General features: G+C 41.5%; 1 long non-coding RNA gene across 1 annotated transcript; it reads right to left on the reverse strand.

Annotated features, from left to right (window-relative positions):
* Positions 1-3160: 3160 nt before the first annotated feature.
* Positions 3161-55571, reverse strand: LOC133228444 (uncharacterized). The gene is made up of 3 exons (XR_009730201.1): positions 55383-55571; positions 50354-50409; positions 3161-3716 (listed from the first exon to the last, which is right to left on the reverse strand). It is a non-coding gene; the product is annotated as an uncharacterized LOC133228444 (long non-coding RNA).
* Between the last annotated feature and the right edge of the window lie 88608 nt (positions 55572-144179).

A 144179-nucleotide genomic window follows, 5' to 3' on the forward strand; every position in this document is an offset into this window, starting at 1 on the left:
TCTTTACCTAAAAGATACGAAGAGACCAAAAACCCCAACTGCACCTTTGAGGAGCCAGGAGTAAAGGCAGGGTACTGCACATTGTTGCCTGCTCTCGACAGCACCAGAGGGGTGGGCAAGACACCTTAAGCTCGCCTGCAGCCCAATGCCCGGCACACGCTCACCCTCACCCCATATAAGGAACAAGCTCAGGCCCCTCAGGGAGCAAGCAAGCAAGGGACCCTGCTGTCCGAGTTCACACTTGCTACAGCAGGGGCCCCAGTAAAGCCTTGCCTGAATTTCTTGTCTGGCCTCTAGTCAATTTCTATCGATTGGGGAAGGCCGAGGACCCTGGCTGGTGACATTAATACTCATACATCTTTTAGGATTTCCTTCTGGCCTGGCTTCCTCTAGGAAGCTTTCCCTCATTATTCCCACCAACCCAGTCAAAAGTACTACTTCTGTGCTTTTATAATACTGTGTGTGTGTCCATTACTTACAGGCCCATCACTGTATATATTACACATAAGCAGAGGAAAGCTTCAAGAGCTCTGGAGCCAGGTTAGCCCTGTGAGATTGGGCAAGGAGCTGACACTGTGTCATTTAGGAAATGGATTAATAGGCCTTCTATGGTAAGATTGTGGGAATTACATATAGTGTTGGCTGGCACTCGGCACAAGCTCAGTGTCCCCTATTTTGTGAATTGCCTTTGTGTGAGCATCTCCTGCCTGGATTATTCGAGCTGCTCACGAGGCAAGTGCCTGGGTGTTGCTCAGCCACGTGTTCAAGAGACCCACTACAGGGTCGGCCCCGTCACAAACACTCAGCACACGTTTGCAAAGGAAGCAACTCCCCAAGCGTTATTTTAAACTCAGATGTTTGGGCTCTGGGTTTCCTTTCTTAAGTGAGCAATATACTATTTATGCTGAAATATTTATTTAATAAAGGAATACATTGAATCAAAACTGAAGAACATGATGGAATACCTGTTATAATTTTATTGACTTTATTCTACTTAAGTTTCCTAAACGTCAATAATGCTAATTGTGTAAAACAGCCTCACTACGAAGTTTATTCTTTTGCCAAAATTGCTTTTCTTAAATGGTCCTTTCACTAATAAGGAAAAGCAGGTAAACTGTAAAAATATTGTGGCCTGCTAAGTCTTACCTCTACTTTTACAGTAGTGAGAACCCAGCCTGCATGAGTAAATTTTCTGCTGCTGAGTCACTTCAGTCGTGTCCGACTCTGTGCGACCCCATAGATGGCAGCCTACCAGGCTCCTCTGTCCATGGGATTCTCCAGGCAAGAACACTGGAGTGGGTTGCCATTTCCTCTCCAGTGCATGAAAGTGAAAAGCGAAAGTGAAGTCGCTCAGTCGTGTCTGACTCTTAGCGACCCCATGGACTGCAGCCCACCAGGCTCCTCCATCCATGGGATTTTCCAGGCAAGAGTACTGGAGTGGGGTGCCATTGCCTTCTCTGGAGTAAATTTTATAAATGTGTTAGAACCTGTAGCTCTTTCAGTCTTTCAGACTCCCATGCTTTGCAATTCTCGTCTTTGCAGAAAGCCTCCCCACTTTGCCTGAATTAGGTATAAACCTTTCAGATCAGATAAACCCTGTGCCTTTTCAAAAATCTACATTTTCCAAAACTCTTCCCCTGCTACAAGTAGCAAGAGTTAGTATTAATTACTCAGTCATGTCTGACTCTGAGCCACCAGGGAAACCTGAACAAGTAGCAGGATACAGGTGATTTACTAGATCATTCTCTATATTAGCCTAAGGAGAAATACATGGTACAAAGTCCCAGAAAACCTGCAACAATAGAGTTTCCTAACCTGGCAACAATTAAAAAACAAAAAAGATAAAATATTCTTCTTTCCCAGTAAGTAGAGGCTACCTTGGGGCTTCCCTGGTGGCTCAGACAGTTAAGAATCCACCTGCAATGCGGGAGACCTGGGTTCTAATCCCTGGGTTGGGGAGATTCCCTGGAGGAGGGCATGGCAACCCACTCCAGTATTCTTGCCTTGCGAATCCCATGGACAGAGGGGCCGGGCGGGCTACAGTCCATGGGGTTGCAAAGAGTCGTACACGACTGAGCAACTGAGCGCAGCACAGCACAGAGGCTGCCTTGACCTTTCCAGTCACTCTAGGGGGAGGGGGATCAAACTATTAATACACGTTCAGCCACAAGCATCCTTGGATAAGCTACATCTTACCATCATCCTGTTTCTTCTCACACAGTCTAGACATCACAACATGACTTAGACCTCAAGCCTTCCTGACAGTGTGGCTCCTAGAATTACAGACAGCGCAGCAGAAAACATCTTTCCTCACATTCTCTATTACTTCCTGGACACACATTACTCAACAGCGGCTGACCCACAAAGGGAGGAAAATATACAGTCTGGAATAGGTCTCGAGGTGTTGTCTCCTTTGTCTGTCATCTTTCATGCGCTAGAATATCTGGCATCAGGCCCAGAATATTGAGGTTTACTTCCCTTTCTTTGAAGCTCTCTATTTCCTCTTGGTATGGATACTTGTCAGTAAGCAAATGTTCTTTGGCTCATTTTAACTCCGAGAGACCTAGACTGAAGCCCTCCATCACACAGGCTTTCTCCCCAGGGTGTCTATATTAATGTGTTCCTTCCTTGCACCAAATCTTCTCCGAGGAAACTGGTCCCTCCCTATAGGGTTTTCAATGGGCAGAAATGAACCGTCATTCATCTTCAATCCTGCATGGTAGTGTTTAGATACTCTCATGTCCCTTAGCTCTCTAGATTCGTCTTTTTTAATAAATATTTACTGAGCTTCTAACTGGCCCTCCTGTAGGTCAGTAAGGAACACAGAACTCCCGCTTTCATGGAATGGCTAACCTAGAGGATCCTGCAAGTGTCCTTACAGATGGCTTCAGACAGGCAGCCTGCTGGGAGGTGAGCAAGAAGAAACATAAAGAACCAGACCAGCACATGCAGATTTCCTGTTCTCAAAGCCCTCATTATTACCCTGTGGGTCCATTTTTCTCAGAGATGTGTTTTGCTTCTTACATTCCCAGAAACACTGAGCTTAACTGCAGGTGTTGTGGGAATACATTTAAGAAACTTAGAGAAAGACCGTAAGGGAAATGACTCACTGGGTAGAAATCCATGTCAGTAGTGTATCTGGAATGACCCACATACTAGCTTGAAGTATAAACGCCTCACCTTTTATTTATTCAGTGTATTGCTCGAGCACCCTCCTGCCCTCAGTGACAGGAAGTCTCCTTATTTCCCAAAGCCTCCCCCAACCACCCTACTTGGGTTGGGACACTAGAACTTAGTTCAAAGCAGATCGGTTCTGCAGCAAGAAGCCAGGAAGACAGAGAAAACCAGGAAGCGTGACCAGTCCGCAAACGCCTAGGCCTTGGGTCTCTGCCATGTGAGGTTACAGGTGGTCCTGCACACTCTGATGGCAGGAAACCAGTTCAGGCTTGCTAAGAGACTCCTATTGATTCAGCTCTGTTCTTTCCATCACCCCAGTAGCGTCCCCCTGAACCCTGAGGACACTTCTCTTTAAGATCACAGTCACACGCCCAGCCATTTCCCCTTAAAGCTTAGCACAGTGCCAGGCGGGCCATGTTGGAAAAAACCCAGCCCCAGCCTCCTGAGGTGTTGAAATAAATCTTCCCCATACAGCCGGCTTCACTCCTTCTGGATGGGACCACCTCGACTCCTCCCAACAAGGGATCTTCTCCTTGCACCTAAAGGAGAAAGTCAAATGTTGGTAAGCAGCAAGCACAGTCATTTTACACGCCTACACCTACGCATAAACTTTCACTGGCAGGACTGCCTGTTTGCCTCACATTTTCATAACTTAGGGCTTTGTTGATTTTTAATCCTTCTCTACAAGGAAGCAGTATCCTCCAAGGGGTTGTTCTTGGCTATACAGCAGAAGTGGCACCTCATTCCAATGCTAATTTTTCATAAAGAAAAAGTCCGCTCCAAGACTATGGCTATTGAGTGAGGCCAAGTCATGAAGGCTTGAATGATCAGGGTTGGGAGGTAGGGATGGGGAGGAGTCAGTCAGTTATCTGCATCTCCTCAGCGTCTGGTAGTTTACCCCAGGATCAGAATTGTTATTTGTTTGTAACACATGTAACTGTTAAAGATTAATATCCAAAAATATATAAAAGATGTCAATGGTCAAGAAAGAAACCCTGTAGTAGAAAAATGGGCATTTCACACAAAGGCTAGTAAGCCTTTGTAACTAATCTTGGGAATTCACATGATAACTATGAGATCCATTTCACACCCACCAAAGCGGTAAACATAGAAATTGTGTTGATGGGAGGCAGAGGGATGGAGATGCCAGTGGGAGAGCCAGTCACCTAGGGTCCTTGGGAAGACAGTGGTGCTCACAAGCCACCATGGTGTTCAATTAGCAGGTCAGTGAGTCTCGATGCATTCATCCTTCTCGCATCTGCAACAAGGGCCGGGTGAGGCTTTTCCAGACTGGACACCATGAGCAGCCCATTGCCCTGAAGGAGGCCCCGCATCCTGCCAACGCCAAGGAATCTCAAAAACCTTCCCAGCCCCCACGCATCAGGGCTGTGAGCTCTGGGTGAAGCTGGTGCTTCCCAGCCTATACTGGGCAGGGTCGGTAGCCTCAGGTCGGCCCCATTGAGTCTGCTGGTCGGCAGTCACGGCCCTGGGTGTTCCTCCCAGGCTGAGTGAGGCATTACACATGACCTATGTAATGACGCAGGCAACCTCGGAGGCGCTGGGATGTCCTCCTGGCTCCCTCTTGGACCATTGCCGTGGGACCCCAGCCACCATGTTGTCAGGACACTCAAGTTGTACTGTGGGGTGGAGAGGCCCCATGATGAAGAGCTGTCATCCCTGGTCACACTAGTATTAACTGGCCAGTGGACTTTCCCCCGCCACCAAGGAAAACCTTGGCCACGTCCTACTGCAGGGGCTCCCCTCCTAGTTCAGTTGGTAAAGAATCTGCCTGCAATGCAGGAGACCCAGGTTGGATTCCTTTGTCTGATTCCTGAGAAGAAAATGGCAACCCACGCCAGTATTCTTGCCTGGAAAATTCCAGGGACCCAGTAGCCTGGCAGGCTACGGTCCACAGGGTCGCCAGAGGCAGGCACGACTGAGCAACTACACCACCACCACTGCAGCCTTAGGAAGCACTCAGCAGGAGCCCTCCAGTGAAGGTGATCCCTGACCCTCTGCAAAGGTGTGAGATCATAAATGTTTATTGGTTTAGCATCTCCATTTTGGAGTGGTTTGTTATGTAGCTGCAGATAATTGAGAAACCTTGTCAAATGCAGATCCTTTAACCATCTGCTGAAGAAGGCCTAGGATGCAGGACTTTTACAAGATCCAGGTGGTGCCAATGGGTGGGCTCGTGGTCCACAAGGAGGAGGAGCGTTCAGCCCCAACCCCGCTTCAGTGAGAGGCAGCAACGCAAAGCAGTGCGGTGTCTGCTGTCTCTGGGGGCCATAGGAGTCAAAGCAGCCGGGCTGCCGGGACTGGTGAGGACAGTGCAGCACACGGCCGGTGCGGAGGGATGCCTGGCTGACTGCCGAAGGTTCTGCGAGCCCAGAGCTTCCAGGTGAGTTCTGCTTGTTTAAAGTTTGCTTGGTGGATTCTGGGCGGTTCTGTGTGTTCTGGTGAGGTTGAATTCTGAACTTGCTCAGTGGGCTTCCGAAGGTTGTGTGAGCTCTGGTTCCATTTAATTCTGAGTTGGCTCAGTGGATTCTGGAAGATTCTGTGAGTTGTGATTGAATTGAGTTTGCTCAGTGGACCCTGGAAAGTTCTGTGAGTTCCGGTTCCATTTAATTAGAGTTTGTTCAGTTGATTGCCAGAAGGATCTGTACACCTTGGTGCCATTTTTTTCAAAGTTTGTTCCATGGACTCCAGAAGGATCTGTATGTCCTGGTTCCGTTTTGATTCAGAGTTTCTTCTATGAACTCTGAAAGGTTCTGTGAGTTCTGGTTCCATTTAACCCAGCATTAGGATTTTAATAACCGGGTTAAATATGAAAGCGAAAATGTGTGTTATTTGTTTTTCAGGGAGTGTGGGATTGAACAAGTACAAACTAATAACGATGACATTCAAGCCTCTGTGGGGACAGAGCACCCATTTCAAGGCTGGCTCTGCTCCTTTCTCCTTCAAACACGTGACCATCCTTCTACATTCAGTGACGTTACAAGGACTGCAGAAGTCCAAAATCTCTAGCCAGACTTGCATAGTCGTCTACTATTTGGTCCCTTATTCCACCCATTCATTTTAATTCACCAGTATTTTCCTAACCAAATTCTAAGCTTTGGTTATATTTGTTTACTTTTCCACAAACTCATTTTTAAAGATAAGCTTTAATTTGGAGTAATTTTAGATTTATAGAGAAGCGGCAGAGATGGTAGAGAGAGTTTCTACATATGGTTCACCCATTGAATCTGGGTGTTTTACAACTGTAGATTCAACCACTATGAATGGAAATACTTTTTAAAACAATTCCAAAAAATTCCCCAAAGCAAAACTTGAACTTCTCACAAGCCATCAGTTGTAATTACATAGTACTTCCATTGGATTAGGTATTACAAATAACCTAGAGGTGATTTAAAGTGTACAGGAGGCTGTACCTATGTTCTAGGCAAATATTGCATTTTATATAGGGGACTTGAGCATCCCCAGATTTTGGTATCCCCAGGAATACTGTTCTGGAACCAGTCTCCTGGGATACTGATGAATAGACTGTACTCCCCACCTCATTTCTCTAAATGTTGACATCTTACATTATACTGTGCCATTTCCCAAATTAACAAAACAACATCAATATATTACTCTTAACTAAACACCCATTTTCCTGCTGATGTCCTTTGGCTCTCCTAGGATACAGTCCAGGACACCATGTTCATTTAGATGAGGTGTGTTTTTTTTGTTTCTAGCTCTGTTTATCACATTTTCCCTCCCCAGGATGCCCTTTTCCTTTCTTGACTTTCATAAGTCCTACCTAGTCTTCAGATCAATTCAAATCTTATCCCTGAAACATCTTTCCTAATTCTTTCTGTGCTCAGTGATTTCTTTAACCCTCAAACTCCAGAACCACTTTGATCCAAATCACGCATTTGAAACACGGCATAAGCTGACCTGTATCATTACATATCTTTTAAAATCTTGTTTGCAAATTAGTGTTTAAGGCAGGGATAATATCTCATACATTTTGTGGCGTATCTGCAGGCATGGTGTTCTCAAGCATTTATTGTAATGAATTTTTATTTTCATGCTATGTTATTTTATATTAGCATAAACAACTAGGAGTAGACTGTAAATATTAATTGAATTTATGGAGGCCCATGTTTGCTACATTTGTATTTTATAACAGACATAAATGCAACTTGACAAGTAAAAATAACAAGTATTTACTGAACACTGACAATAGGCCAGGTACCCAACTAAATGTTTTACGTGTAGCTTCACAGTTAATTCTCGTGAAACTTTTATGTAGCAAATATTACAGTTATCCCCTTTTAAGATTAAGTGATTTGCCCAAGACTACACAATGTGAAGAGATAGCCAGGATTCATACCCACGTGTTAATGACTTTAGAGCATGGACTCCTAAGCACTTTACTATAAAGTGCTTTTTGTCCCAGCCGTGATTTCAGTGGTTTACACTTGATGCCTTCTTTTTACCATCACTCAGTCTTTCCTTAATTTCTAAAACCTGGTGTCCCCAGAAGCCCACTGACACTGCTCTAGAAAGTATCGAATTACTTTGTTTCTTATCAGTCCCAATGGCCTTATAACTTGTGCCATGACATTTTTACTTTGTACGCTGGGTTAGCACTTAGAAGCTATTTTGCATTATGTCCCATCTCTTTACACTCCAAGAGCAAGGACTTTATATCCTTGTGCCTGGCACTGAATGCAGTAATAAGTAAGAATATATAGAGAGAGCAATAAGTAATATATAGAGTAGTAAGTAATAATATTTCCTTCTTATTCCTGAGGAATAGATTGTTTAAAACTGTGGTCCTGGTGCTTCCCTGGCAATCCAGTGGCTAAGACTTCATGCTCCTAATGTGGGGGGCATGGGTTTGATTCTTGATTCACAACTGAGATTGTGAATGATCGTGAAGTCACTCAGTTGTGTCCGACTCTTTGTGACCCCATGGACTGTAGCCTACCATGTTCCTCCATCCATGGGATTTTTCAGGCAAGAGTACTGGAGTGGGTTGCCATTTCCTTCTCCAGAGGATCTTCCCAACTCAGGGATCGAACCTGGGTCTCCCACATGGTAGGCAGATGCTTTACCATCTGAGCCACCAGGGAAGTTGAATGCTGAGCAGTGCAGCCTTAAAAAAAATGAAAAATAAAACTGTGGCCTTGACACAGTGTTAAAAACTATGAATGTTTTTAATTATAAAAGAAATACAAACTCCTGATCAAAAAATTGATGACTTTCCAGTTATAAAGAAGAATATGCAAAAATAAGATCTCCCCAAGTTCTACTTTTCAGAGGAAACTGAGTTGAATGTTCACCATTGCCAAAGCTCCGGGAGTTTGCTGGAAGTAGAACCTTTTTGTGTGTTGTTTTGTTGGCAGGCGTAGAATCCTGGCATGCACTCATCTCTCCCAGTTCAGGTGGCCCTACATTTCTGCTACCTTTAACACTGTCATACATTCTTTTTTTTTCTTTCACATTCTGTCCACTCATTTTCTACCATACTAATCAGTCTTTTCCCTTTTTTTCAGACATCCTCTTACTGAATCCAAAGAGAGAATTTATTTGGTACCTCTGCTCTTTTCTCTGAATATCTTCATCCTCAGAGAGCTTTTCCATTCTCTGAGCAGGCTACCACCTTTTCTCTTTTCTCTTGCTGGCATACTTCTTCTTAGGCTTTCTCGACCTATACTCATTCCTCTGTCCCTTGTGGTCTGACTCACAGCCACCTCTCCAATAAAATTACATGTCAAATTTCCTGTGCGTGTATGCTAAGTCACTTCGGTCGTGCTCAACTCTCTACGACCCCAAAGACTACAGATCGCTGGGCTCCTCTGTCCTTGGGGATTCTCCAGGCAAGAATACTGGAGTGGGTTGCCATGCCCTCCTCCTGGGGGTCTTCTAGTTCTCTTAGCCCCTCAACCCTATGGACTTCTGGGTGCCATTTACTCTCTTTTAGAAGTGTTCCTTCCTGTCTTCTGAGACATTGCAAAGTCCAACTTCTTCTCTGCCTTTAGGATCCAAGCTTCCCTCACCACTCTACTGCTGCCCCTCTGGGTTTTTTTGCTCCCCATCTTTATCTCCCCCCATATCTCGCTGGGGAATGTCTTCGTCATTTCAAACCCACTCAACTCCACATGTCCAATGTGAATGAACCTCTCTCAAATTTCTTTTCCATGTTTCCAGCTATCTGCTCATCAGAGTTACAGTTTTGCCTCGAGGTGAACATGTCAGAGCATAAACGCAACACCGAGAAACACATCTACTTCCCTGTTTCCCTGCTTCCGTTAAGGATGCCACCACAATCTTGGTCAACTCGGGAACACATCCATCAGTTTCCCTGCAGTACCCCTTGAGTCCCATCGGTTGCCTCACTCATGAATCCTACTACTGTATCCTTCTGCCTACTTCTGTCTAGTCCCACCGTGTCACTGATTTTCAACTGCATTTTTATGGCCTCTTAATAGTTGTATCTTCAACCCCCCTTCGTTGTCCATCTACCCACAAGTAAGTCAGATAAGTCTTCCCAAAAGCCTGCCTCTGACCTTGCGCTTCCCTGATCAAAACCCTCCAGTGACAAGCCACTCCCTGTGAGTGAGAGATAAATTCTTCAGCATAGTTTTAGAAGTCTAGAACAGTGATTTCAAACATTTTTGTTTCAGGATCCCTTTTCCCTCTTAAAAGTTCTTGAGAACCTCAAAGAGCCTTCATTTAGACAGGTAACATCTGTCACCATTTACTGTATTGAAAGTTAAGACTGAAGAAATTTCCAAGATATTTTTACTTATATATTTAAAAATAACAATAACAAATGTATGTTGATATAATCTTAACACATTTTATGAAAAGATAACTATTTTTCAAAAAAATTAGTGAGGAGACGGGCATCATTTCACATTTTTGTAAATCTCTCCAGTGTCTGATTTAGTAGAAAACAGCTATATTCTCCTATCTGCTTCTGCACTGAGTCTGTTGTGATATCACAGGTCATGTAGCCCCTGGAAAATTCCATTGTATGCTTAGAGAGAAGGAGAGTGAACAGGGAAACCACATCTCAGTATAAATGGGAAATGGCTTTGACCTCACAGACTCTATGAAAAGTGTTCCAGGTCCCCAGACCATGAATTGAGAACCATGCTATGCCTTCTCCCTCATGTCTCTTCAATGAATCCTCTCATTCCAGTTAAACTCTTCTTTAACCCCAAATCGTATTCACATTTTCTTGGCTCTTCTCTGAAAGAAGTTTTTGGGTCAATTCTGTTTGTTTGTTGGGAGTACCCTATGATTTACCAGGGGGTTAGTGAAAACAAAAAAGTTTTTCCTCTGACTTACTGGAAAGTCCTCAAGACTGGGCATTAAGAAATTGCCAGTGGCAATTCTGTAACACTTTACATCACGTTGGACAAGTCATTTTACTTGGCTAACCGCTTGGTTCTCAGTTCTTATATGTATATGTGTAACCAGAGGAAATAGGTAAGACAATGTCTGGAAGTTGTTCCCAGGCTAAAATCATCAGTGATTTCGAACCAAATCACCTGCAGTCTGTTTTGAAGAAGGAGGAAACACCTGCCATTTTTGTGTATCCCCACCGTCGGTTAACTATAAACTGCCGTCTTCTTACGAATGCGTAAAAGTCAGGTTCTCTGTGTTGGAAGTTTCTAGTGATTGTCTTCAGAGAAGGCAATGGCACCCCACTCCAGTACTCTTGCCTGGAAAATCCCATGGACGGAAGAGCCTGGAAGGCTGCAGTCCATGGGGTCGCTGAGGGTCCGACACGACTGAGGGACTTCACTTTCACTTTTCACTTTCATGCACTGGAGAAGGAAATGGCAACCCACTCCAGTGTTCTTGCCTGGAGAATCCCAGGGATGGGGGAGCCTGGTGGGCTGCCATCTATGGGGTCACACAGAGTCAGACACGACTGAAGCGACTTAGCAGCAGCAGCAGCAGTGATTGTCTTGAAGGGCTTCAAGAAAGAACCCACTGGAACTTCTGTTGAATTTCTTTCTTTATATTGAGATATAATTGACGGATAAAATTACACTAGTTTGATGTGTACAACATGCTTCAATATTTGCATGTATTGCAAAATGACCATCACAGTTCACATGATTACAATTTTTTTCTTATGATGAGCACTTTTAAGATTTACTCTCAGCAACTTTCAGATACACAATACACTATTAACTATAGTCACTGTACTGTACATTATATTCCCAGGACCTCAATTTTGAAAGATAGCCTATTTTTGTCCTTTAAAAGCAAGTGAGGCTGTGTGCCTTTTGACCACCGTCACCCATTTTGCCCACTCCCCACCTCCACCAGTATCTTCTCTGTATTTGTGAGTTCGTTTTTTGAGTTTCTTTCAGATTCCACATATAAGTGATTCCGTGCGGTACTTGTCTTTGTCTTATTTCGCCTAGCATACTATCCTAAAGGTTTGTCCATGTTGTCATAAATGGCAAGACTTCCTTTTTCTTCAAGGCTGAATAAGATTCCATTGTATAAATACACCACATTTTCTTTATCCATTCATTCATTCATTCCTGGACACTGAGTGAGTGTCTTGAATTGCAGGTATTTTGATTAAATTTAGAATAATCTTTGGATACATTTCATGAAATCTGGGCCACATAAAACCAGCCATTGTTGGTGCCATTTTCAATGGGTATTTGGAGTCCATTTACTCTTTGTGGCCTGGCATATATAAATGCAGTTGATTTTTGTGTATTGATCTTTGGCCAGCTACCTCATCAAACTCATAGTTCCAATAAGTTATCTATAGGTTTTTTGGGGTTTTCTATGTCTATATATACAGCATTTGTGAAAAATGACTGTTTTTCTTCCTTTCCATTCCTTGTATCTCATTTCTTTATTTCACTGGCTTGGATATCTATCGCAGTGTTTACTATCAGTGGAACTTTTTGTGTTGTTCCCACTTTTAAAGGGAATATTTTCAATGTTCCACACTTAAAATGATAGTTTATATAAGTTTTTGGTAGCTGTCCTTTATTAGGTTGAGAAAATTCTCTTCTGTTTCTAATTTGTTAGGGATTTTTATCAAAAATAAGTTACGCAATTTTTATTCTACATCTGTTGAGATGATCACACTGTTTTTCTCCTTTATTTTATGTGGTAACTGACATATATAGATTTTCTAATATTAAAGCAGTCTTTCAATCTTGGGATAAACATGCAACTTGGTCATGGTATATTTTGTTTTTCTGTACATGTGAGATTCATTTTGCTAATGTTTTATTTAAAATTTTTGCATCATGTTCCCCAAATAGATTGACCTATAATTTTCTTGTACCAATCTTTTTGAGTTTTAGTATCAAAGTTAAAAATGCCCCAGAGAATATATTCCTGAGTTTTCCCCCTTTTTACATTTCTAAGCTTGTATGAGATTAGAATTACTCATTTCATAAAATCTGGTAGCATTTGCCTATTGCATATATAGTAGATACTTATTTTGAGTTACATTTGGGATATATTTTCTAAGGATTTCTGCATTTTGTATTTATTTTCAATTTATATTAATATGTTTGTTCATGGTTCTGTTAATATTATAACCATGGATACAACAGAGATAAATGATGCATCCCTTTTCAGTGCTAGCATTAATCATGCTGTCTCTCGCCTTCTCTTCCTTGATCACTTTTATGAGAGATTGACCTTTTAGTAAATATTTTTAAAGAACCAACTTTGGTTCTATTGATTTTTCTCTTTCGTAATTTTTTTCTGTTTTGTTCATTTCTGCTCTTGTCGTTGTTATCTCCTTCCTGCAGACTTATCCTGTTTTCTCTAACTTGTTAGATGGACATTTAACACATTCATTTTCAATCTCTGTTCGTTTCTACCACACTCCCTCATTGGAAGTGCCAATTGCACCTCACTCTGCAAGTTATATGTTCAAGCTTTATTCATTTCTAAGTGTTTTAAATTTAAATTTTTATTTTTGAACTATGATTTAATAGTCTGTTAATTTCTAAGGGTATGTGGATTTTATGTTTCTTTTCATTTATCAATATGGTCGCATCTCTTTTTTGATGACTTTATTGATTATTTTCATGATTATTGAGGGAAAACCTCAATCTGGTTTCTTTCATGTATGGGCTATAAGATAGCAGAGTAGTTCAAGATTTCTAGTGCAGGTCAACTTTTAAATAATCTTTGAATTGACAGCACTCAGTAGGTAGTTTGTCACTGAAAAGTGATTACTTGTTTAGGCAGAGCAATACAAATTTTCTAGTAGTGTCTTGGATGGAATCAGAATTTTGTTAAATCAGCAGCAGTTTATATTTTTCCCATGTATTTGTATATATCATTAATTGTGTTACCAAATAATCAAAGAACTTATTCATTATTTCTGTTTGAGATGGATCTATTTTTCTTTCTTTAAATTTTTTTTAAATTTATTTTTTATTGAGGTAACATTTCATGTGCATAACATTATGTTTCTACTGCTGTATACCCTATGGTGTACTCACCACCAAAAATTTAGTTTCCACTTGTCACCATACAGTTGATTCCCATTATCCATTTTGGTCTCCTGCCAACACTTACCCTCTGGTAACTACTACTCTGTTCTCTGTATCTATGTGTCTAGTTTTTGTTTGGTTGTTCATTTAGTTTGTTTGTTTTTATACTCTATATATGAGTGAAATAATATGGTATTTGTCTTCCTCTATCTGACTTATTTCACTTTAGCCTAATAGACTGAAGCTCTATCCGTATTGTTACAAATGGCAGGATTTCATTCTTTTTTAAAGGCTGAGTAATATTCCACTGTGTGTGCATATATAATATGCTCAGTTGCTTATTTGTATTCAACTCTTCGCAGCTTCACAGACTGTAGCCCCCAGGCTCCTCTGTCCATGGAATTTTCCAGGCAAGAATCCTGGAGTGAGTTGCCATATCTTACTCCAGGGGATCTTCCCAACCCAGGGATTGAATCTGCAACTCTTGTGTCTCTGCATTGGCAGACAGATTCTTTACCGCTAGTACCACTTGGGAAGCCCATATATAATGTATCTTTTATAATATACATATTAAATATGAATATCTTATCTTCTTTATCCACTTATTAATGGGCACTTTGGTTGTTTCCATGTCTTGGCTGCATATTGTAAATAATGCTGCAATGAACACAGAGGTACATATCTTTTTTTGAATTAGTGTTTTTGTATTCTTTGGAACAAATACCTGTAAATGGGATAGCCAGATCATATAGTCATTCTCTTCTTAATTTTTAGAGAAATCTTCATACTGTTTTTCATGGCAGCTGTACCAAGTTACATTCCCACCAACAGTGTAGGAAGATTCTCTGTTCTCCATATCCTTGCCATCACTTAGTATTTCTTGCTTTTTTGATAATATCCATTCTAATAGGCATGAGGTGACATCTCATTGTGGTTTCAATTTGCATTTCCCTAATAATTAGTGATGTTGAACGTCTTTTCATGTGCCTGTTGGCTATCTGTATGTCTTTGGCAAAATATCTGATAAAGGGTGAATATCCAAAATATATAAAGAACTCATCCAACTCAACAACAACCTCCACCCCAACAACCATATTTAAAAATGGGCAGAGAAGCTGAATAGACAGTTTCCCAAAGGAGACATACAAATGGATCTGTAATTCTCAATGCATTATGGTTTTTGGCGTGATCTGAAAAGTTTTTGGTTATAATTTGCTTTATGTCAAAATAATTCCTATTGATTTAATCAATTATCTTTATCACTTTCACATTCTAGTAAGTTTGAGTTTTACTTCTATTGTTGAATGTATAAAGTTATAGATGACAAAAGAAAATACCCTTCATATATGTCCAGATCAGGCATTTGTAGTGTTCAAATATCTGTGCAAATTGCAATTAAAATGACATAGTTTACTGTATCAATATATTGTGTAAATATTTTTCAAAAAGGAAAATGGATTTGGGTTTCTTGTCCAAATCTTTGAAAATATAGGTTTTCCTTAAAATGCAAGTCTTGGAACTTTCCTGGAAGTCTAGTGGTTAAGACTCTATGCTTCCATTGCAGAGGGCCCAGGATTGATCCTTGGTTGGAAAACTAAAATGCATATGCCATGCAGTGCGGCCAAAAAAAGAGTAAGCCTTGAACAACCTTATAGGAGGTAGACCTTGTGATTACATTTAGTTTCTTTACAGAAAAATCTAGGTAAGCACATACATTAATGTGCTCGAGGTGCCATAACAAAGTCCCACAGACTAGGTAGCTTAAAGAACAGAAATTAAGTTTCTCTCAGTGTTGGAGTCTAAGATCAAGGTGTTGGCAAGGTTGGTTTCTGATGAGACCTCTCCTCTTGCCTTGTAGATGGCGTCTTCTCCTGTGTCCTCACCCAATCCCCCCTCTGTGTGTCGGTATTCTAATTGCCGCTTCTTATAAAGTCAGTGGGGTTAGGACCCACTCTAACAGCCTCATTTTAACTTACCCACCTTTTTAAAGGTCCTGTTTCCAAATGCAGCCCCATTCGGAGGTACTGAGGGTTTGGGACTTCAACATGTGAATTTTGGAGGGGCGGCAGTTCAGCCCATGACAGCTTCTGTGTCTAGAATAGTCCATCTTTGGGGCAAGCTGGAAAGATATCGCTGTGCAAAACATGACTCCTATGAAAGGAATGAGCCTTACGTGACGTACACGCAGGTATATTAACATAAGGGACAAAAGTCACACTCACATCCCTCGGTCCTCACCTCCACAACAGGAGTGTCGTCCTAAGCCTGACAGTGGCTGTTGTTCAACAGCAGGTTGTAATCGTCCAGAGCTTCCTTTTGTCGAATAAAATACCAGATGATTTTCAGTTGGGTCATGGGAAGCATGGTAGGTGGGGTCATTATGCTTCCACCCCTTGGTTTCTAGGATCACGTCTTCTTCCTCATGGGGACATAGCAGGCTCTTTGATTAAGTACATATGATATCTCCTGGAGAGCAGTACCTAACCCTTCCAGAGGAAAGTCTTAGAGCTGGCATTGAATAACCTGGAAAGGTTATTCCACTGTTCCATGAGGCTGGCTCCGTCTGGATGATGGCACCTTACAGACCGCTGAACCCCGTGGCTGTGGGCCCACTCTCATCCTGCCCCGTGAACAGCGCCTCTGGCATGTATGTTGTGCTCTGTCAGATTCCATGTCTGGCTGATTCACTGCCCTGCACGTTTGTTTTCCTCCTTCAGAGCATTTCCCCAGGTCGTCATCACTAAAATCTTTAACAACTGAGCTGCCACCTTGGGCCAGGGTGCCTCACTTTATCATTTGGGATGTTACGCTCATTGCCTGCTGTTCGTGCAATGCTAAGTCGTTTCAGTTGTGTCTGACTCTGTGTGACCCCATGCTCTGTAGCCTGTCAGACTCCTCTATCCATGGGGATTCTCTAGGCAAGAATACTGGAGTGGATGCTGTGCTGGGCGGTAGGTAAATCAGCCCCCCAAATCTTCTCCTTCCTGCCTGTTTTTTGGACCATTCTCATGACACTTGCCTTAGTTCAGGTCCACCAGGAAGCAGATGCTAAGATGAAATTTACATGAGATTTATGGGGGAGGGAGAAGGCAGGGAGAGCCTTCAGACCATGCTGTGGTTTTGGCATCTGTAGAAGGAGAGAGGATAGGAAGGAAATGGAGGGGAAGGACAAGAAGAAGGGCCTTGGACTATAGTGCAGTTTGTCCTGGCTAATGGGGCATCGTCAGGCCACAGTCAGCAACTGGAGGAGTCCTGCCTTTCCCTGGATAGGGAGCCCTGGTACCCTGAGCACCCCTGCCATGCTTGCTCATCGGCTGGTGAATGCAGTGGTAGAACCGATGGAACAGCAGTTGGGGCTGTCAACCAATTGTGATTTCTGCACCAGAAGACCTGAATAGTGTGTTTTCATGGTCATGAAATGGGTTCCAAGTGAAAAAGGTGAAAACTGCGTGGTCCATTTATTTATTATTATTTTTTTAATTTTATTTTATTTTTCAACTTTACAATATTGTATTTGTTTTGCCAAATATCGAAATGAATCCGCCACAGGTATACCCGAGTTCCCCATCCTGAACCCTCCTCCCTCCTCCCTCCCCTACCCTCCCTCTGGGTCGTCCCAGTGCACCAGCCCCAAGCATCCAGTACCGTGCATTGGACCTGGACTGGCGACTCATTTCATACATGATATTATACATGTTTCAATGCTATTCTCCCAAATCTCCCCGCCCTCTCCCTCTCCCACAGAGTCCATAAGACTGATCTATACATCAGTGTCTCTTTTGCTGTCTCGTACACAGGGTTATTGTTACCATCTTTCTAAATTCCATATATATGCATTAGTATACTGTATTGGTGTTTTTCTTTCTGGCTTACTTCACTCTGTATAATAGGTTCCAGTTTCATCCACCTCATTAGAACTGATTCAAATGTATTCTTTTTAATGGCTGAGTAATACTCCATTGTGTATATGTACCACAGCTTTCTTATCCATTCATCTGCTGATGGTCATCTAGGTTGCTTCCATGTCCTGGCTATTATAAACAGTGCTGCGATGAACATTGGGGTACACGTGTCTCTTTCCCTTCTGGTTTCCTCAGTGTACATGCCCAGCAGTGGGATTGCTGGATCATAAGGCAGTTCTATTTCCAGTTTTTTAAGGAATCTCCACACTGTTCTCCATAGTGGCTGTACTAGTTTGCATTCCCACCAGCAGTGTAAGAGAGTCCCCTTTTCTCCACACCTCTCCAGCATTTATTGCTTGTAGACTTTTGGATCACAGCCATTCTGACTGGCGTGAAATGGTACCTCATGTATTAGTGAGTAGGGGCTTCCCAGGTGGCTCTAGTGGTAAAGAAACCACCTGCCATGCAGGAGACGTAACAGACCTGGGTTCACTCCCTGGATTGGGAAGATTCCCCTGGAGGAGGGCCTGGCAACCCACTCCAGTATTCTTTCCTGGAGAATCCCATGAACAGAGGAGCCTGGCAGGGTACAGCCCATGGGGTCGCACAGAGTTGAACACGACTAAAGTGACTTGGTACCCATTAGTGAGTATATTTCTAGCATAAAAGAACTTCAGCTTTGATTAGGCCTTGATAAGAAACAAATTTCCTGCTTAAAATATTTAAACTTTTAATTTGTATATAATATATATATATATACACACACACACACAGAATAACACACATATTTTAAATGTGCTAAATTTTCCATACCAAACAGAGCTGTATTGTGTTTACAATTAGACCTGTGTAATGATTGGAAGAGTCTCCCACACACTAGCTTCTGGCTTCAACCACCTCATCTATTTTTTTTTTCTCCACTGTCTACATACATGTGATGTTGGGTACTGTAGGAGGCATTCACTGTTAAAGTAATGCCAAGTCTTCCTGCCATATTCTCCGTAAGATAGCCCACCAAGCAGCAGTGATATTTTTAGAAGCTGTTCTTACTCTGGGATGGCTAGCAATAACCTGCCCATATGTGAAAGTACCAGCAAACCATGTAATTATGTTTCACTTTAGCCAAGTTAATGTACCATCAACTAAAATGCGGCCATTACTTCATCATCTCCCATGAGGGAACATGTGACACAGCGGAAGCTGGAGTAGAAACAGAATTGTCTTAACTGATTAGGATTAAAAAATCTTAATTTGGAAAAATTGACAAAACATAAACCTTTGTGAAGAGGGGCTTCCCAGGTGACTCACTGGTAAAGAATCTGCCTGCCAAACGCAGGAGATGCAGAGGACCTGGGTTTGATCTCTGGGATGGGAGGATCCCCTGGAGGAGGGCATAGCAACCTACTCCAGTATTCTTGTCTAGGAAGTCCCATGGACAGAGGAGCCTGGCGGGCTACAGTCCGTGGGTTCACAAAGAGTTGCACATGACTGAGCGCGCACAAGTACTGTCTTAGGCCCTTGTGAACATGTTGCTCCAGGCCCATGGACGCAGTGCATCCAGTGAGGGGCCCTTAAGCTTTAATAGCTTCTTGGTGAATCCCTCTTTGAGAAGTAGGCAACTGAAATCCATCTTCTGGCTCTTTACCACCCCTTCTTCTAGAGCTGTTAGCTCCTTAGGGATGCTGCCTTCCAAACTATTGCAGGTGGTTCTTCTACTAAATGTTTTACTGTGATATATAAGGGTCATCAGCTTTCCAGACAGTGATGTCTGTTTTGAGTACTTGAAACCAGCCTCTTAAGCCAATGCAACAGAATTTTAATTCTTTGTTTTAGTGGTACCACACCCACCCTGTGCTGGGTGCCAATTTTCTATTAGGATAGCAGGCTAAACTGCTGTAATAAGAGAGTCAACAGTGTGTCTTAAAGAACAAAGAACTGTATTTCTCTCCTACATCACACTGTTGAGGTGACTGTGAGAGCTAGTGGATACCTTTGCACCATGACAGTGGCTCTGTCATCCTCAACTTCTACCTTCCAAAGTCAGGTTGTTGCTGTTGCTGCTGCTGCTGCTGCTGCTGCTGCTGCTGCTGCTGCTAAGTCGCTTCAGTTGTGTCCGACTCTGTGTGACCCCAGAGATGGAAGCCCACCAGGCTCCCCCGTCCTTGGGATTCTCCAGGCAAGAACACTGGAGTGGGTTGCCATTTCCTTCTTCAATGCATGAAAGTGAAAAGTGAAAGGGAAGTCGCTCAGTCGTGTCCGACTCTTAGCGACCCCATGGACTACAGCCTACCAGGCTCCTCCATCCATGGGATTTTCCAGGCAAGAGTACTGGAGTGGGGTGCCATTGCCTTCTCTGAAAGTCAGGTTAGTCATTGCATTTCAGGCAGTGTGAAAAGTGGACATTCAAGGCTAGGAGTTTTCTTTTAAGTAAATGAGGCAAAAGTTGCCCAAGAACTCCTATTCACTTTGACCACAACCAAACTGCAAAAGGCTGAAAGGTAGTCTGGTTGTGTGTCCAGAAAGAAAAAGTGGGGAATGGCTCAGGATCCATTAGGCAACTGTGTTTCTGCATCTCCAGTGACCTTTGTGCTCTTGAACCTGAGGAAGACCCTCTAATCCTCCTCCCACTTAACACTTCAGCAGCATTCCAAATAGTTGACCCACCTTCTTGAAATTCCTTCCTCTACATTTTCCTCCTAGATAGGAGGAGGAACTTCCTCAAACTCCTTTCTTGGATTTCTTTCTTCTACCTCACCTCTAAGTTCTGTTGTTATTCAGGGCTCAGTCTAAACCTCCCCCTGGCTTCCAAAGTACTGAAAAATCTTTCTTCAGACTATTTGTTCAACAGCCTTCTGCATGCCAATCCAAAATGCAGTCTTCATATTAAGCACCTCATTCTGTGCTGCCTACTTCTGAAACTTGGCTCAGCACTCTTTCCTAGAATGCCAACAATCCCCCCTTCTAATTGTCCACACTATGTGTGCTTCAAAGAACATTAGACCTCCCAGCAGCTGATTGGATGCTTTCCCCAAATATTCTTGTGCATGGCAATATCTCCTTTCTCTTCCTTGAATCCCTGTCCTACAACATTTTCACCTTTCATAAGAGGCTCTCATCCGGTGCTCCAATGATTGCTCTAGACTTTAGAGCAGTGTTCCACAAGCTTTTCTGATCACAAGACTTAAGGACAGTGCTTGTTAAATACTGATTCATGAAATCCCAACACATTTGTCTGAAACTCTTCAGGGGAAAAAAGCAGAAATCGCATTATGTTGAACTAGTCTTTGGCATATGCCAGGGCTTCCCTCATAGCTCAGTTGGTAAAGAATCCATCTGCAATTCAGGAGACCCTGGTTTGATTCCTGGGTTGGAAAGATCCGCTGGAGAAGAGATAGGCTACCCACTCCAGTATTCTTGGCTTCCCTTGTGGCTCAGTTGGTGAAGAATCTGCCTGCAATGTGGGAGACCTGGGTTCAAAGCCTGAGTTGGAAAGATTCCCTGGAGAAGGGAAAGGCTGCTGCTGCTAAGCCGCTTCAGTCGTGTCCGACTCTGTGCGATCCCATAGACGGCAGCCCACCAGGCTCCCCCGTCCCTGGGATTCTCCAGGCAAGAACACTGGAGTGGGTTGCCATTTCCTTCTCCAATGCATGAAAGTGAAAAGTGAAAGTGAAGTCGCTCAGTCGTGTCCAACTCCTAGCGTCCCCATGGACAGCAGACTACCAGGCTCCTCCATCCATGGGATTTTCCAGGCAAGAGTACTGGAGTGGGGTACCATTGCCTTCTCTGACATATATCCCCTCCCTTTTGAACTTTCCTCCCATCTCCCTCTCCATCCCACCCCTCTAGGTTGATACAGAGCCCCTGTTTGAGTTTCCTGAGACATACAACAAATTGCATTGACCACCTATTTTACATGTAGTAATGTAAGTTTCCATGTTATTCTCTCCATACATCTCACCCTCACCTCCTCTCTCCCCATGTCCATAAGTCTATTCTATATGTCTGTTTCTCCATTGCTGTCCTGCAAATAAATTCTTCAGTACCATTTTTCTAGATTCCTTATATATGTGTTAGTATGCGATATTTATCTTTCTATTTCTGACTTACTTCACTCTGTATAACAGGCTCTAGGTTCATCCACCTCATTAGAACTGACTCAAATGCATTCCTTTGTATGGCCTTTATATTCCATTGTATATATGTACCACAACTTCTCTATCCATTCATCTGTTGATGGACATCTAGGTTGCTTCCAAGTTCTAGCTATTGTAAATAGTGCTGCAGTGAACAATGGGATACATGTGTCTTTTTCAATATTGGTTTCCTCAGGGTATATGCCTAGGAGTGGGATTGTTGGGTCAGATGGTGGTTTTATTCCTGGTTTTTAAAGGAATCTGCATACCATCTTCCATAGTGGCTGAATCAGTTTACATTCCCACCAACAGTGCAAGAGCGTTCCATTTCTCCATACCCTCTCCAGCATTTAGTTTGTAAGTTTTTTGATGATGACCATTCTTACCAGTGTGAGGTGATATCTCATTGTGGTTTTAATTTGCATTTCTCTAATAATGAGCGATGTTGAGCATCTTTTCATGTGTTTGTTAACCATCTGTGTTGTCTTCTTTGGAGAAATGTCTGTTTAGGTCTTTTTCCCACTTTTTGATTGGGTTGCTTGTTTTTCTGGTATTGGGTTGTATGAGCTCCTTGTATATTTTGGAAATTAATCCTTTGTCAGTTGTTTCATTTGCTATTGTTTTCTCCCATTCTGAGGGTTGTCTTTTCACCTTGCTTATAGTTTCCTTTGCTGTGCAAAAGCTTTTAAGTGTAATCAGCTCCCACTTGTTTACTTTTGTGTTTGTTTCCATTACTCTAGGAGGTGGGTCATAGAGGATCTTGCTTTGATTTATGTCATCGAGTGTTCTGCCTATGTTTTCCTCTAAGAGTTTTATAGTTTCTGGTCTTACATTTAGGTCTTTAATCCATTTTGATTTTATCTTTGTGTATGGTGTTAAGAAGTGTTCTAATTTCATTCTTTTACATGTAGCTGTCCAGTTTTCCCAGCACCACTTATTGAAGAGACTGTCTTTGTCCCATTGTATATTCTTGCCTCCTTTGTAAAAAAACAAACAAAAAAATAAGGTACCCATAGGTGCATGGGTTTTGGGGCTTTCTATCTTGTTCCATTGGTCTATATTTCTGTTTTTGTACCAGTATCATACTGTCATGATGACTATAGCTTTGTAGTATAAGCTGAAGTCAGGAAGGTTGATTCCTCCAGCTCCATTGTTTTTTCTCAAGACTGCTTTGGCTATTCGGGGTCTTTTGTGTTTCCATATGAATTACAAAATTTTCTGTTCTAGTTCTATGAAAAATGCCGTTGGTAACTTGATAGGGATCACACTGAATCTGTAGATTGTGTTTGGTAGTATAGTCATTTTCACAATATTGAGTCTTCCTACCCAGGAACATGGAATATCTCTCCATCTGTTTATGTCATCTTTGATTTCTTTCATCATTGTCTTATAATTTTCTGATACAGTTCTTTTGTCTCCTTAGGTACGTTTATTCCTAGGTATTTTATTATTTTTGTTGCAGTGGTGAATGGCATTGATTCCTTAATTTCTCTTTCTGATTTTTCATTGTTAGTGTATAGAAATGCAAGTGAATTCTGTGTATTGATTTTTTTATCCTGTGACTTTGTGAATTATGTTTTTTTCTGGATACATGCTTAGGAGTGCAATTGCAGGATCATATGGTAGCTCTATTTTTGGCTTTTTAAGGAACCTACATACTGTTCTCTCTAGTGGCTATACTGATTTACATTCCAAGCAACAGTGTAAAGGGTTCCTTTTTCTCTACACCCTCTCCAGCATTTATTATTCATAGACTTTTTGATGATGTATGCACCCGCTTTTCGTTTTTTCCATGAAATTCCATGAAATAGCATGTGGTTTGGGTTTCCCTTGTGGCTCAGATGGTAAAGAATCTGCCTGAAATGCCAGAGACCTGAATTCCATCCTGGGTCAGGAAGGTCCCTTGGAGAAGGGAATGGCTACCCACTCCAGTATTCTTGCCTGGAGATTTCCATGGATGGAGGAGCCTGGCAGGCTATAGTCCATGGGGTTGCAAAGACTTGGATACAACTAAGTGACTAACACTTTCCCTTTCACATTAGTTTGTGGTTTAGGCCCATTTATGCTGCTATGTGTACATTTAAGTTCTTCTAACCACTTCATGGTGCACATTTCATTACCTAGTAATAGATCCTGAGGCTACCTCCAACTCCCAACTAGTATAAATACTGTGGCAACAAACAACCTAATTCTCTTTCAAGGAGCTTAAATTATCCTTCTCATTTGGTGAGATGATTATTTATTTAGAAAGGTTGAGTAGAGTAAACACGTATAGATGAAAGAAGAGAAAATCTCATGCTTTCCAAATAGCTGTTGGATACCAGACCTGAAGAAGGCCAGGAATCCAGTTATTTTCTAACCAAAGAGGCTAACACTACAAAACAATATTCATTTTCAAGGTACAAACTGTAGTAAAATTGGTAGTCCCAACAAATCCAAGGTAATTTATAACAAAGCTTATAAAAAGGCTAAATGTTCTGAGCATTAAGCTTTCATTTATTTGGAGTTGGTTATGGGAACACCCTTACTATACCCTTGAGACAACCCTTACTTGAAAGAAAGTTTTGCAACAATAATGATCTCCCCAAAGCACTCCCGAAGACCCTCCAGCCTGAATAGCAATCAGGCCCAGTTTGGAGTCATCAAATGCACTCAATCAGAAGCCAGTTGTGCTGCGCATAGTGAAGGTATTTTCAAAAGCTGAGCACAGCCAAGACCCCCGCCCCCACATCAATTCTGGCTGGCCTCAGTTTGTTGCCTGGAGCTACACTGCAGAACCTCTGATGTATTGCCAGAGGGGTCACTGAAGGATTGTGTATTTGCTCAAAGATTCTCTAACCCTCTTGTCTTTACCCATAAGTCATAGCACTGAAATGCATGCGTTGGCAGAAGCTCCTGCAGCTGCCCGGGGCTTTTTATGACAAACTCTTTAGATCTTCTGCCATCATATCTAACAATACATGGGAAAAGCAGAGGTACCTATATCTCTTGAAATAATAAGCGCCCCACCAAGCCTGGGCAATCTGAAGAAAATCCAAGAGATTAACAGGAAGTCATAGCAACAACTTAAGGCAACAGAGTTCTACAGCTCTAAGTTGTTGTTCGGTCACTAAGTCATGTCGGACTCTTTTGCCACCTGATGGCCTATAGCCCGCCAGGCTCCTCTGTCCATGGGATTTCCCAGGCAAGAATACTGGAGTGGGTTGCCATTCCCTTCTCCAGGGGATCTTCCTGACCCAGGGATGGAACACACATCTCCTGCATTGGCAGGTGGGTTCTTTATGACTGAGCCACCAGGGAAGCCCACAGCTCTTGTTTACCTGGCTCAAAGAATTAGATATGCTTATTATTTTAAAATGTAAGGAGCAGAGAATAAGGAGCTGTGGTTTCTGCCTGTAGATTGTACTGCTGGCGAACAAATAGTGTCCAAATTCCACCGACCCCTCTGCTCAGCCCAGGGCTTTAGGGGAAGGGACACATTTCCCTATTTAGTCCAAGCAGAGGGACACCTTTTTCTAATTGGTCAGTCAGAAGAGGGCACATTTTTGTAAAGCCCCACCAGGAGGGATTTGGATGAGATTTCCATCTCCTCTGTTGAGAGGCACTTCATGGTCTAGGAAGAGCCCTGGAGGGAGAGACAATGTGCCTCTCATATTTTGTCGTTCAGATGCTAATTCATGTTTGACTGTTTGCGACCCCATAAACTACAGCACGCCAGGTGTCCCTGTCCTTCACTGTCTCCCAGAGTTGCTCAAACTCATGTCCATTGAGTTGAGATGCCACCCAACCATCTTATCCACGGTCATCCCCTTCTCCTCCCACCTTCAGTCTTTCCCAGCATCAGGGTCTTTTCCAATGAGTCAGCTCTTAACATCAGGTAGCCAAAGTACTGGAGCTTCAGCTTCAGCATCAGTCCTTCCAGTGAAAATTTAGGGGTGATTTCCGTTGGGATTGACTGGTTTGATCCCCTTGTAGTCCAAGGGACTCTTGAGTCTTCTCCATTACCACAGTTTGAAAGCATCAATTCTTCAGTGCTCAGCCTTCTTTATGGCCAACTCTCACATCTGTACATGACTACTGCAAAAACCATAATTTTAACTGTATGGACCAGTGAAAAGTGCAGTGAGTAACATGGTGTTGGGCAATAAAATACAAGATTGTTGAACCGAATGTTTGTCAAATTGGGATGTGTGGTTCTAAAATCCTAATACCTCCTCCAAGAGTACACTCACAATAAAGATGATAAACCCATTTTACCTCCCTCCCCAACTAAATGGGTGGTTTGTTGTTTTAGATTGAGAATCATGTATCCACTTCTTTTATGATCCCCAAAGCAACATGTATAGTATTATGCCCAAAGTAGATATTCAATAAACACTGATGCATGGCTCGTCCAGATAAAATGGGGAGTTTGTTTTAAAACCTGTGTCATAAGGCATATGCCATTTGAGAATTACTGGAGCTGATTTGCCAAGACTCTCCTTTTTAATGTAACTTTTGACACAGTGCTTTGGAATATCTAAAGGCAAATCTTTATACAGGTGTTCAAAAGAGACTCCCCCGAAGGTATACAGGTGCTTCTTAATGCAGGTGAGTCAAGCCTGGCAATGGGAACAGCATGGTTTGTGGGTTTCTTACAGATACAGCATTTCTTAATACAAGTGAAGAGGTAGAATTGTTCCTCTTCTCTTTCCTTATTTCCTAGTGTTCAACTAAAACATAGACTTACGGTGTAAATTATAGGGTCTGATTGGTCTCTAATTCCATCTGACTTTCCTCAGAAAAAGTGAAACCAAGCCTTCACAAGCAGAAACTGAAATTCCAGGCTAAATAACATGGTGACCCTGCTACCCACCTCCCAAAGGAAATTACCCATAGAAAAGGAAAGAAATGTTCTAGAAGTTTAATACTGTCTGTCTGTGAATGATGAGATACTTACATTGATTGTCTTTTTTCTACTTGTATAACATTTCTCCAGATGACATCTTAATGGGAAAAGTGAAAGTGTAAGTCTCTCAGTCGTGTGCAACTCTTTACTACCCCATGGACTATACATTCCATGGAATTCTCCAGGCCAGGATACTGGAGTGGGTAGCCTTTCCCTTCTCCAGGGGATCTTCCCAACCCAGGGATCACACCCAGGTCTTCGCATTGCAGCTGGAGCCACAAGGGAAGCCCAAGAATACTGGAGTGGGTAGGCTATCTATCCCTTCTCCAGCGGGTCTTCCCAATCCAGGAATCGAACCAGGGTCTCCTGCAACGTAGGCGGATTCTTTACCAACTGAGCTACCAGGAAAGCCCTTTTAATGGGAAAGTGCCTTGTTAAGCAGTAAACACAGCATCCTGCTCTCCCTTGGCAAATGGGTGGGCATATGATCATCTGGGCTGCCTATGGTTCTTCCTAAGGATTTTTCCATTTGAAACTGGAGGAAAAGGGATCCTGTCTCTAGAGTAACATAGCTGGAAGAATGTGCAAGTGTAGCTGCTTGGAAAAATCTTCGCTGATGTATGGAGAAAGCCTGGTTCTGTAAGAAAGACTAACAGTCAAGCATATACAAAGTGAGAAAGTTTGGAAGTCGGGGAGGCAGCATCTGAATCTAATGTTACTATGATATCTTTTCACTTTATTTTGATCATGGTAATTAAAAAAATATTTATCAAGCAGTTACTATGTGCTATAGGCCAGAAACTATGATATATGTCTCAGTATGCAAGAATGAATAAGACATAGTTGCTTATGTCTTACACACTTATTTTAGGTACCTCTTTGTTGCTATGGAATAAGGTAATATACACACTTTGCTGAAGTAGCCTGCAGTCCTGCCGTAACATTGTGCCTTTAAGACACTTGAAACTGGATTTCTGCTGTTGGCCAAAATGGAGAAAAAGAAATCATGTTTCTCTTCCACTTGAACAACCAAAAAACCGTACAAAATATATGAGACCATAATTTTTTCACCGGAGATGATCCTTGAGACCCAGAAGATAAAAAGGTGGGCCTTGTGCTTGCCTCCATTTACTGATTTGTGAGAAATTCCAGGTTGTGGGTCAGGAAGGGCAAACCTATGTGGAGCCTGGCAAACTGTGTTGAGAAGATGGAGTTGAGAGTCCAGATAGATCAAGATGGTTAGAGTTCAGAAGACAGAGAACCAGAGAAGAGAGAAGAGGGCAGAGAAAAATCCCAGAGATAGCATGAATGCATGGGAGGAAACCAATCAAATCTGGGAAAAGAATCAGCTGAAAAGATTAGAGGAAACAGTGCCTGGTGGTCCCCCAGATAATCCAGGGTAAGCTCCCCATCTCAAGGTCCTTAAGCTTAATCACATCAGCAAAGTCCTTTTTGCCATAGAAGGTAATATGTTTATAGGTTCTGGGGATTGAGACGTGGGCATCTTTGTGGGGTCTTACATCTAATAAAGACTTTTAACCAGAATATATAAATTATTGTCAAGACTCAATAGTAAGAAAACACAATCAGATTAAAAACAGCAAAAGATTTGGACAGATTTGAAACAGATGCACTTAATATATAAGGCAAGTAAGTACATGAAATAATGTTCATCATTATTCGTCCCACACTGATTAGAATGACAAGTCTGCCAGGCTATAGTCCATGGGGTCACAATAGAATCAGATATGACTAAGCGACTAAAACAATAACAACAACAACAAAACCTAAGAGGTTTGACTGTATCGAGTACTGGCAGGGATTCAGAATAACTGAAACTCACATACTTTGCTGAAGGAAATGGAAAACTATACAACCACTTTGAAAAGCAGTTTAAAAATTAAGTAGACTCCTATCAAATGATTCAGCTCTTCTACTTGCAGGTATTTATCCAAGAGGCATGAAAGCATATGTCCATTCTGAAATGAGTGGACATTCTTAATGAGAACATCTGTCCACTTATACATAAATGTTCATACAGTTTTATTTGTAGTAGCCAAAAACTGAGACCACAATGTCCATCAAAAGGGGAATGGATAAATTATGGTACAGCATGCCTGAAGCACTACTCTGCAACAAAAAGGAATAAACTGTTGGTACATACAGCAACTTGAATAAACCTCTAAGCCCCCGCCCCCAAATAATATATACAGTATGCATATTCCAGGTATATAGAATTTCAATACCTACAAACAAATCCATAGTGTCCGAAAGCAAATCAGTGGGTGTTTGGAGGCTAGGGGAGTATGGAGGAGGGAAGGAAGGAGGGGCTAGCAATGGAGCAGTAAGAAACTTTTGATAGTGATGGATATGTTCATTAGTCTTGACTGTACTAATGGTTCCACAGGTGTTTATGTATATCAAAACAAATCAAAATTTGCACTTTAATAGATGTAGTTCATATTTCAATTATACGTCAATAACACTGTTTAACAAAATACAAGGCACTAAAAAAAAAATGAGGTCTATCTTATATACTATAGTTTTCACTGATATAGCAAGAGAAACTTGCTCCATGTCAGTTCCATTAACCTGTCCGGTGGCAAGGACTTCCAGAAGGATTGCTTTAATATGAAGTTGTATCTAGTTACCTATTCTAACATGATTATGATGACTTAATCTCTTTTGCTTAACAAGATAAATTTCATCCTGGGCAGTCTCTGTTCTCTTCCACCTAGCTCTTTGTACAACAAACAAAACTAAATTTCATCTCTGGTATATCATGTAGAAATGCTAAGGAGCAGCACAAACAAAAGGGAAAAAAAATACTCCAAGTGGAAAGAGAAAAATCAAGGGACAATTGGATAATATAGCTTTGGATACCTAGGAGGTTTTCAGTCTGTTTCTGTGCCATGAATCCAGTTCCTATATTTTCGGGAATTCTAAGCATCCTATGAGGGACCAGCATCTTTTACTTCTGCAATGCCCACAAATCTAGCATGTATCAGGTAGGGGTAGAGTATAGTGATTAAGCACAATAGTTTTGTTTGATTGGCCATGGAAACTTGAACATGTTACTTAATTTCTCTGGCACCTAGTTTCATTATGTGTAAAATGGGGAGATAGTAAGTATTTACATAGGAAAGGGTGGGGCTTTTTTTTTTTTTTGGTAACAGTTACTGATTTTTTTTTTTAATTTTTAAACACATTTTGGTAGTGTACATTTTAAACAGAATTTTCCATTTCTGCTAAATTAAACAATTGTTCCTATATTTGTATTATGTCTCCCTTTTCATGTTTTTAAGTTGAGAGATGGTTGATTTTATAATATTAGTTTTACTTGTACAATGTAGTAATTCAAAATTTTATGGATTATATTCCATTTAAAGTTATTATAAGATACTGGCTATATTCTTTGTGCTGTACAATGTATCCTTGGAGTTTATTTATTTTATACATAGTAGCATATACCTTGGAGAAGGCAATGGCAACCCACTCCAGTACTCTTGCCTGGAAAATCCCATGGACGGAGGAGCCTGGTGGGCTGAAGTCCATGGGGTCGCTAAGAGTCGGGCATGACTGAGCGACTTTACTTTCACTTTTCACTTTCATGCATTGGAGAAGGAAATGGCAACCCACGCCAGTATTCTTGCCTGGAGAATCCCGGGGACAGAGGAGCCTAGTGGGCTGCCATCTATGGGGTCGCACAGAGTCGGACACGACTGAAGTGACTTAGCAGCAGCAACATATACCTCTTAATCATTTCTATTCTGCCCACCTTTCCCCATCTCCACTGGTAGCCACTAGTCTGTTTCCTGTATCTTTTTTTTTTTTTTTAATAATTAATTTGTTTTATTTTTTGGATTCCACATAAAAGTGATAACATACAATATTTGTCTTTCTCTGCCTGACTCATTTCACTGAGTATAATCTTCCCAGATCCATCCATGTTGTCACAAATAGCAAACTTCCATTCTTCTTTTATGGCTGAGTAATCTTCCATTGTTTGTATATGTGTGTGTGTATATCACAGATCCTTTATCTATTCATCTGTTAATGGATACTACCTAGGTTCCTTCCTTATCTTAGCTGTTAAAAATAATGGTGCTATGAACATTGGAGTGCATGTATCTTTTTTTAAATTAATTAATTTATTTTAGTTGGAAGGTAATTACTTTATAATATTGTAGTGGTTTTTGCCATACATTCACATGAATCAGCCATGGGTGTACATGTGTTCCCCGTCCTGAACCCCGCTCCCACCTTCCTCCCCATCCCATCCCTCAGGATCATCCCAGTGCACCAGCCCTGAGTACCCTGTAGCATGCATCGAACCTGGACTGGCAATCTATTTCACATATGATAATATACATGTTTCAGTGCTATTCTCTCAAATCATCCCACCCTCGCCTTCTCCCATAGATTCCAAAAGACTGTTCTATACATCTGTGTCTCTTTTGCTGTCTCACATATAGGGTCATCGTTACCATCTTTCTAAATTTCATATATATGTGTTAATATACTGTATTGGTGTTTTTCTTTCTGACTTACTTTGCTCTGTATAATAGGCTCCAGTTTCATCCACCTCATTAGAACTGATTCAAATGCATTATTTTTAATGGCTGAATAATATTCCATTGTATATATGTACCACAGCTTTCTTATCCATTCATCTGCTGATGGACATCTAGGTTGCTTCCATGTCTTGGCTATTGTAAACAGTGCTGCGATGAACAGTGGGGTACACATGTCTCTTTCCATTTTGGTTTCCTTGGTGTGTATGCCCAGCAGTGGGATTGCTGGGTCATATGGCAGTTCTATTTCCAGTTTTTTAAGGAATCTCCACACTGTTCTCCATAGTGGCTGTACTAGTTTGCATTCCCACAAACAGTGTAAGAGGGTTCCCTTTTCTCCGCACCCTCTCCAGCATTTATTGTTTGTAAGAGTCGGACACGACTGAGCGACTTCACTTTCACGCATTGGAGAAGGAAATGGCAACCCACTCCAGTGTTCTTGCCTGGAGAATCCCAGGGATGGGGGAGCCTGGTGGGCTGCCATCTCTGGGGTCGCACAGAGTCGGACACGACTGAAGCGACTTAGCAGCAGCAGCCGACTTTTGGATAGCAGCCATTCTGACCAGTGTGAGATGGTACCTCATTGTGGTTTTGATTTGCATTTCTCTGATAATGAGTGATGTTGAGCATCTTTTCATGTGTTCATTAGCCATCTGTATGTCATCTTTATTTTTTTATTTTTACACTTTAGATACTGTTTTATTAATGCTGTGAATGTCAGATCTGGCTCTTTCCATATGGCAACTACTTTATTTATTATTTTTAATTTTTTAATATAAATTTATTTATTTTAATTGGAGGCTAATTACTTTACAATATTGTATTGGTTTTGCCATACATCAGCATGAATCTGCCATGGGTGTACATGTGTTCCCCGTCCTGAATCCCTCTCCCATCTCCCTCCCCACACCATCCCTCTGGGTCATCCCAGTGCACCAGCCCTGAGCATCCTGTATCATGCATCAAACCTGGACTGGCAATTCATTTCACATATGATACTACACATGTTTCAATGCCATTCTCCCAAATCATCCCACCCTTGCCCTCTCCCAGGGTCCAAAAGACTGTTCTATACATCTGTGTCTCTTTTGCTGTCTCGCATACAGGGTTGTCGTTACCATCTTTCTAAATTCAATATATATGCATTAGTATACTGTATTGGTGTTTTTCTTTCTGGCTTACTTCACTCTGTATGATACGCTCCAGTTTCACCCAACTCATTAGAACTGATTCAAGCGTATTGTTTTTAATGGCTGAATAATACTCCATTGTGTATATGTACCACAGCTTTCTTATCCATTCATCTGCTTCCATATCCTGGCTATTATAAACAGTGCTCCGATGAACATTGGGATGCACGTGTGTCTTTCAATTCTGGTTTCCTCGGTGTGTATGCCCAGCAGTGGGATTGCTGGGTCGTATGGCAGTTCTATTTCCACTTTTTAAAGGAACCTCCACACTGTTCTCCATAGTGGCTGTACTAGTTTGCATTCCCACGAACAGTGTAAGAGTGTTCCCTTTTCTCCACACCCTCTCTAGCATTTATTGTTTGTAGACTTTTGGATCGCAGTCATTCTGACCAGTATGAGATGGTACCTCATTGTGGTTTTGATTTGCATTTCTCTGATAATGAGTGATGTTGAGCATCTTTTCATGTGTTTGTTAGCCATCTGTATGTCTTCCTTGGAGAAATGTGTTTAGTTCTTTGGCCCATTTTTTGATTGGGTCATTTATTTTTCTGGAATTGAGCTGCAGGAGCTGCTTGTATATTTTTGAGATTAATTCTTTGTCAGTTGCTTCATTTGCTATTATTTTCTCCCATTCTGAAGGCTGTCTTTTCATCGTGCTTATAGTTTCCTTCATTGTGCAAAAGCTTTTAAGTTTAATTAGGCTCCATTTATTTTTTGCTTTTATATCCATTATTCTGGGAGGTGGGTCATAGAGGATCCTGCTGTGATTTACATTAGAGTGTTTTGCCTGTGTTTTCCTCTAGGAGTTTTATAATTTCTGGTCTTATGTTTAGATCTTTAATCCATTTTGAGTTTATTTTTGTGTATGGTGTTAGAAAGTGTTCTGGTTTCATTCTTTTACAAGTGGTTGACCAGTTTTCCCAGCACCACTTGTTAAAGAGATTGTCTTTTCTTCTGAGAGTTGGACTGTGAAGTAGGCTGAGCGCCGAAGAATTGATGCTTTTGAACTGTAGTGTTGGAGAAGACTCTTGAGAGTCCCTTGGACTGCAAGGAGATCCAACCAGTCCATTCTGAAGGAGATCAGCCCTGGGATTTCTTTAGAAGGAATGATGCTAAAGCTGAAACTCCAGTACTTTGGGAACCTCATGTGAAGAGTTGACTCATTGGAAAAGACTCTGATGCTGGGAGGGATTGGGGGCAGGAGGAGAAGGGGACGACAGAGGATGAAATGGCTGGATGGCATCACTGACTCGATGGATGTGAGTCTGAGTGAACTCCGGGAGCTGGTGATGGACAGGGAGGCCTGGCGTGCTGCGATTCATGGGGTCGCAAAGAGTCAGACACGACTGAGCGACTGATCTGATCTGATCTGATCTGTCAAAGATAAGGTGTCCATAGGTGAGTGGATTTATCTCTGGGCTTTCTATTTTGTTCCATTGATCTATATTTCTGTCTTTGTGCCAGTACAATACTGTCTTCATGACTGTAGCTTTGTAGTATAGTCTGAAGTCAGGCAGGTTGATTCCTCCAGTTCCATTCTTCTTTCTAAAGATTGCTTTGGCTATTCGAGGTTTTTTTGTATTTCCATACAAATTGTGAAATTATTTGTTCTAGTTTTCTGAAAAATACCATTGGTAGTTTGATAGGGATTGCATTAAATCTATAGATTGCTTTGGGTAGTATACTCATTTTCACTATATTGATTCTTCCAATCCTTGAACATGGTATATTTCTCCATCTATTTGTGTCATCTTTGATTTCTTTCATTAGTGTTTTATAGTTTTCTATATGTAGGTCTTTTGTTTCTTTAGGTAGATATATTCCTAAAGTATTTTATTCTTGTCATTGCAATGGTGAATGGAATTGTTGCCTTGATTTCTCTTTCTGTTTCCTCATTGTTAGTGTATAGGAATGCAAGGGATTTCTGTGTGCTAATTTTATATCCTGGAACTTTACTATATTCATTGATTAGCTCTAGTAATTTTCTGGTGGTGTCTTTAGGGTTTTCTATGCAGAGGATCATGTCATCTGCAAACAATGAGAGTTTTACTTATTTTCCACTCTGGATTCCTTTTATTTCTTTTTATTCTCTGATTGCTGTGGCTAAAACTTCCATAACTGTGTTGAATAGTAGTGGTGAGAGTGTGCACCCTTGTCTTGTTCCTGATTTTAGGGGAAATGCTTTCAATTTTTCACCATTGAGGATAATGTTTGCTGTGGGTTTATCATATATGGCTTTTATTATGTTGAGGTATGTTCCTTCTATTCCTGATTTCTAGAGGGTTTTTATCATAAATGGATGTTGAATTTTGTCAAAGGCTTTCTCTGCATCTACTGAGATAATCATATGGTTTTTATCTTTCAATATGTTAATGTGGTGTATCACATTGATTGATTTGGGATATTAAAGAATCCTTGCATCCCTGGGATAAAGCCCACTTGGTCATGATGTATGATCTTTTTAATATGTTGTTGGATTCTGATTGCTAGAATTTTGTTAAGGATTTTTGCATCTATGTTCATCAGTGATATTGGCCTATAGTTTTCTTTTTTTGTGGCATCTTTGTCTGGTTTTGGCATTAGGGTGATGGTGGCCTCATAGAATGAGTTTGGAAGTTTACCTTCCTCTGAAATTTTCTGGAAGAGTTTGAGTAGGATAGGTGTTAGCTCTTCTCTAAATTTTTGGTAGAATTCAGCTGTGAAGCCATCTGATCCTGGGCTTTTGTTTGCTGGAAGATTTCTGATTACAGTTTCAATTTCCATGCTTGTGATGGGTCAACAGAGATTAACCATAACAGATGGGTTAACAAAGATTTTCTATTTCTTCCTGGTTCAATTTTGGAAAGTTATACTTTTCTAAGAATTTGTTCATTTCTTCCAAGTTGTCCATGTTATTGGCATATAGTTGCTGATAGTAGTCTCTTCTGATCCTTTGTATTTCTGTGTTGTCTGTTGTGATTTCTCCATTTTCATTTCAATTTTGTTGATTTGATTCTTCTCCCTTTTTTTCTTGATGAGTCTGGCTAATGGTTTGTCCATTTTATTTATCTTCTCAAAGAACCAGCTTTTAGCTTTATTGATTTTTGCTGTGGTCTCCTTTGTTTCTTTTGCATTTATTTCTGCCCTAGTTTTTATGATTTCTTTCCTTCTACTAACCCTAGGGTTCTTCATTCTTCTTTTTCTAGTTGCTTTAGGTATAGAGTTAGTTTATTTATTTGATTTTTCTCTTGTTTCTTGAGGTAAGCTTGTATTGCTAAGAACCTTCCCTTTAGCACTGCTTTTACTGAATCCCATAGGTTTGGGGTTGTTGTGTTTTCATTTTCATTCATTTCTATGCCTATTGTGATTTCTTTTTTGATTTCTTCTGTGATTTGTTGGTTATTCAGAAATGTGTTGTTTAGCCTCTATATGTTTGTATTTTTAATAGTTTTTTTTCCTGTAGTTGACATCTAATCTTACTGCATTATGATCAGAAAAGATGCTTGGAATGATTTCATTTTTTTTTTTTTAATTTACCAAGGCTAGATTTATGGCCCAGGATGTGCTCTATCCTGGAGAAGGTTCTGTGTGCACTTGAGAAAAAGGTGAAATTCATTGTTTTGGGGTGAAATGTCCTATAGATATCAATTAGGTCTAACTGGTCCATTGTACCATTTGAAGTTTGTGTTTCCTTGCTAATTTTCTGTTCAGTTGATGTATCCATAGGTGTGAGTGGGGTATTAAAGTCTCCCACTATTATTGTGTTACTGTTAATTTCCCCTTTCATACTTGTTAGCATTTGCCTTACAGATTGAGGTGCTCCTAAGTTGGGTGCATATATATTTATAATTGTTATATCTTCTTCTTGGATTGACCCTTTGATCATTATATAGTATCCTTCTTTGTCTCTTTTTACAGCCTTTATTTCAAAGTCTATTTTATCTGATATGAGTATTGCTAATCCTGCTTTCTTTTCGTCTCCATTTGTGTGAAATATCTTTTTCCAGCCCTTCACTTTCATTCTGTATGTGTCCCTTGTTTTGAGGTGGGTCTCTTGTAGACAACATATAGAGGGGTCTTGTTTTTGTATACATTCAGCCAGTCTTTGTCCTTTAGTTGGGACATTCAACCCATTTACACTTAAGGTAATTAGTGATAAATATGATCCTGTTGCCATTTACTTTGTTGTTTTGGGTTCGAGTTTATACACCTTTTCTGTGTTTCCTGTCTAGAGAAGATTCTTTAGTATTTTTTGAAGAGCTGGTTTGGTGGTGCTGAATTCTCTCAGCTTTTGCTTGTCTCTAAAGATTTTGATTTCTCCTTCATATTTGAATGAGATTCTTGCTGGGTACAGTAATCTAGGTTGTAGGTTTTTCTCTTTCATCACTTTAAGTATGTCCTGCCATTCCCTTCTGGCCTGAAGAGTTCCTCTTGAAAGATCAGCTGTTATCCTTATGGGAATCTCCTGTGTGTTATTCGTTGTTTTTCCCTTGCTGCTTTTAATATTTGTTCTTTGTGTTTGATCTTCATTAATTTGATTAATATGTGTCTTGGGGTGTTTTGCATTGGGTTTATCCTGTTTTGGACTCTCTGGGTTTCTTGAACTTGGGTGGCTATTTCCTTCCCCATTTTAGGGAAGTTTTCAACTATAATCTCCTCAAGTATTTTCTCATGGCCTTTATTTTTGTCTTCTTCTGGGACTCCTATGATTTGAATGTTGGGGCGTTTGACATTGTCCCAGAGGTCTCTGAGGTTGTCCTCATTTCTTTTAATTCTTTTTCTTTTTTCTTCTCAGCTTCATTTATTTCCACCATTCTATCTTCCACCTCACTTATCCTATCTTCTGCCTCAGTTATTCTACAGTTGATTCCCTCCAGAGTGTTTTTTTCTCTCAGTTATTGCATTATTCATTATTGATTGACTCTTTTTTATTTCTTCTAGGTCCTTGTTAAACATTTCTTGCAACTTCTCAATCCTTGTCTCCAGACTATTTATCTGTAAGTCCATTTTGTTTTCAAGATTTTGGATCATTTTTATTATCATTATTCTGAATTATTTTTCAGGTAGACTCCCTATCTCCTCCTCTTTTGTTTGGTTTGGTGGGCATTTATCACATTCCTTTACCTGCTGAATATTTCTCTGCCTTTTCATCTTGTTTAGATTGCTGTGTTTGGGGTGGCCTTTCTGTATGTTGGAAGTTTGTGGTTCCTCTTTATTGTGGAGGTTCCTCCCTATGGGTGAGGTTGGACGAATGACTTGTTAAGGTTCCTGGTTAGGGATGCTTGCATCAGTGTTCTGGTGGGTGGAGCTGGATCGCTTTTCTCTGGAATGCAATGAAGTGTCCAGTAGTGAGTTTTGAGGTGTCTATGGGTTTGGTGAGACTTTTGGATGCCTGTATTTTAATGCTTAGGGTTATGTTCCTGCATTGTTGGAGAATTAGCTTGGTATGTCTTGCTCTGAAACTTGTTGGCTCTTGGGTGGAACTTGGTTTCAGTGTAGGTATGGGGGCTTTTCGATGAGCTCTTGTTGATTAATGCTCCCTGGAGTCAGGAGTTATCTGGTGTTCTCAAGTTTTGCATTTAAGCCTCCTGACTCTGGTTTTCAGTCTTATTCTTACAGTAGCTCAAGACTTCTCCATATCACACCGATGATAAAACATCTACATTAAGAAAAGATTCTCCACAGTGAGGGACACCCAGAGAGATTCGCAGAGTTACATGGAGAAGAGAAGAGGATGGAGGGAGATAGAGGTGATCAGGGGGAGAAGAGGAGGGGATCAAAAGGAGAGAGGCAGATCTAGCCAGTAATCGGTTCCCTCAGTGTTCTCCATGGCCTGGGACACACACACAGATTCACAGAGTTGGGTAGAGAAGAGAATGGGAAGAAGATAGAAGTGACCTAGGTGAGAAAAAGGAGAGTCAAAAGGGGGAGAGGGCAATCAAGCCAGTAATCACACTCCTAAGTAAAAGTGGGTACTGAAGATTGGATTCTTAGTGGTACAAAATTGATAACAAATACCAAAAAGCAAAGATTAAAAATGTAGAGTAGAGGTTAGACTCTCAAAAATACAATATTAAAAAAGCAAAGCAAAATCACAAAAATTATAAAAAATATATATGAAATTTGGTTTTAAAATAGGGTCTTTTTTTTTGCAAGGTAATAGTATGTTATTAAAATGAAAAAGGGCTAAGAACTTAATAAAAATTTTAAAAATTAAAAAAGTGATAATAGTAAAATATATCTAGGAATTTCTCTGGAACTCCTGAGGGCAGTGTGGAATCAGTTCAGTTTCAGATAGTTCCTTGTTCCAGCTTATACTTCTTCTCAAGGTCTATAGGCCCCTTCCAGTGTAGCTGGTGCTAACTACAGGGTTTTAATCTGTTGCACCTGTCACTTCCAAAGCAGTTCCCTCTTCTTTGTTTATTTTGGCTTCCTCTGTTTGCAAGTCTCTTCAGTGTCTAATTTCTGCTCTGACACAAGGGAGTGAAGGTGGTCACTTATTTAGGCTTACTTGTTCAGTTGTGCTGTGGGGAGGAACACTGCAAACAAATATCACTGGGATGTGTGGGGAGTGCTCACAGTGTCTGGGCCGCACTGGGTTTGCCCCCGCTCATGGCGTGTGTGCTTTCCTGGTCCACACTGCTCAGGCTCCAGGGTGCTCTACAGGGGAACTGTCTAAAGCGGGTCCTGGGTTGCTTGGACTTCCCAAGTCTAAGCCACTCAGGTTCAGGTTTCTCGGGTGCTCCACAAAGGCACAGACTTGGTTGGGCCTGCATTTCATGCCCTTCCCAAGTCCAAGCAGCTCAGGTGACCAGGTGCTTGGTGAGCGCACTCTCCCCAGGAGGGCGGTGCATCTTATCACCTCCCTGGTCCCGGCCGATCGGTTTCCTGGGTGTGCAGTGGGAGCGCCGTCTCAGGTGTGCCATGTGTCTTCTCTGGAGAGCTGATCTTTGGCTGTGACCCTTTTGGTGGATATCAACTGTCCAGGATCCCAGGAAGACTTGGTTAGCAACTGGTAGCCTGCTCACACTTTGGTAGAGGATGCTATCTCTGGGGCCGAGATTGCCCCTCGCCTTCCAGCTCTGGCTGTTGCCCACCTGCCTCTCTGCCTCTGGCAGGGGATGGGCCAGTCCACAGCCAGCCAGCTCTCCTCTGCTATTCACTCAGTCCTTTGTTCTGTGAGAGGGCCTGGCAGTGCCTTAGGTTAAAGCTTTTCCCGGGAAAGTGCTCTCTCTCCCTCTCCTTTTTTCCTCTCTCTCTCTCTGGCTTTCCCACAATTTGGGTTGCTATCTCAAGTTAGCTCCCTCAGATTGTCCTCAGGGCATTCAGGCCTGGTCCGTTCCCTAAGCAATGCAGCCCATGCCTCCCTGTTCAGCCCCCCGCTTGCTGGTGGCAGACGGGAGCATCTGGGCTACTTCTATGCTGGCAGTTGCAGTTAGGTGTGTAATCTGTGGTGTTTTTTTTTTCCTTCTGGTTATGTTGCCCTCTGAGATTCCAAAACTCCCCACAGACCCACTGGTGAGAGGGTTTCCCGGTGTTGGGAAACTTCTGCTCCTTCACGACTCCCTCCCCAGGTTGGGTCTCCATCCCTAACTCTTTTGTCTCTCGTTTTGTCTTTTATATTTTGTCCTACCTCCTTTCGAAGACAATGGGCTGCCTTTCTGGGTGCCTGGTATCTTCCACCAGCGTCCAGAAGTTGTTTTGTGGAATTTTCTCAGAGTTCAAATGGTCTTTCGATGAATTTGTGGGGGAGAAAGTAGTCTCCCCGTCCTATTCCTCCACCATCTTAGGACCGCTCTGCATGTATCTTTTTAAATTAGTGTTTTTGTTTACTTATATATCCAGGAATGGCATTGCTGGATCATACAGTAGTTCTATTTTTAGTTCTTTGAGGAATCTCTGTACTGTTTTTTGTAGTGGTTGCACCAATTTACATTCCCTCCAGCAGTGTACAAGGGTTCTGTTTTCTCCACCTCTTTGCCAACATTAGTTGTTTGTAGTCTTTTTGATGATAACCGTTCTCATAGGTGTGAAATGATATCTCATGATTTTGATTTGCATGTCTCTGATGTTTAACAAGGTTGAGCATTCTTTCCATGTGCCTTTGGCCATCTGTATGTCTTCTTTTGAAAAATGTCTATTCAGGTCTTTGGCCCATTTTTAATTGGGTTTATTAGTTTGATTTGTATTTATATATTTTGAATATTAATAGTTTATCTGTCATATCATTTGCAAATATTTTTTCCTATTTAGTAGATATTCTTTTCATTTTGTAGATGGTTTCCTTTGATGTGAAAAATCTTTTCAATATAATTAGGTCTGATTATTTTTTTTTTTTTTTAGTTTTGCTCTTGTTTTTAACTTAGGAGACAGATCCAAATAAGTACTGCTATTTTTTATGTCATAGAGTGTTCTGCCTATGTTCTCTTCTAGTAGTTTTATGATTTCAGGTCTTACATTTAGGCCTTTAATCAGTTTTGAGTTTATTTTTATATATGGTTTGAGGGTTTAGGGAAATGTTCTGATCTCATCGTTTTACATGTGGCTGTCCAGTATTCACAGCACCACTGATTGAAGAGACTGTCTTTCCCCCATTGTATAATCTTGCCTTTGTCATAGACTAATTGACCATAAGTGAATGAGTTTATTTCTGGATTCTCTATTCTATTCCATTCCATTAATCTGTCTGTCAGCTTTTATGTCAGTACCACACTGTTTGGATTACTATGGCTTTGTAGGACAGTCTGATATATAGGAATGTGATATCTCCAGCTCTGTTCTTCTTTCTTAAGAGTGCTTTGACCATTGGGGCCTTTTTTGTTTCCATACAAATTTTAGAATTATTTTCTTCTTGCTCTGTGAAAAATGCCATTGGTGTTTTAATACAGATTGCATTGAATCTTTAGATTGCCTTTGATAGTATGACAGTCATTGTAACTATCAATTCTTCCAAATGATGAACATGATATATTTTTCCATCTGTTAGTGTTGTTTTCAGCATCTTTCATGAGTGTCTTATAGTTATCTGAGTACAGGTCTTCTAACTCCTTAGTTAGATTTATTCACAGGTATTTTCTTCTTTTTGATGCAGTGATAAGTGGGATTGTTTCCTTAGTATCTCTTTCTGATAGCTCATTGTTAGTGTATAGAAATACAACATATTTCTGTATATTCATTTTATATCCTGAAACTTTACTGAATTCATTGATGACTTCTAGTAGTTTTTTTGGTGTCATCTTGAGGATTTTCTATGTGTAGAAAATGTCATCTGCAAACAATGACCGTTTTACTTCCATTCCAATTTGGATTCTTTTTATTTTTCTTGTCTGATTGCTATGGCTGGGACTTCCAGTATATATTGAGTAAAAATGGTGAGAGTGACCATCTTTGTCTTATTCCTGACCTTACAGGAAATGCTTTCAGCTTTTCACTATAGAGTGTGTTAGTTGTGGGCTTATGTATGACCTTTATTATGTTAAAGCATATTCCTTCTATACCTGCCTGGTGGAGAGTTTTTATCATAAATAGATGTTAAATTTTGTCAAAAGTTTTCCTACATTTATTGAGATGATTGTATAATTTTTATTCTTCAGTTTTGTTAATGTGGTGTATCACATTAATATATGGATATTGAACTACCCTTTTATTCCTGAGGTAAATTCCACTTGATCATGGTGTATGATCCTTTAAATATATTATTGGATTTGGTTTGGTAATATTTTGTTGAAGACTTTTTTGTCTAAGTTAGTGATATTGGCATGTAATTTTCTTTTCTGTGGTATTTTTGTATGATTTTAGTATTAGGATGATGATGGCTTTATAGAATGAGTTCAGAAGTATTCCTTCCACTGTAATTTTTGGGAATATTTTTGAGAAATATAGGCATTAACTCTCTAAATATTTAGTAGATTTCATCTTTAAAGTCATCTGGTCCTGGACTTTCATTTGTTGGGATTTTTTTTTTTTTTTAATCACTGATTCAATTTTATCACGGGTAATTGGTCTTTTCAAATTTTCTATTTCTTCCTGGTTTAGTCTTGGGAGATTGTTTCTAGGAATTTGCCTATTTCTTGTAGGTTGTCCATTTCTTGGTGTATTGATATTCATAGTAATCTCCTAAAATTCTTTATATTTCTGGAGTGTTGGTTGTAACTTCTGTTTATTTCAGATTTTATTGATTTAGGCCCCCTCTCATTTTTTCTTCATAAAGCAGACTAAAGATTTATCAGTTTTGTTTATCTTTTCAAAGAACCCACCCTTAATTTCACTGATATTTTCTATTGTTTTTAATCTCCACTTCTGCTCTGATCTTTATGATTTATTTCCTTCTATTAACTTTGGGTTTTATCTTATTTATTCTTTTAGGTTTTTTAGGTGTCAGGTTATTTATTTGATAGTTTCATTTTATCCTGAAGTATGCTTGTATTACTGTAAACTTCCCTCTTAGAACTGTTTCTGCTGTATCCCGAGAATTTTGGGCCATTGTATTTTTGTTCTAAGTTTTCTCCAGGTATTTTTCTATTTATTCTTTGATCCATTGGTTCTTTAGTTTTTATGTTGTGTAACCTCCACTTTTTTGTACAGTTTGTAACTTTTTCTTGTACTTGCTTTCTAATCTCAAAGCATTGTGGTCAGAATATATACATGATATGATACCAGTTTTTTAAAATTTATTGAAACTTGTTTTGTGACCTAGCGTATGATTTATCCTGGAGAATGTCTCATATGCACTTGAATGTTTTCTTCTGCTTTTAGACAAAATATTCTATATATAATCTATTAAGTCCATCTGATCCTGCTGCTAAGTCACTTCAGTCATGTCCGACTCTGTGTGACCCCATAGACGATAGCCCACCAGGCTCCCCCGTCCCTGGGATTCTCGAGGCAAGAACACTGGAGTGGGTTGCCATTTCCTTCTCCAATGCATGAAAGTGAAAAGTGAAAGGGAAGTCGCTCAGTCGTGTCTGACCCTCAGCGACCCCATGGACTGCAGCCTACCAGGCTCCTCTGTCCATGGGATTTTTCAGGCAAGAGTACTGGAGTGGGGTGCCATTGCCTTCTCTACATTTAAGTCTAGTGTTTTCTTATTAACTTTTTGTCTGGATGATCTGTCCACTGATGGAATGTTAAATTGTATTGCTATCAATTTTTCCCTTTATGCCTGTTAATGTGTATGTGTTTAGGTGCTTCTATTTGAGTGAATATATATTTACTATTGTTATATCTTCTTCTTGAATTGATACCTTGGCCATTATATAATCTCTAAGAAGGATTGTTTTGAGGCTAAAATTACCACCTTCTTAATGTAACTGATCTATAATACATTTTGAGTTATAGATGCTTTGGGGTAACTCATCTTTATTAATCTTCAGAAAGACCTTGCAAAGTGGACATTATAACTCTCATTTTACAAATTAAGAAACTGAAATTTAAAGGTTAAATAATTTATCAAGATAACAGAATAGGTGACAAAGTAGATTAATCTAACTCAAAAGGCCAGATAATTTACACCATGCCTTATTCTTTTAGCATAATTTTTTCTGATTAATTTTTATTTAATATATGAATTTTAAGGGCTTCCCAGGTGGTGCTAGTGGTAAAGAACCTGCCTGCCAATGCAAGAGATGTAAGAGATTGGGGTCTGATCCCTGGGTCGGGAATATCCCCTGGAAAAGAAAATGGCTATCCACTCCACTCCCACTGCCTGGGAAATTACATGGACAGAGGAGCCTGGTTGGCTACAGCCCATAGGGTTGCAAAGAGCCGGACATAACTGAAGCAATTTAGCATACGTGTGCATATGAATTTAAAAGACAGTATGGTATGGCAGAAAGTGAAGAGGAACTAAAAAGCCTCTTGATGAAAGTGAAAGAGAAGAGTGAAAAAGTTGGCTTAAAGCTCAACATTCAGAAAACGAAGATCATGGCATCTGGTCCCGTTACGTCATGGCAAATAGATGGGGAAACAGTGGAAACAGTGTCAGACTTTATTTTTGGGGGGCTCCAAAATCACTACAGATGATGATTGCAGCCATGAAATTAAAAGACGCTGGCTCCTTGGAAGGAAAGTTATGACCAACCTAGATAGCATATTGAAAAGTAGAGATATTACTTTGCCAACAAAGGTCCGTCTAGTCAAGGCTATGGTTTTTCCTGTGGTCATGTATGGATGTGAGAGTTGGACTGTTAAGAAAGCTGAGTGCTGAAGAATTGATGCTTTTGAACTGTGGTGTTCGAGAAAACTCTTGAGAGTCCCTTGGACTGCAAGGAGATCCAACCAGTCCATTGTGAAGGAGATCAGCCCTGGGATTTCTTTGGAAGGAATGAGGCTAAAGCTGAAACTCCAGTCCTTTGGCCACCTCATGCGAAGAGTTGACTCATTGGAAAAGACTCTGATGCTGGGAGGGATTGGGGGCAGGAGGAGAAGGGGACGATAGAGGATGAGATGACTGGATGGCATCACTGACTCGATGGACGTGAGTTTGGATGAACTCCGGGAGTTGGTGATGGACAGGGAGGCCTGGCGTGCTGCGATTCATGGGGTCGCAAAAGTCGGACACAACTGAGCGACTGAACTGAACAATAAAAATATCTGAAATTTGAAGGGGTTCTCTACAGAAGACATTTAATTATGATACCTGTGTTCAGATTTATTCAATAGAAATTTGTTTGGAGTCTGTAATTCATTCCTTTTATAAAAAAAAATTGTGAGTAAAGTCGCTCAGTCGTGTCCGACTCTGCAACCCCCTGGACTGTAGCCTACCAGGCTCCTCCATCCATGGGATTAAATTAAAGGGCTTCCCTGGTGGCTCAGAGGGTAAAGCATCTGCCTGGAAGGCAGAAAACCTCAGTTTAATCCCTGGGTCAGGAAGATCCTCTGTTGAAGGAAATGGCAACTCACTTCAGTATTCTTGCCTGGAGAATCCTGTGGATGGAGTCTTGTAGGCTACAGTCCATGGGGTAGCAAAGAGTCGGACACAACTGAGCAATTTCACTTTCACTTTATAAAATTATTTATTTTGGCTGTACCAGGTATTAGTTGCAGCGTGTGGGATCTTTTGTTGCAAGATGTGGGGTCTAGCTCCCTGACAAGGGATTGAACACAGGCCTCTTGCATTGGGAGTGCAGAGTCTTACCACTGGACTATCAAGGTAAGTCCCTACTTCATCCCTTTTTATGTGCTCAGTGTGTTCAAATTTTAAGATGAATATGGTTAAGGAAAATAACCAAGTGCAGTAAATACATGAGTGTGACTGACCTATATACTTATATTTAAGGTATGATGATAATACTAATACTGCTGTTTTTTGTAGTTTATAAACATAATTTAAAAGAACTATCAAAAATGCATCAATTAATGGTGGTGGAGAGTTCTGACAAAACATGGTCCAATGGAGAAGGGAATGGTAAGCCACTTCAGTATTCTTGCCTTGAGAACCCCATGAACAGTATGAAAAGGCAAAAAGATATGACACTGAAAGATTAACTCCCCAGGTCAGTAGGTGCCCAGTATGCTACTGGAGAAGAGTGGAGAAATAACTCCAGAAAGAATGAAGAGATGGAGCCAAAGCAAAAACAAGGTGCAGTTGTGGATGTGACCCGTAATGGAAGTAAAGTCCAATGCTGTAAAGAACAATATTGCATAGGAACCTGGAATGTTAGGTCCATGAATCAAGGCATATTGGAAGTGGTCAAACAGGAGATGACAAGAGTGAATGTCGACATTTTAGGAATCAGTGAACTAAAATGGACAGAAATGGGAGAATTTAACTCTGATGACCATTATATCTACTACTGTGGGCAGGAATCCCTTAGAAGAAATGGAGTGGCCATCATGGTCAACAAAAGAGTCCAAAATGCAGTACTTGGATGTAATCTCAAAAACGACAGAATGATATCTGTTTGTTTCCAAGGGAAACCATTCAATATTACAGTAGTCCAAGTCTATGCCCCAACCAGTAATGTTGAAGAAGCTGAAGTTGAATGGTTCTGTGAAGACCTATAAGACCTTCTAGAACTAATATCCAAAAAAGAAGTCCTTTTCATGATAGGGGACTGAAATGCAAAAGTAGGAAGTCAAGAGATACCTGGAATAACAGGCAAATTTGGCCTTGGAGTATGAAATGAAGTAGGGCAAAGACTACCAGAGAATGGTAGCCAAGAGAATGCACTGGTCATAGCAACTACCCTCTTCCAACAGCACTAGAGAAGATTCTACACATGGACATCACCAGATGGTCAATACCAAAATCAGATTGATTATATTCTTTGCAGCCAAAGATGGAGAAGCTCTCTCTGTACAGTTAGCAAAAACAAAACCGGGAACTGACTGTGGCTCAGATAATAAACTCCTTATTGCCAAATTCAGACTTAAATTGAAAGTAGGGGAACTGAAAGTAGGGAAAACCACTAGACCATTCAGATATGACCTAAATCAAATCCCTAACAATTATACAGTGGAAGTGGGAAATAGATTCAAGGGATTAGATCTGATAGACAGAGTGCCTGAAGAACTATGGACAGAGGTTCATGATATTGTATAGGAGGTAGTGATCAAGACCATCCCCAAGAGAAAGAAATGCAAAAAGGCAAAATGGTTGTCTGAGGAGGCCTTACAAATAGCTGAGAAAACAAGAGAAGTTAAAGGCAAAGAAGAAAAGGAAAGATATACCTATTTGAATGCAGAGTTCCAAAGAATAGCAAGGAGAGATAAGAAAGCCTTCCTCAGTGATCAGTGCAGATAAATAGAGGAAAACAATAGAATGAGAAAGACTAGGGATCTCTTCAAGGAAGTTAGAGATACCAAGGGAACATTTCAGGCAAATGGGCACAATAAAGGACAAAAATGGTATGTACGAAGCAGAAGATATTAAGAAGAGGTGGCAAGAATACACAGAAGAACTGTACAAAAAAGATCTTCACAACCCAGATAACCACAACGGGGTGATCACTCACCTACAGCCAGACATCCTGGAATGCAAGGTCAAGTGGGCCTTAGGAAGCATCACTATGAACAAAGCTATTGGAGGTGATGGAATCCCAGTTGAGCTATTTCAAATCCTAAAAGATGATGCTGTTAAAGTACTGCATTCAATATGCCAGCAAATTTGGAAAACTCAGCAGTGGCCACAGGACTGGAAAAGGTCAGTTTTCATTCCAATCCCAAAGAAAGGCAATGCCAAAGAATGTTCAAACTACTGCACAGTTGTATTCACCTCATACTCTAGCAAAGTAATGCTCAGAATTCACCAAGTCAGGCTTCAACAGTATGAACTTCCAGATGTTCAAGCTGGTTTTACAAAAGGCAGAGGAACCAGAGATCCAATTGCCAACACCTGTTGGATCATCAAAAAAGCAAGAGAGTTCCAGAAAATCATCTACTTCTGCTTTATTGACTATGCCAAAGCCTTTGACTGTGTGGGTCACAACAAACTGTGGAAAATTCTTCAAGAGATAGGAATACCAGACCACCTGACCTGCCTCCTGAGAAATCTGTATGCAGGTCAGGAAGCCACAGTTAGAACTGGACATGGAACAACAGACTGGTTCTAAATAGGGAAAGGAGTACGTCAAGTATATTGTCACCATGCTTATTTATCTTATATGCAGAGTACATCATGAGAAATGCTGGGCTGGATGAAGGACAAGCTGGAATCAAGATTGCCGGGAGAAATAACAATAACTCCAGATATGCAGATGAAACCAACCTTATGGCAGTAAGTGAAGAACTAAAGAGCTTCTTTATGAAAGTGAAAGAGGAGAGTGGAAAAGCTGGCTTAAAACCTAGCATTCAGAAAACTAAGATCATGGCCTTCGTTCCCATCACTTCATGGCAAATAGATGGGGAAACAATGCAAACAGTGAGAGATTATGTTTCTGGGCTCCACAATCACTGCAGATGGTGACTGCAGCCATGAAATTAAAAGACACTTGTTCCTTGGAAGAAAGGACCAACCTAGACAGCATATTAAAAAGCAGAGACACACTTTGTCAACAAAGGTCCATCTAGTCAAAGCTATGATTTTTCCAGTAGTCTTGTATGGATGTGAGAGTTGGAATATAAAGAAAGCTGAGAGCTGAAGAATTGATGCTTTTGAACTGTGGTGTTGGAGAAGACTCTTGAGAGTCCCTTGGACTGCAAAGAGATCAAACCAGTTAATCCTAAAGGAAATCGGTCCTGAATACTCATTGGAATGACTGATGCTGAAGCTGAAACTCTAATTCTTTGGCCACCTGATGCAAAGAACTGATTCATGGAAAAGACCCTGATGCTGGGAAAGATTGAAGGCAGGAGGAGAAGGGGATGACAGAGGATCAGATGGTTGGATGGTATCACCTACTCAGTGGACATGAGTTTGAGCAAGCTCAGGGAGTTGGTGGTGGACAGGGAGGCCTGGTGTGCTGCAGTCCATGGGATCACAAAGAGTTGGACATGATTGAGCAACTGAACTGAGCTGAACTGAATGGTGAGACAATTGAAATAAATGTGGTCTTTATGGTACCCACTTTAAAGTGGAAAACACTAATTTTAGTAACATCTGCTTCTTTGACAAATGTAGAACTCATTATATCACAGTCATAACTCATTTAGCCCTAATCCTACCCTGTTTCAAGGTGTGAATCAAGTTTGCAAATCACTTAAGGTAATTTTGGCCTATATAAATATTATAGTTATGTATATTGCTGAGTTATCAGCTAGTTAGTTGCCTTTGAATGCTAAATTGAAATACTAATTTAAAATTCTGTTACTTGGACTTTCCTGATGGTCCAGTGGTTGGGAGTCTTCCTGCCGGTTCAGGGGACACATGTCCAATCCCTGGTCCGAGAAGATTCCACATGTTGCAGGGCAACTAAGCCTATGCACCACAACTACTAAGCTTGAGCACTCTAGAGCCCATGGATCACGACTACTGAGTCCACGTGCAACAACTATTGAAGCCTGTGTGCTCCAGAACCCGTCCGTGCTCTAGAAGAAGAGAAAGGCCACCACAGTGAGAGACGCAAGTAATGCAAGGAAGGGTAGCTCCCACATGTAACAATGAAGACCCAGCACAGCCAAAAATAGATAAATTAAAAAAACAAATTGTTACATAGGTATCATGCAAGTCTCTAACATTGAAAAAGATGAAATAACTGTTACATAGTTATTTAACTAATGTAACTGTAAAATCTAGATTTACAGATAATTGCAATAAATTAGATGCAGAAGTCATTGTAGTATGTCTATGACCCACAGAATATAGTGGAACCAAGCTTTCTAAAGGGAAAGACCAATTGGTTAACTTCCCTAGTCATGCAGCACATTAACGTTAGTCATTTAAGATCACACAGCTACCTAGCATCATTGTTTATTCCCAGAACACACAACATAAATTATGATCTAGTTGCTGATGAACATGGCTGTTGGAACTTTTGTCATAAACTATTTTCCAAATGCCCTCTGTAGGATTGACTTTATTTTTGCCAGTTGAGTAGTCTGGAACCGAACATAATGGCCATCAGTAAGCAATGCCTATGTTTGATGTCTTTGGAAGGCAGCCACACACACACACACACACACACACACACGGGAAAATGATTAACTGAACATCTGTTATTTTCCTTCAAATTTGGGCTTGGCTAAAAGGACACAAAGTACACAGCAGTGGCCAGCTGCTGACAAGTAAATTTCCACAGATATTTTACGACTGTGCCAAAATGTTTACTGTCTCCTCCTCTGTAAAATTAAATTGTGAAATACAGAATAATGTGTAAAAGAAGGACTCTTAATTATGCATATAATCCTAAGATGGGCTAAATTTGTATGCTTCCATGAAAATTCATGCTACCAGAGTCAAGTTTTGCCTTTAAGGTAAGAATTCACCTTTGGGAATTTATTCTGATGCTAGTAACCTGGTCTTTTAAAATTTTGCATGTTGGCTTTCATAGGCCACTGCAGATGGGCCTCTGACTAAAACATTTTGTCAATAACCATCAACATCTAAGGTTTTGTTAATAGTTTGTCATATTTATTACCTTTCAATTTTTTCGATGCTCACCTGAAAGTGTAAGAATTCACAAGTGTGTAGACTCTGAAAGATAAGAGCAAAACAATCAAGATGCTTCTTGTCACCATTCAGTATAAACAGCAGTCTATTCACTTGTTTCTACAAATATTCACAGCACTGATCATGTGCCCAGCATAGGCTCTGTGAGCACGTGATACATCAAGACATATTGCTTTCTCCAAAGAAGTTACCGTATAGCAAGTAATTAAGCAAGTACTTTTATCTCAAATAAGTAATAGAGCTTTATGCAAAAAGGGAAGCGTTTTACAACACCCTTTTCATTTATCAGTTTTGGGATATGCCTAGAGATGTTTAGCATTTATTAGATACTAACCAGAGTTGGTAAACTCCACCTGTAGGATTTCCGCAGGCAAACTAGGCTAGGCATTTGCAAGTGAAGATCCCCAAATGGCTGGAATCTAACAGGGAGACTACTTCCAGTAGTATAGGCATATTTCTGAGGTACAGAAGAGTACAAACTTAGGAAATGCCATCAGCCTTATGGAAATGTAGTGATTGTGGTGGTGTATCAAATGAGAAGAAAAACAATGATATAAAAACGTTTTATTGTATTTAAAGCAAACATTTAGAGCCTTCAAAACATACTCAATGTCTGTTCCTAATCGTTTAATCATAGCTTTTGCTCAATTGTAGCAAACACTAGTTTTCACCAAGTTGGAATTAATTCAGTGATAAGTTTTTGTATTTTCCTAATTGATTAATTATTGCCTATACCCTTAGGACATAAAGCAGATAACTCTCTTCAACAATTGTCCCAACAATATGAGAGACTTCCACTTCTAAACACAATAGTATCATAAGGATTGGGTTTATATCCCCATCTTAAATAAATATAAAACTGGACAAAATATATTTATAAAATGTAATTACAATTTATAGAATTAGCAGAAAAGGACATCAATCTATAAAAATACTGAATATATTCAAGAAGATAGAGGAAATCATAAATGGAAGATATAAAAAAGACCCAAATGGAACTTTTAGAGATGAAATACGCAATACCTGAGGCAAAAACAGCATAGATGGAGTGAACAATAGATGGGATACTTCAGAAGAAAAGAAAATAGTGAATTTGGAGACCTAGAAATAGAAACTATTGAAATAAAACAGAACAAAGACTGGAATAAAGTGAATAGGGCACCGTAAGTTATAGAACAAGGTCGAGCAGCACACTATATTTGTAAGTAAAGTCCCAGAAAGGTTTGGTTGGGGAGAGGAACAGAAAAATTATTTGAAAAAACAATGGCCAAAATTTTTAAAATATGTTGAGGAGTACAGATCTTCAGATCAGATCAGTTGCTCAGTCATGTCTGACTCTTTGCGACCCCATGAATCACAGCACGCCAGGCCTCCCTGTCCATCACCAACTCCCGGAGTTCACTCAGACTCACGTCCGTCAAGTCAGTGATGCCATCCAGCCATCTCATCCTCTGTCGTCCCCTTATCCTCCTGCCCCCAATCCCTCCCAGCATCAGAGTCTTTTCCAATGAGTCAACTCTTCGCATGAGGTGGCCAAAGGACTGGAGTTTCAGCTTTAGCCTCATTCCTTCCAAAGAAATCCCAGGGCTGATCTCCTTCACAATGGACTGGTTGGATCTCCTTGCAGTCCAATGGACTCTAAAGAGTCTTCTCCAACACCACAGTTCAAAAGCATCAATTCTTCGGCACTCAGCCTTCTTCACAGTCCAACTCTCACATCCATACATGACCACAGGAAAAACCATAGCCTTGACTAGACGAACCTTTGTTGGCAAAGTAATGTCTCTGCTTTTGAATATGCTATCTAGGTTGGTCATAACTTTCCTTCCAAGGAGTAAGCGTCTTTTAATTTCATGGCTGCAGTCACCATCTGTAGTGATTTTGGAGCCCAGAAAAATAAAGTCTGACACTGTTTCCACTGTTTCCCCATCTATTTCCCATGAAGTGATGGGACTGGATGCCATGATCTTAGTTTTCTGAATGTTGAGCTTTAAGCCAACTTTTTCACTCTCCACTTTCACTTTCATCAAGAGGCTTTTGAGTTCCTCTTCACTTTCTGCCATAAGGGTGGTGTCATCTGCATATCTGAAGTTATTGATATTTCTCCCGGCTATCTTGATTCCAGCTTGTGTTTCTTCCAGTCCAGCGTTTCTCATGATGTACTCTGCATATAAGTTAAATAAATAGGGTGACAGTATACAGCCTTGATGTACTCCTTTTCCTATTTGGAACCAGTCTGTTGTTCCATGTCCAGTTCTAACTGTGGCTTCCTGACCTGCATACAGATTTCTCAAGAGGCAGATCAGGTGGTCTGGTATTCCCATCTCTTGAAGAATTTTCCACAGTTTATTGTGATCCACACAGTCAAAGGCTTTGGCATAGTCAATAAAGCAGAAATAGATACTTTTCTGGAACTCTCTTGCTTTTTCCATGATCCAGCAGATGTTGGCAATTTGATCTCTGGTTCCTCTGCTTTTTCTAAAACCAGCTTGAACATCAGGAAGTTCACGGTTCACATATTGCTGAAGCCTGGCTTGGAGAATTTTGAGCATTACTTTATTAGTGTGTGAGATGAGTGCAATTGTGTGGTAGTTTGAGCATTCTTTGGGATTGGAATGAAAACTGACCTTTTCCAGTCCTGTGGCCACTGCTGAGTTTTCCAAATGTGCTGGCATATTGAGTGGAGCACTTTCACAGCATCATCTTTCAGGATTTGGAATAGCTCAACTGGAATTCCATCACCTCCACTAGCTTTGTTCGTAGTGATGCTTTCTAAGGCCCACTGGACTTCACATTCCAGGATGTCTGGCTCTAGGTGAATGATCACACCATCATGATTATCTGGGTCCTGAAGGTAAGTTTTGTACAGTTCTTCTGTGTATTCTTGCCATCTCTTCTTAATATCTTCTGCTTCTGTTAGGTCCATACCATTTCTGTCCTTTATCGAGCCCATCTTTGCATGAAATGTTCCTTTGGTATCTGATTTTCTTGAGGAGATCCCTAGTCTTTCCTCTTCTGTTGTTTTCCTGTATTTCTTTGCATTGATTGCTGAAGAAGGCTTTCTTATCTCTCCTTGCTATTCTTTGGAACTCTGCATTCAGATGTTTATATCTTTCCTTTTCTCCTTTGCTTTTCGCTTCTCTTCTTTTCACAGCTATTTGTAAGGCCTCTCCAGACAGCCATTTTGCTTTTTTGCATTTCTTTTCCATGGGGATGGTCTTGATCCCTGTCTCCTATACAATGTCACGAACCTCATTCCATAGTTCATCAGGCACTCTATCTATCAGATCTAGGCCCTTAAATCTATTTCTCACTTCCACTGTATAATCATAAGGGATTTGATTTAGGTCATACGTGAATGGTCTAGTGGTTTTCCCTACTTTCTTCAATTTAAGTCTGAATTTGGCAATAAGGAGTTCATGATCTGAGCCACAGTCAGCTCCTGGTCTTGTTTTTGCTGACTGTATAGAGCTTCTCCATCTTTGGCTGCAAAGAATATAATCAGTCTGGTTTCGGTGTTGACCATCTGGTGATGTCCATGTATAGAGTCTTCTCTTGTGTTGTTGGAAGAGGGTGTTTGTTATGACCAGTGCATTTTCTTGGCAAAACTCTATTAGTCTTTGCCCTGCTTCATTCTGTATTCCAAGGCCAAATTTGCCTGTTACTCCAGGTGTTTCTTGACTTCCTACTTTTGCATTCCAGTCCCCTATAATGAAAAGGACATCTTTTTTGGGTGTTAGTTCTAAAAGGTCTTGTAGGTCTTCATAGAACCGTTCAACTTCATCTTCTTCAACATTAGTGGTTGGAGCATAGACTTGGATTACTGTGATATTGAATGGTTTGCCTTGGAAACGAACAGAGATTCTGTCGTTTTTGAGACTGCATCCGAGTACTACATTTCGGACTCTTTTGTTGACCATGATGGCCACTCCATTTCTTCTAAGGGATTCCTGCCCACAGTAGTAGATATAATGGTCATCTGAGTTAAATTCTCTCATTCCAGTCCATTTCAGTTCGCTGATTCCTAGAATGTCGACATTCACTCTTGCCATCTCTTGTTTGACCACTTCCAATTTGCCTTGATTCATGGACCTAACATTCCAGGTTCCTATGCAGTATTGCTCTTTACAGCATCAGACCTTGCTTCTATCACCAGTCACATCCACAGCTGGGTATTCTTTTTGCTTTGGCTCCATCCCTTCATTCTTTCTGGAGTTATTTCTCCACTGATGTCCGGTAGCATATTGGGCACCTACTGACCTGGGGAGTTTCTCTTTAAGTATCCTATCATTTTGCCTTTTCATACTGTTCAGGGGGTTCTCAAGGCAAGAATACTGAAGTGGTTTGCCATTCCCTTCTCCAGTGGACCACATTCTGTCAAATCTCTCCACCATGACCCGCCCGTCTTGGGTTGCCCAACGGGCATGGCTTAGTTTCATTGAGTCAGACAAGGCTGTGGTCCTAGTGTGATTAGATTGACTAGTTTTCTGTGAGTATGGTTTCAGTGTATTTGCCCTCTGATGCCCTCTTGCAACACCTACCGTCTTACTTGGGTTTCTCTTACCTTGGGCGTGGGGTATCTCTTCACGGCTGCTCCAGCAGAGCGCAGCCATTGCTCCCTACCTTGGATGAGGGGTATCTCCTCACTGCTGCCCTTCCTGACTTTCAACATGGGATAGCTCCTCTAGGCCCTCCTGCGCCCGCGCAGCTCCTTGGACGTGGGGTTGGTCCTCCCGGCCACTGCCCCTGGCCTTGGGCGTGGGGTAGCTCCTCCTACCCGCAGCCCCTGGCCTCAGGCTTGGGGCGTGGGGTATCTCCTCCCAGCCGCTGCCCCTGACCTCGGACGCGGGGTGACTGCTCTCATCGCGGCCCCTGACCTCGGACACGGGGTAACTCCTCTCATCGCCACCCCTGACCTCGGACGTGGGGTATCTCCTCTCGTCACCGCCCCTGACCTCCCGACGCTGGGTATCTCCTCTCGGCCGTCCCCCACTGACCTCGGATGCGGGGTAGCTCCTCTCGGCCGTTCCTCCGCCGTGGCAGTCTGGTACTCTCGGCCGCTGACCCTGACCTCGGACGTGGGGTAACTCCTCTTGGCTGCCGCCCTTCGGGCATGGGGTCCTCCCGGCTGCTGCCCCTGACCTCGGACATGGGGTGGCGCCTCTCGGCCGCGCTGAGCGCGCCCGTGGCAGGCGCCGGCGCTTGAGCGCCCCCGTGGCAGCCGCCTGCGCTTGAGCGCGCCCGTCGCAGCCGCCTGCGCTTGAGCGCCCCCGTCGCCGCCACACAGACCTTAAGATCCAAGAAATTCAGTTAACTCTAAGCAAAAAACATTAAGGAAACCACATTAGGCATAACATAGGCAAATTTCTGGGAACTACTAATAGAAAACAGAAATTCTACATGTAGGAGAATTAGGATATATTTGTTAGTTCTCTCTGCTATAATAAAATGCCATAGGCTGGGTAGCTTATATAACAGAAATTAATTTTCTCCCAGTTCTAAAAGCTGGAAGTTTGAGATCACATGGGGGCATGGTTGAATTCTGGTGAAGGATCTCTTCCTGATTAGTGGATGACAGCTTCCTGGCTGTGTGCTTACATGGTCTTTCTCCTGTGCATGTACACAGGGAGGGGAAGAGAGAGAAAGAGAGATCTCCCTCTTCTTATAATGCCACCAATCCTATGGGATAAGGACTCCACCCTTGTGACCTCATTTAACCTTAATTACCTCCTAAATGCCTATCTTCAAATAAAGTCACATTTGGCTTCACCATAGGAATTTGGAGGGTGGCTGCTAAGTCAGTTCAGTCATGTCCGACTCTGTGCGATCCCATAGACGGCAGCCCACCAGGCTTCCCCGTCCCTGGGATTCTCCAGGCAAGAACACTGGAGTGGGTTGCTATTTCCTTCTCCAATGCATGAAAGTGAAAAGTGAAAGTGAAGTCGCTCAGTTGTGTCCAACTCTTCGAGACCCCAACCCCATGGACTGCAACCTACCAGGCTCCTCTGTCCATGGCATTTTCCAGGCAAGAGTACTGGAGTAGGGTGCCATTGCCTTCTCCTTGGAGGGCGGGGGACCACACAATTCAGTCTGTGGCTAAACTAATAATAACTGTAGTCTTCTCATTAAAAAAAGAGAAAGAACACGTGGATTGACATCTTTAAAGCATTCACAGGAAAAATTTTAAGCTCAGCAAAAAGATCTTTCAAAAGACTTTTCATATATACAAAATCTGAGTTTGTTACTAGTATGTTGTCACTACAAGAAAGAGAAAAGTCCTTCAGGTGGAAGGAAAAAGTGATTTCAGATGGAAATACACATCTTACAAATGAATGAATGGAGAGCACCAGACGTGGTACATACATGATTAAGTATATTAGATTTTTTCCCCTAATTTTTAAATCTCTTTAAAAATATAATTGATTAGTGAAAGTAGTAATGTACTCTAGGTTTATAACATAAGTAAATGTGAAATGTATTACAATAGTAGTACAAAGATGGGGTTGTGGAATGAACATATACTGCTGTAAGTTTCTTATACTGAATATAAAAATGACATATTTGAAAGTAAATTATAAGTGAAAGATGTACACTGTAAATTATAGAAAAATCATAAAACAAAAAACAAAAATCCCACAAAACCCAGAAAATAAACCAAACCAAAAAACAAACCAATAATAGAAAATGAAACCATAAAAACATAATCCAACTGAAGGAAGGAGAAGAAGGAAAAGGTAACAAAACCCAGAAAAAAAAAATAGGCGCGTGATTACTATAGATTGAATGTTTGTGCCCTTCCCCCAATCCATATGTTGAAAATTAATCCTCAACGTAATATTTGGAGGTGAGACCTTTGGGAGGTGATCAACTAGATTGAGGGTAGAGCCCTTATAAATGTGATTAGTGCCCTTATAAGAGGGGCCCAGGAGAACTTCCTTGCCCTCTTCCGTTATGTAAGGACTCAGTGAAAAGATAGTAGTCTATGAACCAGGAAGTGGGTCCTCACCAGATACTTTAGTCGTGGACTTCCCATCCTCCAGAACTGTGAGAAGTAAATTCCTATAACTTGTAAGTCATCTAGTCTACTGTATTTTGTTAAAGCAGTCTAAATCAAGACAATGGTAGATTTAAAACCAACTGTATTGATAATTGCATTAAGTGTAACTAGTCTAGCCATCCAATTTAGATGGCAAAGGTTGTCAAAAGCAAGACCCAACTATACAGTGTCTACCAGAAACCCTCTTTAAATATAAAGATGTATTAAGTACAAAGATATAAAAATATGCACCATGCGGAAATAAATTTTATAGTACCAGACAAATTGGATTTTAGGACAAAGAAGATCAGGGATCAAGAGTCATTTCATAATCATTTCATCAATAGTTAAAAATTCTAAATATTTAATCTAATATTAGAGTTTTTAAGCACTTTAAATGAAACTTGATAGAATGAAAAAAAAATAACAACTACATAATTTATAGTTGAGGATTTCAACACCCCTCTCAATAATTGATTATAATTAATTATTGGTTATCAAAAGTTAAATATATTTTGCTCTGGACACTATTCCTTCTCTTCTGCTCAACCCTTTGTGTAGGAAGCAAACTAAATTTTAGCTCTGCTATATCTATATAGAGATCCTAAAGAGCATCAGAAACAAGAGAAAAAGCCCAATTGAAAGAGAAAACCAAGAGACAGTTGGACAACAGCTTTGGGTACTTAGGAGGCTGTCAGTCTGTTTTTGTACTATAAATCCAGTTTCTTTATTTTTAGGAATGATGTTTTAAAGGTTGTAAGGGGAAGGAGACCAGTGCCTTTTTCTGTGATGACCACAAAACCTGGCATGTATAAGGTGGAATATAGTGAAATGATTAATCACAGAAGATTCAGGCAGGAAAAATTGTTTGATTGATAGCTGTGGAACCTTGAAAGTTACTTGATTTCTCTGGCACCCAGTTTCATTATCTGTAAAACAAGGATAATAGTACTGTATTCATTTATTTGTTGTCGTTTCTCAGTCACTAAGTTGTGTCCAACTCTTTGCGATCCCATGGACTGCAGCACGCCAGGCTCCTCTGTCCTCCACTATCTCCTGGAGTTTGCTCAAATTCATATCCATTAGATGTGATGCTATCTACTCATCTCAATCTCTGCTGCCCTCTTGTCCTTTTGCATTCAATCTTTCTCAGCATCAGGGTCTTTTCCAATGAATCAGCTCTTTGCATCAGGTGGCCAAAGTATTGGAGCTTCACCTTCAGCATCAGTCCTTCAAATGAATATTCAGAGTTGATTTCCTTTAGGACTGACTGGTTTGATCTCCTTGCAGTCCACAGGACTCTGAAGAGGCTTGTCTAACACCACAATGTGAAAGCATAGTCTTTGGCATTCCTTTCTTTAGGGTTGCCATAACAAATTATCACAAACCAGGTGGTTTAAAACAACAAAGATTTATTGTCTTAGAGTTTTGTTGGAGGCCAGAAATCCTAAAGTAAGGTATTAGCAGGTCCATCTGAAGCCTCTAGCAGAGAATTCTTCCTTGCCTCTTCCAGCTTCTTATTATCCAGGGTGTTCCTTGACTTGTGGTTGTAAAACTCCATTCTCTGCCTTTGTCTTCTCTTCTTAGGACATTTGTCATTGGATTTGGGGTCCACTTAGATTAGCCAGGATAATATCCTCTTGAGATCTTTAGTTTAATATTCAAAGACACTTTCCCCAAATAAGATTACATTCAAAGGTGCCAGGTATTTAGATGCGGACAAACTTTTTTTTGAGGGGGGGGTATGTCATCATTTGACTGACAAGCATTTACCTAAAAGTGTTGTTTTATGCCTTAAATAAGATGACTTCTCTAGAGTATCTATCCTATAATAGTTTTTTACTTCTAGGTATATTTTCTTTAATCTTTGTGCTAACTTTACAAAACAGACGTGACATATTCAATTTATAAATTAGGAAACAGAAACTTAAGAGTTAAATAATTCAACCAAGCCAATACTGATTTTAAAAAATAGTAATTGAAGTTATAAACCATTTACAATAGCTTAAAAATGTTGGAATACTTAGGGATAAATTTAAGAAAAAATTTGTAGGATGCTACACTAAAAGCTACAAAGCATTGCTGATAGAAATCTAAAAAGACTTCACTAAATAGAGATATATACAATGCTCATCAATCTAATGACTCAATATTGTTAAGAAGTCAGTTCTCTCTAAATTGGTTTATAGTTTTCGTATAATCTCCATCAAAATCCCAACAGTTTTTCGAGGGTAGAACTTGATGGGCTGACTCTATAGAAATTAGGATAGACAAAACAATTTTGAAAGAAGAATAAAATTAGAGGACATACTATGAGAGTATTATAGACATCTACAGTAATGAAAGCAACGTGGTTTGGCATAATGACAGACAATCCAGTAAAACAGAAGAGTCCAGAAATAAACTTATAGATGCATGGCCAACTGGTTGTCACCAAAGGTGACAGGGGAAGGGATAATCTTTAAAGACTTGATGTTAGTAATTAAACATCCATGTGCAGAAGAAAAACATGCAACCTTATTTGACATCATAGGGCATTGAAACTGCAGTGAAACACCTCTCCATACCCATCACACTCATGAGAGAAACTGTTTGTATTTTTAGCTGACAATACAAACTATTGCTGAGGATGCGGAACAGCAAGAATTCTCAACTACTACTGGTGATATTCAGAATGGCACTGCAACTTTGGAAAATAATTTGGCGTTTTCCCCTAAAGTGAAATATTCTTACACAAGAGAAATTAAAATATATATTCATACAAAGACTTGTATACAAATGTCTCATAGCAACTTCATTAATTTTAGACAACCGCTGGCAATAGCCCAAGTGGCCATCAACTAGTAATGAATAAACAAATTGTGGTGCATCTTTATAACGGCATAGTACTCAACCGAGAAAACTAAAGAACTGTGTTCAATACAGACAATAGCGTAGGTGAACCTTAAAAGCATTATATAAAGTGAAAGCAGTGAGGTAGCTAGAATGCCCTCCAGAAGATGTCCACACCCTAATCCCTGGACTCTAGGAATATGTTGCATTAAATAATCTTAACATCTGCAGAATCCCTTTTGTTAAGGTTAAGGATTTAACATGTAAGGAGATTATCCCAGCTTATCCAGGTGGACCCAGTCTAATCACATGAGCCTTTAGAAGCACAGAACTTTCTCCAGCTGGAGTCATAGAGATACAGCCAGAAAGGGAAGAGTCCAAAAGACTCCAAGCTTGACAAGAATGTGATGTGCCTTTGCTGGTTCTGAGATATCGGAGGGCCATGTGCAACCACTAGAGAAAGGAGCTAAGGAGAACCCCAGCTGGCAGCCAGCAGGAAAACCTCAGTCCCACAGCTGCAAGGAACTGAGTTCTGCCAACAACCTGAATGAGCTTGGAAGCAGATTGTCTTCCAGAGTCTCCAGTCAGGAGCATAGCACTGCCTTATGATTTTGGGCTTGTGAAATCTAAGCAGAAGAGCCAGCTGAGCCACACCACACCTGGACCTGAGACCCAGAGAACTTGCACTGTTTTAAGCTACTTTTTGTGGTAATCTGTTACAACAGCAATAGCAAACCAACACAAGGAACTTGACACCATACTGTATGATTTCATTTATATAAAATTCTGCAAAAGGTAAACCTACAGTAATAGAAATCAGATCAGTGGTTGGTTGCTAGGCATTCTGGGAAGGAGACTGACTCCAAGGATTGTAAGAGAATTCTATAAGGTGATGCAATATGATGATTACTTGTGGTAGTTACATGACTGTACATTTATAGAATTCATTGTGTGTGTGTGTGTGTGTGTGCGCGCGTGCTCAGTTGTATCTGACTGGCTGCAGCCCCATGGACTGTAGCTTGCCAGGCTCCTCTGTCCACGAAATTTTCCAGGCAAGAATACTGGAGTGGGCAGCCATTTCCTATTCCAGGGGATCTTCCCGACCCATGGGTCAAATCTGTGTCTCTTAAGTCTCCTGCATTGGCAGGTGGATTCTTTACCACTACTGCCATCCTGGGAAGCCTAATTCATCATATTGCACACCAAAATTATTACATTTATTGCATGTAAATCATGCTACAATAAAATCGATACACAAAACACAACACTAAAGCTCTCCTTGACTTTTGCATCAAAATTTAAAGTAATAGCACACCTATCACTCATATTCCTATATTCCTGAGATTAATAGTAATACTTTTAACCATCTCAAGAGAAGACTCTACACATGGACATCACCAGATGGTCAGCACCGAAATCAGATTGATTATATTTTTTGCAGCCAAAGATGGAGAAACTCTATACAGTCAGCAAAAACAAGACTGGGAGCTGACTATGGCTCAGATCATGAACTCCTTATTGCCAAATTCAGACTGAAATTGAAAAAAGTGGAGAAAACCACTAGATCATTCAGGTATGACCTAAATCAAATCCCTTATGATTATACAGTGGAAGTGAGAAATAGATTTAAGGGATTAGATCTGATAGAGTGCCTGATGAACTATGGATGGAGGTTCATGACATTGTACAGGAGACAGGGATCAAGACCATCCCCAAGAAAAAGAAATGCAAAAAGGCAAAATGGCTGTCTCAGGAGGCCTTACAAATAGCTGTGAAAAGACTGGAAGCAAATAGCAAAGGAGAAAAGGAAAGATATACCCATTTGAATGCAGAGTTCCAAAGAATAGCAAGGAGAGATAAGAAAGCCTTCTTCAGCGATCAATGAAAACAATAGAGGAAAACAACAGAATGGGAAAGACTAGAGATCTCTTCAAGAAAATTAGAGATACCAAGGGAACATTTCATGCAAAGATGGGCACAATAAAGGACAGAAATGGTAGGGACCTAACAGAAGCAGAAGATATTAAGAAGAGGTGGCAAGAATACACAGAAGAACTGTACAAAAAAGATCTTCACGACCAAGATAATCATGATGGTGTGATCATTCACCTAGAGCCAGACATCCTGGAATGTGAAGTCAAGTGGGCCTTAGGAAGCATCACTACAAACAAAGCTAGTGGAGGTGATGGAATCCCAGTTGAGCTATTTCAAATCCTGAAAGATGATGCTGTGAAAGTGCTGCACTCAATATGCCAGCAAATATGGAAAACTCAGCAGTGGCCACAGGACTGGAAAAGGTCAGTTTTCATTCCAATCCCAAAGAAAGGCAATGCCAAAGAATGCTCAAACTACCACACAATTGCTCTCATCTCACATGCTAGTAAAGTAATGCTTAAAATTCTCCAAGCCAGGCTTCAGCAATATGTGAACTTCCAGATGCTCAAGCTGGTTTTAGAAAAGGCAGAGGAACTGGAGATCAAATTGCCAACATCTGCTGGATCATGGAAAAAGCAAGAGAGTTCCAGAAAAACATCTATTTCTGCTTTATTGACTATGCCAAAGCCTTTGACTGTGTGGATCGCAATATACTGTGGAAAATTCTGAAAGAGATGGGAATACCAGACCACCTGACTTGCCTCTTTAGAAACGTGTATGCAGGTCAGGAAGCCACAGTTACAACTGGACATGGAACAACAGACTGGTTCCAAATAGGAAAAGGACTACGTCAAGGCTGTATATTGTCACCCTGCTTATTTAACTTATATGCAGAGTACATCATGAGAAACGCTGGGCTGGAAGAAGCACAAGCTGGAATCAAGATTGCAGGGAGAAATATCAATAACCTCATATATGCAGATGATACCACCCTTTTGGCAGGAAGTGAAGAAGAACTAAAGAGCCTGTTGATGAAAGTGAAAGAGGAGAGTGAAGAAGTTGGCTTAAAGCTCAGCATTCAGAAAACGAAGATCATGGCATCTCGTCCTGTCACTTCATGGCAGATATATGGGGAAACAGTGGAAACAGTGGCTGACTTTATTTTTCTGAGCTCCAAAATCACTGCAGATGGTGACTGCAGCCATGAAATTAAAAGACGCTTACTCCTTGGAAGGAAAGTTATGACCAACCTAGACAGCATATTAAAAAGCAGAGACATTACTTTGCCAACAAAGGTCTGTCTAGTCAAGGCTATGGTTTTTTCAGTAATCATGTGCAGATGTGAGAGTTGGACTATAAAGAAAGCTGAGTGCTGAAGAATAGATGCTTTTGAACTGTGGTGTTGGAGAAGACTCTTGAGATTCCCTTGGACTGCAAGGAGATCCAACCAGTCCATTCTAAAGGAGATCAGTCCTGGGTGTTCATTGGAAGGACTGATGTTGAAGCTGAAACTCCAATACTTTGGCCACCTAATGCGAAGAGCTGACTCATTGGAAAAGACCCTGATGCTGGGAGGGATTGGGAGCAGGAGGAGAAGGGGATGACAGAGGATGAGATGGTTTGATGGTATCATCAACTTGATGGACATGAGTTTGGGTGAACTCTGGGAGTTGGTAATGGACAGGGAGGCCTGGCGTGCTGCGGTTCATGGGGTCACAAAGAGATGGACACGACTGAGTGACTGAACTAAACCGAACCATCTCAAAGACTGATAATAATGGAACAATTATTCTAATATACTGATAGTAATGTTATAATCAATTATGTTTTATTATGATATGCACAGAGACATATATTGTGCAATCATACGTACATATACATACTCTTAACATCTAAAAAGATAGAAACTTTTCTTCACTTCTCTTAAGATATTTTCCATTGCTAATGAAGTGCTCACATAGGGACATGGATTTGGTCTTTTGGAGACAATAGGAATGCATTCAGGGTGATGCTTTATTTGTCAGTAAATGGCACCCAGGAACTCAAAAACCTGTAGTGTATAGCCGAGTGAGGTTTAAGTGAAAGACCTTTTTATAACTGTCACATGATTAGGGCCAAACTCTTGAGAACTGTGTAACAGAACGTCGAGACTAGAGAAAGGGAAACGTAGTAATGGGCATTGTTTACTGGCCACTTGCTCCAGTGCTTTTTTTTTTTTTTTTTTTTTGATGTTTTACTGCTCACAGCTTTTAAGCCTTTCCCTCCCTTGTGTCCCTCATCTGGGGGAAATAAAGACAGCCAGTGCTCCCTCCTTTGGCACCAGTAGGAAACTCAAACCAGAAAGGTCCCACCCTCAGCCTGCCTTACCTACTAACCACAGTGAAACCCCCACCCAGCCTCCTTCACTTGCCCTCCCAAGATATTTTTGGACCAGCTTGGGAGGCCTGCCATGCCCTCCCCCAAACCTCATCACAATAGACCTTTTAACACCCTGTTGGTATGTGTGTGGCATCATCAGCCCCAACATTTATATCATGTTTTGCCCACAGTTGGCCACACACAACACACAGATACTCTGCTGTGCATTTTACATGTGCTTCCCATTTATTAGTCAGGGAAACTGAGAAATACGGGAACTGGCTGTGGGATTCCCTGGCAGTCAGTGGTTAGGACTCAGTACTTTCATTGCTGTGGCCCAGGTTCAGTCCTTGGTTGGGGAACTGAATCCCCCAAGTCACGTGGCGTTCCCCACCCCACCCTCTGCCCCCACCCCCTGCCTCCAAAAAAACTGGTTAAAGGCCACCCGGTATGCAGTAGGGCTGGGACTCACACCAGAACCCGTGCTGGTTACAAAGACAGTATTCTGCTAATCAAACCATGATGGCAGTGGTGATCAGCAGGATCGTGATGACAATTATATCTTCATTATTGAAAGTGTATTATAAAAACACTGAAGGGATTGCAAAAGGCTGCTTCAAAATAGTATAGCCTTGCCTTAGTTATCTGATAGTTTAGGTTCCTGTTAGGTTAGGCTAACAGTTTAAATAATGAGTGTTAGGATTCAGCTCTAGAAAGCTTCCCCTGATCAGCTTGGCACTCTAGAGAATGTTGGGTCTGCAATGTCTCCTTGTGGCCCTCTCCTGGTATTATGTGGGCCCCGCAACTGGCACATAGAATCTAGATAAAGAAACAGAAGACTCCTTTTCAATGTCTTTCTGAAAGAGGCGGATGACCCACAAATTAAGGAATGTGTCATGTGGTTACAAGGTCGATCTGCTCTTATGGAAGTTTCAAAGGCGTAAAGGATCATCACGAAGCCTTCCTGGAATTTTGGCTTCCAAAAAAAGAAAAAAAGGTAGACTATTGGGATCTTCTGGGATTAGAATCAAAAGAGTTAGAAATGCATCAAGAGCAGAGAACGGTTATGGTTGAATCACCCAGGGAGGCATTTTGTCAGGCGTTCCTCTGGGAGTAAGCTCTACTTTGCCTTGATGTTTTATAACAGTACCATGACATACAAAACCAAAATATGTATCATGTCTACAGAGGAGTGATAAAGATTAGTTAGAGGTATTTTTTAAAATATTGAAAAACGACAGAGGTAAAAGGGATAACAAGAATATCAAAACAACCATTTTTTGAGATCTTAACCATTTTTCAGGTTTGCAAAGCACTTTACATTTGTGGGCTTTCCTGGTGGCTCAGACCATAAAGAATCTGCCTGCAAATGCGTGAGCCTAGAGTTCCATCCCTGGGTCTGGAAGATCCCCTGGAGGAGGGAATGGCAACCCACTCCAGTACTCTTGCCTGGAGAATTGCTTAGATAGAGGAGCCTGGTGGGCTACAGTCCATGGGGTTGCAAAAAGAGTTGGACATGACTTCGTGACTAAACAACAGAAAAATATACCATAACTCTTAAATAGACCAGTGTTACATTGATTTCCAAATATTTCTAAAACCGTGTTTTACACACTTCATTCATATGCTTTTATGATTTTTCATATCCAGTTAATGTTTTCCTCTAAATTAACTGTTTTGTTTTGTTTTTTTTTTTTACTTCAGCTTCTTTCTAAACTGTAGTTTTCATGAAATCATAGGTTTGGTATGCTACTTATATTTTTCTAATAGGTATTAAACATATATAATTATTAAAATACAAATTTCCATCTGTTTCCACAGTGACTCACATTCCACCATCTCAAAAACACTTTCCTTGAGCTTGTCAGCAGCGAGAATTGCAATGCTTTCCCTAGAGCTGCACTTCTCATTAAAAACACTATCCCCGCTCCCTCAACGTAGATTTTTCCTTTCAGCCTCACCTGACCAAATGGTGAGACATTTTCTCAGTTTCCAGGATCTGAAACCTTCTGCCCTCACTTGGTAGGATTTATCATCAAATGATCCAGAGTGCCAGGCCCTGAGACTTTTCCCTTATCCCTCTCTAACTTCTACCCACCCTTATTCAGGGTCCACACACTTGACCATTGGCTTGCCATCTGCCACCTCTCCGCAAACGCAAGCAAGGTCCCTACTCAGGATAATCTGTAACTCCCATCTCATCTTCAAACTCTTCTCCCCCATTGAGCCGTTTCACTAGGGAACATCACAGTTTGCTTATCTTATCCATGCCAAGTGTGGAATTAATAAAGTAATGTAACACTTCTTGCAGGTTAAACACTTGCACATTAATTGATCTTTCTGGAGGTCATAGTTTGGCTCTGAAGGTGGAATCCAGGTATTCTGACAGCCTGTGGTGAAGCAGTCCTTCAGATCATCACATCAGTTTTGTGGCCACCAATTCACTCTCAGTATGGTCCAGTCCTATCTCCTCCAGGTATTCTGAGGCCCTTGATGACATGGCTGCTGCTGCTGCTAAGTCGCTTCAGTCATGTCTGATGCTGTGTGACCCCATAGACGGCAGCCCACCAGGCTCCCCCATCCCTGGGATTCTCCAGGCAAGAACACTGGAGTGGGTTGCCAATTCCTTCTCCAAAGCATGAAAGTGAAAAGTAAAAGTGAAGTTGCTCAGTCGTGTCCGACTCTTAGTGACCCCAGGGACTGCAGCTACCAGGCTCCTCTGTCCATGGGATTTTCCAGACAAGAATACTGGAGTGGGGTGCCATTGCCTTCTCCGGATGACATGGCTAAGCATGGAATTTCACCCTGTGGTATCCCTGAGGGACTGGTTCGGATCTCTTTCTATTGTAAATGCTCCTGCTTTCAGATAGTACTCTCTCCTGTCAACAGATCCAGGAGACAAATGAGTGATTTGTGAAGATTGATCATCATGTTTTAAAATATACTTAATAAAGACAGTTCCTCACTATTACATCGTTGTCAGTGTGTAAAAATATATGTGTAAACTGGCACCCCACTCCAGTACTCTTGCCTGGAAAATACCATGGATGGAGGAGCCTGATAGGCTGCAGTCTATGGGGTCGCTAAGAATTGGACACGACTGAGTGACTTCACTTTGACTTTTCACTTTCATGCATTGGAGAAGGAAATGGCAACCCACTCCAGTGTTCTTGCCTAGAAAATCCCAGGGATTGGGGAGCCTGGTGGGCTGCCATCTATGGGGTCACACAGAGTTGGACACGACTGAAGTGACTTAGCAGCAGCAGCAGACCATAACTAGGTTTCAGTTAATGAAGTGAACTTTGCCTAACTTTGTTTTGGTGATTGAAGCACACAAAGCTTTCACTCCTGGGGCTCCTGTAGACCCAAGTTTTATGCTTCAAGATTGGGAGAATAGAATGATTTCCTCTATTAATCTGAAAGGCGAAACCAGGACCTGCTCTAAAAGAGCCACGTGAAGATCAATTTTATATTTACTCTTAAAAAAAGCAATAAAAATACGAGGTATCAAATGCAGTTGGGGGAAACACGATAGAGCACTGTGTCCTTGGTCTTTCAATTCGCCTCTGTGTGTATTTGAGACTCAGCAGCTGCCTCCACACCTAACACAGGAACTGTTGGTATGTTCACTCCCTCTTCTTCCTGGAGGGCACATCTCCTAGCTCACATTTTTTTTTTCTTTCTCATTGCTGCTAAAAGAACATCCACAAGAGGTTAGAGAGGGCTGACCAAAAGGAGTTGGAATTGGCCTGAAACATCTGACTATTTCTTGGCATCTGAGAAAGAACGAAACATTTTATTATGATGAATAGTAATGTTTGCACTGTTCCCCAGACATACTCGGTCTCGAGCAGCTGTGTGTCCTGGGAGCCCCTTTGTTACTGAGAGCACTCTCTAAATGTGTCCTATCACCTTTTTCATCAAAGAACTCAAATATTCTATCAGATTTTCCCTTGCTAGCTAAAAACAGACGTGTTGGGAATTGTACAACTTGCTCAGGCAGTTCTCTTGCTAAATATAAAAAAGCGTCCCATTCCTCACAGCCGTAAGAGCTAATTTTCTTTGCTCAAATACCAGTTTGGGGAAATGTTGGTAAAATTTATGTCTTGATTCCTAGAGTCCTCTGTCTGAAAATTCCACGTGTGACTTAAATATGAATCACTGGCATCATTTAAAGCAAATGGGGATTTATAAGTCTGTGGCCACATTCTTCATAAATATAATTTAAAATAATACCTATATATATTTCCAAGCAACTCTTCACCTGCTAACATTTGAGTAAATGAAGGAAATGGCAACCCACTCCAGTGTTCTTGCCTGGAGAATCCCAGGGATGGCAGAGCCTGGTGGGCTGCCGTCTATGGGATCATAAAGAGTCAGACACAACTGAAGCGACTTAGCAGTAGCAGCTTTTCAGCATATTGGGATTAATCAAGGATAATTAAACTCAAATTCTTGTAGCTCTTGGAAGAGCAAAAAGGCAACTGATTTCTATCAATTTATGCCACAAGCTATGGTGTAATGAGTCCTTCCCAACATGTGCTATTGAATGAGAGGTCTTCCCAGAGTCAGCTTGTCAGTAAGTGCTCCTTCCTTGTCTCCCACACCTCAGTATGATATTGGTATTTTAAAATTCTTAATATAATTTTTAAACTCAGTGTATCTAAAATAGTATCTTGTCAGCATACACTCAACTTAAAAATTGGGATAAATTACATATTTCTTCATGCCGAATCTTTGCTGTGTTTTGCGCCTGCAGTGTGCTTCAGTTTTAAGTGCTTGATAGTCACAAGTGGTGGTGGCTGCTGCACTGAACATCGCAGATCAAGGTAATGACTAAGGTTGCTTTTAACTCTCATCTCTGATACCTGTCTCATTAGTATTTGGCTCATTATGCCTCAGTCTTTTAAATGTCTAAAGCATAAATCTACATCATGATGAATTAGATAGTCTTAAACTTTTTGTTTTTTTTTTTAATGAGAAGTTGAAAAAGTGTATCTAAGTCATTGTTCTCTATTTCCACGGGAAGAGTGGTAATGGGTCTGAGATGGTACTGCTCACGGCACGACAGGCCAGCATATTGAGAGGCAAGTTGTTTGTGCAAGGAATAGCAACTTTATTTGGAAAACCGGCAAACACAAGATGAGACTTGTGTCCCAAAGAATCATCCTGCCTGAGTTAGAACTCAGGCTCCTTTTATACTCAAAGGGAAGAGAGTAAAGCGAAAGAGTTCCTGATTCCCATCAGCCTTTGAAGGGGATGTGTTCATTTCTTCCTTCCTGCAGACATTCACAGATGGGCCTGGTCAGGATGTTTCTTGTGAGTTAAACAAAGGTATTTTTAGCTTAATGCTCATTACCTGGGAGGCAGAGTTCCCAGAGATGAGTCATTATGTATAATTTAAGCTTATAGACAACATCCCTTTAGTGATTAACTTGTAATAGAATATAAAGTTTCTTCCCTATTATAAGATAGCAAGAATTACAATATTTAAACAAGATGTTGTTATTTTTTGAGGACATAAAGGAGTAAGCAAGACAGTTCATCCTCTCAAAAAGTTTTCTATGCCTGTAACATAGAAGTCAAGTATCTGTGAAGCCAGTTCTTTGAATGACAAGTTCCATGATGGAACTTGCAGAGTGGTGGGGATGAATGATAGACAGCACAGGCACAGGATGTGGAAGTGAGATACAAGCATCCCCATCTTCTATGAGGAAGGTCTAACAGGTCCTAAAAACTAATCTCCTTTAGTTAAAGTTAACTGATTTAACTTTGCTTTGGTAAAGTCTCAAGGGAGTGTCTGTATTTTGCCCTCGGTATAGTGTTTCTCAGAGGATGTCACCTAGCATGACTTTTATAAAAAATAAAAATTCCTGGATATACCCAAATTTGCTAATACAGAATCCCTAGAAATAGGACTTGAAATCAACAATCTTAATATCCTTGAAGGTCATTCTTTGGTACACGGAAGTCTAGGGAGAAGTCCACTAAATAGTGGCCTGAAGAAACTGGTTTGGGTTCAAGAAACTCAGTGAATGCATTCAATATTTATAGGAGAATGAAGAGGCTTTGAGGGATCGCAAATTCCCATAATGTAGGAATACCTGGTGGGTGATACTGATGAAATCCTTCCATTAGTCACACCAAAGAATCAATATTCATTTGATTAAATATGCTTAAGTCTTTCAGTATGTAACTTTGATTAAATATGCTTAAATCTTTCAGTATGTAACTTTCTTTGCTAGATTTCAGGAGGAAGCATCAGTCAATTACATTTTGGTGTGAATTAATCGTATTAGTTTCCTCTCTTTTAAAGAAAAAAATGGAATGGGGGGAGAAGGGAAACGAAAAAGAAAAAAACCCACCCTACTCCTAAACTCTTGAGAACAGGAATTTTCGTCAACTTAGTGTGTCTCTCATAGTTCAATTGGAGAAGGAAGTAGCACCCCACTCCAGTACCTGGAAAATCCCATGGACAGAGGAGCCTGGTAGGCTACAGTCCATGGGGTCGCCAAGAGTCGGACACGACTGAGCAACTTCACTTTCACTTTTCACTTTCCTGCACTGGAGAAGGAAATGGCAACCCACTCCAGTGTTCTTGCCTGGAGAATCCCAGGGATGGGGGAGCCTGGTGGGCTGCCATCTATGGGGTCTCACAGAGTCGGACACGACTGAAGCAACTTAGCAGCAGCATAGTTCAATTTCAAATGTATATATATTCCTAAAACTGTCTGGGATAGTCAATTTTATGTGACAATTTGATGAGGCTCCAGTACCTACTTATTTAATAAATGACTAATTCCAGTGTCATTGTGAAGATGTTTGTACACGTGGTTAAATCGGTTAACTTTAACTAAAGGATATTAGTTTTTAGGACCTGGGTGAGCCTTACCCAATCAGTTGAAAGATCTTAAAAGCAAAACTGAAGTTTCACTGAGAGAGTAAGAATTCTGCCCTAAGACTGCAGCATCACCTCCTGGCATGACAGAGTTTCTGCTTTTCTGCCCTACAACCTTCAGACTTGCCAGATCCTCCACAGTCGTGTAAACCAATTTCTTGAAATTAACCTCTCCTATAATATTCCTTTGTATTATGTATGATGTGTACCATTATATCTTACTGGTTCTGTTTCTCTGGAGAACCCTGAATGATACATCATCTTACAAACTTCTCCCTTCCTATTTTAACAAAAGGGAGGTGGGAGAAGCGGGGAGGTGGTGGAGGGAATGATGCTAAAGAGGGAGAAGAATCCCACAGCCTTGGCCCTCCCATTGCTGCATTTGAGGGAGAGGGCTGGGGTGTATGAGGAAGTGAGCTCCTTGCTCTGGAAGAGCAACGAGAGTTCTTAGGTTGAAGGACAAATTTGTTGTTGTTCAGTTGCTAAGTCACTCTTTGGGACCCCGTGAATTCCAGCACCCCAGGCTCCCCTGTCCTTCACTATCTCCTGAAGTTTGCTCAAACTCATGTCCATTGAGTCGGTGATGCCATCTTATCCTCTGTCACCCCCTTCTCCTCCCGCCTTCAGTCTTTCCCAGCATCAGGGTATTTTCCAATGAGTCAACTCTTTGCCTCAAGTAGCCAATGTATTGGAGCTTCAGCATCAGTCTTTCCAATGAGTATTTAGGGTTGATTTCCTTTGGGATTGACTGCTTGGATCTCCTTGCAGTCCAGGGGGCTCTCAAGAGTCTTCTCCAGCACCACAATTTGAAAGCATCGATTTATCATCACTCAGCCTTCTTTATGGACAAATAGCCTCCTTTATTTCCGACAAGCCTCCCAGAGATGCCATCTTACCCTAACTTGAGTGTTATTCTCGTGCTCTGTCCTAGCTTCTAAGCATCCTTCATTTGTAGAATCATATGAGGAAGGATCTATAGGACTGCAAACCATCAGTGGACCATTAGGTCACAGTGGTCACTGTCCGGGACACTGAAGTGTACACTCTGACTCCACTTCCCTAATAGTTCCAAAGATTAGTAGTTGTTGTTGCTTTTAAAACAAAACTTCAGTTTTCCTAAAGGCCAAAAAAGATCTATTAAATTTCTTCCCTTTGAAAATCTTCCTTATAGTAGGTGAACTAACCTTCAGAGTTCTGTTTCACCTGAGTCTTCTCCAGCACCACAATTCAAAAGCATCGATTTGTCAACCTTAGAATCCAGAAATATCTTATCACGTGTGGTTTCCTAAACCTGCTTTCTACAGCACAGCCCATTAAAAACTCATCTTATTGACATGGGATTGGGTCAGAGATGTTGCCTTTGTTTGCTGTACCCGTTAGGTGCCTGAAGGTGCTGACAGCCATAGAAATCTTAGAAGAAGCATCATAGGTCAGCGATTATTTGCCCAGCCAAGGTAATTCATCTTATCAAAAACCAAGGTTAGTGTCCGTTCCACAATTCTTAACTATCTCCCTCAGTAGATGAGATCACTAAGTGATTTGGCATGTAGTGAAAGTGAAAGTCACTCACTCGTCACCGACTCTTTGTGACCCCATGGACTGTCTAGGGAATTCTCCAGGCCAGAATACTGAAGTGGGTAGCTGTTCCCTTCTCCAGGGGATCGTCCCAACCCAGGGATTGAACCCAGGTCTCCCGCATTGCAGGTGAATTTTTTACCAGCTGAGCCACCAGGGAGCCACTTGGCATGTAAGGGTTCAGCAACTGTAAGAATTGTCAACAATTAAAGGAAATAAATGCTGATTTTCAAAAATCATCTTAGCTCCAGTGATTTCCTACTATAAATAATCTCTTATTGTATCATAACAGAACCCTTAGATTTCATGTTGAGATATGTTTTGAGCATTGCCTTTTCTACTTAATAATTTAATGTAAGGTTTCACATAAGAACTACTAAAGGGTTTGGCACTGACATCTGGAATTTATCCAGGACACAGCCTTTATTGTGTTCCATAGCAATTTATCTGTTTAACAAGTACCACAGCTAGTAAGTGGCAGAAACAGTTTTTGAACCACGTTCTGTTCAGGTTCAAAGCCCATATGCATTCTTTTTTTTAAAAAAAAAAAACTTGACATCTAGTTGATTTACAATATACTGTTAGTTTCAGGTGTAGAACATAGCAATTCAAAATTTTCCATATATGTTGTTTCATTCACCTGTTTGACAGAGCATTATTAATCATTCACTAAGTATCAGGCACTGCGTAATAGAGGTCAAATAACCTGAAAAATAGATTGAGAAGGAATAGTAATGGTGCCTGCCCACATCTACCTTCCATCAACTGAAAGTGACAGAAAGGGACTAAGCCAGCTCCGAGGCTACAGAAGTTAAATAAAAAGTGGCAACTACACCTGTGTGCGCTTCCTTGGTGGCTCAGACAGTAAAGAATCTGTCTGCAATGCAGGAGACCCACGTTTAATCAATGTCAGGAAGATTCCCTGGAGAAGGCAATGGCTACCTACTCCAGTTTTCTTGCCTGGGGAATCCCACGGACAGAGGAGCCTGGTGGGCTATAGTCCACGGGGCTGCAACGAGTCAGACACAACTGAGCAACTAACACACACATACGCATCTATTTACAGATAAGAAATCTCTCTCAGAATGTTGATCTGTTTTTCTGTCTTCACAATTTCACAGTCCCAGTCCACATCTACCTTTTGATTTTTTAAAATAGGTTTGGAAAGCTCCCTGCCTTAGGGTGACGTGGGTATCCTCATTGCATACTATTTAACTACACATGTGCCCTGAATGAGACATTCAGTTTCTAGAAGTCTGCCTTTGTAAAATAATCCAAAATGTGGAGGATACTCTATGCATAAACATCTTTAGCACCGTGTTGTTTATAATTAAACACTGGAGGGACTCCCCTGGTGGTCTAGTGGTTAAGACTGCACTCTGAATGCAGGGGGCCACACGTTTGATTCCTGGTCATGGAACTAAGATCGTGCATGCTGCGTGTCATGATCTAAAGCCTAAAAAACAACAAAAGAAATTAGAAAAGTTGGATAAATTATGGTATTTTGCAGTCATTAGAAAAAGAATAATTTTATAGATTATTAATCACATGAAAATTGTTATGAAACAATATTAAGGGGAAAAAACCCATCTAAAGTACATATATGGATATATTAAGATTAAAACCAGTTTTGGGAGGATGTACTCCCAAAAGATCAAAATGTACCAAGACACTAACAGTGGTTGTTTTAAAATGGTAGAGTATGGGTTCAGATGGTGTTAGGAGGATGGTTTTCCCTTATTTTTTAAGCATTCTTTGTAGAGAACATAAAATGGAAAAAAAAAGAAAACACGCGTCACACCTTGCTGGATGGTAGGACGCTGCGTGCTAAATGAACCGATGGCAGCTGTGGCCCCAGTTTATGGGGAAAAGATACGGTGCTGGAGGCAAATGCAAAGCCAGTAATGAAAAGGGAAATGTCGTCTGTAGATGTGGTTCCTCCACTGTGGGCCATTGTTTCACAGGCATAACACTTTAATTCTAACTGCAATTCACTTTCCTTGTATAGTGCTTTCTGTTTTATCTTAACACTGTGATTGCAGAGACATCATTCCTTGCCAGAAGCAGTCTAGGTCTTTTCAGACTCTCTGCTAATGGAATATCTCATCTGCCCCAAGCCAGAGAACTGGGCCAGATGGTTTTCTGGATTCTCTTTCTGCTCCGGGGTCTAAGCTGTGGTGGTTTCAAAATGTCACCATGCTGGCTGCCTGGGAGCCCTGCTTTGACTTCATACCATTTCGAGGAAACAGCTGACTCATGAAAACAGAGCTGGAAATGATGCAAGAGCCCTGGAGATATTAGGGGGAAGCTGGGCACTGTTGAAGCAGGGTTGCTCCCCGGGTTGGAAAGCTGGAAGACGGGCAGAAGGAGGACTTCTCCCTAACGAATCCCTGGCCAGGCAATATGTCAATCCTAAGAGATCACATTTAGAGAAAACTAAATAACTGGATGAGAAATTCAGTTCGAGAAACATTGGCCAGAAGTTTAGATGTTGCTTTTATGTATGTCTCCTTAAGAGTTGTTTTCATTTTTTATAATTGTTTTGGAGTTCAGTTAGGCAGTATGTAGCAAAGCCCTAAAAATGCTCATGCCCCTTGACCGAGAAATTCTATTAATAGGACCTAGGACTCCATCTAAGGGACACAACCAGACAAATTGGGAAGAAGTATATGTACTTCAGTAGTCCCCAATCTTTTTGGCACCAGGGGCTGGTTTTGTGGAAGACAGGTTTTCCATGGACCGGGGGTGGGGAGGGATGGTTTGGGAATGATTCAAGCACATCACATTTATTGTGCACTTTATTTCTATTATTACATCAGTTACACATCAGATCATCAGGCATTAGATCCCGGGGGTTGGGGACCCCTGATATACTAGACAATTTACCTGTTTAGTACAGCAAATGCCAACAGCATCAGCAACAACTCAAGAGTTTCTCAAGAATATATATATACATATCTTTCTCCAAAGGATATATCTATATATCTCATATATATAAACATATAAGATGTATGTATAATATATGATATATATATATAAATGTCCATATCATCATCAATATATATATATAATGTATATATGTATGTATTATGAGGAATTGGCTGATGAGTACAGAGGCTGAAAAGTCCCACAATCTGCCCTTTGAAATTGTCGACCCAAGAAAGCTGGTGGTGTAATTTAGTCAGGATCTGAAGGCCTGAGAACCAAAGGAGCTGATGGTGTAAATCCCAGTCCAAGAGCCAGAGAAGATGAGATGAGATGAAATAAAATGAGATGTCTCAGCTCCAGCAGGCAGACAGAGACAGGAATAAATTGCTCCACCATCTGCCCTCAATAGATAAAGAAATATCCACCCACACTGGGGAGGGCAGTCTACCTTACTCAGTCAGCTAACATCCTCTGGAAACACATTTACAGACACACCCAGATCTAGGCACCCCTTGGCTCACATAAAATAACCTTATAAATAACCACATAAAATTAACCTTAACAACAAATGGAAACACTTCAAATACCCGACAGTAGAGGATTAGTTCAATTATGGCATATCCATACAATGGAATATTTATGGGCATTCAAAATTATATTGTACCCCTAACTGATGCTAATGAACTTTCATATCATATTAAATGATAACAAAGATAAGAGAATGTGATTTATAATCTAATTTTGAAAAATATACATGTTTGCTTGGGTAAAATCTAAAAGGGTATACACTAAAATGTTAATAGTGATTTTTTTTTTCCCCCTTGGGAGTGTTGGATTTTTGCTTGGCTTTATTTCAACATATATTTTTCGTTTTGCTCATTTGTATGTCTAATATTTCTACATTTCCTGTGCAATGCTAAAAGGAAATATACTTAAAAACCTGTCTTTTTCAGTGTTTCAAAAATTTAAAGAAAAATTTTGAAAATCTTGAAATACCTAGTGTGTTCTACTTCTGTAAGTGAACTGCTAACACCTTGAGAGTCCTGAAGGCCATGTAAGGAAGTGTGGACTTTATCCTAAGAGCCAAGGGGAACCATACAAAAGCTTAGATGAATAGAAAAAAATGGAAACAGAGGAGAGAGATTTGTGGGAGGTCAAGTGAGTGATGAGGGTGGCTGGTGGTGGGGGTGGGGAGACAAGAAAAAACAATAGAAAAACAAATAGGTGATCTGGAGGAGGTCTGGGAAGAAAAATGTCACAGCAAACTTTGGTGGACTTTGCCTTGATGATTATGGAAAGGTAGGTGCCTGCCACACATTTGAATTAGTAGGCAGAGTCTGGGATATCTGTGAAGGCTTACAAGACAGTGCTTAGGAAGGTTTGATTACCGAGGCTATCCATGGGTCTTGGTAGGCTGGTAGGCAAGTTAAGTCCAAGACTGTGCACGTCAGTCAATAGGGAACAGGGAACAAGATACTAAGAGGTCTTATTTCAAGTGTGATGAGCAAAGGCATGGGGAAATTAAAAACAAAACCCAACTCCTCAATCAATGAATTGAAAAGTAGCTTTTCCAAAACCATGTAGCTAATAAAGATAGCTAAGATTTGAACCCAGGGCTGTCACACTTCCCTTCCACTGGTTCTTCCTTGAACGCAGATCAAGGAGCAAAACAGTTGGGTGGAAAGCAAGCAGGCCCTGAGTTAAGGTCTAGGGACATATCTCTGCTCAGAGCTGATCTTATTTCTGGGCTCTTTAAATATTTATTGAGTGAGTTAGTTATTGCTGCTATTAGTATTCCTGCATCTGTCCCTTGACCAGGTCTTCAGCTACATCTTGCTATACTTTCTCCTTCAATGGCTGTGCTTTAGCCATGCTGACCTTTCACCCATTCTGATGTGGGGGTTGAAATGCTACAGGAGCCAGGCAGGTAAACGAGGGAAGCAGGGTGGGCTGATGACCTGGGAAAGCTCATGTCAGGTCTGAAGAGGGTAGCAGCTCTCCTTTCTTCCCACTGTTGCATTAGACTCCAAGCTCCTTGAGGGCAGAGTTCCATTGTGCTTTTATCCATCAGTGTATCCTGAGCAGAGTACCCGACACACAATAAATACTCAAGAAATACTTGGGGAGGACTTCCCTGGGGGTCTGGCAGTGGGAAATCCGCCTGCCAGTGCAGGGGACTTGATCCCTGGTCTGGGAAGAACCCACATGCCGTGGGACAGCTGGGCGCATGCGCCACAGCTCTTGAAGTCTGCGCACTCGAGAGCCCATGCTCCACAAGAGGAGAGGAGCCCAAGTGCAGCAGCAAAGACCCGGCACAGCCACAAATAAACAAGTAAATGTGATGGTGATTTAGTTGCTAAGTCATGTCTGACTCTTGGTAACACCATGGACTGGAGCCCGCCAGGCTCCTCTGCCCATGGGATTCTCCAGGCAAACATACTGGAGTGAGTTGCCATTCCCTTCTCCAGGGGATCTTCCCATCCCAGGGATCGAACTGGAGTCTCCTACATTACAGGCGGATTTTTTTTTACCCCCGAATCACCAGGGAACCTCAAATAAATTAATTAATTAAAAAAAAAATGCTTGGGGATAGATGAATGGGTGGATACCAGATTTGTAGACCTGAATCATGGCAGAAGACATGTTCCAAAGTATTGCAGTGAGTGAGAAGCTTTTAGCAGGGGAACAAAAGCCTTCATAATTGTATGTAGGGTGAGTTAAAATGTTATTATTCCCAAATCTCAGTGGCTGACTACAACAAAAGCTTCTGTCTAGCTTCAACATGGGTGTGTCTGGTCCACTGGGCCTCCTCCACGTGATGGTTGTGAGTGATGAGAAGCCCAAGCTCCTCTTATCCAGTGGTTCAATCATTCTCTTGGACAGGGGTCAGCTATTCCTAGAACACGGTCTATTGTAGAAAACTAGCTACTAAATATTCTAGGCTTTGTAGGCTATGAAGTGTTTGTCACAACTACTCAACTCTGTGGAATGAAAGCAGCCATAGATTGTAGTAACACAGGCTTCAAGGTATTGAAACCTACCTCAGATCTCAGCTTCTGGCCAATAAAGAAAGAGAGGGTGTGGGCGCTCGTATGGGAGATTGTTATGAGCCAGACCTTTAAGTGGCAATTTCACTGGCCTTGACTCTGTTTACCTGATGCCAACAAACTCTGGAGTAAAGAGGGCTGGGGAATTCAGTTTAGCTGTACTGGAAGAAAAGCTGTGACAAACCTAGACAGTGTAATTAGAAAGCAGAGATACCGCTTTGCCGACAAAGGTCCATATAGTCAAAGCTATTGCTTTTCCAGTAGTCTTGTATGAGTGTGAAAGTTGGACCATAAGGAAGGCTGAGTGCTGAAGAATTAATGCTTTCAAACTGTGGTGTTGGAGAAGACTTGAGAATCCCTTGGACTGCAAGGAGATCAAACCAGTCAATCCTAAAGGAAATCAATCCTAAATATTCTTTGGAAGGATTGATGCTGAAACTGAAGCTCCAATACTTTGACCACCTGATGTGAAGAGCTGACTCTTAGAAAAGACCCTGATGCTGGGACAGATTGGGAGCAGGAGGAGAAGAGGATGACAAAGGGTGAGATGGCTGGATGGTATCACCAACTCAATGGACTTGAGTTTGAGCAAGCTCTGGGAGATGGTGAAGGATAGGGAAGCCTGGCATGCTGTAGCCCATGGGGTCACAAAGATTTGGACTTGACTTAGTGACTGACAGCCACCACCAGGAGGAAAAGAAAACTAGGTTTTCTGAGTGCTTAGCACCATCTTTGCTCCAGTTTCCCTTCTACTCGTAGGGACCTGTTAACCTCTTGCCGTATACAGAGCACATGCTGCCTTCTCCCAGAGAAGCAGTCCAAAATCCCAGCCAGGTTTCGCATACAGCTCAAGATCCAGGCCCTCCTGGCGATGCAGGCCTTCTGTGCCACATCCAGATGTGGTTCGTCATGGTTGTGCCTCTCCCCTCCCTAAGGAACGATGATGAGACCGGGGTGGTACATCCACAGACAAGCAAACACAACCCTCCTGTCTGGGAAGGGATGGGAACAGAAGATACAAAGCAGGCACTGTCCCACGCATCTATAAAAGCCGCCCTTCAGACCTTGTGTAAGCTCTCCACCCTGTGTGAGAGGTCCTGGGTCATCCCTCTGTTGAAAGGTCACTTATCCATTGTTCTCCCTGACCTCTATCACTACGCTCTCAGAGGTCCCATCTTGCCCATCATCTTTTTGGCCACATCTGAAGTGGTCTCCTTAGGGTCTTCACAGCTCTGTGGGTTGTTTCCTGTTGGATTGACTTGTGGGCTCAACCTTGTTTTACATTTCAAAGACATTCAACAGATGGTCCTAATATCTTTACAATAAATTTCCTTTTAAAACTTACTAAGCTTCTAGCCAGTTTCTTATACCATTAAAACACCTCAAATTCTACCTACACATAAATTGTCTTACTTTCTTTGTTTCTTCCTCTTAAGCCATTTTTCTGCAATTTAATGGTCTCTACTTTATGTCCAACTGAAAGAATATATGGAAAGGCCCCATTCCTAATCTGATCTTTGCCCCGGCTAAGTCTTTTGTTTAACTGAGGAAATTGAGGACAGGAGGAGAACGAGCTGACAGAGGATGAGATGGTTGGACGGCATCACTGACTCAGTGGACATGAGTTTGAGCAAACTCTGGGAGAGAGTGAAGGACAGGGAAGCCTGGCGTGCTGCAGTCCATGGGGTCACGAAGAGTCGGAGATGACTTACTGACTGAACAACAACCACTTCCCTTTAATACGCAGAGCCTTATCTACTAATACTTGGAAATCGAAAAGCATCAGCTATGCTAATATTTCAATACCCCAGATTTCTTGACCCTTAATTCTCTTTCATTTCAGCTTGCAAACCAGTTAGTTTTTTTCTGAGCTCATTTTTTCCCCTATGAAACATTACCAAAGACAGCTAACGATACCCAACACACACTAGCACTCAAATTACTTCCAGCCACTTCCCCACATGCACGTGGTCGTCCTTCAGGTTTCTGCAGGCCACCATTTTTCAAAGTGTCTTGCCACTTTAGAGCATAGTATCCATCATTCCAGCTGCTACCATCGGTTTTCTTAACCTTCACCACCTCACATATTTTAGGTTTATGCTGTGGCAGCATCCCAAGTTACCAGTTTCTGGATTATAATAGAAGTACCAACATTCCAGTGGGTTTTTTTTTTTAAACATCTTGGTTAGACTCTCTATTATTTTTTTTAACTAAGTAGCTTATTTTTGGCTGTACAGGTCTTCATTGCTGTGTAAGTGCTTTCTCCAGTTGTGGCGAGCTGGGGCTGCTCTCTTGCTGCGGAGCACAGAATCTAGGGCGCACAGGCTCAGTAGCTGTGGCGCTCAGGCTTTGTTGCTCCACAGCGTATGGAATCTTCCTGGACCAGGGATCAAAACCTGGGTCCCCTTCATTGGCAGGTGGATTCTTAACCACTGGACCACCAGAGAAGTCCCACTGAAGTGGTTTAAAGTAATAGAATATTTTTTGACTTGAAGCAGTCCAGCACAGGTGTCTGTGGTTGGATGGATCTTCTAGGTAGCTTTCTCGCATGTAGCGACTCAGGAATCCAGGCAGCTTCCAGCCTAGAGCCTCACCCTTCTCCAGGGCCTTGGAGTTCATCGGGTCTCTACGTCCAGCCGTTGGACTTACGATTGACCCATGTTCCATTGGCCAGAACACAGTTAAATGGTTCCACGTAACAGCTAATGTTCCTGAAAAATACAGCCTCGCTGAGTGCCCAGGAGAAAAAACTGATGGTGGTGAACAGAGAGCGTTCTCTCTGAGCCTACGGTTTGTGTGGTATCATTGTTCTGATGGTAGGAAGTCACGGGGTCACCAGACCTATAGGAAAGTGATCCCTCTCTCCTTCTCTCTCAGCTTCCATGTTTGTTCATGAAACGAAAGAAGCTGAGGGTGCAGAGAGAAGCAGAAGCTTCAAGAAGCAGACCCAATGAGGGAGGGGGAGCAAACAGGGAGAGCCTGTGAATGAAAGGCCTCTCGGTTGACAGCTGAAGCCTCCGACAGCTGTAAAAAGGCAACCCCTGTGTTAACTGGCTTCAATCTGTGAACACGGTCCAGGGATCTTAACACCACGAGTTGAAAAATAGTTGAAACTTTTTTCTCTGGATAAAGCAAGCTGGAGAACCAGATTTAGCTGTGAGTTATTAGAGTTCAATATGAGAAGGATAGTTATTTATAGCTAGACATGTACATATCTTTGGATAATAGTCTTTATTATATGCTTTTATTTCTCAATTTTGCGTTTTAGAATCCGTTATCTGTTTAGTTCTGGAAATCATCATTGATTGGATCAGGAAACTTTCTTATTCTTTTTACTTTGTCTGCATTCATGAATTTAATTTGTCCACTCACTCAATGAGTATTTATTTAAGTCCTGGTAAGTGCTGGGCACTGGGTGTGTGCCTGCTCAATTATGTCCGACTCTGCAACCCTATGGACTATAGCCTGTCAGGCTCCTGTGTCCATGGCATTTCCCAGGCAAGAATACTGGAGTGGGTAGCCATTTCCTCCTCCAGGAGATCTTCCCAGCCCAGGGATCGAACTTGCATCTCCTGCATTGGCAGGTGGATTCTTAACCACTGAGATACCAGGTTGAAAAGTGTTTTTCTACCTGCCACCTCTGTCCCAGCCTCCGAGCTTCTCTGCCTGGAAGTTCCTGCTCTTCCTAGTTCTTTGTTTTAAAACATCCTCACAACAGCTGTCAGTATTATGTGTACTGATCTATTTCTTGTTTTTACTTGGTATATATTCCAGAGGTTGTTCCATGATACAGAATTTCCTCATTCCTCTGTAAAGGCAGCAAGGAAAAGTGGTATTCCATTGTATGGATTATACATAATTGATTTAATCAGCCCTGGTATTAGCTCTTCCTTTTGCTACTGTAACAAGTTGCTACAGATTTAGTGACTTAAAACAACACAGGTTTATTATAGTGCAGTTCTTGAAGTCAAAAGTCTGAGGTGGGTCTCCAGGGCTAAAATCAAGGTTTTACAAGGACGTTGTTCATTTCCAGAGGTTATAGGAGGGGAATCGGTTTTTTCACCTTCTCTACCTTCTAGAAGCTGCCGTTAACACCAAAAGTAAGTTTGCTTTAGTACCAGTTTGTTGATTGACCTTTAGAAAACTGGCCTGAAGCCACTCTGAGTAATGGCAAAATTAGCATATTTCCTCTACTTCCTTATCTCCTACTGTTAAATAAAAAATTATGACACTTGCTGAAGACAGTAAAGCCAAGTTTATCGAGAACTACTGCAGTAGGTTTTACAGTAGGGAAGAGAGATCGGGCTTGTTTTCAAGGGCAGCAAGGAAAAGTGAGAATTTACAGCTGAGGAGCGGGGTGGGAGGTCAGTGCATGGAAGATTACCAACAGAAAACATCAGGGCTAAGAGGATTCAAGCTGGGCCAACATGTTTCTTGCTGAAGGCAGGTTAGTTGATAAGATACCAAGCGCAGGGAATGAAGAATTTGATTAGATATCAAGAGTGGAAGTTTTCCTAACACTGAACCAGCAGGATTCTTGATGGAACTGGACTAAAACGGCTGTAGACAGGGTCCAAAGTCAGGGATTAATCAGAGGACTCAGAATAGTCTGACATAAATTTAGTCAAAGGGGAGATAATTTGCCACTACCCTCAATCACCTGTTTTAATTGATTATATTAATTTCCTTAGTGTTCATTGTTATACCTTGAAGTAAAATTATTTTGCCGTTACTTTGCCAACAAAGGTCTGTCTAGTCAAGGCTATAGTTTTTCCAGTAGTCATGTATGGATGTAAGAGTTGGACTATAAAGAAAGCTGAAGAAGTGAAGTGAAGTCACTCAGTCATGTCTGACTCTTTGCAACCCTGGGGGTTGTAGCCTACCAGGCTCCTCTGTCCATGGGATTTTCCAAGCAAGAGTACTGGGGTGGGTTGCCATTTCCTTCTCCAGGGGATCTTCCCGACCCAGGGATCAAACCCAGTTCCCCCACATTGTAAGCAGATGCTTTACTGTCTGAGCCACTAGGGAAGTCCTAAACAAGTCCTAGGCAAGCTGAACATCAAAGAATCGATGCTTTTGAACTGTGGTGTTGGAGAAGACTTTTTGAGAGTCCCTTGGACTGCAAGGAGATCCAACCGGTCAATCCTAAAGGAAATCAGTCCAGAATATTCATTGGAAGGACTGATATTGAAGCTGAAACTCCAATACTTTGGCCACCTGATGCGAAGAGCTGACTCATTTGAAAAGACCCTGATGCTGGGAAAGATTGAAGGTGGGAGGAGAAGGGGACGACAGAGGATGAGATGGTTGGATGGCATCACCGACTCAATGGACGTGAATTTGGGTAAACTCCGGGAGTTGGTGATGGACAGGGAGGCCTGGTGTGCTACAGTTCATGGGGTTGCTAAGAGTCAGACACAACTAAGCAACTGAATGGAACTGACTTAATCTTTTTACCCCTGGTTACAATAGATGGGGAAATCTGTGGCTTTGTCTTACATCTTAGCTCTTTTTTCCCTCCAACTTGTTTAGTTATTTCATTTATGTTTGTCATGATTTATATATAACATTCACAGTCTCTTCTGGACCATTATCTTCAGAGTTTGCTTTAGTTTTATCAATTAAGTGGATTGAATGAATCTTTTGACTGTAGCTGCTGCTACTGCTAAGTCACTTCAGTCGTGTCTGACTCTGTGTGACCCCATAGATGGCTGCCCACCAGGCTCCTCCATCCCTGGGATTCTCCAGGCAAGAACACTGGAGTGGGGTGCCATTGCCTTCTCCATTTGACTGTAGAGTTTCACTTATCATTTGATTGGCTGAGTTTTGACCTCTTGAAGGAGATAATGGGATCTTTATTCCTTGAGTTTTTATGTGTTCAAAAATATTTGTCTATTGCCTTTATACCTTTAAGATAGTTTGGGAATAAAAATTGGGGATAACAGTTTTTTTCTTAAATATTTGGTAAGCACTAAAGTTATGACCAACCTAGATAGCATATTCAAAAGCAGAGACATTACTTTGCCAACAAATGTCCATCTAGTCAAGGCTATGGTTTTTCCTGTGGTCATGTATGGATGTGAGAATTGGACTGTGAAGAAGGCTGAGCGCCGAAGAATTGATGCTTTTGAACTGTGGTGTTGGACAAGACTCTTGAGAGTCCCTTGGACTGCAAGGAGATCCAACCAGTCCATTCTAAAGGAGATCATCCCTAGGTGTTCTTTGGAAGGAATAATGCTAAAGCTGAAACTCTAGTACTTTGGCCACCTCATGTGAAGAGTTGACTCATTGGAAAAGACTCTGATGCTGGGAGGGATTGGGGGCAAGAGGAGAAGGGGACGACAGAGGATGAGATGGCTGGATGGCATCATTGACTCGATGGATGTGAGTCTGGGTGAACTCCAGGAGTTGGTGATGGACAGGGAGGCCAGGCGTGCTGCGATTCATGGGGTCGCAAAGAGTCAGACACGACTGAGCGACTGAACTGAACTGATTCCACTTCCTTCTAGTACTGAATGTTGATACAGAGAGGTTTGAAGTCACCTTTTGATTTCTCCTTATACATTTTGATTGAATACTCAGACTCTTCACTTGTTTCTAAATGTTAATTTTTGCTTACCCCACCATCTCAAGTTCCATTACTCTGAGGCAGCAATTTCCAACTTTCTCAGATATTTCTTCTGGTAGGTATCTCTGTATTAATAAATGATGGCGTTTCACAGTTTTTCAGACATAGATATTATGTATTGATTTCCTACAATGGAGGGTTAGCTCGTCTACAACCCAACCCCAACTCACACCATCTGTATACACACAGGTACCTACAACTGTACACTTCCTTTCCTTTCCTCTTCCTCACCATTTGGAGTTAAATCCATAGCCAGTGGTCATATTATGACCATGTAACTATTACTCACATCCCGGCTATGTGGTATACAATGATTACATTTCACTTTTTGTGTGTTGATTTTTTTCTTCTGTTAAGTTAAAAATTGTCTACTTTTTGTGTAATTTTTCAGGCAGCAGTTCCAAACCCTTACCAGAACTGAAAATGTCCTTTAAATATAGTCAAATGTATAAAGTATTCTCTACACTTCTGATCCTTCTTGAAAATCTCTCCCTTGTATTCCTGTGCCCTACTCCAGCCTGGACCGTGTGCATCCCCAACTGTGGTCAGTTCTCAACCTAGGACTTCCCTCCATCATTCTGGGAATTCCTTTCCTACCTGGAGGCCTCCTGAACCACAGGATTTCTTTATTCTTGGTTATGTCCTCATTTTATCAGGTCACAAACTCCTGTTAGCCTTCTGGGAAAGTGTGCTTGGAAGGACAGTTCTTGAGACCTTGCATTCTCAAATGACCTCTGTTTCACCCTCATGATTTATCCTTGGACAGGATATGGGATTCTAAGTGGGAGATAATTACATAAATTTTTTAAAGGAATTGTTTCATTGTCCTCTAGTGCTAGTGTTAAGTTCTTTGCCAGTCTGATTCTCAAACATTTATATGTATGTTCTCTCTGGACTCTTTTAGATCCCTGATTCCTTGGAAATTTGTAGCCATTTATCTCAGGGGAAGTCATGTTTCTATTTAGCATGCTAGGCCCTTTGAATCTGAAAACTCATGTACTTGAATAATGAGGAAGTTTTTTCTGTTTATTTAATAATTTTTCTCCCTTTCATTTTCTTTATTTTTTGAAACTCCAAATATTTGCATGTGAATTCTTAATAATTTATTAATTTTCTACCCATATTTCATTTCTCCCTTCCCTATATATCTAGGAATTTTTTTTTATTCTTTTATTTCTTCTTTTGGAAATGTTAGTTTCTGCTCTCTGATGATTAATTTGGAGGACTTCCTTTTTGCACTTTGAATGTTTCACATATAAATATCTATCTATATGTTCTTGTTTCATGAATATGATGTATTCTCTTAGTTTTCTGAATTCTTAATTTTTTTTAAAAAGTTTTTATTAAAGTCTTCTACTCTTTTCATTTTTTACTTCTGCAGTTGTTTTGTTTGCTTTCTTCTCTGTATTAGAAACTTTCTTCCAATGTGTAAGACTCTCTGTTGTCAGTTCATATTTAAGAGTGACTCATTTAACATATACACACTACTATATTGGAGAAGGCAGTGGCACCCCACTCCAGTACTCTTGCCTGGAAAATCCCATGGACGGAGGAGCCTGGTAGGCTGCAGTCCATGGGGTCGATAAGAGTCAGACAGGACTGAGCGACTTCACTTTCACTTTTCACTTTCATGCATTGGAGAAGGAAATGGCAACTGACTCCAGTGTTCTTGCCTGGAGAATCCCAGGGACGCGGGAGCCTGGTGGGCTGCCATCTATGGGGTCGCACAGAGTCGGACACGACTGAAGTGACTTAGCAGCAGCAGCAGCACTACTATATATAAGATAGGCAGCCAGCAAGGACTTACTGTGTAGCACAAGGAAACTATACCCAGTACTTTGTAATAATCTATAAGGAAAAGGAGGCTGAAAAAGAATATGTAACTGAATCACTATTCTGTATATCTAGAACTAACATGATGTTGTAAATCAACTGTACTTTAACTAAAAATAATAAAATAAATTAAAAAAATTAAAGAATGAAGCACTAAAAAGTGGATTGGAACTCAACTGCATGATGGGGCTTGGAAACTGGTGAGCCTCAGTGGGCAGTAATTAGAAGAGACTTGGTCTTTCTTTGGAGGGTCTTTTCTCTTATAATCAGTGACTTTCATCTGAAAGAAATTCCCCGGTTACAAATAGGGATAGGATCAGGGTTAAGCATGATATAGTGATCTGGCACTTGAGAAAAAAAGGTCGGCCAGTGGCTGTCACCTCTTAGTAAGTAGATTTGTGTCACCCCCAGCTGTAAGGGGTTCCTGACATCCTCAAGTCCAGAGTCAGTCTGTCTGGTATGGGTTCTCAAGCCTTCTGCTGAGGCTCCTTAGAAGAGATCTCATGGCTTTTAGGGATCCTAAAGAGGTGGCTGAGGTGGGGTTTGGCTTCTCTTTTTAAACATTTATTATGATTTTTCCTGTTTTCAGGGCCTCCTGAACTTCTGTCTTCAGAAGTATCTGTTGCCTTCAACATCTGAGTTTGCATGAGAGCAGTGGTTCTGTTTCTGTGAGCTTTATACACGCAAGGGCCCACAGTTCAGTTTTCTTTGCTCTGCTAGGTCAGTTACCACGTGCTTTCCAGTTTTAAAATGTTGTTGACGTAAATCATCCTCTCCTCCCATTCTTTTTGTCTTTATGGGGTTTTGCCTTTTTACTTATTTACCATCCTTTCAATGAAGTTTGGGGAGGACATGGAGATAAATACGAAATTTCATCTGTGGTGGCCATGAAAATGCACTACTCAGCTGCCCTACTGCAGGGAGTATAATTGACTGAAGGCACAGCTGTTATGCTCTGAAATCCAATACCATGTAAGGAGGCCAAGTTTCTCCACTAGCTGCTCCCGGTCAGTGATGAAGGGCGGCAGGGATGCTGAGGCAGGCCCATCCTGCAAGATGTGAGGCTCCTCAAATGGATGTGTTGGTTGAAGGTCAGGTGCTCATCGGCCTTGCCAAAATTTTCTTAGAAGTGGATTACAGTCTGAGGCCTGACTTACTGAGTTCCTGCCTGCCTGCCTTCCCTCTCTCCTTCACAGGGGTCACAACCGCATTATGGTCTGAGGGCTCACCCAGCCTCCTTATTCTCTCTCACCGGTATTTCCCCACCTCCATGACCCACCCCTAAAATCTTGTCTTGATGTCCGCTTTTTGGAAAACCTGAGTTGATATACCATGTAACACTTTAATCTTGAAATTAAGGATTCTTTTTCTAGATTTGAAACCTAGAGACTTTGCTTAAGATATCATTGCCCTTGGTCATTTTTGTCAATTTTTTCCCAATGCACCTTATGCCTTTTGATTCTTATTGTATTTCTGGGAACTTTTCTTAAATTATGTTTATGTTCAATTATTTGTTTCTTTTCTTCAAGGATACCAACTATGCATGTTGAATTTTAACTTGTATCTCCCCACCTATCATCTTTTGTTAATCAATTGCATTTTATTTTATCCATCCTCTCCTCTCTCATACTTGTAGTTGTGACTTTTCTCCTTTATTCTAATGTGACCCTCCCTCCTGATAACATGATACTTTTGTCTTTCCCTCAGCTTTCATTTTTTTCTGTCTTCTCACCACTTATTTCCCCAAATTCTTGTAGACCTACTTTGAGTTCTCATTTTAAATAGGCATTGCCTTCATTAAATGTTTTCAACCCATGGCAATGTATTTGGTAATAATTCTCATTTGGTTCATAGCAAAATTCTAGGGTATATTCTTTATCTGCCATTTGTTCTTCCTGTTCCTTCAACATTTTTTAAAAGTAGCATTCCACAGATTCAGTGTGGTTCCCTTTTGTGGCTCTTACCATTGAATGAAGGAAAATTCTTCATGAACTGGATATTTGCAGGCTGCTCACAGCACTGAGGCAGTATAGTATGGATCTAATTTCAAATTGTAGTTCTGTTCCATAATAGCTGCATGATTTTACTTCTGCAGAAAAACAGGTAATCATAATAATAACAGTTTTTATCTCATTGAATGCTTTGAGAGCTAATGAAGTGAAGTCGCTCAGTCGTGTCCAACTCTTTGCGACCCCGTGGACTGTAGCCTACCACGCTCCTCCGTCCATGGGGTTTTCTAGGCAAGAGTACTGGAGTGAGTTGCCATTTCCTTCTCCAGAGGATCTTCCCAACCCAGGGACCAAACCTGGGTCTCCCGCATTGTAGGCAGACGCTTTACCATCTAAGCCATCATTAATACATGAAAAAGCATGTTGACCAGGCACTGTAGGAATGTGATAAAGAGCACCTTTTAAAAGGTCATCTCTCAGCATCTTTTTGTACTTCCATTTTTATTTTCCTTTATCTGGCATGCTTTCCTCACTTTAGAGGTTAACTATAGTTTAGAGAAGCAAATGGCAACCCACTCCAGTATTCTTGCTTGGAGAATCCCATGGACAGAGGAGCCTGGTGGGATGCAGTCCGTTGGGTCGCACAGAGCCAGACACGACTGAAGCTACTTAGCACCCACATATCTTAGAGTTACCTGTATCTATTAGATTTGTGTAAGATGAAGTTCATATTTCTGGGGCTTTTTCTCTCCTTGTTGTTAAATGACTTCTTTTGCCGGCGGGGGCAATCCTGTCCTTACTTCACCACTTCTAAGCCTCTAACAGGTCTTGCTATGCTATGCTAAGTCACTTCAGTCATGTCCGACTCTGTGCAACCCCATAGACGGCAGCCCACCAGGCTCCCCTGTCCCTGGGATTCTCCAGGCAAGAACCTTGGAATGGGTTGCCATTTCCTTCTCCAATGCATGGAAGTGAAAAGTGAAAGTGAAGACGCTCAGTCGTGTCTGACTCTTAGCAACCCCGTGGACTTCAGCCTACCAGGCTCCTCCGTCCATGGGATTTTCCAGGCAAGAGTACTGGAGTGGGGTGCCATCTTGACATTTAAATTAAGATATGAGAGGCAAGCAGAAATAGATGGATAAAGCAGCTAAAAGTAGGGGCAGGTGGAGGAACATTCTAGAAAAGGAAAGTGCATGTGCCTTCTCTGAGATGGGAAGTAACCATGAAGTTTGAAGAACTGAAATGACTGTGAGGCTGTAATAAAAGGAAGGAGAGGGAGAGTGCAGTGAAATGGGGCTGCAAGCGGGAAGGCTTCCGCACAGCTTTAAGCAACACCTTCCCCTAAAAGCAACACCTCCTTAAGACAGTTTGTGCTCCTTCACTTTTGGTGAACTAGGGAAGGACTCACAGGAGAGGAAATCTGAAAGAACTTGAGTCTTCTTTGGGGCTGGATTTTAAGGCCAGACTCAATGCTATCAAGTGTCTTTCCTTTAAAAAAAAGAAAGATTGATCCCTGACACTTAATTGGATGACAACCTAGATGATGTTGGACAATGTTTTTATTGCAGACATGTCTGTGTCCATTTATAGAAGAAAACATCCCCAGGCTTTTTGACTCCAGTTTAAAAAAATAAAACTATAAATATATTTTGCTTTTTTCATTTTTTTTCTTCTAAAAAATTATACTACTATTAATGGAATTCTAAATGAAAGAAAGACAAAGTCAACCACAAGCTTACTTACACCAGCAAATCAAACTGTTCCCATTAATCCATGTTCCCTGGTGAATATATTTTAGCCATAATTTCAGAACACTAAATATTTGGGAAAAAGGTAAAACATTATTTGGATTCAGAAGAATTACTGTAGAAGTGTTTGTTTCTATTCTGCTGTCCTCAGCTCATTTATGCGATTTGGTAAAGAATCCACCTGCTATGGGGGAGACCTGAGTTCTGTCCCTGGGTTGGGAAGATCCCCTGGAGAAGGGAATGCCTACCCACTCCAACAATCTGGCCTGGAGAATTCCATGGACAGAGGAGCCTGTCAGGCTACAGTCCGTGCGGTTACAAAGAGTCGGATACGACTGAGTGACTTTCACTTTCATGGGAAATTGAATCAAGATATCCAGATAAAAATGATTATCAAAAAAAAAAAATGATTATCAGATGTACTAACGTTTAATCCACTCTGATTTGTGAAATATCATCTTAGGTACTATTGTCTATATACTTGATACCATTTTTTTTTTAAGTGCTGAAAGAGAAGAACCATCAACCCAGAATTTTTTATCCAACAAGATGTAATTCAAGAATAAAGGGAAAATGTTAACCAACACAACCTTGTAAACCAACTATCCTCCAATTAAAAAAAAAAAAAAGAGTAAAGGGAAAATCTTTCCACTCTAGCTCATGGGAAGATACAGTCTTTCCAAATCTGTGTGATTTCCAGGAATCATTCCACCTGCTCCTTTCTGGTAGTTCTGTCCCTGCCATGAAGTTTCCTCAACACAGGCACTTATCAGTACTCGGGAAAGACTCAAAGAAAACCCCTGGTGGGCCTTGAGCTCTTTCTGAAAATTTCCCTTCCCTGTGACTCTTGTCTCATGAATTACGTACCTTGATCTCCATGAACTGAGAACTTGGACATCTCTTCCCACAGAGGCTGCCAGACTCTGTGTAGATCCTCGTTGTCCTGAGGTCGAGACTCTGCAGGAAATGAGCCGGGGCCATCACAAGGCTTAGCTTCTTTGTTTTCCTTCTCTCAGAAGTCAATCTTTTGTACTGCTTGTCTTCTGGTGCCCAAAAGCTCCTGTTTCATAGGTTTCCTTCCGTCCTTTATTTCTTTAATGTAGGAGGATAAATCTAGTTCTTCTTATTCCATGTGGGCTAGGAACAGAAGTCTCAAAATTCTTTTCTTTTTTTCCTTCAAAACTCTTGAAGTTTTTCTGAAGAAATAGTAGTTACATTAGTGAGAAACATTTATGTAAAATTTCTCAATTCCTTCAGTTTCATTTTTATATTATCTATGGATTTCAAAGAAAAATAACAATATTTTAAATTTTAAAATAGGAATTTTAAAATAGATATAATAGGAATTATATTTAGATCTTTCTTTCCACATGTTAATATAAGAGATGTCTAAAATAATGGATGCAGGTTAATGATAATGATTCCATGTAGTAGGATTTTGGGTGACTTTTTTCTTTCTTATTCTAATTGGATATTTGTATGTATCACTTTTTACAAAAATTTTAAAGACATTTTGTGATTTTTTTTTTTAGGGTAAATAGAAGAATAGGGGAAATGTGGGAGTAATTTTCTCAAGGATACTGGAAACTTGAGGGACGGTAACTTCAGAGGAGGAGGAAGAATACCTTTTTTTTTTTTTCCCTGAGATAAAAGGATAAAAAGGTAATTGTGGAAAGCGAAAAAATAAATCCATGTTAAGGGATAGTTAGCATTCACACCAGATGTTCAGACGAGTTCTATCATTTTAGAAAAGTAGGAGATGAGGTCATTTCCAGTGAAGCCATTTTTTTTTTTTTTTACATAAGAATCACATCATGAAAAATGCAGACTCTGGGTTTTGAAGCAATTGAACTTTCTGATCTAAGGATGAATTGGGTGTGTCAGTTTTCTGACTTCATCATTCCCTGTCTAGATTATAATGTAGTTGAATAAATGCAAAGGATGAAAATATAAGTAGGTGAGTCAGGACATGGTGAAGTTAATAATAATAACAGTAGCAGCTGCAGCAGCTACCATTTATTGAATGCATGCTGTGTGCCAAACAGAATGACAGCTACTTTCTTTGCATTGCCTCATTTGGTCCTCTTAGCAGCTGAGTTTTGGAGAGGTACCAAGTCTGCCCACAGTCACACAGCTCGCCAGTGGCAGATCTGGAATCTGAACCCAGATTCTGACCAAGATAAATCTCTGGTTTCTAAATAAGAATTTTGAACTATCTTTTCTCTTCATACTGGCTTCTCAAGTAAAGACCTACCTTTTCATAGGTTTAATGGCCTTATTGAGATTTTTGCTCCCTTAGATGTAAGGAGCACATTCAAATGACCTCCAAGTGTACATAACTCTGCATGATGAAAGCTGAGTTTCCTCTATCTTATTTCTTGCCTCTTACGTTACTTTCATTTTTGCAAAGTCAATTTCTTCCCAAATCATTGAAATGGCACCTTCAGGCTCAGCCTGGATAGAATATCCATCTTTATCTCCTCTTGTTCGGTAATGTGACACCTGGATATGGATCCACGATTGTAATTTCTCTGCCACACATTCTCTTTTTGACCCTCCCCAGTCCTTTTCCTTCCTTGTCCTTACGTGTAGAAAGACAACAGTGAGCACTGCATCTTCAAATACTTGAGGCCCAGATAATCTTGAAGTGTTGGACATGTCCTTGACAAAACATTAATTAAAAATCGGTTAATTAATGAAGTTAGACATTAATTAATATTTTATCGCTTCAAAATGTAGTTTGTTGATATATTAAAATAATCTACATTCCAATGAATAATTCACTAGTATATAGAATTCCCACCAGTCCATTCCACACATTGAAAGGACAAAGCAATTATGCTCGCTGATACAGTTTGACCTGGATTATGGCTAAAGGCAGTAAAATTCAGCATCTCAAGAGTACTGGTCTTGTTAATTTTGTTGTTCAGTCACTGAGTTGTGTTGACTCTTTTCGACCCCACGGACTGCAGCATGCCAGGCTTCCCTGTCCTTCACCATCTCCCAGAGCTTGCTCAAACTCATGTCCATTGAGTCGGTGATGCCATCCAACCATCTCATCCTCTGTTGTCCTCTCCTCCTGCCTTCAGTCTTTCCCAGCTTCAGGATCTTTGTTAATGGATTTTCTCAACTGCTGCCTCAATTCACTTTAATTTGAACCAATTTTTTTTATAGGTCCTGGACTGGAATCTAGGGCTGCCATTTCAGCTTATCCACAGTCAGGTAAACTTAAAAGATGTTAGACACTCCAATCTTTCTTTAGATTTTTGGGCAACATTTAAGGAAAAAGACCATATAAATATGATTATTGGAGCCCATCCAGTGGTCATGGCTAATGGATCTGAAACTCAGAGACTGAGAAGATCAATCTAATTTATTGGGAGAGAAAATAAAATGTTAGTATTCTGGTCTGGTAACTCAGGACTTTTGTGAAATCAGAGCACTTCACATATTTTTACCTCTGATCTTAAGTTTGTTTACAAAGACTGACAAAAGTTAGGTGGGTTTTATAAGATATTTAAGGAGGATTTAACTCTTCCAGGCCTTACTATCATAAAATACAGAGTCTGCATAGAGGTGTATGATAATAACCTAGTTATTACTTCTCTTTTGATTCGGGAAAAGCTTTTACCTGTCTTTTGTTATGAGAGCATACACTTTGGACTGTCTTCTGACATTCTTTGGGCTCGTAGTTGATGTTTGAAGAATTTCACTTAAAGCCAGGCAAGAAAGTTCACTTGAGAAATTGGCAAAATGATGGATGCACTGTTGTCTGTTTTTTGGCTCCCTTGGGGATTGTGGTGTGTGGTAAGGACGCTAGAGCAGTTGGAAGTACTGTGCTCCTAAACTGGACAGTGTGCTGGCCCTATGACCTCAAACCTGTCCATCCTCAACCTCAATCTCCAATGTTCATAAAATGGGAAAGTTCTCAAAGATGTTGTTTCCCCTCTCTGGTCTTTACTCAGTTGGTATTTTCCCCATGAAGGTCACTTTCTCTAAATCATTCCTGATAGAGAACCACTGATTTATGGGAACTCAGCATGGGAGGGGCTGCCTAAAACCAACTATAGATTTAAATAGAGGAAGGCAGTCATTAGGAAATAAATACCAACCATTTCTTTTCTTTCACCTTCTGATCTCTTATTCATGTCTCCCATAGGCAAAACCCCACTGGAGGTTGGAGAATAAGGGAGCCAGGTGAGGCAGAGTATGGAAATCAGACTCCCGGGATACAGAGCAGTGGTGAGAAAGATGGAAAGTGGATCTGGAGGATAAATGAGGATTATCCAACACAGCATGTTAGGAGCTTGGAGTTCATGCTATAGTCCATACAGAATCTTGTGTGCAGAATCTTTTTCGAGTCTTCTCCAACACCATAATTCAAAAGCGTCAATTCTTCAGGGCTCAACATTCTTTATGGCCCAACTTTCGCATCCATACATGACTACTGGAAAATCCACAGCTTTGATCATACAGACCTTTGTTGGCAAAGTGATGTCTCTGCTTTATAATACACTGTCTAGGTTTGTCATAGCTTTACTTCCAAGGAGCAGGTGTCTTTTAATTTCATGGCTGCAGTCACCGTCCACAGTGATTTGGGAACCCAAAAAATAAAGTCTGTCACTGTTTCCATTGTTTTCCCGTCTATTGCCATGAAGTAATGGGAACAGATGCCATGATCTTTGTTTTTGGAATGTTGAGTTTTAAGCCAGCTTTTTCACTCTCCTCTTTTACCTTTATCAAGGGGCTCTTTTGTTCCTCTTTGCTTTCTGCAAAGAGTGATAAGCGTGGTATCATCTGCATATCTGAGGTTATTGATATTTCTCCCAGACATCTTGATTCCAGCTTGTGCTTCATCCAGGCTGACATTTCTCATGATGTACTCTACATATAAGTTAAATAAGCAGGGTGACAATAGACAGCCTTGACGTACTCCTTTCCCAATTTGGAACCAGTCCATTGTTCCATGTCCAGTTACTGTTGCTTTTTGACCTGCATACAGGTTTATTAGGAGGCAGGTCAGGTGGTCTGGTACTCCCATCTCTTTAAGAATTTTCCAGTTTGTTGTGATGCACACAGTCAAAGGCTTTGGCGTAGTCAATAAAGCAGATTTTTTCTGGAATTTCTTCGCTTTTTCTGTGATCCTGTGGATGCTGGCAATTTAATCTCTGGTCTCTCTGCCTATCATGAATGCAGGCAGCAAGAGAGTGTGAAATGGAAAAGTGCCCTTGGGTTGGGTGTCAGAGACAGTGTCTTTATCTCTTGACCTGAGGGTTATGCTCACACTCCTAGTTGGCTCTGTGAAATGGGTATTATTTGTGTATGTTCTGAGCTTAGTTTGCACACTTGTGAAGTGGCCACCAAAGACTGTTCACTAACAAATATGGAAATTCTGCAAAGGGTAGGTTTCTAGGTTTTTGGTTTTCTTCTGTCTTTGTAGAATTTGCTATCCTGCCAAGTCCTGGGGCATCAGCCTGAAGCAGATTTACTAATGGGCTAGACTTAGTTTCCACCTTTGCAAAAGGATCAACGCATTTCCTAGGAGCCCCAGAGAATTTCAAATTGTACAAAATCACATCAAACCAAAGAGCCCAGAAAGTAGATACTTGACAATAAGGCAAAATTGAGTGTATCTGATGGAGCTCATGAAAGCCTGGTGCTCTTTATGTACTCTGAAACAATTTAAAGTCTTTTTCATTGTCTTCATGGTACACATTACCGTGGTATGACAGTGCAAAGTTACAAATGGGTTTTTAGCTTTCTTAGAAATCTAACAGGAAACTGTTAGAAATCTTAGAGTCCTAGGCTATTAGAATTCCCACAGCTCCCTTCTTCCCCTTATCCTCCAATATGAGTTGTTGATATTTGTTGAGAATTTTTGCATCTATGTTTTTGAGAGATATTGGTCTATAGTTTTCCTTCTTGTACTGTCTTTGTCTGGTTTGGTATTAGGATAATGCTGGCATTATCTTAGAATGAATTAGGAAGCTTTTCCTCTATTTCTGTCTTTTGGAAGTGATTGTGGAGAACTGATGTGAGTTCTTCCTTAAACTCTGGGCAGACTTCACTAGTGAAATTATCTGGGGCTGGTGCTTCCTTTTTCAAGGTTGTTGTTTCAGTCTCTCCAGCAATTATAGACTGTGGTAGTTAATTTTACATGTCACCCAGGCTGGGTGAAGGGGTGCCCAGATATTTGGCCAAACGTTATTCTTAGTATTTCCAAGTGAGCTTAACATTTAAATCTGTGGACTTTGAGTAAAGTAGATGGTCATTTATAGTGTGAACGTGACTTATCCAATCAGTGGAAGACCTGAATAGAGCAAAAAGACTAGCCTTTCTCTGTGCAAGAGAAAATTCTCCAGGACTTCAGACCTTATCTGCAACACTGGGCCTTTCTGCAGGTCTTTCCTGATGGCAGACAGCCTTAGGACTGGGAGTGGCACATCAGTTCTCCTGGGTCTCCAGCCTGGTGACCCACCCTGCAGATTTGAACTTGCCAGCCTTGATAATCATGTTAGCTAATGCCTTATAAAAAATCATGTAAATATATAAATCATATATATCTCCTTCTAGGGAGATATATGTAATTTATAGGGTTCTATAAAACCCTAACGTGAGCTTATTCAGATAATCTGTTTCTCCTTGTGTTGATTTTGGCAGTTGGTATTTTTTAAATGGTCTTTCCTGGTGGCTCAGTGGTAAAGAACCAACCTGCCAATGCAGGATATGCAGGTTTGATCCTGTGTGGGGAAAGTCCCCTGGAAAAGGAAATGGCTATCTACTCCAGGATTCTGGCCTGGGAAATCCCATTGACAGAGGAGCCTGAAGGGCTATACTCCATGGAGTTGTTGCAAAAGAGTCCAATACTACTTATGAGAATAAACAGTCTTTATCAAGAGTAAACAACGATAACAGTCTTTAAAATAGATAGCTAGCGGGAATCTGCTGTAAAGCACAGGAAACTCAGCTCAGATGACCTAGATGGGTGGGATGAGAGGGGGAGTAGGAAAAAGGTACAAAGAGGGAGAGGATATGTGTATACATTTAGCTGATGCACTTTGTTGTACAGCAGAAACTAACACAACGTTGTTAGTTTCTCAAATACAAAAGAGAATTTTTCAGCTAAGTGATCAAATTCGAGGACAGATTGTTAATAATATTCCTGAGTTATCCTTTTAATGAGACTACTAAGTAAGAGTCTCCTTTTAATGAGACTCTTTCGTTTCTGATATTATTAATGTGTCTTTTTTCTCCTTGATTAGTCTTAGTGGAAGTTTAGAAAGTTTATCTTTTCAAAGAGTTCTCTGTTGGTTTCCTATTTTTAATCCCATCAATTCCTACTTTAATATCTATATTTCTTTTCTTCTTCTTGCTTTAGCCTTAAGCTCTTCTTTTTCATCCTTGTGTCCTAAGGTAAAAGCTTAGACTATTGATTTCAGACCTTTCTTCTTTTCTTATATATGCATACAGTGCTATACATTTTCCTCTTAATCATTACTTTCACTACATTCCACAAATTTTGATACTGCGTCTTTAATTTTTGTATGTACAAAATATGTGGCTTGTGTTGGTGAATGTTCCACATGAGCCACCAACTCAATTGTAATAAAAAATATTAAAACAGGTTCAAAATGAATTTTTAAAATTGACACATTTAAATGGAAGTTGAAGCAAAACTAAGTATTAACAAGATTCAGGATGCCATTGTTTCAGTTGCCTACAATAAATCCATTTCCAGGCTTGACATACCATCCATATCACAGAAGCCATCTTTTGAAATATTGTTTATTCAGACTTTTTCTTAGGTAGATAATCTGGATCCGAGATCCTAAACGGAGAAGCTGCACTCAGCTCTTCAGCCTTTTGGTTTTGTCCTGTTTAACACCGTCCAGGTTGTAACTAATGGCTGCATGGTGTATTTATCAGGCCCAGAGGGGTGAAAGTTAAATGCCACCTTTTTCTCCTGAGCTCCACATGCACACCCCACACACTCCACACAAAAATAAACATCTAGGGCTGCTGACATTTCAATAAAAGTGATCTATTTTGTTGTTGTTTTGGTTGGCAGTATCACCTGGTAAATGTCTAGTATATCACCACCACCCAATGACGATTTTTGCCACAGGGATGATGAAAACAATGATTAACAGGTAATCGTAACATAGATTATCAGTGACCTGTCTTCTGCAGGACTTCTTATCCTTACTGCATTCCAGTCTTTTGGAAAGAGAAAATTCCAGCTGAAATAATCCCACCTCTGGCTCCATTTGTGGCAGGGCCAGCTTCCAGCGGGTTTGGCTGGCTCTCTGGGCCAAGGTCTCTAAGCAGGCTGGCTGGGGCCTCCAACCATGCAGACTCGGCACTGGGAAGACTTAGTCCTTAGTGCGGTGCTTCTTGTCGTCAGAGACTCTACAAGATGGATTCGGGGTTTGTTTGAAAAGACTTCTTTAAACAACAACAACAAAAAACCTTTTCAGTCTGGTTCTGTGAGATTTTCAGCGGCTCCTTAAGGCCCACGAGTAGAAGAGCGTCACACGCGCAGTGGCATCTCTCAGCTGTGCCGAGTGTTCCCCTTTCTGTAGAAATTTAAAACTGCTCTGGGAGTTGGAACATTAAACATGACCTGGCTTGGATGGGCCTGGGGATGAGGAGGCCAGTGCAGATGTGGAGCTGCCCCAAGTCTCAAGCCCTTGGCTGATTGACAGCAGACTGTGGCCACAGAGTGCGAAGTGAGAGTTCACCTCACCCTGGCCCTGCTCCCATGCTTGGCACTGAGAAAGCTCAGCGTCTCTCCCCACGGAAAACGTTTGTCCTCAGCAGCCAAGAGAGCAGGAACCTTCTTTAGGATGAGAAATGGAGTTAACTAGGTATGCTGCTGCTGCTGCTGCTGCTGCTAAGTCCCATCAGTCGTGTCCGACTCTGTGCTGCGCCATAGATGGCAGCCCACCAGGCTCCCCCGCCCCTGGGATTCTCCAGGCAAGAACACTGGAGTCAGTTGCCATTTCCTTCTCCAGTGCATGAAAGTGAAAAGTGAAAGTGAAGTCGCTCAGTCGCGTCTGACTCTTAGCGACCCCATGGACTGCAGCCTACCAGGCTCCTCTGTCCATGGGATTTTCCAGGCAAGAGTACTGGAGTGGGGTGCCATTGCCTTCTCTGTAACTAGGTATATCACCTGGGATATATGAAAGATGTAATTTATGGAATAAAAGATCCAGGTGAGCAAGAGAATAGCTGTTTCCAAGCATCCCCATGAAGTGTTGTTCTCCCTTCTCAGTTTTGTCTCTTTAAATTCCTGGCCAACGTGAGAAGCACTTGGAGGAGGACTGTAAGTGACCTGGTGCTCTGCTTGAGGTCAGCTACACCTCATTTTGCTCTCCTGAGACCCCAGAGTTGGGGACACAGCCAGGCAGCAGGTGACCTGGAATGTTCTGAGGTGACCTGGGTGTTAGTTCACACTCGAATCACAGTCTTCTTTTGGGCTTTGGTTTCTTTGCTTCTAAAATAGCCGGCTCACAAAACTTACTGTGAAGTAGCATAGAATATTTTATATTTTTTAATATAACACGGGGGTTATATTATATATAAATATATATAATATTTATGTTATGCTGCTGCTGCTAAGTCGCTTCAGTCATGTCCGACTCTGTGCTGCGCCATAGACGGCAGCCCACCAGGCTCCCCTGTCCCTGGGATTCTCCAGGCAAGAACACTGGAGTGGGTTGCCATTTCCTTCTCCAGTGCACGAAAGTGAAAAGTGAAAGTGAAGTTGCTCAGTCATGTCCGACTCTTAGGGACTCCATGGACTGCAGCCTACCAGGCTCCTCTGCCCATGGGATTTTCCAGGCAAGAGTACTGGAGTGGGTTGCCATTGCCTTCTCTGAATTATGTTATATGTAAATGTATATAAATGCTTTCATATACACTTAAGCCTTATAACATGTAAGGAGGGTATCATTAACTTTTACAATAGAAATGAAAATTGAGGAGAAATGATATATCTTACCCAAGATCATATAACTCTTAGAAACTGAGCTGCAACCCAGTTTAGATCCCTGGGTATCAAATTCAGGGCAGGCTTTTATTTTCTTTCTCTTTTTGTCAGGGAGGGGAACAGTTTTTCTTGGTATTGTGGTAAAATATTCAAAATATAAAATTCACCATTGTAACCATTTTTGAGTGTACTGTTCTATGGTATTAAGTACATTGTTGCACAGTTATCACCTGCATCCTTCTCCAGGAGTTTTTCACCTTCCCCAACTGAAGCTCTAAACTATTAGGCACTAACTCTGCATCTCCTCCTCCCCTAATCTGCCTGGCAACTGCCATCCCGCTTTCTGTGAATTCAGCTACGCTCCATACCTCATGAAGGTGGAATCCTGCCGTGTTTGTCCTTTTGTGACTGGCTTATTTCCCCTGGGTTAGTGTCTGTGAGCTTCACCCATTTATACCATGTGTCAGTAATGCTGAATGATAGTCCGCTGTGTGTATACATTTTCTTTATCCATGCATCTGGCAGTGGACACTTGAGTTGTTTCCACCTTTTGGCTATTGTGAATAATGATGCTATAAACATTAGTGTATAAATACCTGTTCATGTTCTTGCTTTCACTTCTTTTGGGCAGATACTCAGAAGTAGAATTGCTGGATCATATGATAATTCTATGTTTAATTTGTTTGATTTCTCCTTTTTAAATAGGTAAAGTCATTTGTTCTTTTAAAATAAAATTTCTTACCTCTTGTTATTTACATTTGAAGCCATATCTTCTATTTTTCTTAAATTGGCCATGGTGTTCTTTCGATGTTCTGGCTTAGTTGTAACAATACATTGTTTGCGATAAAAAGTATCTTGCATTTATTTTGTGCTTTACTTCTGCATGCAGAACATCACACTGATGTTATCTCATTTACCTTTTCAAGGTTTATCAGAGGGGGATTAAGGACACATTAACCCATCTTACAAATGATAAAAATAAGGTTGAAGACATTTAAAAGGTTTTTCTTCAGTGAGATTATAGAAGTGATAAAGCTAAAATCAACTTTCTAACTCTTAATTTACTACTTCCTTTGTGTACTGAAATGGGATATATCAATAAATAATTCTAATTTGATTCTTATGTAATATTTGTTTGTAAATTTAAGTCTCCAGAACTTTTCGTGCCTGTTGCCTCACCTATAAAAAAAGAAAAAAAAAGCCAATGATAGTACTAAAAAGAGTGTAAAGAATAGCCAACCAAAACAAAGAAGAGCCACCCACATACCAACAAAGTACTTCATAAAAGATGGAAAGTTATAGCAAATTATTAATGACTCACTTAATCACATAATAACTGTTACTAAAGCAGAATTCTAAATAGAAGTGCTAAGTAGTTTATCTGAAATTTCAATGTGATGCTGAAAATCATTTTGAAAACACAAAAGTTTGAAAAAAAGATGTTAATTCAACATGAGTGTACCACATGACTGGGCATCTTCCCCACGAGTAGCAGGGCCCCAGCCACTCTTGGCTAGGCTAATGGTGTAGATGGATGTTGAGATCTCTGCATTTTCAGGCTTCAGGAACTTTGCTCAGGCTTTTCCTCTGCTTCACATGCTTCCCTATCACCAATGAATTTAGCTTTCAAGTCCTGGACCCAAGTGACATCTTATCCACCATCACTTCTCTATTCTCCTTCTGTGATTGCTGCTTTCTCTGTGTTCCTGATGCATATACCTTTAAAAAAAAGTTTTTTGGAGTGTACTCGATCTACTCAATGGACATAGTTTGAGCAAATTCTGGGAGGTAGAGAAGGATAGGGAAACCTGGCGTGCTGCAGTCCACGGGATTGCAAAGAGTCAGACATGACTCAGCAACTCAACAGCAGCAGCAGCATGTGTATATGTCAATCCCAGTCTCCCAGTTTGTCCCCCCACTGCCTGGTAACCTAAGTTTTTTTTTTACTTCTGTAACTCTATTTCTATTTTGTAGACAAGTTTGTTTGTACCCTTTTAAAAAATTACACACACACTTTTTTTAGATCATGTTTCAGCCTGTGGCTCCCCTAGGCTCAGAGCCCCCAGCGACAGGCACTGTCTCATTCATTCTTGTTTCCTGGTGCTTGTTATGGTGCCCAGAGTATAACACATGCTCAACAGTTATTTGCTAAGTGAAAAAGAATTCAATGATATGTACAAATAGAGAAGTCAAGGTTGATTTTTGAGGATACTTGAGTCCTTTGCACAGGACACAGGAGCCTCCTTCCTCTTGCAAAAGCATCAACCCTGTTCTCTGCCCCTTCTCACAATCTCTCCCTCACAATCGTTGTTATCACTCTGCTTCCCACCACAGGGGCTTCCCTGGTGGCTCAGACCATAAAGAACCTGCCTATAATGCAGGAGACCCAGGTTCAATCCCTGGGTTGGGAAGGTCCTCTAGAGAAGGGCATGACAACCCACTCCAGTATTCTTGCCTGGAGAATTCCATGGACAGAGGAGCCCAGCAGGCTATAGTCCATAGGGTCACAAAGAGCTGGACATGACTGAGTGACCGTCACTTTCACTTTCTTTTCGTCCACACTCCAGTGTCCTAGAATACAACCACTTTGTCACTGTCATGCTTGCTGCTTCCCTTTCAACCAGAGATCAGCCTTTCCAAATTAGTGCTCCTCATTCCTCATCCCCACTGGGAACCAATGGATCTGGGGTGAGCAAAGAAGGGGGACAGAGGAGGCTGTGTTTTGAGAAATCTGGAGAGCAGCTAAGATATGGCAGGGCTGTTTTAAGTTTTACTGGCTAGAGAAAGAGGAAGCTGCTGTGGCTCATTGTGTCACAAGTGAGGAAACTGAGCCTGAGCCATGATCATAGAGCAGGTAAGAGAGCTGGGATTCTAATCCAGGCCTGTCTCCTTCTCGAGCCTGTGTCCTCGTCTGCTGCAAAGAGCTGCCTCCTGTGTGAGGAGCGGATATACTTCAGAGCCGCCAGGGCTGTGACCCTGCAGGTGCCTGAGAATGCTAGCTAACGGTGAAGTCCAGGTGACTCAGGGAGAAGCATGAGCACGGCCAGACCAGCCACACCCAGTGAAGCCCGTGAGAGCTGTCTTCCAAACCTTCTTTTCGGCCTCTGTAGCTGCTACTGCTAAGTCACTTCAGTCGTGTCCAACTCTCTGTGACCCCATAGACGGCAGCCCGCCAGTCTCCTCCGTCCCTGGGATTCTCCAGGCAAGAACACTGGAGTGGGTTGCCATTTCCTTCTCCAATGCATGAAAGTGAAAAGTGAAAGTGAAGTCGCTTAGTCGTGTCTGACTCTTAGCGACCCCATGGACTGCAGCCTACTAGGCTCCTCCATCCATGGGATTTTCCAGGCAAGAGTACTGGAGTGGGGTGCCATTGCCTTCTCCATCGGCCTCTGTAGAGTGGTGTCTTTTCCTCATTCTTGGTTCCTCCAGCCACACAAAGAAGATGAAGAGATGGACCTATCTTCTCCATAGCACTGCTGTGAAACCTAGTTCACTTTATCATGTCCCTGGAGGAAGGAAAGTTCTGTGTAAGAGCTGTGTCATTCCTCCGCATTTCTCAGTTTTGTTTGACAGCTCTCAAGCTCTGGGTTCTAGAAGACTCCTCTTTTTCTTTATTTTCTGTTAACTGCTAACCTGGTCCACACCAAGAACCAGTGGGATTTCTTGAGCTTTCCTATGTGCAAATGGCCTGAAGGATCTCCTTGCTGGCCAGGACTGAGGGGAGGGGAGGAAATGAGCATGTCTGAACAGAAACCCCAGGCATTCTGAGGTCTGCCCTTCAACCTGGAATTCCGAGGCTCTCCAACGCTGGCTTGACCTCGGTGGTGGCCCTGAATATTTACAGCCTCAGACCTCCTGGTTCCTCAGCTCTCGCTCACCATGGCCCTGTCCTTTCCCCTCCGCTTCCACCCCCATGCTTGCAATCCTGATGCATCTGAGGTGGTGGAGAAGGATGGAAATTTGGTTTTTTTATGCAATATTTGGCAGTGTCCACCCTGCTTTACAGAAGCATGAAATGTTGTGAAATCTCTGCTGTTTACAAGGCTGCTCTTCAACTTACCCTTTGCTGAAGACAGCGATATACCATGCAAGACTAGTTTTCAGTTCTTTAGAAGCAGGCAAATCAGGTGTTGCTTTCAAGATAATAGTAAAGGGATGGCCCTGGTGGTCCAGTGGGTAAAAATCCTCCTTCCAGTGCAGAGGATGTGGGTTCACTCCCTGGATGGGAAACTAAGATCACACGTGTGATGGAACAACTAAGCCTGTGAGTTGTGGAGCCTCAACTAGAGAAGTCCGTGTGCTGCAATGAAGACTGAAAAAAATAATAGTAATAGTAAAAATATTTCTGCCTTTAAATAAAAAATTTTCTGAGACAAAAAGGTTTTATAAGGCAACTTTTCTTTCAAGGGATGAACCTCAATGCAGAAATGTTGAATTTGAAGGCTTGGAAGCCTTGCTTGCTGCAGTTCTGGCCAGCCCTCTGCCTCCATGCCCTTCAGCAGAATAACTCCTCAGTGTGCTGGTAGCCTCAGCTCAGGTGGGAGGTTGGAGCAGTTTGTCCTTGGCACGCAGGGACCCAGTTGCTCGCCCTTCTGTTGAGTCCCTTCTGTCGCTCCAGTCCTGTCAGGATACCTGGAAGTTGTCACAGAGATTTTGTTTGTTCCCTGTCTCAATGACCCCCATCTCTCTCCACTCTTCTCCAGTCCACATGGGAGAGGACTCGGAGGAGAGAGGGGAGCGGAAGGGATGTCTTCGAGTTCAAGGGTGGCGGCAAGGCAACACCCAGAGGGGTCAGGAGGTCAAGGGCTGGGAAGTGGCAGGTGAATTGCATGATGGTCCCAGGTCTGTCGGGGAAAAGGAGCTTTCATCTTTAGTTCCAGCAGTTTTACACATATATGTGTATTATGTGTGTTTATATATGTGTTGGGCTTCCCTGGTTACTCAGATGCTAAAGGCGTCTGCCTGCAATGTGGGAGACCTGGGTTCGATCCCTGGGTCAGGAAGATCCCCTGGAGAAAGAAATGGCAACCCACTCCAGTACTATTGCCTGGAAAATCCTGTGGATGGAGGAGCCTGGTAGGCTACAGTCCATGGGGTCGCAGAGAGTTGCGTATGACTGAGCGACTTCACTTTCTAGGTATATATATGAGATCTGTGTGCAAGGCTCATGCTGGAGCCAGAGCTCAGGAGATGCAGGCAGAAGTGGTGCCTGACCCAGGCCTGACAGGGTGGGTGCAGGGCAGTGGCCAGAGTGAGCAAGTGAGCCTGACTCTCCTCGGGTTCCAACAAAACAAAGGCAGGATCTTCTCACTTTATTTTGTGGGAGAGCAGTGGTTGGATTGATGGAACAAGAGAATATGAGAATAAGAGAATATGAGAAAGGGAAGAATAAAGAACTGTATTATCAGCATCTACTCAGCCAGGAGCCATCCCTGGAACTTCCCCACTTGTTTCCATGAGATCCATACATAGCAACATGAGATCCATACATAGTTCCCTTCTTGGGAACTTTCTGGAATGTGGCCATGAGAAAACTCTCCCAAATGCTTTGCAGAGAATCCACGAAACTATCTGCAGAAGAACATTCTTTGAAAGCTACCAGGGCTACTCCCAGCCAACCACGGACTAAAGCAGCCCTGCCCTGGGTGACCTGGGGCTCCTCTGATATCTGACCTCAACTCAGGGGCTCCCCAGACCCTGAGGCTAAGACCCTACTACTTGATGGCCTCCTCTCACCTTCACTTGGGGGTGTCTTGCATTGCATTCTGATGCCGCTCCCTATTTCCCTAAAGAGAAGATAATAATTCTTGCACGTTTGGTATGGTCTTGGTGTCCACATCTCAGTAGACCTAGACTAATATATGTTGTATTTAAGAGGATGTGTTAAACAGATTATAATTGGTCCTGAAAATATTGAAGATATTCAAATTAGATATGACCAATTTGCATGAAAATTCTCCAATTTACATTGACTATTTTAAAATCCATTCAGCCAAAGTGATCACAGACATTTTTAAAATTCTTATTTCAGCATTAATTATGGAATGTGTCATCAACAGATGACAGAATTTAGGATGAGGTGTGAAGAACCTATACAAAATTGAGGTAATGATTATTCAAGTGTGTGTGCTAAGTTGCTTCAGTTGTGTCCAACTGTTTGTGACTCTATGGACTGTAGCCCGCCCATGGAGGCTTCTCTCTCCGTCGGATTCTCCAGGCAAGAATACTGGAGTGCATTGCCATTTCTTCTTCTAGGGGTTCTTCCTGACCCGGAGCTCACATCTGCCTCTCCTGCATTGGCAGGTGGGTTATTTACTACTAGAGCTGCATGGGAAGCCCCGTTAAATTGTGAACAACTCATTATAATGCTAATAATGATGATGAAGCATCTACTGTGGCTCAGCTGGTAAAGGATCTGCCTGCAGTGCAGGAGACCTGGGTTTGATCCCTGGGTTGGGAAGATCCCCTGGAGTAGGGAAAGGCTACCCACTCCAGTATTCTGGCCTGGAGAATTCCATGGATTGTATTGTCTGTGGGGTCACAAAGAGTCGGACATGACTGAGCGACTTTCACTGGCATTATTCTAAATTCTTTTTGTATATTAATGTGTTTATTAGTGGATACAAATATTTTACAGAGAGAAGCTTCTAACTTTTTCTAGGATGATGAATTTCTATATTATTGCAGTAAGTTGATACATAAGTATGTACTGCTGCTGCTGCTAAGTCGCTTCAGTCGTGTCCGACTCTGTGTGACCCATAGACAACATATACCCACAAATGTCCTTTTACTGAAGTTCTAATGCATGTGAGATGAAATGAATGAAAATTAAAAAGTAAGGATTTATATATATATATATAATATGCATACATACATACATACATGTATATATGGTATTCAGTACAGAACACAATGCAGGCATATAGTTTATTGTATGAATAATCTCTCCCAATGAACAGTTATTAAAATGAACATGTTTTTCCTATCATTAGAACCAGGATTATATTCTCTAAGACACTGTTTCATAGCCTAATCTATTACATTTCCTTCATCGTGAGTGCGTAGGGATGCTTACTGAGAATACAGATTCTTGGAAATGATTTTCCCAGTCTGTTTCAGTTGTCTGAGGTGGGACACGGGAGTTTGCATTGTTCCAAGCATCCTCAGATGATTCCCAAACACACTAAGGTCTGAGAGTCAAAGCTGGCAGTTAAGAAGCAGTAATTGTCAATTTTCAAATGATGGCTGTTCTTGGCATCACATTTAGAGTTTGGTTATACATGGATTTACATTCACAGCATTCAAAAGAAATGAAATTCATTTAGCCTGCAATGAGGACCAGTGGGGATCACGATCAGGCTGCAGTAGATGTTAGCAGTCATGGGATCCCGTTTCTCGAGGGATCAGAGGGGTGGGCTTAGGGGAACGACCCTGGACACAGCATCTGGGCCCATTTCATCTGTTGTCTCTGTTTGTGCATCAATTAAACCAAAGGTGTAGGGCAAGAACTGTTCAGTCTCTTCCTGATTGTCACCGCCCAGCCAGACCTAACATCATAGATGAACATGGCTGGCTGTGGGAGACAGTGAGGCCCAAACACTTGTTCACTACGGAAGTCATTTGGGAGAATATGAGGGTTCATGAAGAAACATAATGAAATCTTGATGTCTTCACACAATGAAAACATCAAAAGTGTCTGTGCTTGTCTGTGTTTTTTGCAAATTGTAAAAACCCTGTATTAAGCAAGTCTACAGAAGCCATTTTCCCAACAGGATTTGCCTACGTTGTGTCTCTGTGTCAAATTTTGGTCATTCTGCAATATTTCAAATTTTTTCATTATATTTGTTATGGTGATATTTGATGTTACTTTACAATTGCTTTGGGGTGCCCATATAAAACATCAAATTCAAAAGAACTTTTGAAATTAATTTATTTATTTTTGGCTGTTCTGGGTCTTCTTCACTGCTCTCAGGCTTTTCTCCAGTTGCAGTGAGCAGGGGCTACTCTTTAGTTGCGCTGTGCAGGCTTCTCATTAGAGTGGCTTCCGTGTTGCTCGAGGGCACACAGGCTTCATTAGCTGTGGTTCGGGCTTACTTCCTATGGGCATATGGGGTCTTCCTGGATCAGGGTTCAAACCTGTGTCTCCTGCATTGGCAGGTGGATTCTTTACCACTGAACTACAAGGGAAACCCTAAAAATTTTCTCCAAAAATGTATGTGCTCTTACAATCATGGCTTCTAAAGGGAGTTCAAGTGCCCGGCTAGTATAGAAAAGCTGAAACAAGGAGCATATTACTTGTTTACACATCTCTTCATTTGGGGCCAGTTTGTTCAGTTGCTAAGTTGTGTCTGACTCTTTGTGACCCCATGGACTTTAGCACACCAGGCTTCCCTGTCCTTCACTATCTCTCAGAGTTTGCTCAAACTCATTGAGTCGGTAATGCCATCCAACTGTTTCATCCTCTGTCGTTCCCTTCTTCTCCTGCCCTCAATCTTTCCCAGAATGAGAGTCTTTTCCATGAGTGGGCTCTTCGCATCAAGTGGCCAAAGTATTGGAGTTTCAGCTTCAGTCCTTCCAATGAATATTCAGGGTTGGTTTCCTTTAAGATTGACTGGTTTGATCTCCTTGCTGCCCAAGGGACTCTTGATATTTTTAAAAGAAGTTGAGACAAAAGTACAAAGTGAGAAAAACAAAGGGGGACAAAGACTAGGAAAAGAAAAGAACAAAGAAAGCAATCTCTGGTTGCTTGGAGATTTTTGTTTTTTTAAATACATCACCACCAGCAGTTGTCCAGAAAGAAGTATGACTCTATTAGTAATTTTCCATCCATTTTTTTCATATAAGGAAACAATTCTAAGATATCTGGTTGAATTGTCTTTCTGCATCCTGTATATCTGATGGTTTAAATTGAAGGAAAAATTTTAGAAAAGAGTCCCCCTAAAAAAAAATTCTAGGTATTTCTACTGAGACATTCTCTTTCCAGAACTTCTGAAAATAGATGAGCGCAACCACAGACAGAATTTACAGCTCTGGCTACAATGCTGAAGGTAAATTTACATTACTCTCGGGAGCAATGCGGCATTTGGCAGGGGACTATAGAATAAATGGCACATTTTTTTTTTTTTTAGGCCTGAAGGAAGTTCCAGTAGAGATTTCTGTCCTTAGAAATTACCTTGTGTTGTGTTATGGGAATTCATCAGGTCTATTTGGAACTTGCTTAAAAATTCCTTGACAAAAATGACAGTTTTATCAACTGCTTTTACTGTTATTTTGGCCCCAGAGGAGCAGTCATTGGAAACACAAGTGTTTAAAGGACCAGACTGAAAATACATTTGAGACAAGCAAGCCATGACTAAAAGCACCTGGGGCTACAGAAACCTGGAGGATATGGGCTGAGTCTGGAAGCCCCACAAACCTACACCCATGAACACATTCAGTTTCTCCATCCTCCCCGCCTGATACCCAGGTGCAGGAATGATGGAGAAAATAACCTGATTATGTTAGGAATCCTGAACCATCCACATCACACTGCACCCAGACCACTGCTTTGTAAATTCCAAGATAAGCCAAATCAGAATCACACACATTCCTCGGTTTTCCTCTTTCTCTCTTCCTTCTACCCTCATATATTTGTTTATCTTTTAAATCAGTATATCAAGTCCTAGTCATAAACATCCATGGGTAGATAAGCACCATATGAATCTTTGGTTTTTTTTTTTTTTTTTGGCCGCACCACATGGCACATGGGATCTTAGTTCTCCAACCAAGGATCTAACCCACATCCCCTGCAGTGAAAATGTGGAGTCTTAACCATTGGCCTGCCAGCAAGCCCCTCCGTGTGAATCTTTAAAGAATGAAATAAGGTCCCTAAACTCAGGGAAGTTTAGAATATACTAGGGAAGGCAAGAAAGAACCCAGAGACAAAGCAATATGGAAAATGTAACCCAAGAGACATCTCCAGGTGGTTGGCAAATGTGTTACTATGGCTCCAGAGGAATTACAGATGAAAGCGAAATGAATGACAGTTCTCTCAAGTTAAGATGGGACTTGAAAACCCCTGAAAAGGATGCAAGATCTAGCTGGGCAGAGGAGATAGAAGGGAGAGGATGGTTTTAGGTGTTAGGCCCAGAGTGTGTAGGGGAATACGAGGAGGTCAAGCTTCTGTCTTGCTTTCCTTCCCTTTTTGCCAACTCTAAACTTCCAAACTGAGCAACTAAGCACAGCACAAGCTTCCAAAGATAATCAGAAAATAATGGAACATAATTAGAAAATATTGAGGGGATATATTGTCCTGACTGGATGGGGAAAAGGATTTTTTGTCTTTTATTCTGGAAAGTCCTTATGAGTCTGTGTTATTCATTGCAGATTCTGAATTAATAAGTGCTTTGTGGCTCTGGCCTGGCACTATATCAAGAAAAGAGCTACCTCCACCTTTTGGAATAAGAATTAATCCTATACAAGATATTAGGTTAGTATGTGTGGCCTTTGGTGGAAATAACAGAAAACACAGCTCAGAATAGCTTAAGCAATAAAGAACTTGTATTATCTCGTGTAACAAGAACTGCGGAGGTTGGGAATGTCCTCCAGGGCTGGTAAATGCAGCCATTTGGCAACAACATCATCAAGACCTGCTGCTGCTGCTGCTAAGTCGCTTCAGTCGTGTCCGACTCTGTGCGACCCCAGAGACAGCAGCCCACCAGGCTCCCCCATCCCTGGGATTCTCCAGGCAAGAACACTGGAGTGGGTTGCCATTTCCTTCTCCAATGCAGGAAAGTGAAAAGTGAAAGTGAAGTCGCTCAGTCGTGTCCGACTCTTAGCGACCCCATGGACTGCGGCCTACCAGGCTCCTCCATCCATGGGATTTTCCAGGCAAGAGTACTGGAGTGGGGTGCCATTGCCTTCTCCATGACTCAGACTAATCAGGATTCATCTCTGAGTCATACCGAAGGAGGGAAGGACACCAGACAAAACAAAGGCAACTGTTAGCCAAAGAAAAACAAAGAAAGAAGGAAAAAAGAAAGGAAAAGAAGAGGAGGAGTTCTGCTAGGTGGATACGGTTTTAAAATCTGTCCACAGATTCTTTGATACTCCCCCCTTTTCAAGATCTGAACCCAGTTCCCCTCCACTTGAGGGCCATGCCACCAAGTAGCTGGTGGAGAGGCTGCCACGGCGAAGAACTGAGGCCTCCTGCCAACAGCTGTGTGAGCGAGCCATCTTGATGGTGGATACTGCAACTCCCGTCAAGCCTTCAGATGCCTGCAGCCCCCATCCACAGCCTGACTGCAAATAAATGCGAGATCCTGAGTCAGGACAACCCAGACCCAACTCTTGAACTCCTTCTCGCCAAAATTTTTTTTTTTTTTTTTAAAACCACAAAGTTTTAAAGTGGAAGTGGAGTCACTCAGTCATGTCCGACTCTTTGCGACCCCATGGACTATAGCCTACCAGGCTCCTCAGTCCATGGAATTTTCCAGGCAAGAATACTGGAGTGGGTTGCCATTTCCAATAGGTAATTAATAGGTTAGATAACCAATCATTACTGGTATTCTTCAGGAAACCTGAGTATTCATTTTGTGTATGCAACTTGAGTGTTCATTTTGTATATGGAACTCATACTAGGTCTTTTTTTTTTTTTTTTTTTTTTATTTTAGACAAGCCGGTCGTCTTGCCCAGGCCTGGGGCCGCATGCGCCCAGGAAACCGTCTGATTCCACAAGCCCAGGCGATGCGGACTGGGGCGCCTAGGCAGCCTCGAAGCTGTGGTCCAGACAGCCGCTCGCGGGCCCATACTAGGTCTTAAAATTGTTTGAGTAAAGGGGAAAGAGACTATCTTGAGTCAGTTGAGTGAGATGGAAAGAATTTGGATCTCGGAATCAATAAAATTTTGGCCATGGCTCTGTCACTAAGAGACCATTATAAATATTAATAATTTCACTTCTCCTGATCTTGTCATTCATTATTTCTAACATAAAGGAACTGACCTATCCAGTACCTTGTCTGGCTCTCAAATTCCATGGACATGTGAAATGCTTAAATGTTACTGTTTTAGGTTGTATACCACAGCTTTAAGAACACCTGTTCTCAAAGTGGATACCTTGGATTCAAATCCCAGTTGAATCACTTATTTAAGAGTTATCTTTGGAGAAGCAGTGTTACCATTGGAAGCCTCAGTTTCCTCATAACTTTTTTGAGAGGATATTAAATAATATAATGCAGGTAAAGCTCTTAGCATGTGGTGGCATCCAGTGGGTGCTCAGTAAATGCAGGCAATTGCTGTTACCTATATTATAGCAGTGCATAATAAATCCAAAGTGACAGAGTTGTATTTTTGTGTACTTGATAGTTTATAGTTCATGGGGCTTGTATATAATCAATATGTAATATGCATTTTATAGGAACGTGGAACACACTTTTCTTATTTTAAAAGTATAGACATTTATACATGGAGCCTTGCCTTCTAATTTATTGCTGGATTAGGAAGTCAATACTAAATAACACTCTCATCCCTACAGGAAAGAACAGTCCACTATGTAATGATCTATTTGTTTTTTTACATGAGTTTCTAGGAATGCTTTGCAGTGGAAAATTAGGTGACCTATATTTCCTTGATTCTCCTACAAGTCTGAAATAGTTGCTCCATTTTGTTTGCTTCAGCTGGATTTTTTATCAGTATAAAGATTAATAGAAATTTGGAGAAGGTATTGGCAAGCCACTCCAGTATTCTCGCCTGGAGAATTCCATGGACAGAGGAGCCTGGCAGTCCGTGGGGTCACAGAGAGCTGGACATGACTAAGCGACTTTCACCTCACCTAATAGAAACTTAAGTCAGTGTCTGCTTGTGCCTTAGGGTCTGCTCATTAATCATCATGTTCCTTGTCCACCAGGCATGCTGGGCCTGACTCTGCCAGTTTGGAAGCCTCTCTTTTCAGGCCTCCCTGACCTGAGCTGCTGGGTGGATGGATGTTAGTGTTCCTCTGACAGCCCGCTGCCTTCCTCGTTTATATCCAGAATGCTAAGCTCCCTTTGGCCCAGGTCAGTGTTCTGGGATGAGTTTCCAAAATCAATATCTGATGTCTCTATTTGCTCTGGCACCTGCCTGTTGCCTCGGGTAGGCCTCCACTGTGGCAACAGGGTGAGACTCCTCTGAGCTTTCCATCTTGTCGCTGTACAAGCAGGGTCACCCGAGGCTCCAGACGAGCCTTCCAGCTGGAAGCACGGAGGACGCTGGGCAGCACGCTCTGCTAGTGGGCATGAGCTGGACCTGGCACTCAGCAGTCAAGACGAGTCCAGTTCCCAAACCTCTTAGGTTCTGAATTTTCAAGTAAAGCTTTGTTCTGTGGGCTAAGATTTAAAAGTATGGAATAAGTTTTGTTATTGCTTTTCTCCGCGGTATTTGCCGTCATCAGTCCTTTAGAGGCATCAAGCAGTCATCCGAAAGCCTACTGTGTTCTGACTAACTCAATGGGACTGTTCTCTAAACCTTACTGATCAGCTTCACTCTGAGCTGAAAGCGTGATCCCTTGAACAGATCTAAATCTGGAATGAAATTATGTTGCTGCTTGACTTCTGTCCTCCTTCGTGCTCTAGTGTAGGTGGGTTAGGATCTTCTCTCTTTAGTTTCCAGGCGAGAATCCTGATTTTTGGACGTCATCACTTGGACGGTTGGGTTGGTTCTGCATTCCCTGCATTGCTCCTGCCTGAGGGTGTACACCTGCTTGATATCTGACATCTTTTGCATACCACTTCTCTTTTATCAGACAAACCATGCTCCTGCTGGGAAAAAATGCACCACAATTTACATACGTTGAAAATTTCCAAACCCTGCCCTCTGATCTTCTAATCTCAATATTCCAGAGGTTTTAGGAAATTCAGAAACAGTTTTGTTTGTATGAGGAACGCGTCTGTTTTCTATAATCTTCAGGAAATTTAAAATCCTGGCCCTTGAGACTTATTGTGACTGTATTCAAACTGAATATTTGACACAACAAACAGAGTGAAAAGACAAGCTATGGAATAGGAGAAAATATTTGCAACTCAAATACCTGATAAGGGATTAATATTCAGAATATATTAAAAAAATAAAAACAGCTTCTAAAACCCAATGGCAACTAAAAAAAAGTAACCCAATTTAAAAATGGGTTACATTTCTCCAAGATGATCAACAAACCACAAATACATAAGAAGATTCTCAACATCGTAAATCATTAGGAAAATGCAAATCAAAACCACAATGATATAATACCTGTTAGAGTAGTTACTATCAAAAAAACAGAACATATTGACTGTTGGCAAACGTACAGAGAAACTGGAACTCTTTGCACTACTGGTGGGAACATGAAATGAGGCAACTGCTATAGCAAACAGCATGATGTTGCCTCAAAAAATTACAAATAGAATTCTCATATGGTCAGCAGTTCCACTTCTGAACCTCAGAAGGATATTTGTACACCCGTGTTCACAACAGCACTATACACAATAGCTAGGATGTGAATCAGCCCAAATAGCCATTGGCAGCTGAATGAATAAACAAAACGTGGTGTAAACATATAACAGAACATTATTCAGCCTTAAAAAGGATGGAAACTCTGACACACGCTAGATCAAGGATGAACACTGGGGACATTATGCTAAGTGAAACAAGCCGGTAACTGAAGACAAGTGTTATTATATGACTACGATACCAGGTTTCTGGAGCAGTCAGTTAACAAGCAGATGGTACAATGGGGTGGGGAAAATGGAAGCTGTAATTTAATGGGTAAGAGTTTCAGTTTTGCAAGATGAAAAGTTCTGGACACTGATTGCAGACACACGTGTGTGAATATACGTAATACCCCTGAACTCTACACTTCGAATTGGTTAAGATGACAAATATTCCATTGTTATTTTACTGCAGTAAAAAATAATATTTGTGTTCCACATATCTACATATTATGTGTTTTTTAAATTTCCTTAGGAATGTCAAATCTTAGTGCAGATCATATCTTTAATTACCCAGCTTTACACCCAAATGGACTTGGCCCTCCATTCCTGCTAGCTAGTGTCTTGATCAGGACAGGCATTAGATAAGACATCAACACTCAAGAGTAGCTAAGTTAATGATTGACGGTGACCTTCTGGCACTAAATACATATTTTTATTGAGTGGTTTTTATGTAGCTGGACTATGCTCAGTGGGGAGTTATGAGTACTTCCCCTTCTTTTCCTTTGAGCAGGGAAAGTAGAGTTGGCCAAGCAAGATTACAGTTCTAGAGGGATGGAGGGGCTGGGCGGTGTTGTGCCTCTGCGTTTTCACAGGGGGCTGTCCTAAGTGTACAAGATGGCAGTGATCATGCGGCAGGCTTTCAGCCTATAGAAACCTGAGAGAGCCCACCACCCGGGTAGGGGCGGAGGGCTGTTTCCTGTCTGCAGAGCCCTTCACAGCAGGGATATGGTTCAGCTGGTGCATGGGGCAGGAAAGGTATTCTTGCAGAGGGAAACCAACCACAGGACAGGCCGTGTGGAGTGTGAAACACAGGGAGGTGTCCAGCGAAGCAGGAGGTTGAGGCATGAATCTCAAGGCATGAGGGGCAGGGATGAATGTGCCTTAGTCTTCCTGATCTCCCATTCTTGACAGAACATCCTGTTGAATGGAACTAGTTTTAAAAACTTGATGAGCGCGCCTTAGATTGAAGGGGAAAGACTTGGGAGAGTTTATGTATACATATACACCAACCAGGTGGCGCTAGTGGTAAAGAACCTGCCTGCCACTACAGGAGACGCGAGAGATGGGGCTTCCGTCCTTGGGTCAGGGTCAGGAAGATCCCCTGGCGGAGGGCATGGCAAGCCACTCCAGTATTCTTGCCTGGAGAATCCCATGGACAGAGGAGCCTAGTGGGCTATAGTCCATAGGGTTGCACAGAGTGGGACATGACTGAATGACCTAGCATGCACGCATATACTCACACACACACACATACACACAAAAAAAGGATTTTATCTTCAGAAAAATCTGACCACTGTAGTCTTCCAAGCTGCCTCATCTGGCAAGAGGTCTGTCAGTAATTATTTTTCTCAGTTGTATCGATGGTCCCTTTATCTGTTTCTTCCGAGACACCAATATCAATTTTTCTGATAGGAATTTCAGGTCATTTGAAAAGCCAAACAGTAAGGATTTCAATTAAACAGAAGAAACCACAACAAAAACCAAAAAGCTCCTACAAAATTCAGCTTACTGCAGGAACATCTAGAGCAAATGTTAGGGGTTATGGAACTTTCTGGCAGGGAACTTTCTTTCCAGAGGAGCTGAGCAAAAGAATTCTCTTCATACCCTGATTATTTGGACCTAGGACACCATGCAAGAAAAGGCCAAGAGTGCTGAAAGTGAAAGCTGGATGAAAAGCTGTGAAGGAGACCAGGAGACCGCTGCCTTCCCACTGGGACCAGTTTCCGCATCTGCTGCCACCCCTCCTGATGCTTCCCAAGGACGGAAACCGAGACCCTCCCTTCACGCTGTGCGTGCGTGTGTGTGTTAATGCTAGAGTTAGTGGGGTGGATACTCTCCTGATTCCCAGATTCTTTTTGCCACGTGCCACTTCTCAAATCACCAATAAGCATTTGGAAGCTGTTGTAACACCCAATTCTACATTTCAGGAGGAAGCCTTGGTCTAAAATAAGAGGGATACAATATTCATAGCATTATTTACAGTTGTCAGGGTATGGAGCAACTCAGTGTGTCCATCAGCAGATGAATGGATAAAGAAGATGCAGTATGCATATCACATCTGGAATATTATTTAGCCCCAAGAGGAAGGAAAGCCTGCCATTTGTAACAACGTGGTTGGACTTGGAAGACAGTATACTAAGTGACATAAGTCAGACAGAGAAAGATAAATACTGTATGTTCTCTTATGTCCTGTTCAGTCGCTCCGTCGTGTCTGACTCTTTGAGACCCCACAGACTGCAGCATGTCAGGCTCCTCTGTCATTCACTATCTTCTGGAGTTTGCTCAAGTTCATGTCCATTGAATCAGTGATGCTATCTAACCATCTCATCCTCTGCAACCCTCTTCTCCTCCTGCATTCAATCTTTCCCAGCATCAGGGTCTTTTCCAATGAGTCAGCCCTTCATATCAGGTGGCCAAAGTATTGGAGCTTCCACTTCAGCATCAGTCCTTCCAGTGAGTATTCAGGGTTGATTTCCTTTAGGATTGACTGGTTTCCATCACTTAAATATGGAATCTTAAAAAATTATAACAGTACAAAGAGATCCAACCAGTCTATCGTAAAGGAGACCAGTCCTGGGTGTTCATTGGAAGGACTGATGCTGAAGCTAAAACTCCAATACTTTGGCCACCTCATGTGAAGAGTTGACTCATTGGAAAAGACTCTGATGCTGGGAGGGATTGGGGGCAAGAGGAGAAGGGGACGACAGAGGATGAGATGGCTGGATGGCATCACTGACTCAATGGACGTGAGTCTGAGTGAACTCCGGGAGTTGGTGATGGACAAGGAGGCCTGGCGTGCTGCGATTCATGGGGTCGCAAAGAGTTGGACAAGACTCAGCGACTGAACTGAACTATACTGAATGAATATAACAAAAAGAAAGTAGACTCAGAGATGCAGAGAACAAATTAGTGGTACCAGCGTGAAGGAGGGACAATACAGAGGAGGGAGGTTGGGAGGTACAAACTGTTGGGTATAACATAGACTCAGAGGTGAATTGGACAACATAGGGAATATAGTTGATATTTGGTAGTGATTGTAAATGGAAAATTTGTAAAAAAAATAATTTTTTATTTAAATTTAAATTTATTTATTTTAATTGGAGGCTAATTACTTTACAATATTGTATTGGTTCTGCCAACATGAATCCGCCACGGGCATACACGTGTTCCCCATCCTGAACCCCCTCCCATCTCCCTCCCTGTACCATCCCCCCGGATCATCCCAGTGCACCAGCCCCAAGGATGCTGTATCGAACCTGGACTGGTGATTCATTTCTTATATGATATTATTTTTTAAATTGTATAAAAATTTTTAAATTTTAAAGTAAGGGAAATAGAAATCTCCACCATGCTCGCGAAAACCCTCAGGAAAACCCCAATGGGGATATCTGTTTCTACCTGTGAAGCCATGTCCCCTTCGGAGACTTCTAGAAAATGAAGTCAACCTTACCTTTTAAGTCTTCTATCCTTGGCTCTCCCAGCTAATAAGCTGATCAGAATTCCACAGGGGATCAGTTCACTCGAGCAGAGCTTTCCACTGGACCTCACATCAGGCAGTCTAGAGTTTATCTTATATTCAGAAAACTCAGATTAAGTGCTGGGGCTGCTCCTTGCAATGCCTTGTTCTGGCTTCTTGGGCAGTTTTTGTGAGCCTTACTGCTTTGACCGCAGCACAGCTCCTGCAGGATTTTAGATTTTTGAGTGTGGAGCACACAGGTATGTGAAATTGACTGGGGAAACTGAAAATAGTTTGCCTGGCATGCTCCTAGTTTTTCTTTGTTCAAAGAACAAATTCTGCATATTTGTGCATGCTGTGTGAGAAAGCAAAGACAGAATTACTCTTACTGCTTTGGATCACATAGTAAATGTGCCAAACACCAGGATGTCGACAAGACTTTATTGTCTTCTCTCTCCTATTAGTCCATAAATTCTTTAAAGGCAGTGTCTGTGTCGGACTCATTTTTGGTGTCTTGCAAGACAAGTGCCATACCTTACAAGTAGTAAATTACCCCAAAATTTATGAACTAAGTGAATAATATTAATAGAAAAAAATAAACCTTGGGTATCTCAAGGTTGTAGCTTTTAGCCGACAGTACATGAGGCAGGAACTGTGCCCACCAAGGTATTTCTGTAAGTTTGCCTATCTGCCTCTGCCTATTAGAAGAGAAGGATCTGATAATTGGAAGTTTTGTCCTTACGTGAAAGACGTTTGTCATTTCTTTTTTCTCTGAATTGACTTCTGAGAATCAACAAGCTGGTTTGAAAAGCAAGTTGTATTTCTGAATCTGGAAAGAAAATTGGAAATTGCGTGTAGGCCTTTGGGAGTAAAGAGCTACTGATCTTTTGACCCAAGATCAGTGTGTGAGGAAATTTGAGCTGCTTCTCCAGGAGCAGTAATGGATTTGCAGCCATCTGTCTGTGGCCCCATACTCATACATTTGCCCCATCACCATTGTGCTTAAACAATTAATTTTTTAAGCAATGGCTAGATGTAGAGGTACATGCTGAGCAGTTAGATCAGTGTGATTGGTCTATCTGAGGATTGAACCTGCAGTCATGACCTCATTAACATCATGTTCTAGTAAATAAAGCTCTTTGCATAAATATCTATCATATTCCTAAACCTTTCCATGAAGAAATATATATGTAAGGACATAGACATATATGGTTAACATTATTTTTTTCCTTTCTTTCATTTTTTCTATTTCCATAATTACATTTTCTTTTTTTATTTTTTAACTTTACAATATTGTATTGGTTTTGCCATATATCAACATGAATCTGCCACAGGTATACACGTGTTCCCCATCCAGGATATGGTTAACATTAAATAGTGCGTTCTGGGAGGGCCTCACTGAGTACAAAACATTTAAGCAAAGAACTGAAGAAGGTGAGGGAGCAACAGTTTCCAAGGCAGCATCCTTGTATCAAAAGTCAAAAGTGAATGGCCCTTGGGAATACACGGCAGACCATCTTTCCTCAGTTCCATGGTGACCAGTGAGTTGATTATGCATCAGGAAGTATCCAGTGGCTTGTCTTTGGCAGAAAGACAAAAAGTTGACATCTAAACATTTGCCTCTTCCCCCAACCTCATCCTCAAAGACAAAGGTGAAGACGGCATGCTCTGACTGTCTAGTGAAAGAGAATTTCCAAGAGAGTAAGGTGAGATGACCCCTGTGGTCACCGGCCCAAAGCCTGATGGCCCTCTCCCTCACACAGTGCCCAGATGAAACTCAAGGGTGAAGTTAAACTCCTTCACAGAAGAAATAGTCTTATTTGGCCCCAGGCACAAGTACCTAAACAAGTTCTCAATATTTTAACCAACTGAAGAAAAAGGAAGAGAGAAAACTTGAGCGGAATCTACAGAGGTGAATGGAGGTTTGCTGAGCAGACCTGCGTATATCCAGGGGAAACTGTCAGGATAGTTGCACAGATGAGGTCCTCAACTGCCTAGTTTTGCAGATATTAGCAAGGGACCCCCTCCAACAGATGGAAGGCATCCACACGGCTGATGCTCTTGGTATGTTAATATTTAACAACGTTGGTGAATGACTGCTATATGCTAGATCCTGTTGCAGGAAAATGTAGCACACTGGAGGATGGTCACATCCTAGGTCTCAGGCGAGTCCCTGGGACAGGCCACCAAATGTAGATCTTTGGCTTCATGTAGGCCATAGTAAGGTGAAAGCAGTTTCATCTAGAGAGGTACAGATTCCAAAGACAGAACGCCGTCCATCTCAGAAGGTGAGTCGCCCCGAAATATGGTGTGGTTGACTTTTATGGGCAGAGCAATTTCATAGGCTAATGAGTGGGAAGATTATTCCAACTATTTTGGGAAAGCGGTGGAGATTTCTAGGAACTGGGCTACTGCCCACTTTTTGGCCTTTTATGGTCAGCCTTGAGACTATCATGGTGCCTGTGGGTGTGTCGTTTAGCACATGCTAATGTATTATAATGAGTGTATATTGAGACTGAAGGTCTAGTGGACATCGACTCGCCTGCCATCTTGGACCTAGTTGGTTCCACCCAGTTTGTGCTGTATCCTCAACAACTGTGTCATTCTTTTAAAGGCTGTGCCCTTCCCCCTTCCTGTCTCACTGTGATAAATGCTAGAAATGCAAACATAGATAACACATAGACAGTTCTTGTCAGGCTTGGATGAGCTCACCCACCAAGAGTTTATATGGTTCCCAGCTAAACTACACTGAATGCCACTAGCTACTTTTTGGTTTAGTCCTCTTAGATCTATAAAGTTGTGAATTAGGATAATAGTATAATAATCAGTATAATGTCAGGGTCACATGTATATAAAATACTACCCAAACATAACTTGAATGGAAGATGGAAGCCAGAATAAGTGGGATCTTACATCCCAAAGGTCTGTTTACTTTATAAATAACACAGGGCAAGGAAGCCCTATTTTTGGCATAAACACGAATATCTTTTTGGGTGGGGGGCATGCAGTGTAGCATTCAGGATCTTTGTTTCCCAACCAGGGATGGAACCCATGTCCCCTGCAGTGGAAGCACAGCATCCTAACCACTGGACTGTCAGGGTATTCCCATAAACATGAATTTTTTTTCCTTTTGCTCAATTTTTGTTATTGTGCACTTAGGATAATATTAGACGTTAGCTGTTGTAGGCAGTGGAAACACCATACAGAATCTGCAGAAGCAGTCCCAGTCTTCATAGAACTTACAGCTTCAGGAGGAAGCACAAATCTTTTGATGAATATTTTAAGTTACTGTGTGAGCATACTGACAAGTTATCCACCTTGAATCTGGAAGGGGGCTGATAACCATGTGCTTTAGAAGGAATATCCTTCTGGGCCCCCAAACTATCAATTTATTCAAATTTCTTTTGTTTTTAAGCACCTATTTCTCAACAAGAGTCAGATTTCAAGTCTTAAAGTGAAAACACAGCCAAAGGAGGTCAAAAGCTTTTTTCTGCTTTTGCACACAGGCCAGGTGACATTCCCTGGTGGCTCAGATGATAAAGAATCTGCCTGCAGTGCCGGAGACCTGTGTTCAATCCCTGGATTGGAAAGATCCCCTGGAGAAGGGAATGACTACCCACTCCAGTATTTGCACCTAGAGAATTCCATGAATGGAGAAGCCTGGCTGGATACAGTCCATAGAGTCACAAAGAATCGTACACAACTGAGTGACTAACACTTTCACTATTCAGGTGACGTTCATGGCCTTTGGGGAGGGAAAAAACATTTTCTCTATTGCCTCCTAGGTTCTCTGGCTGGGGCCCTGTAAATTTAAGAGACAAAGGCAGATTAACAAGAGAAAAAGAAACACAGATTTATTAACATGTGCATCTCACATACACAGGAACACTAAGCCCTGAGTTACTCAAAGGGGTGGCCAGAATTTGGGCTTATATACCATCTCAAAAAAGAACAATAAATTTTTAAAGAACTGGCAAGACAGGAAAAAGACTGTATTTAGGGTGGTAAATTATAGGGAGATAAACACGTAGGGGGAGCTTCCCGGGTTATTCAGTGATAAAGAATCCACCAGCCAATGCAAGCGACCTGGGTACAGTCCCTGGGCCAGGAAGATCCCCTGGAGAGAGCATGGCAGCCCACTCCAGTATTCTTGCCAGGAGAATTCCATGGAGAGCAGAGCCTGGTGAGCTGTAGTCCATGGAGGTCACAAAGTGAATAAACAAGAGCAAATATATAGGGGAACTTGTTCAGTCACTCAGTCACGTCCGACTCTTTGTGACCCATGGACTGCAGCACGCCGGGCTCCCCTGTCCTTTACCATCTCCCAGAGTTTGCTCAAACCCATGTCCATTGAATGGGTGATGCCATCAACTATCTCATCCTCTGTCATCCCCTTCTCCTCCTGCCCCCAATCCCTCCCAGCATCAGGGTCTTTTCCAATGAGTCGGCTCTTCACATCAGATGGCCAAAGTAGGAGAACTAAAAGAAGATAAAAGCTAGTGAGTAAAGGTTGTTATGTAGATACCTCTGGTGCTGGGTTGATAAGGGTCTTGAGTTATCTCTGGCGATTAACTTCTGTCTTTCCTGATAGAGAGGAAAGGGGAAACCTCTTTACAAATTTATGTCCTGCTTTTAGGCAAGTAGAAGGGAGGATGGAGAACTTCTCTTGTATCTACTTCTTCTTAATTGCCTTCAGCTCACAGTAATCCTTCAGCCAAAGTAGCATATTTGGGGATGGCGTACTCTCCTATCCTTCACGTGATGCTTTCCTATAGTTATGCCTCTAGGGTCAACCAGTCTTTTTCCTATCTCCATAAGAAATTTAACCCATTTTAGATGTATTTGCTGAGTTTTGAGTCTCCAGTTGAAACTGTGCACTTCAGACTGAGACTTGAACCCACTGTCTTTTAACTGAGATTGTACCTGGTCTCAGGACTTTATGAAGCTCCATTTCTTGATGTCTCATGGCAGAAAGAATTCAGTGAGAGACAAAGTAATAGGAAGTAGATTTTTTAGAGAGAAACACCCTCCACAGACAGAATGTAGGCTATCTTAGAAGGCCAGAGCCATCCCAGGGTAAGAGGTTGTCAGTTTTCATAGGGCTGGGTAATTTCATAGTGTAAAAAGTGGGAGGAGTATTCCAGCTCTTTGGTGAAACAAGTGGGGAGTTCCAGGAATTGGGTCACTGCCCACTTTTTTACTTTTATGGTCAGTTTTGGAACTGTGAGTGTCACTTAGCTTGCTGATGTGTTCAGTTCAGTTCAGTCACTCAGTCATGTCTGACTCTTGGACTGCAGCACGCCAGGCCTCCCTGTCCATCACCAACTCCCAGAGTTGACTTAAACTCATGTCCATTGAGTCGGTGATGCCATCCAACCATCTCAACCTCTGTCGTCCCCTTCTTCTCCTGCCCTCAGTCTTTCCCAGCATCAGGGTCTTTCCGAACAATGAGTCAGCTCTTCGCATCAGGTGGCCAAAGTATTGGAGTTTCAGCTTCAGCATCAGTCCTTCCAGTGAATATTCAGGACTGATTTCCTTTAGGATGGACTGGTTGGCTCTCCTTACAGTCCAAGGGACTCTCAAGTTTTTTTTGAATACCACAGTTCAAAAGCATCAGTTCTTCGGTGCTCAGCTTTCTTTATAGTCCAACTCTGAGGTGTTAGCGAGTGTATACTGAGGCTCAAGGTCTCGTTCACCCTCTGGGACCCATTTGGGTCTAATCAGTTTACATCATGTCCTCGGGCTATGTCATTCTTCTGAAGGTTGTGCGCTGTCCTCTTCGCTCCTGTTTCACAATGATCAAAACCAAAACAAAATGAAAACAACCTCTCGCCTATCTTTCCAGCAAACCATTGAGTTACAAGGAACTGTGCATATTGGCCTAATCACAGCCAAGTCATAATTACTGTGCTAAATGAAGTAGAGGTATGGGTAACCTTAAACAACAAGTTTAAAGTTATTTATATTTGATTTCAAAATACATTCTGGAATGACACCCAGCAATAGAACTAGCTGATACTCTAGTATTTATTACAATCTATAATAATTCTATTTGAATTTATTTTAAAGATAGTAGTGAATATTTACTAGGAAGATCTGATTGCGAAACTTCCTAGTTTCCCCCAGAGTCCTTTGATCAAGCTTTCCCAAGAATCTTTCTCCACTGAAGGTTGCGTTTACTTTATCTGGAACTTTCCTAAAGTAAGAAAGATGGTGAAGTACTTGGGTATCAGAGCTTTCCTGTTCATGAAATAAATAGAAGAAAATTAGATATTAACTGGTCAAACAGCTGATCCCATCAGTAGTGATGAGCAATATAGAGTAACAACAAAAAGTTTTGATAGATTAACAGGAAAAAATGAGAAAAAGTTCTCAAGATTTGTTCTAGTTTAACAGAAAGTACTTTATAATCAGATAGTCCCAAAGTACCTGGCCTTTTATTAGCTGTCTGACTTGGGGCAAGTTACATGAGCTCGCTGATCTTCCCTGCTTTCTCCTTTGTGAAGACTAGTCCCCGCTTGTCCATATTGTTGTGAGGGTTAGACATATCTGTAAGGTACCTTGTTTGTGACAATCGGGTAGCTCCTGGAATATTGCCCAGCACATAGTAATTATTTAATTAATGCTTATGAATGAAAGGTAGCTATAACAACAATAAAAAGAAGGGCACAACTTTGCAGAAAGAAAACTAGTAACATGTAGAATAAAGTAATTAGTATATTTTTATGCAATTCAGAAATAAACCTGTATCACTGCTACTTGGGGCAGGGACACAAAAGACAAAGAGCTTTATTTCAATGCTGAGAGGATTCATTCCTTCCTCTGCAAGAGAAGTGTGTTATCCAAAATTGTGGTCTATAAGATATTGCTGAAAAATACTGGAATTTTTAAAGAATTTCAGGAAACTGAAGACCTGTAGGTAATGAATCACAGAGAAAGGAATCACCATGTTCTGCCTAGAGGTTGAGTCTGTAATGTTAAAATAAGATCATAGACTTTCCATTACCCTAACATAAACTGACCTCTTCTAATGACAAAGCCAAGTATGACTCAGGGAAACCCTGCCAGCTTGGCCAGTGAGAAGAAAGCGTCTCTTTCTGTTATGGACATAGATCTCCTTATGAGCTTACATGTCTAGCTACTTGACTCTGCTCTGGATTTGCTTCCTAAAAGAAATTATTCTTTGGCCTTTTCTTTATTCCACTCTTAACTTCATTTGGGTATTTACTGCTTACTTTCCTAAGATTTATATAACTAGAATTCCCAGGTGTCTCAGTGATATAGAGTCTGCCTGCAATGCAGGAGATGCAAGTTCAATCCCTGGGTTGGGAAGATCTCCTAGAAAAGGAAATAGTGACCCACTGCAGTATTCCTGTCTGGAGAATCCCATGGATAGAGGAGCCTGGCGGGCTATAGTCCATGGGGTTGCAGAGAGTCAGACAGGACTGAGCACAGACACAGCACCAGAATAGTAACAAAGGAGCGTATATGCATACATACAGACACGTGTGTGTGTGTACCTTGGCATGTTTCAGTCTCTTTCTTTTTTCTATTCATGACCTTTCTCCGCATGTGACTTCTTACCTTATGTGGAGTTGGGGTGACCCTTGGCCCAGTACCATGAGCTCATCCTAGTTCATTCTCTGAGTGTAATCGCTGAGCTTCCTCATGACTGCAATTCCAGAGATCCATCCTTTCTCTTCCCACACACCTCTTCATTAGGCCCTCAGAGGCCTCACAGTGCACAGAAGTGACTTGAGAAGAAGGGCCAAGTTGAAGTGACACCAAGGCCTGTGGCACAGGGGTCTTGACTGCTGAGTAGAGGTTCATCTTGGGGAGTCATGGCCAGAAGGCAGAGCTGGGGGCAGTACTTGATTCCTGCAGTAGCCAAGGAACCCATGGGTCAGTGTTGTGTACAGGGCAGGGGCTTTCCATCCAACTAGCCTGGACCTGCCCGCTCAAAGCTCTCTGACTGCTCTGCTGCTGCTGCTGCTACTAAGTCACTTCAGTCATGTCCGACTCTTAGCGACCCCATGGACTGCAGCCTACCAGGCTCCTCCATCCATGGGATTTTCCAGGCAAGAGTACTGGAGTGGGGTGCCATTGCCTTCTCCGTCTGACTGCTCTATTGCTTCACAAAGCTGAGGCTTCACAAATTCTGGCTCCAGCGAAGCAGAGCACTGAAGACTAAGAGATCCGGGGTCAGAGATGTCTCAGAGCACTTGTGTTGAGTCCTCTGGAACAACAGAAGACCATGAAGAGATGCCCACAGCCTGGAAACCATCTCCAGAGCAGTGCTAGAGCTCACCAGAGGAGGTACGATTGCTATGCTCTCTTCCTACTATAACTGGTGGTTCAAAGTCAAGGCCTTCCACAGAAATTCTTTATGGAAAAAGGCCACCCCCAGCACCTTGTCCTGTTACAGGAGCCTTGTGCCCTTTGATTCCTGATTCCAAAGATCTCTTAGTGGTCAAACTCTTTCCATTCATCCTCAGAGTCATTTCTCAGAACCCAGCATGGCCCCAAGAGAGCTTAGCCAGGGAAATTCCCACCTTTTTTCTGCAATGATGACCTCACAAGTTTTTAAAGACACTTCAAACATCAAAGTTCTGGCTACATTCCTCTCCCAGAATAACATCCAGCTCACCCTACACTTAAGTGACTCAGCAAGGCCACTTAAGTGACTCTTCCCAGAACAAGGAATATCTTTTCAAAATGACACTGCCCAACAGGACAGTGGAGCCTATTCATACCATACTTACGTAAGTGAGGGGACCACTTATCGGATTCTTCCCCCAAACAATAATGATCTGCTTCATTGTATTTTCTCCGCTCCAATCATTGTACACTGAAACAGCTGCCAAGTTCTGCTTTTGAAAATGGGAGAAAAAACTAAAATGCTCAAATTTAATTGCAAGTGGGGCATCTGTTCAATATGGTGCCCATAGCAGATGCCCTCATGCTTTGTTGGTTTACTTGCGTCCTGCGTGTTAGCTTCTCAGTTCTGCATATTAAGTACAAAACTGAATGTACCTGTGCCTTTGCCTTCAATCAGTAAAAATGACAGCATGTTTAAATGTATGAATACACACACACCTGTGCAAGCACAAATGTTACTGATATATATCCTGGTGCCCGAGTGTGAAATATGGTTGGCCTTTGTTTTGTAAAGCTGACCAAAAGGCATGGTCTTAACCTTATATGATGAATATATTTCAGGATAGGGAGAAGGTATATGAGCTGAAGCACTAATGTCATAATACACATATCTAAGTTTATCAGTGTTCAGGAAACCTCAATCACATTTTAATAGAAAATAGGGAATTATGGGAGAATCCCACAATAATATGACAAGTGGGGTCTAAAAAGACTTCCTATAGACTGTGTAACATATGGAGTTATATTAGTGTGTGGTTAATAACATTACCCAGGCTGCCAGGAGGTAGTTCTACTAGGGAATTCTTAGTGTCATCTAAATCCAGTCCGATCCTTGCTGCATTTTGGAGCTACTTGATGGGAGTCCTCCCTGCCCCCATCCCCTCGCCAGCCAAATATCAAAGGGGATAATTCTTGGTCTTATGTAGCCTGGGACTTCCAGGTCAGTGAGAGAGACTCCAGGAATCTGCTGCTCTGCTGAAAGGTGTTCTGTCAAACCATCTTCCATCTGAAAGAATGAACCAATAGGATACTGTAGACCTACCCTCTAGGTTCCTGCTTCCTAGTAGGGATTACCTGCCATCTCCCCAATCAGACTTCATCCCTGCACTGCCCCCTGCACAGTCTCAGCCTACTACCCAGAACATAAGAAGAGGAACCCACTTGAACTTGGAAATTGTCACTGGACAGAGAACTGGAGCTAACTGGATAATATGCAAATTTGCATTAATTTGTGCATCATGGGGTGTTACTCTCCTAAACCCCTGTGTGCTTGTCTCCCCGACCCATATCCTAAACTATCTAAGAGATGCTGCTGCTGCTGCTGCTGCTGCTGCTGCTGCTAAGTCGCTTCAGTCGTGTCCGACTGTGTGCGACCCCATAGATGGCAGCCCACTAGGCTCCCCTGTCTCTGGGATTCTCCAGGCAAGAACAGAGGCAAATAAATATTTCAGAAGTCAGAGTTGCTTTTATTCCACATTCTGTAATAATATATATGACTCCACAGTAAACCATGAATACCAGGGCCAGGAATACATGTCAAGTGTGTTTGTCTCATGATTAATAACTCATGTCTTCTGATGGCTGGTACACGCATTGAGTTTAAAGAGGAATGGTTGGCCCCTTGCTCTTCAGAAACTCCTGAAATCACACAATATTAAGTGGGTGGTTTCTTAGAAGCCAAAGACAATCATCAGAAGATTTTGAGCTGTGGCTGGCAGTAAGGGGGTTTTGTCTGGAGGGAGATTGTATTACATTATCACAGTAATAACTAGGCACAAAAATGTCATTTCTGCGCCAGTGGTGAAATGAAAATGTCTGGATGTCAATATAAATAGACATCAGGGTACGATACAAGGGGTTGAAAATATCATTGAGACTGTGGGTGTTTTGTTGGCAAAATAATGACATTGAGCAAGCACATATGGTATTCCAGTAAGCCACAGATGGCAAGAAATGAAAGCTCAAGTGGAGAAATGCTTGTTTTCTCTTCAGTGAAGGGGCAAAAAAGCAAGGGGACTTTCCAAGCTGATAAACCAAACATTCGTTAGTTGGAAACACCTGATATATATCAGTACAGGTACAGTCACAGATTTTTCTCCAGGGACAGGGGTGTGGGGCGAAAACTATGTGTTGCAGGGTGGGGAGGAGGCAAATGGGATTGATGTTATCAGAAAAGCCTGTTTAATGAAAGAGACATTGCCAGCCAGCCTGGGAGTGGGGTTTTCAACCTAAAGTGCGTTCAGAAGAGATGACTGCAAATGGCTTATGACTTTGTGAATTTCTTGAAAGTAATTTTATTTTCTTTTAAAGATTTTTTGATGTGCACCATTTTACAAATCTTTTTGAACTTGTTAATGATATTGTTTTATGTTTGATTTTTTTGATGCTGCGGCATGTAGGATCTTGGCTCCCCAACCAGAGATCAAACCTGCACCCCCTGAGTTGCAAGGCAAAGTCCCAACCACTGGACCACCAGGGAAGTCCCTTGAAAGTAATTTTAAATAAATATAGTTTTACAGGAGTACCTAAATGGCTTTATCCTATTCCGTCACTCTGAACTACACCTTGAGGGCTCCACTCTGCCATGGAGTGTAACTTCTGTGGATCAACTTAAGGTTGTGGTGGGAGGTTTGCGATGCCTCTTCCTGAGCTCTTCCACCTAGTATTGTTCAGAAAAGGGCGTTCACAGTGGTTCACAGTGCACTCGGACCACTGTTAGCTCTACAACATGCACTTTGGATTCCCAACGCAACCCAGGGGAAGATAGTGAAGATGGTTTGGCCCATTTCTCAGGCGTGGATGGATACTGCCCCTCCCCAAAAGTTTCACTCTTTGATAAACAATTAAACATGTTACCTACAAATATATGAGCAATTATTGAAATCAACAATTTTAACCATCACTTCAAAGTAATTGTTCATAGAGTTAACTAATAAATGGCCTTCTGAGGCCTTCCCATTGGAATCGTGATAAAATTTTATCAAGTTCCCACCAGGAGCCTGAAGTAAACCAAGGGTTTTCTCCAGAGTGCCCCCAAAGAACTGGGAGATAAAACTAAATCCTGTGAGTTGTAGTAATCTGAATACCCTAACTGCTTATGAAAAAGTAACCAAGTGACATACCCATAACTCCAACTTACAAGCTCTTCAAAATATCCTATTCAATTCTCCAAACTTTGAGTGGTTGCTCTAGGCCAATACAGTATTAAAATGGTCTGTAGTTACTTTGGGCTTCTCAGGTGGCTCAGTGGTAAAGAATCCACCTGCAAATGCAGGAGACATGGGTTTGATCCCTGGGTCAGGAAGATTTCCTCCTACCTTGGGGGAGGAAATGGCAACCCACTCCAGTATTCTTGGCTGGGAAATCCCATGGACAGAGAAGCCTGGTGGGCTACAGTCCATGGGGTCACAAAAAGTCAGACACTATTGAGCATGCATGGATGTATAGTATAGTTTAAAATAGTCTTAGGTTAAGCTGTAGTATCTTAATAATGTATCACTTAAGGGATGTTCAGCCCACATTCCAGAGGGGCCCATGGCAGTTTGTTCAGTTTTCTGTATCTTGAGATCAACAACCTGTACCCTGCTAATCAGCATAGTAAATGTCAGAAACAAATCTCTGGTTTTTGTGTTGATTGGCATGATGGGTGTTCATTGTTAGATACTGAACACCACTGATGACATCAAAAGTATTCACGATGCATGGATTGGTTACAAATGTTGGCAACTTCCTTACTCTTATATGAACAGGATATAAGATGCAAATGAAGACTTAGCCTTTATCTCAGAGGTGGTGCTCAATGTTGGATCCCTAAGGATACACACACACACACACACACACACATACACACACACACATATATATATTTGCTTACTTAGCTTACTGTAGTCAATAATCTCATGAAGATCTTTTGGGCTTCCCTGGGGTCTCTAGGGGTTAAGAACTTGCCTGCCATTGCAGGAGACATGAGATGCAGGTTCAATTCCTGGGTCAGGAAGATCCCTTGGAGGATGGCATGTCAACCCACTCCAGTATTCTTGCCTGGAGAATCTCATAGACAGAGGAGCCTGGCAGGCTACAGTCCTTAGGGCCACACAGACTTGGACATGATCGAAGTGACTTAGCACACACGCAAGCATATTACCAAGAAACATACATCTTAGAAAAATCTGTGTGTTTCCAACTTCCCTAAGAGACAGCTAAATCATCCTCTTTAAAAGGTCCTGGAACAGGCAATCTTATAGCTTATTTGGTACCCAGTGTTCAAAGTATCAAAGAAGATTTCTTGATGTCTCCCTTAAACTTTACTATTGACAGGTAAATAATTTTGAATGGCAAAAGTAGAGGTAGAAGGTTTTGTATCTCAGTGTTTAATTTTGGGCTTCTCTCTCCTCAGAACATTTAGATCTTCAGTTGTATTTTTTGCTCACTTTTCCATCCATCTTTGAAGTTGGGTCATTGTAGTCCCATTATCAGGGCTGTCTTGGCAACTGCCCTTAGGGATAAATTGCTTGTTAGCATAACTGTTAATAAAGGAAATACTAACCAAACTGTAAGCCTTTTTAGGTATAAATTAGGAATTTGGGATTAGCAGATAAGAGTTGGACATAACTGAGCAACTTTCACACACACAAATTAGGAATTTGGTATTAGCAGATACATTCTATTATGTATAAAATAGACAACAAGGACCTACTGTATAGCACAGGGAACTGTATTCAGTATTTTGTAATAACCTATGATGGAAAAGAATCTGAAAAATAATGTATTTTTTATAAGAAGATATTTCTAAAAATGTGGGTGTATATATATATACACACATACCCACTCCAGAATTCTTGGGCTTCCCTGGTGGTTCAGATGGTAAAGAATCTGCCTGCAATGTGGGAAACCTGGGTTCAATCTTTGGGTTAGGAAGATCTCCTGGAGGAAGGCACGGCAACCCACTCCAGTATTCTTGCCTGGAGAATCCCGTGGACAGAGGAGCCTGGTGGGCTACAGTCCATGGGGTCCCAAATAGTCAGACACAACTTAGTGACTAAACAGCAGCAACAACACACACACACACACACACACACACACACACATATTAATATATAGCTGAATCACTTTGCCATATACCAGAAATTAACAATTGTAAATCAACTATAGTTTAATTTTTAAAATAATTTCAGAGGAAAAAAAGGAAGTTCCAAAGACATTTTTAGAGCTTAAAGCATTTGAAAATAAGGGCTACATAGGTTATAGGTTAAATAACTTACATTTAAGGAGAAAAACAAATAAGCCTTTTTATCACATCAAAATGCAGCCTTAATTATACAAGTGTGAGTATCCTTTGACTCGCTCTCTGGCCAACATTAGTAAGGCATCTTGGTCCTGCCACAGGCTGTAATTTACAAAACTGTAAATTTCACTTCCTCCATTTTCTCCTCCTTTCCCATCCGACATCCCATCAACCACCACAGTTTTTAAATATAGAGCTGTCGTTTTTGGTCATAGTTCATGACTAGTTATAGCAAGACTCTTAAAACACAGCCAGACTTGGATTATTTCTTTTAAAGGTACGGTTAAGAATCCTCTAAGTTAACAATAAATTTCTGCACAAGCTCTGGGTAAAATTCTTCTGTTCCCTTTCCCATAGTACTAAAACAAAGTTAGAAATCCCTTTATTTTTCATCTCCACAAAACTATTCTGTTTCAAATAGCTCTTCTTCCTAATGTTTGAAATCAGGAGCCACTATTCATTTAACTTGCATTTTTCTGAACATTTATACTTTGGTGGGTATTGCACTGAAGTGAACAAAAAAAAGATTGAGACATGTATGTGTATAACCTCAAAGGCACTCACAAGTCTAGCGGAGGAGGAAGACTAGTATACAGGTAATTACCACCTGGTGACACATGTGATGAGTGATTTATGGTGGAATACAATAGAGCTTCCTAAACTCTGGGACATCTAGGTTCCCCACTAGAATGTAGCATAGTGTGATAATCAGGATCACTGGCAGTGGAGCCAGACCATTTGCCTTCAAATCCACGCCCACCATCTATTAGCTGTGTAGTCTTAGGCAAATCACATAATCTCCCTGCCCTCAGTCTCTGTAAAAGTCATCTGTAAAATGTAGCTATTTTGTTGTTGTTGTTGTTATACTCTCTATATAAATTTACTTGTGGTGAATTTTTTATTAAAACCAACTTAGAAAAAATACAAAGAAAATATTAAATGCCGCTAATATTAGTTCTAAAAGAGTCCATTAAAAGAGTCTGCCAAAAGACTCTAAAAGAGTCTGCTAAAAAAGTCCGAAATGCAGTACTTGGATGCAATCTCAAAAACAACAGAATGATCTCTGTTCGTTTCCAAGGCAAACCATTCAATATCACAGTAATCCAAGTCTATGCCCCAACCAGTAACACTGAAGAAGCTGAAGTTGAATGGTTCTATGAAGACCTACAAGACCTTCTAGAACTGACACCCAAAAAAAGATGTCCTTTTCATTATAGGGGACTGGAATACAAAAGTAGGAAGTCAAGAAACACCTGGAGTAACAGGCAAATTTGGCCTTGGAGTACAGAATGAAGCAGGGCAAAGGCTAATAGAGTTTTGCCAAGAGAATGCACTGATCATAGCAACCATCCTCTTCCAACAACACAAAAGAAGACTCTACACATGGACATCACCAGATGGTCAACACCAAAATCAGATTGATTATATTCTTTGCAGCCAAAGATGGAGAAGCTCTATACAGTCAGCATAAACAAGACTGGGAGCTGACTGTGGCTCAGATCATGAACTCCTTATTGCCAAATTCAGACTTAAATTGAAGAGAGTAGGGAAAACCACTAGACCATTCAGGTATGACCTAGATCAAATCCCTTATGTATATACAGTGGAAGTGACAAATAGGTTCAAAGGATTAGATCTGATACAGTGCCTGAAGAACTATGGACGGAAGTTAGTGACATTGTACAGGAGGCAGTGATCAAGACCATCCCCAAGAAAAAGAAATGCAAAAAGGCAAAATGGTTGTCTGAGGAGGCCTTAACAAATAGCCGAGAAAAGAAGAGATGCAAAAGGCAAAGGAGAAAAGGAAATATACACACATTTGAATGCAGAGTTCCAAAAAATAGAAAGGAGAGACAAGAAAGCCTTCCTCAGCGATCAATGCAAAGAAATAGAGGAAAACAACAGAATGGGAAAGACTAGAGATCTCTTCAAGAAAATTAGAGATACCAAGGGAACATTTCATGCAAAGATGGGCACAATAAAGGACAGAAATGGTATGGACCTAACAGAAGCAGAAGATATTAAGAAGAGGTGGCAAGAATACACAGAAGAACTGTACAAAAAAGATCTTCATGACCCAGATAATCACGATGGTGTGATCACTGACCTAGAGCCAGACACCCTGGAATGTGAAGTCAAGTGGGCCTTAGAAAGCATCACTATGAGCAAATCTAGTGGAGGTGATGGAATTCCAGTTGAGCTATTCCAAATCCTGAAAGATGATGCTGTGAAAGTGCTGCACTCAATTTGCCAACAAATTTGGAAAACTCAGCAGTGGCCACAGGACTGGAAAAGGTCAGTTTTCATTCCAATCCCAAAGAAAGGCAATGCCAAAGAATGCTCAAACTACCACACAATTCCACTCATCTCACACGCTAGTAAAGTTGTGCTCAAAATTCTCCGAGCCAGGCTTCAGCAATACGTGAACTGTGAACTTCCAGATGTTCAAGCTGGTTTTAGAAAAGGCAGAGGAACCAGAGATCTGCTGGATCATCGAAAAAGCAAGAGAGTTCAAGAAAAACATCTATTTCTGCATTATTGACTATGCCAAAGCCTTTGACTGTGTGGATCACAACAAACTGTGGAAAATTCTGAAAGAGATGGGCATACCAGACCACCTAACCTGCCTCTAGAGAAGCCTATATGCAGGTCAGGAAGCCACAGTTAGGACCGGACATGGAACAACAGACTGGTTCCAAATAGGAAAAGGAGTACGTCAAGGCTGTCTATTGTCACCCTGCTTATTTAACTTATATGCAGAGTACATCATGAGAAATGCTGGGCTGGAAGAAGCACAAACTGGAATCAAGATTGCTGGGAGAAATATCAATAACCTCAGATATGCAGATGACACCACCCTTATGGCAGAAAGTGAAGAGGAACTAAAAAGCCTCTTGATGAAAGTGAAAGTGGAGAGTGAAAAAGTTGGCTTAAAGCTCAGCATCAGAAAACGAAGATCATGGCATCTGGTCCCATCACTTCATGGGAAATAGATGGGGAAACAGTGGAAACAGTGTCTGACTTTATTTTTGGGGGCTCCAAAATCACTGCAGATGGTGACTGCAGCCATGAAATTAAAAGATGCTTACTCCTTGGAAGGAAAGTTATGACCAACCTAGATAGCATATTCAAAAGCAGAGACATTACTTTGCCAACAAAGGTCCGTCTAGTCAAGGCTATGGTTTTTCCAGTGGTCATGTATGGATGTGAGAGTTGGACTGTGAAGAAAGCTGAGTGCCGAAGAATTGATGCTTTTGAACTGTGGTGTTGGAGAAGATTCTTGAGAGTCCCTTGGACTGCAAGGAGATCCAACCAGTCCATTCTGAAGGAGATCAGCCCTGGGAGTTCTTTGGAAGGAATGATGCTAAAGCTGAAACGCCAGTACTTGGGCCACCTCATGCAAAGAGTTGACTCATTGGAAAAGACTCTGATGCTGGGAGGGATTGGGGGCAGGATGAGAAGGGGATGACAGAGGATGAGATGGCTGGATGGCATCACTGACTCAATGGACGTGAGTCTGAGTGAACTCCGGGAGTTGGGGATGGACAGGGAGGCCTGGAGTGCTGCAATTCATGGAATCGCAAAGAGTTGGACACAACTGATCGACTGAACTGAACTGAACTGAACTAAAGCTCTCAATAAATGTTATTACTTGTTATTAGCTGTTATTACTTGTCTTCCATGGTCCTATTCAACGTGAAGACCTCTGTATTCCAGCTACATTTTAATTCTCAAACTTCATTTTTTGCTTATTACAAAAATTGAAAAATGAAATATATATTAAAATAAACATGCATATAGAACACACACAACAGTATTTTACTGTTTCTTCATTTTAAACACTTTTTCTTAATTACAAATATCTTAGCCTTCTATGTGGCATAGATTCCAAGAACAATACAGTAGAATGAAGCACAAGAATACAAGTTTAAAGTAATGAAGCTGAGAAAGGTAATTGTTCTACGTATGAAAAAAGTTGGATGCTTATTCAAATATTGAAGGTTAGAAATTTCTTTTCTCTCCAGGACTGATAAAATGTGGATTTTAAAGTTGCAGAAATTCAGAAGCAAATGTAAATAAAACAGATTGTAAGGGGAGGTGTTGCAGATTAGAAAGTTAAGAAAATTTTTGGAAACCATAAATTAAAAATGTTTCTGATTTAGCTATAAAGTGCCTACAGAAGAGCATCTGATGAAAAACAAGTCACACCTCTGCGAGGCTCAAAAGGACCTGGAAGTATTAGTATCGCGGAGGACAAAGAAGAAGAACAGTAGAAATAGAGGTATAGGTTGAAGATTTGAAAATGGTGCAGTGGGAATACTATGCAGACAGACCACTGGCTCTTGGCTCTCCCTTCTGTTCAAAGGTGAAAAAGACCAGGGCCACAAGGTGGAGATTACTCCAGTTGCCAAGCTGTCCCTTGGGGACCAAAGAAATGACCAGCTGGCAGGTGTATGGACCCTCACTGTAAGCCAGACTTTGGCCAGAACATCATACTTGAGCCCTCTCTCTAATGGGGTGGGGGCGTGGAGGCAGGTATGATGATGCGCTGGGCCTCTGGGTACCAGTGTTGACTTGGATACAGTGTCCAACAGCACCTCACAATGTCTAGTTATTCCCATTTTCCCAATATACTGTTACTCAAGGAAATGGTTGTAGGTCTCTGAGGAAAGATTGGGGTATGCTTCACAGTACATACTCACCATGGTGATGTGTGTGTGTTTTTGTATAAAGAGCTAGGTAGTAACTCCAGAAAAAACAATAGATTGTGAAAGAAAATCTATAATCATACTACATTACTTGGCTGTCTGTAAAACAATATTGACAATCAAAACATGTAAAGCAAAAAGTTGTTATTTTAGCCAAAGAAATGGATGTCATTATAATGATAGAGTGAGGGTGAGGGAGAATAAGTAGGCCAGATTTTGGCTGAGGTGCCAAATTCAGCTGCCCCTTCAGCAGACTATTCCCACGGCCAGTTAACACTCAAGTAGGGGAAGCCACTTCTGAGTGTTTATAAGGTTCAGAGTAGCCTGAAGAGTGAAATCTGTCAAGGCATACAACTAGACATCCTCATCTTACCTGTCAGGGACTCAGGTTTCCCCAGCCAGAGTCATGACTACCTTGGTTGAGTTTTGCCGGGGACCAGCCCCGGCTGATCCAGGGTATTCGAAGGAGAGACGGCGTAGGCGAAGATCAGGAAACAATTGCTTAATTAAACGTTAACTAAGGATATAAAGAGTAATAGAATGAGGATAGCTCAGTAGGAAAATTCAGTGGAGAAAAGAGGCTGAGATAAGGATAGCTCAGTGAGGAAATTCAGTGTAGAAAAGAGGCTGAATAATTCAGCCAGAAGGTAAGAGAAAGAACGACATGGTGAGACCAAGTTTCGGTGAACAAGGCCCGCACTTTATTTTTCAAAGTAGTTTTTATACCTTAAGTTATGCACAGAGGATAATGGGGGAAGGGGTAGAGTCTTGCAGCAAACCAGGCTTTCTTCCTGCAAACTTATCATATGCAAAAGCTTAGGTGATTTGCATTATCTTCTGGCCCGGAGGCCTGTGAACATTTTAAGACCTTTTCTTCAGAAAACTTATTTTTCCCTAAAGGTGATTGGTCAGGAGCCACCCTCCAAAAGCATTAGATAAAGTTGCATTCCTACAGAGCAAAGGTGTGGTGGGCTATAACAAGAAAAAGAATTAACTCAAGGGTCCCAGGTTACAAACATTAAAGCTACTATTTACACCAATTATATTAATCAATACACTGCCAGGGACACAGCAGGTAAGGGATATGGAAACTTAGCAGCAAACATTGGCCCAACAAGTGAAAATCCCTTCACCAATACAATTTCTAATCAATCTTTTAACTACTCAAAAGAATCTGTGTTTAGACAGTTTAGAACATCTCCTGCCTCTCACAGTTGGGAGGCTCTGAACAATCACATGTGGCCGGAAAACCTATTCAGGCAGGCTAGAGGATTTCTAAAGGAGTTTGTAGGTTAAACACTGTCACACCCAGGAATTATTAACTGGAGCTGTAAGCTAACTCTTTTTCAGAGAGAGGTAGTGGGGGACAGCCCCCCTTAAAGTCAGAGGTGTAGCTGAAAGCACAAAGCAGAAAGTAGGCAGACTCTGGTTTTGGGGGTATATGCTCGAGAATTTCCAGGGGGACTCCTGAAGCTCGATCCCGCCTTTGCGTATGCCGAGCCTCCTTCCTCATGACCTTTGTCATGGGCGGAGTTCCTCACTCTGGCTACCGGCAGTGATAGAATTCCAGTTGAGCTATTCCAGATCCTGAAAAGTGCTGCACTCAATATGCAATATGCACTCAATATGCAATATGCCGGCTCCCGGCAGAGTTTCAACCTTCTATGAAGCTTAGCCAATCTGAAAACCAAATCCTGCATAGGATTTTGTTTTTCTGTGAGCCCACTGCATGAGAGGAAGACCTGCTTGAAAGCTACCAAGGAGAACTGTGGCTTTTACGTTTAGTTTTCAATTGGTAATTGCTCTCAGATTTTCAGTATCAATGGGTAGAGTCTCAATTCAATTTAAAAACGAGCACTCAATCCCCCTGTCAGTATATTTCTCATCTCCCACATACATTTCAAATGCCTGAATCATCTCTGAGACTGCTGCATCTCCCTCCCCAGGCACAGCCTAGCTCTGCCTTGGAAAGTCTCAACAATTAGCCTGCCACCTTGTTCCAGGCAGGAATTGATTCCTCATTACCAGCAAAGGAGTGAGTGACCTGGCTCCCACACCCCACTACCCGCTCTCTTGGCCCACTTCTGACACCAAGGGTCACAGCTTGGGTTCTCCAGAAAACAGATGTGAGCTGGACTGGGGAGTGCAAAAATGTATGAGATGCAACAGTGGTGAAAGATAAGGGATGTAAACAGGATCAGGCAGGATGAACAGCAAACTGCAATACAGATGTGACAAATCTGCTGGCCCAATGGGAGGTCTGAACTCCAGAGCAAGATTACCTCTGACAGGGGTCCTGAGAATGGCTACACTCCCTTTTAGCACTTCCTAGTATGGTCAATGGCACCCCAACTCCAGCACTCTTGCCTGAAAATCCCATGGACGGAGGAGCCTGGTGGGCTGCAGTCCATGGAGTCGCTGAGAGTCGGGCACGACTGAGCGACTTCACTTTCACTTTTCATTTTCATGCATTGGAGAAGGCAGTGGCAACCCACTCCAGTGTTCTTGCCTGGAGAATCCCAGGGACAGAGGAGCCTAGTGGGCTTCCGTCTATGGGGTCGCACAGAGTCGGACAGGACTGAAGTGACTTAGCAGCAGCAGTATGGTGGTAAGGTAGGGGTTGACCAAGGAGAGGGCACAGTCATTCTGTTTTGCTCAGTCAGTAACCGGAAGCTTCCTGAAGTAAAAGGTGACCTTGACCTAAATGCTGAAATCAGATCCTGAGAGAGCTAACTGCAGTGAGTCCTTTCTTGAAGCATTTGAACCATACATCTCTGTTTCTGCCACTGTGCAGTTCTTATCCTAGCTTGTATTCCGGTGTGAGGCACAGCCATCTGGCGTGTGATTTCTGTTCAGCATGGTATGCACAATACACAGCGCTAACTCAGCATAGCAGAGTGGAGGAGTGAACGGGTGGGATAAAGTGGGGGTGAAGACTCGAATCAAGACCATTTCTCAGGGTCTTGGTCATCATCTTGTCCTCCTAGTTAGCATGTCAACTTGAAAGATTGAAATAAGACCATACTGTGTACAATAAGTGCATTCACAGAGGGTCAATTTATCTTTTAATCCCTAAATGAAAAGAACTAAAATGATGTTCGGCATCTTCCAACCACAAATGGTGAAGTATTTAGCCAAAGTGGAGACTAATTTGATTTTTCATTCTACACTAAGACATTTTCTTGGCTTTGTTCTTCATAGAAAGCCAAGAAAATGTCTTAGTGCAGAATACTTTATGCTTACTCAATTTTAAGGGTGTAATAGATTTTAAAACAATCATCAGAAAGTTTTTATGAAGAGACTGTGCTTATGCTTAGCATGGTCCTTATAACAAAAAGAAACTTTATTGTGAAATGTGTTATGAGTTTGGGATAGTCAATAAATCATTGTAATTTCTAGATAAGCCATCCTGTAGTAAAACTCTTGCTCTAGTCCTTCAAATTGCAACTGCTAGAGTCATTATAAACTTACTGGAACTTTTTTCCTTTATTGGAATTTTAAAATTACAGAAGAAGATCATATTTTAGTTGAGAAAAAAAAAAGAGATGACAATACAGAAATGTTACTGAGTTCAAGCTCATACAACTGGCCACACAACAGGCTAGTAAATTGAGAGATGAGTTGTTGGGGCAGGAATAGTGACTTTCTTTGGAAAGTCAGCAAACCAAGAAGATGGTGGACTAGTGTGTCCTAAAGAACCAACTTAACTGAGAATTCAGGTTTCTTTTGTACTGAAAGGGGAAAGAGTGTGGTTGTTTTTTGCAAACTTCTTGGTACAATCTTTTGGTTGCCTCACTGTCCATGCAAGTCTGGTTCCCATGTTCCTATAAACCTCCAACAGTTCAGCTCAGTTGCTCAGTCGTGTCCGACTTTTTGCGACCCCATGGACTGCAGCACGCCAGGCCTCCCTGTCCATCACCAACTCCCAGAGTTTACCCTAACTCATGCCCATTGAGTCGGTGATGCCATCCAACCATCTCATTGTCTGTCGTCCCCTTCTCCTCCTGCCCTCAATCTTTCCCAGCATCAGGGTCTTTTCCAATGAGTCAGCTCTTTGCATCAGGTGGCCAAAGTATTGGAGTTTCAGCTTCAACATCAGTCCTTCCAATGAACCAACAAGACAGATATTATTCAAAACTTTTAATCTCTGTATGAATGGGAAAGTGTCAGAGCCTTTATATAGCCCATCAGAGTAGGCTATACTGTTTTTTTCAGCCTGTAGGCAGGCTTCTTTTAGTGATTAACTTGTAGCAAAAGCAATAGAATACAGAGGTTAAAAGAAACAGATCCAATATCGAGTCTGACTTGCTCTTCCCTATTAAAGAAATAGTAACCTATCATCTCTCTTTTAGAGGCAGAATATCAGTTTTGTAACTTCCCACATACTTTTCTGATTATCTTCGTTTCAGTCTGGGCATCTTGCTTTACCTTACACGTGTAGAAGAATCACTGACTTAAGCATTCAAATCTGTTTACTGAATAGATCACAGTTCTCTACAATAGCTTGTTTTATTATTGAATATTACAACACAGCACACTAAGATAGAGATAAGTGAATTTCACTCTTTGAGCAGTCTTAATTAGCCACTATCAAGATCCCTTTCAATTGAACTATTAAATCACCTTGAAGGATTTCCCTAGAATATGTTATGAAGAAATCATTCTCATTTTGGTTCCCCCAGATCTGTTTCCCCTTCTGAGTTAATGAAAAGAATATACATATGTATTCTATAAAACAATAACTATGGTTGTAAATATGCATTACTTAAAGGTAAATAATTGTATCAAGTCATAATGGGTGGTTATAGGTTTTAGGATCTGAGAAAGATCTCAAATATTTGACACTTGTATGAAATCGCTAGGAAACAACTACTCACAAATGACAATTTATAGTAACAATATTCTAAGTCAGCCAAAAGCTGGGGTACTATGGCTAGTTTCTTCCAACTAACCTCTTAGCCACAAGACTCAGAGAAAATGTCTCTACAAATCTTCAGCCAGCAATGCAATGGAAACCATCCATTATTTTCTTATTCATATATTCAATGCTAGGGATTCCTTGTCCTTAAAGATTCTACTTGACTTTAATAGTGTGACCTTTGTCAAATAGTGTGCAAGAAAACTCCCAAGATTCTGCCGGGCCACATGTCCATCTGGGATTGATTTTAGTTAATCTATCAAGTACTTGTATTCAGTTTTTCAGACACATGGTTTTGCTTCTCTACTTTCCAAGTAAGTTCTGTTTACTTAGGCAGATGTTACAAATTAGCCCTTAAAATATTGCAAATGAAGTAAATCCTTTATAGCAGATCTGAGTCTAATGTGAATTTCATTACTGACTCACAAAGACAGGCTAATCCCAGAATTTTCTGCAAGTGTTCAAGAAAAAAAATTCTTAAAAAATTTAAAGATATTTCTCCCTCCACTTTCTTATTTCTTGGTCTGTGGTGTGGCTGCTGTATATTAGAGACATCTCAGATATCTGGACACTTTTGAGCTCAGATTCCTTCATGGCCATAGAAAATGTGAGTACTCTTAACCTTTTCCCAGTTCCTTTAGTTGCTCCACTAAACCAAAACTCTACTGTGAAAGAAGTAAGTTAAGCATTCACTTAAACTTCTGGTCCTAAGAATTTCCTTAATTAGGCCTGTGGGTCATTATGGATTCATGTGTGCTCAGTCATGTCTCACTCTTCGTAACTCCATGGACTGTAGCCCGCCAGTCCATGGGGTTTTCCAGGCGAGAATACTGGAGCAGGTTGCCACTTCTTCCTCCACAGTTATCTTCCGGACACAGGGGTTGAATAGCCGTCTCTTGTGTCCCCTGTGTTGGCACGTGGATTCTTTACCACAAGTGCCACCTGGGAAGGCCTGAAGAGGCAATATTAATCTATAGCACTTAAATCTATCCAGTTAAGACATTTTAAAGTAACTACTTTGAGAATATATATTATGAGTAGCTGCTGCTGCTGCTGCTAAGTCGCTTCAGTTGTGTCCAACTCTGTACAACCCCATAGACGGCAGCCCACCAGGCTCCCCCGTCCCTGGGATTCTCCAGGCAAGAACACTGGAGTGGGTTGCCATTTCCTTCTCCAATGCATGAAAGTGAAAAGTGAAAGTGAAGTCGCTCAGTCATGTCTGACCCTCAGCGACCCCATGGACTGCAGCCTTCCAGGCTCCTCCATCCATGGGATTTTCCAGGCAAGAGTACTGGAGTGGGGTGCCATTGCCTTCTCCATTATGAGTAGAAAATATCCTTAAATTGTTACGCAGAGAATACCTAGGTTTTT

The sequence above is a fragment of the Bos javanicus genome, chromosome 17, assembly GCF_032452875.1.
Source record: "Bos javanicus breed banteng chromosome 17, ARS-OSU_banteng_1.0, whole genome shotgun sequence".
In the NCBI taxonomy this organism is placed as follows: Eukaryota; Metazoa; Chordata; class Mammalia; order Artiodactyla; family Bovidae; genus Bos; species Bos javanicus.